This window comes from Salvia hispanica, chromosome 6, assembly GCF_023119035.1.
Source record: "Salvia hispanica cultivar TCC Black 2014 chromosome 6, UniMelb_Shisp_WGS_1.0, whole genome shotgun sequence".
In the NCBI taxonomy this organism is placed as follows: domain Eukaryota; kingdom Viridiplantae; phylum Streptophyta; class Magnoliopsida; order Lamiales; family Lamiaceae; genus Salvia; species Salvia hispanica.
In genome coordinates, this window is record NC_062970.1 from 36,297,517 (window position 1) to 36,425,067 (window position 127,551).

General features: G+C 36.2%; 22 protein-coding genes, 1 non-coding gene and 1 pseudogene across 35 annotated transcripts; 16 read left to right on the plus strand and 8 right to left on the minus strand.

Annotated features, from left to right (window-relative positions):
* Positions 1-1,456: 1,456 nt before the first annotated feature.
* On the plus strand, positions 1,457-3,164 carry LOC125196987 (probable aspartyl protease At4g16563). Its single transcript, XM_048095668.1, has one exon. It carries the CDS (start codon positions 1,491-1,493, stop codon positions 2,901-2,903), a length of 1,413 nt encoding a protein of 470 aa, XP_047951625.1. The 5' UTR covers positions 1,457-1,490; the 3' UTR covers positions 2,904-3,164.
* Positions 3,165-3,538: 374 nt separating this feature from the next.
* On the plus strand, positions 3,539-5,647 carry LOC125192830 (transcription termination factor MTEF18, mitochondrial-like). The gene has a single exon (XM_048090493.1). It carries the CDS (start codon positions 3,752-3,754, stop codon positions 5,531-5,533), a length of 1,782 nt encoding a protein of 593 aa, XP_047946450.1. The 5' UTR covers positions 3,539-3,751; the 3' UTR covers positions 5,534-5,647.
* Positions 5,648-10,723: 5,076 nt separating this feature from the next.
* Positions 10,724-13,085, plus strand: LOC125193088 (O-fucosyltransferase 23-like). Its single transcript, XM_048090817.1, has 2 exons — positions 10,724-10,888; positions 11,507-13,085. Exon 2 carries the CDS (start codon positions 11,597-11,599, stop codon positions 12,902-12,904), a length of 1,308 nt encoding a protein of 435 aa, XP_047946774.1. The 5' UTR covers positions 10,724-10,888; positions 11,507-11,596; the 3' UTR covers positions 12,905-13,085.
* A 23,947-nt stretch (positions 13,086-37,032) lies between these two features.
* Positions 37,033-39,196, minus strand: LOC125195763 (peptidyl-prolyl cis-trans isomerase FKBP17-1, chloroplastic). 3 transcript variants are annotated; one of them, XM_048093980.1, is made up of 6 exons: positions 38,898-39,196; positions 38,684-38,806; positions 38,282-38,398; positions 37,976-38,077; positions 37,559-37,628; positions 37,033-37,459 (listed from the first exon to the last, which is right to left on the minus strand). In XM_048093980.1, the coding sequence occupies exons 1-5, from the start codon at positions 39,180-39,182 to the stop codon at positions 37,590-37,592; spliced, it is 666 nt and encodes a 221-aa protein (XP_047949937.1). In that variant the 5' UTR covers positions 39,183-39,196; the 3' UTR covers positions 37,033-37,459; positions 37,559-37,589. The 3 variants fall into 3 exon arrangements, with proteins under 3 accessions (XP_047949937.1, XP_047949936.1, XP_047949938.1); XM_048093979.1 differs by having other exon boundaries at positions 37,033-37,468; XM_048093981.1 differs by lacking the exons at positions 37,033-37,459; positions 37,559-37,628 and adding an exon at positions 37,670-37,779.
* Positions 39,197-39,262: 66 nt separating this feature from the next.
* TRNAK-UUU lies at positions 39,263-39,335 on the minus strand. The gene has a single exon. It is a non-coding gene; the product is annotated as a tRNA-Lys (tRNA).
* A 341-nt stretch (positions 39,336-39,676) lies between these two features.
* Positions 39,677-40,633, plus strand: LOC125195765 (protein PHLOEM PROTEIN 2-LIKE A9-like). Its single transcript, XM_048093983.1, has 3 exons — positions 39,677-39,791; positions 39,873-39,964; positions 40,146-40,633. Exons 1-3 carry the CDS (start codon positions 39,741-39,743, stop codon positions 40,516-40,518), a joined length of 516 nt encoding a protein of 171 aa, XP_047949940.1. The 5' UTR covers positions 39,677-39,740; the 3' UTR covers positions 40,519-40,633.
* A 2,138-nt stretch (positions 40,634-42,771) lies between these two features.
* LOC125195761 (protein NARROW LEAF 1-like) lies at positions 42,772-45,893 on the minus strand. 2 transcript variants are annotated; one of them, XM_048093976.1, is made up of 6 exons: positions 45,430-45,893; positions 45,071-45,158; positions 44,361-44,836; positions 44,157-44,300; positions 43,839-44,079; positions 42,772-43,758 (listed from the first exon to the last, which is right to left on the minus strand). In XM_048093976.1, exons 3-6 carry the CDS (start codon positions 44,820-44,822, stop codon positions 42,896-42,898), a joined length of 1,710 nt encoding a protein of 569 aa, XP_047949933.1. In that variant the 5' UTR covers positions 44,823-44,836; positions 45,071-45,158; positions 45,430-45,893; the 3' UTR covers positions 42,772-42,895. The 2 variants fall into 2 exon arrangements, with proteins under 2 accessions (XP_047949933.1, XP_047949931.1); XM_048093974.1 differs by lacking the exon at positions 45,071-45,158 and having other exon boundaries at positions 45,430-45,890.
* A 652-nt stretch (positions 45,894-46,545) lies between these two features.
* Positions 46,546-48,207, plus strand: LOC125195764 (14 kDa zinc-binding protein-like). Its single transcript, XM_048093982.1, has 6 exons — positions 46,546-46,706; positions 46,810-46,893; positions 47,164-47,250; positions 47,545-47,692; positions 47,767-47,884; positions 47,967-48,207. Exons 1-6 carry the CDS (start codon positions 46,684-46,686, stop codon positions 48,032-48,034), a joined length of 528 nt encoding a protein of 175 aa, XP_047949939.1. The 5' UTR covers positions 46,546-46,683; the 3' UTR covers positions 48,035-48,207.
* On the minus strand, positions 48,160-51,074 carry LOC125195762 (probable arabinosyltransferase ARAD1). 2 transcript variants are annotated; one of them, XM_048093978.1, is made up of 4 exons: positions 50,318-51,074; positions 49,831-50,118; positions 49,384-49,563; positions 48,160-48,685 (listed from the first exon to the last, which is right to left on the minus strand). In XM_048093978.1, the coding sequence occupies exons 1-4, from the start codon at positions 50,891-50,893 to the stop codon at positions 48,497-48,499; spliced, it is 1,233 nt and encodes a 410-aa protein (XP_047949935.1). In that variant the 5' UTR covers positions 50,894-51,074; the 3' UTR covers positions 48,160-48,496. The 2 variants fall into 2 exon arrangements, with proteins under 2 accessions (XP_047949935.1, XP_047949934.1); XM_048093977.1 differs by having other exon boundaries at positions 49,198-49,563; positions 50,318-51,072.
* Positions 51,075-53,467: 2,393 nt separating this feature from the next.
* On the plus strand, positions 53,468-58,833 carry LOC125196991 (potassium transporter 11). Of its 3 annotated transcripts, XM_048095676.1 has the most exons (8): positions 53,468-53,972; positions 54,454-54,679; positions 54,928-55,173; positions 56,020-56,070; positions 56,486-56,746; positions 56,958-57,125; positions 57,416-57,670; positions 57,777-58,833. In XM_048095676.1, exons 1-8 carry the CDS (start codon positions 53,844-53,846, stop codon positions 58,772-58,774), a joined length of 2,334 nt encoding a protein of 777 aa, XP_047951633.1. In that variant the 5' UTR covers positions 53,468-53,843; the 3' UTR covers positions 58,775-58,833. The 3 variants fall into 3 exon arrangements, with proteins under 3 accessions (XP_047951633.1, XP_047951634.1, XP_047951635.1); XM_048095677.1 differs by lacking the exons at positions 53,468-53,972; positions 54,454-54,679 and adding an exon at positions 55,644-55,801 and having other exon boundaries at positions 55,038-55,173; XM_048095678.1 differs by lacking the exons at positions 53,468-53,972; positions 54,454-54,679 and adding an exon at positions 55,738-55,801 and having other exon boundaries at positions 55,053-55,173.
* Positions 58,834-59,420: 587 nt separating this feature from the next.
* On the plus strand, positions 59,421-70,858 carry LOC125194143 (protein CHROMATIN REMODELING 4-like). 3 transcript variants are annotated; one of them, XM_048092196.1, is made up of 11 exons: positions 59,421-59,893; positions 60,424-60,657; positions 61,323-61,424; positions 61,508-62,260; positions 63,085-63,177; positions 63,291-66,053; positions 66,170-66,327; positions 67,186-67,300; positions 67,483-67,565; positions 68,097-68,733; positions 68,819-70,858. In XM_048092196.1, the coding sequence occupies exons 2-11, from the start codon at positions 60,442-60,444 to the stop codon at positions 70,688-70,690; spliced, it is 6,792 nt and encodes a 2,263-aa protein (XP_047948153.1). In that variant the 5' UTR covers positions 59,421-59,893; positions 60,424-60,441; the 3' UTR covers positions 70,691-70,858. The 3 variants fall into 3 exon arrangements, with proteins under 3 accessions (XP_047948153.1, XP_047948155.1, XP_047948154.1); XM_048092197.1 differs by lacking the exon at positions 59,421-59,893 and adding an exon at positions 60,338-60,355; XM_048092198.1 differs by lacking the exon at positions 60,424-60,657 and having other exon boundaries at positions 59,422-59,893.
* Positions 70,692-72,633, plus strand: LOC125194146 (urease accessory protein D). Its single transcript, XM_048092200.1, has 8 exons — positions 70,692-71,083; positions 71,163-71,228; positions 71,306-71,380; positions 71,455-71,499; positions 71,605-71,838; positions 71,914-71,996; positions 72,073-72,217; positions 72,303-72,633. The coding sequence occupies exons 1-8, from the start codon at positions 70,985-70,987 to the stop codon at positions 72,414-72,416; spliced, it is 861 nt and encodes a 286-aa protein (XP_047948157.1). The 5' UTR covers positions 70,692-70,984; the 3' UTR covers positions 72,417-72,633.
* Positions 72,634-72,747: 114 nt separating this feature from the next.
* LOC125194145 (phenylalanine--tRNA ligase, chloroplastic/mitochondrial) lies at positions 72,748-76,934 on the minus strand. Its single transcript, XM_048092199.1, has 10 exons — positions 76,654-76,934; positions 76,280-76,470; positions 75,098-75,304; positions 74,904-75,021; positions 74,205-74,281; positions 73,759-73,938; positions 73,637-73,681; positions 73,429-73,533; positions 72,991-73,104; positions 72,748-72,900 (listed from the first exon to the last, which is right to left on the minus strand). Exons 1-10 carry the CDS (start codon positions 76,889-76,891, stop codon positions 72,850-72,852), a joined length of 1,326 nt encoding a protein of 441 aa, XP_047948156.1. The 5' UTR covers positions 76,892-76,934; the 3' UTR covers positions 72,748-72,849.
* A 668-nt stretch (positions 76,935-77,602) lies between these two features.
* On the minus strand, positions 77,603-78,865 carry LOC125196775 (peroxidase 7). The gene is made up of 2 exons (XM_048095394.1): positions 78,631-78,865; positions 77,603-78,471 (listed from the first exon to the last, which is right to left on the minus strand). The coding sequence occupies exons 1-2, from the start codon at positions 78,859-78,861 to the stop codon at positions 77,722-77,724; spliced, it is 981 nt and encodes a 326-aa protein (XP_047951351.1). The 5' UTR covers positions 78,862-78,865; the 3' UTR covers positions 77,603-77,721.
* A 1,760-nt stretch (positions 78,866-80,625) lies between these two features.
* Positions 80,626-81,899, plus strand: LOC125195232 (mitochondrial amidoxime-reducing component 1-like). Its single transcript, XM_048093413.1, is given in 6 exon segments — positions 80,626-80,755; positions 80,914-81,102; positions 81,175-81,263; positions 81,340-81,404; positions 81,474-81,640; positions 81,643-81,899. Coding segments are annotated over 6 exon segments (801 nt in total). The 3' UTR covers positions 81,804-81,899.
* Positions 81,900-81,979: 80 nt separating this feature from the next.
* LOC125195866 lies at positions 81,980-82,925 on the plus strand (annotated as a pseudogene).
* A 1,866-nt stretch (positions 82,926-84,791) lies between these two features.
* LOC125192018 (plasma membrane-associated cation-binding protein 1-like) lies at positions 84,792-86,086 on the minus strand. Of its 2 annotated transcripts, none has more exons than XM_048089470.1 (5): positions 85,927-86,086; positions 85,730-85,848; positions 85,553-85,642; positions 85,385-85,469; positions 84,792-85,279 (listed from the first exon to the last, which is right to left on the minus strand). In XM_048089470.1, the coding sequence occupies exons 2-5, from the start codon at positions 85,835-85,837 to the stop codon at positions 84,972-84,974; spliced, it is 591 nt and encodes a 196-aa protein (XP_047945427.1). In that variant the 5' UTR covers positions 85,838-85,848; positions 85,927-86,086; the 3' UTR covers positions 84,792-84,971. The 2 variants fall into 2 exon arrangements, with proteins under 2 accessions (XP_047945427.1, XP_047945425.1); XM_048089468.1 differs by having other exon boundaries at positions 85,730-85,862; positions 85,927-86,082.
* A 6,607-nt stretch (positions 86,087-92,693) lies between these two features.
* LOC125192445 (plasma membrane-associated cation-binding protein 1-like) lies at positions 92,694-93,996 on the plus strand. Of its 2 annotated transcripts, none has more exons than XM_048090014.1 (5): positions 92,694-92,854; positions 92,919-93,051; positions 93,139-93,228; positions 93,312-93,396; positions 93,502-93,996. In XM_048090014.1, the coding sequence occupies exons 2-5, from the start codon at positions 92,944-92,946 to the stop codon at positions 93,807-93,809; spliced, it is 591 nt and encodes a 196-aa protein (XP_047945971.1). In that variant the 5' UTR covers positions 92,694-92,854; positions 92,919-92,943; the 3' UTR covers positions 93,810-93,996. The 2 variants fall into 2 exon arrangements, with proteins under 2 accessions (XP_047945971.1, XP_047945972.1); XM_048090015.1 differs by having other exon boundaries at positions 92,933-93,051.
* A 5,780-nt stretch (positions 93,997-99,776) lies between these two features.
* LOC125196901 (calcium permeable stress-gated cation channel 1-like) lies at positions 99,777-106,276 on the plus strand. Of its 3 annotated transcripts, none has more exons than XM_048095564.1 (13): positions 99,777-99,922; positions 100,019-100,090; positions 100,461-100,807; positions 100,925-101,083; positions 101,351-101,486; positions 102,031-102,132; positions 102,818-102,934; positions 103,026-103,106; positions 103,699-104,039; positions 104,670-104,915; positions 105,202-105,526; positions 105,604-105,837; positions 105,921-106,276. In XM_048095564.1, the coding sequence occupies exons 3-13, from the start codon at positions 100,494-100,496 to the stop codon at positions 106,176-106,178; spliced, it is 2,313 nt and encodes a 770-aa protein (XP_047951521.1). In that variant the 5' UTR covers positions 99,777-99,922; positions 100,019-100,090; positions 100,461-100,493; the 3' UTR covers positions 106,179-106,276. The 3 variants fall into 3 exon arrangements, with proteins under 3 accessions (XP_047951521.1, XP_047951520.1, XP_047951522.1); XM_048095563.1 differs by having other exon boundaries at positions 100,464-100,807; XM_048095565.1 differs by having other exon boundaries at positions 100,464-100,807; positions 105,697-105,837.
* Positions 106,277-107,247: 971 nt separating this feature from the next.
* On the plus strand, positions 107,248-111,140 carry LOC125196342 (ATP-dependent Clp protease proteolytic subunit-related protein 4, chloroplastic-like). Its single transcript, XM_048094831.1, has 7 exons — positions 107,248-107,512; positions 109,242-109,445; positions 109,648-109,703; positions 110,027-110,153; positions 110,274-110,351; positions 110,609-110,722; positions 110,828-111,140. Exons 1-7 carry the CDS (start codon positions 107,288-107,290, stop codon positions 110,897-110,899), a joined length of 876 nt encoding a protein of 291 aa, XP_047950788.1. The 5' UTR covers positions 107,248-107,287; the 3' UTR covers positions 110,900-111,140.
* Positions 111,141-111,364: 224 nt separating this feature from the next.
* Positions 111,365-113,699, plus strand: LOC125196768 (serine/threonine/tyrosine-protein kinase HT1-like). Its single transcript, XM_048095386.1, has 3 exons — positions 111,365-112,192; positions 112,777-113,232; positions 113,331-113,699. The coding sequence occupies exons 1-3, from the start codon at positions 111,785-111,787 to the stop codon at positions 113,577-113,579; spliced, it is 1,113 nt and encodes a 370-aa protein (XP_047951343.1). The 5' UTR covers positions 111,365-111,784; the 3' UTR covers positions 113,580-113,699.
* Positions 113,700-113,967: 268 nt separating this feature from the next.
* Positions 113,968-116,958, plus strand: LOC125191825 (mitochondrial pyruvate carrier 4). The gene is made up of 5 exons (XM_048089245.1): positions 113,968-114,125; positions 115,240-115,338; positions 115,559-115,611; positions 116,450-116,523; positions 116,603-116,958. Exons 1-5 carry the CDS (start codon positions 114,071-114,073, stop codon positions 116,649-116,651), a joined length of 330 nt encoding a protein of 109 aa, XP_047945202.1. The 5' UTR covers positions 113,968-114,070; the 3' UTR covers positions 116,652-116,958.
* An 852-nt stretch (positions 116,959-117,810) lies between these two features.
* LOC125193086 lies at positions 117,811-120,167 on the minus strand. Its single transcript, XM_048090814.1, has 3 exons — positions 119,720-120,167; positions 118,482-118,631; positions 117,811-118,169 (listed from the first exon to the last, which is right to left on the minus strand). The coding sequence occupies exons 1-3, from the start codon at positions 120,041-120,043 to the stop codon at positions 118,041-118,043; spliced, it is 603 nt and encodes a 200-aa protein (XP_047946771.1). The 5' UTR covers positions 120,044-120,167; the 3' UTR covers positions 117,811-118,040.
* A 2,448-nt stretch (positions 120,168-122,615) lies between these two features.
* On the plus strand, positions 122,616-123,743 carry LOC125197079 (probable long-chain-alcohol O-fatty-acyltransferase 5). The gene is given in 2 exon segments (XM_048095779.1): positions 122,616-122,879; positions 122,882-123,743. Coding segments are annotated over 2 exon segments (1,032 nt in total). The 5' UTR covers positions 122,616-122,626; the 3' UTR covers positions 123,661-123,743.
* The last annotated feature ends 3,808 nt before the right edge of the window (positions 123,744-127,551 follow it).

The window sequence follows — 127,551 nt, forward strand, 5'->3', positions numbered from 1 at the left end:
CCCCATACAACATACATATATCATTAATGTAAATATACACGCATATATATGTTTTAGAGAAGGAAAAAAGTAAATGAACTTGACAAAGGCACATGCTTGCCAAGAAATCACACATCGGAATCCCTTTTAAAATTGGTTCAAATACATGTAAACTAGTTTTGGACCTAATTTCAATGATTAGTGGTAGTTGATCATTGAAAGTGGGGGAAATTGCAACATTATACCTACAAATTATAGGTTGGAAACCTTTGTCCAAAAAATAGGTTGAAAACCTAAAATTATAGGTTTGCTTGCAGTTTATTCATCTTAATTCAATTATCAAACATAACCTAATTTTGATTAATCTCATCTTCTAAGATTGGGTTACACTGCAAATCTTGATTTAAATAGGAGTAAAACTACAATCAGCCTAAGTTTGTGAGGTGTTATTACACATGCAATGCTCGTGGCGAGCACTTCCGCTTAACTGCAACGTTTGGTGCTTTTGTCTTTACAAATTCTCAAATTTTAATTAATGTTTAGTACTACTATATACTTATTTATACCATCTTATTACCTATATAAAATAACATGTTTATATTCATTAAGGCAACGCCGCTTGTGCTCCTTTCTATATTAAGCATAGTTATGCAGACAAACTCAGTTGGTTAAGACCAATCATTTTATTTTCCTTTTAGAAAAGTAAACATCCAAAATAAAAAAAATATTTCTCCTTTAATTTGAATTTATACAATCACATGCATACACGCATTCATCATCTTCGCCACGCAACATTTTTTACTTGTTAGATTGTAGATACACTTTAATTTTTAGCCAAACTTTAATTTGTGTCAAAGTACACCTTTGACTCGTACAGATATTAATTTTGACTATATGCCTATTTCGGGTTGCATTAATGTGCTAACTAATTTACAGTAATAACTAATAACTTTCAATTCTGTATATTAAAATTATCAACACAAAGACATAATTATATCAATACAACATGTAAATTTAAATATCAATACAAAGATATAATTTTATCAACAATTGAATTGATAAAATTATATCTTTGTATTGATATTTTTAACATACAAAATTGATATTAGTTATTAGTTATTGCTGTAACTTAGTTAGTATTTGATCACACACCTATTTCAATATGATAAACGTTAGCCATCGTAGTTTAATCATATTGAAGTTGCTACCGTGAAATTTTTTTGATAACATTACATTTTTTGCACTACAAGACAAGAAACGCTCCAATTAAATCCCAAAAGATATTTAATCAGTTGGAATCTTCGTGTTTTCTTGCGGCGTTACTTAGAAATGAATACCCTCCCAAAACAATTGTTGATAAATGCAATCTTGGTTAATAAAGCCTATCATGAGTTGTTTATTTCGACCACAATCATGTCTATATAAATAGAGGCACATGCTTGTTTAAAACAGTATCACCTTTCACAAATTCCAGAAGTCTAAGATAATTTTGAAGAAATACTTGTTCGATCATGTCGTTAGACATTTGCACAACCTTCAACTTCTTTCTCTTCCTCGTTGCAACCCTAACTTTTGCAAATTCCCGTGCAAGAGAAATGACGAACCCTAAATCTCTAGTTTTGGGGTTAACTTATTTTTCTCAATCAACAATTCCTACGCCAAAATCAGCCACAAGATTGCTTGATATGACGGAACCACTCAAAGAAGTTAGAGATGGATACGTCATATCCCTCAATTTAGGCACACCCCCTCAAATCATTCAAGTCTATCTAGACACGGGGAGCGACCTAACCTGGGTGCCATGTGGCAATCTTTCCTTCGATTGCCTAGATTGCAACGATTATAGAAATAACAAGTTCACCACGAGTTTCTCCCCTTCCCGCTCCTCCTCTTCCTCTCGAGATTCATGTTCTAGCTCCTTTTGTATGGATATCCATAGCTCTGACAACCCATTTGACCCTTGTACAATGTCGGGGTGCTCATTGACCACCCTAGTCCGGTCCACATGTAGCCGGCCTTGCCCTACATTTGCCTACACCTATGGTGATGGCATTGTCACCGGAACCCTCTCTAGGGACATTCTTAGAGTTCATGCAAGTAACCCTACTTTAACACAGGAAATTACAGGGTTTTGTTTTGGTTGCGTTGGCACAACATATAGAGAGCCTATAGGAATTGCAGGGTTTGGAAAAGGTCCACTCTCCCTCCCATCACAATTAGGGTTTCTCCAAAAGGGTTTCTCCCATTGCTTCTTGCCTTTCAAATATGCAAACAACCCTAATATTTCAAGCCCTTTGATTGTAGGAGACCTAGCCATAACCTCAAAAGACTACCTACAATTCACTCCAATGTTGAAAAGTCCAATATACCCCAACTTTTACTACATTGGACTAGAAGCCATAACTGTGGGAAACACCACTCCAACACAAGTACCCTTAAACCTAAGGGGGTTCGACTCTGATGGCAACGGGGGGATGATCATAGACTCAGGCACGACTTATACACACTTACCAGAGCCATTCTACTCACAACTTGTAGAAACCCTAGAGGCAGCCATAACCTACCCGCGAGCCACTCAGGTAGAGGAGAGATCGGGGTTTAGTCTCTGCTACCACGTCCCATGCCAGTTCAACAACATTCTTGGTGCTGATGATCTACCTCCCATAACCTTTCATTTCTTGAAAAATGCGAGCCTCACTCTCCCCCAAGGGAACTCGTTCTATGCGATGGACGCTCCAAGCAACTCGACCGTGGTCAAGTGCTTGCTCTTCCAAAGCATGGATGATGAGATTGACCACCAATATGGGCCAGCTGGGGTTTTTGGAAGCTTCCAGCAGCAGAATGTGGAAGTTGTTTATGATTTGGACAAGGAGAGAATTGGATTCCAAGTTTCTGACTGTGCAATGGCTGCAGTTTCTAGTTAATAATTAGCTGGCTTTTGTCAGTTGGGATTTTTACCTTTTCTTGTGTGTGCGTTTTATAATCCTTTTGCAATATTCTCTGTTGATGTGTTTCATGTAAGATTCTCTAATGCTACAACGGTTTGGATGATCTGATGCATTCAATCCTAGCTGGAATCGAAGAATCAAGAGATCTAGTTTACTGTTTACATGTTGTAATCGCTAATTCTCTGCTCAAAACAAATGAGTATGAGATTATCAATAATTCAAATTACTGTTGTTTAAGCAAGACTGCATTTTTCTCTTATTTTGTACTCCAAGTTCTTTTTTTTAAAAATAGTTTTAATATTTGAAAACATTAATTTTATTTATGATTAATCTAATTGTTGTTAAATTAAAGAAGGTTTTAGCCTTTTAGGGGTCATTTTAATCGGTTTAAGTAAACCATGATTTCACAAAGTTCAGTACTACTACTTTATTTAATATATTTTGGATACTTGAAAATGTAAAATTATTGGGCTGATCTTGTGCTATGAATGGGCCTTAATTTCAAAATAATCTACCATGTTGGGCCTACTAAAAAATCCTTAAAGCCTATGATTTTAACTTCTAATTTCTAACTACATAACCCTAAATAAAAAATCCAATCTTGATGAATCGATGTTACTATTTGTCAAATTTCGCCCAGAGTAGAAATGCAAATAACTTCGATTTCAGGAAACCGTTTGCCTGTAAGTAGCTGAAGTTTGTTTTTTACACCTACTAATTTAAGCAAAAGTTATGATTTCGCATGTTTCTTGTTCTAGATTCTTGCCTTAGAGAAGCGAATTTATCTCCCTAGGATTTGTTTCTGTTTGGTTACAAAATAACCCATGTTGCTTCGAAAAGTAAGAATATCTGCGAGCTTGAAAATGATTACTGGTCTCAACAATCTCGTATTGTCCCCTGTTAGTGATAAAAATCATATCTTTTTGCAAAGCCCTCAAGTTCAAACAGCTTCAAGAATTCAATTTTTGCACAGTTCAAAGCCAATTTCAAACAATTCGAATCAATTTGTGCCTAAATCCGTAGCTCAGTCATCTATTGCCCTATCCACAGATGGGATTCGGCGGCCTGTGAAAGCTGATGCACAGGCTGCATTGTTTGACTACCTGCATACCACTAGGGGATTGAGTTTTCTTGATTCTGAGCATATCAGCAAGAATTCGCCTCGATTTCTCGAGGGCCTCTTGGCCAAGGTTGATTCTGAGAAGGATGTTTTGAGGGCATTGACTAAGTTCTTTAGGTACCATCCCATTAATGAGTTTGAGCCCTTTTTCGAGAGTATGGGCCTGAGCGAGAGAGAGTATGCGCCTTTTCTTCCCCAAGAGTTGATATTTCTTAGTGATGATGAGCTCTTGCTTGATAACTACCACACCCTTAGTAGTTATGGTTTGCCTAGATGTGAGATAGGTAGGTTGTTTAAGGAAGTAAATGAGATATTTAGATACGAATATGGTGTGTTGAATATGAAATTAAGGGCTTACGAGCAGTTGGGATTGAGAAGGTCGAATGTGATAAAGCTTGTGAGTTGTAGTCCTCAGCTTTTGGCTGGTGAAGTTGATAATGCTTTTGTAAGAGTTCTTGGGAGAATGAAGGAATTGGGGTTCGATAGTAATTGGATTGTAGGGCATTTGTCTAGCAAAAACACATATAATTGGAATAGGATGCTAGAAACGCTGTGTTTCCTTCAAGAGCTAGGCTTTAGTGATGTGCAGATGGAGGCATTGTTTAGGGAAGATGCTGCATTATTGTTTGCGGGATGTGGGAAACAAGTCGATATAGTAGTTGCCTTGTTGGTCAAATTGGGCCTTAAGGTGGAGGAGGTTCTTGACTTAGTGGTAAAAAACCCGCAGATTCTTTCACCCAAGTGTGCCAAGAACTTCTCAAAAGCACTGGCTATTCTCTTGGAGATAGGAACGAAACCAGAAATCACCGTGCAGATTCTGTTGAGCCATATGGAGGTGTTGGCTTCACACTCTCTAAAAGGTCTAAAGACCGTGTTGAAGGATTTCAACAGTGATAAGCATAGCTTATGCGAGGCTCTAGAGAAGAATCCATCCACATTCTTCAACTTGGCTTTCAAAACAAAAAAAAGTGGTGCTGAGTTTGTAGCTGCAAGGAGTCCAAACAACATTGTGGAGAAAACGGATTTCTTGCTGAGACTCGGCTATGTTGAGAACTCAGAGGAGATGGTTAAAGCTCTGAAACAGTTCCGGGGCAGAGGGGATCAGCTGCAGGAGAGGTTCGACTGCCTTGTGGGGGCTGGTCTGGATTTCAACACGGTGTCAGGCATGGTGAAGCAGGCGCCAACGGTTCTGAATCAGACGAGGGACATTCTTGAGAAAAAGATGGATTGCTTGAAGAACTATTTGGGGTATCCAGTGGAATCAATTGCTGGCTTTCCATCATATTTGTGCTATGATATGAAGAGGATTAGTCTGAGATTTTCTATGTATGCTTGGCTTAGGGAGAAAGGCTATGTGAAGCCTATGTTGTCAGTGAGCACACTTCTTGCTTGCTCTGACGCCCGATTCATAAAATATTATGTGAATATACATCCTAATGGTCCAGAAATGTGGGAGAATTTGAAGAGATCATTGGCCTCTGATTGAGATCATTTTTGTTACCTAACCATTCTTGTTTGTTGTACTGCTCTAAACTTCCTTATTGTTTCTTGAGGAAAAATGGCCAATGAATAAATGGCGAATGTCAATTTATGTCGGAAATCTTGAGTGTTAATTGTGTGTTTTGGGGGTAAAATGTGGTTAAGATGATGAAAATATTTGAATGTTGATGAGGTCTGGACTCTGGAGCATCTGAGAATTGAATGGGCCCATGTTTTTTTTTCATATTTTTATGATGATTTACAGATTTAGGATGGAAAAACAAAATAAATATGATAATTAATCGGATTCATAATGGCATAACTCATAAGTGGGTACTAGTATTAGAGCTGTAAATCAATTATATACGTGATTTATGTATGACAAAATTTAATTGAACCCGAGCTTGATAATTTAAAGAAAATTCAACAAGCTTTGAATATGCAACTACTAGAATCGACCTTCATTTATTAAACAACGAATCGGTTAACCTAACGCCGCAGCCCAAAATAAAAGCTTGGGCCTCTACACCAAATAATTTAAGAGTTACATTATTTTGTATTTTCAGTTAAAATTAAAAGATATAATTGTATTTGCAATTGCAATCATCCAATTAAAATAAACACACAAAAGTAAAGCAAGAAGTCTGTGTAACATGAGGTTGCTAACCTTGTGTTGATGGTGTATGATTTTGTATACACAAATGAATTGACTCAAATAACTGGAGGGGGGAAAATGTTTACAAATGATAGATAGCTCTCAAGTCTCAATGAAAATTTCGATTTCAAAACCAAATTTGATCCCTCTTAAATTCAATTTTGCAGAATAATAAGGATAGACTAGATCAAATGTAACCCAAATTCGATACGAATATACGATACCCTCTCAAATTCAATTACAATTGGCAAAATCATTAGAGAAGCAATGGTGGTAGCATCATGCTCATCCAAGAGCAATCGCCTTATGCCTCAGTCGTATATTTGTATAGATAACATGATGATAATAATACTTCTTCCGTTTTTTGTTAATATAGGTAATTTTTTTAGCAATGAGATTAAAAATATAGATATTTATATGTATTCAAGAGAATAAAGTAAGAATAAAAAAAATATATTATTGCTAAAAATTGTGTTTGAACATCCCAAAAAGTATGACTATTAACACAGAAATGAGGAAATACTCACTCCGTCTCATTCAAGATGACCATATTTTTTAGTGGCGTAGGATTTTAGGTGAGTTGTTGTGTTGAGTAAAAAAGTTTAAGAAAAAAAGTACTTGAATATTTAATGAAGAAAATGTAGAGAAGAATTTATTCCAAAAGTTGTCATCTATGGAATACTACTACCTCGGTTTCATAGTAGTTGAGTCATTTTTTCATTTCATGGATTTCATCATAGTAGAGTTATTTACAACAAAAAGTAATACTTTTTCATCGTAGCAAAAGGTAACACTTTTTCCCTCACTTACTTTATTTCCTCTAATTTTCTCGATTTTCTATTTTATTATCTCTTTACTTAATATATTTAATTTCTTTTATAATCTTGGTGTCGAAGTGATTCTATTTTAACATGATTACTTGTGGACTGAGCTGTGAACCCATTAACTTGTGGCAGCGCGTGATAAAGAAATGGATGATAAACGCGTGGAATAAGGGAAGGCATGAAGTTGGTTAAGCAGTTTGAAGGACAAGCACTGGGATTTGTGTCAGTTGCCGTTTTAAGGATATGTCTCATTTCATCTGTCAATTGATATGAAACGATGTTTCTTGATTAATTTTAGTTTGGAATAAATTCAATTATAGTAAAAATAATGTCAAATTTTCTATTTTGCTCTGTTCTTCTTTTCTTAAGTTTTTTATGCTATAATTAGGTCATCTGCAACGCTGTCTTTTATCCGTCTTTTAACTGTCTCATCTCTTAACTATTCATGGACCCCACTATACTTTTCAGCTCATCTCTTAACTAATAGACAACACTTGCATCCCTTCATCTCTTAATTATCTCTTATCCATCTCTTAACTATTCATTCAATTTCATTTTTTATTTCCAACAAATTCAACTAATAAAAACATACTTCATTAAATAAAATAAAATCACAATTTAAAGGCCTAAAAAATTATAAAATACATAATTAAAAATATATAATTAAAAAATACATAATTAAAAAATAATATAATTAAATAAAATAAAAATTATAATTTAAAGGCCTAAAAAATTTAAAAATACATAATTAAAAATTAAAATTTACAATTTTTTAAAAAAAAAAATAAATTTATGACGTCATAATTTCGACGCCCACTCGTGGGCGTCACGCCATCGCTTAGCGCGCGCGTCGTCTCGCCAGCTCGAGGCCGGCCTCTTCCGGACGCGTCGCGCGATGAGATGTCTCGTCTCGTCGAGACGAGACGAGCGTCGCAACGCTGTCTCGATGCTGTCTCGTCTCGTCGAGACGAGACCGAGACCGAGACAACATCGAGCCGCGTTGCGGATGCCCTTACAAGTGAAAGAAAGTGTTTTTGCCTCAAATTATACAAGGTCAATGATAGAATATATTTCGATATTAATGGATTTATTATTTTTTATCTCAAATTTTATAATATGTTTACGGAAAATAGTCTCATTTATGAGCGACACAAGTTTTATTGAGAAATTGTTAAAATAAGAGAGGGGAAAAATATGATTTATTAGATTGATTCAAATTGAAAATATGATAGAACTAGTAACTTGAAAATCCCGTGATAAAATTGATATACTTATTAAAAGATTATGGATAAAATCAATAAATTTCAAAGTTTAAGATAAAATTGAGAAAGTAATTAAAGATCGAGATAGATTCGATCATTGATCCAATAAAATCAAATGTGATACAAAGTTTCGGCTTCGATTTTGTTGTCACTAAAATACAATTCTCATTGACCATGGCATCTAATATTAATGCTTTCTTAACTTTACTAACTTTGTAATGTTTTACATTTATTATTATTATTGTTGTTGATGTTATTTCTTTTAGTTTATTTATTTGGTCATCGAGAGTATACTATCTATGTTTATAATCAACGGTACTTTTTTTTATTTTTATGTAGGATTGTTTTCAGGCACCTGATTTTATGTAGGACTGTTTTGTCAGTTAATGAAGAAAAAGTAAAATAAGGAAAATAAAAAAATAGAGATATATTACTTCCATTTTAGAAATATTTCATTTTTAACGGAACAATCCAAAAAAATTACTTTCATATTTGTATACCAACTTCATCATCTTTAATGTCTTTTCTCTGTTCAAACTGCAACAAATTGGTACAATAATATGGATGTAATTTAAAAGATCTCAGCTTAGAGTGTGTGTGCACGCACTAACTAGAGAGAAAGAGTATTAAAATAACTGAAAGTGATATATTAAAATGTCTTGTAACTTCATTATATAGGAAAACTGACACCAATTAAATGGAGGGAAAGTATTTTTTTTTTTACCATTTCTATTTTCTATAGCTCAAAAGCAAAATAGGAAAATAAAGATACGTTTTGTTATTTTCCATTTCCTATATACTTATGATAATATTTTTTCTAATTCAAAAACATAACAGATGCAAAATGTATTTTACTGTTTTTCTTGGACTAATTTCGAATTTCACTTCTTTAAAGTATCTGAAGTCTGAACACACCACCTTAAATATAGTTAGTTTGCGCTATCCTTTTATCTTTTCCTATTTTTTATATTTGTTTCTTTACCCGTCATTGTGATTTTATTATATACTACATGCTCCACCTCGTTTACATTAATAAATTATCGAAACTGCATCTAAAAGCGGTCCCTTCCTACGCCTCCTACCTCGCTAAAATTTGACAATTTGATTTGAATGTGCGATTATTGGATAAATTCCAAACAAAAAAGAGTATAACTTTAATTATGCATATTTTATTTTAAAATGAAATAATGTTGTTATGTATAGTACTCCCTCCGTCCCATATAATTCGTTTCAGTTTTCCATTTCGGTCCGTCCCACATAATTTGTCTCACTTCACTTTTACCATTTTTGGTAGTGGACCTCATATTCCACTAACTCATTCCTACTCATATTTTATTATAAAACTAATATATAAAGGTAAGACCCACATTCCACTAACTTTTTCAACCCATTTTTCATTACAATTCTTAAAACCCATGCCGATCAAAGTGATCCGAATTATCCGGAACGGAGGGAGTGTTATTTAATTTGTACAGTAGATGATAATTACTACTACCTAATTACTCGGTCCATAATTAAATTTCTTATAGTTGACCGAATCAGATTTTGAGAAATTTAAACTGGATACTAAAAGTTAATGTACTGTGATTAACCTAAAAAAGGTAATGTATTGGATTTTACTTTCACATATTACTTCTAGTAATAAAATGTGAGTGAAATAAATTAATAGAATCTAAAGTTCATTTATAAAAAATACTCCATTCGTCCTGCTACAATTGAGACGTTCCAAATCGGATGTTATTTTGCAAAAATGATACTCCATCCGTTCCATAGTAATGAAGGCGTTTCTTTTCATCACGGAGATTAAGAAAAATTGTGTCATGTGAGTTAAGTAAATGGAGAGTAAAGTGAAAAATGAAAAAGGTAGAGAGATGAAGAGAGATGAAGATAAGAGAGAATAAAGTAGGCGTGGAAAAATGTGTTGACTTTTACTAAAAAATGAAATAATTCTATTACTATGAAACGAATCAAAATGACAAAATAACTCTATTACTATGGAAACGGAGGGAGTAATAAATAGTTAGAGTAATAAAGATAATAATGTATATACGACTCTCTTCTATATTATTGTCTCTACTTTACTATCTCTTCACTTTGACTATCTATTCTCATATTTGCAAAACAAGGTCATAAAGAAACGCCTCACTTGTAGTGGGACAGAGGAAGTAGTAAAAAGTGAAATGAGATATTTATTGCTAAATGATGAAAAATGAAAAATGAAATATTATTTGGGTGACGGCGAGAGTAAATTAAAAAAAAAGATTAGGAGAAAGAATGATACAGTATAGATTTGAAATTATGGATGATCTAGAAAACTTTGAAACACGGTTGTAGTATACGAAGCCATTCACACGTAAAATATGTATATTCAATTAGTGAGACAGCTGTATACCCCACTAGTTTTTCTGTTGAAATAGACTATAGGCAATATATATGCCCTCGTAAACTCCTTTACTCTGCAATCTACTCAGATCAGATCCATCTCTGACATTGTTTTTTTTCATTTCCTTTTTTGTCATTTTCTATGTACCTTCCTCCTCATCACACCATCTGGGGCGCACTGGGGTTTCATCACAATTTTAACAAGCAATGCAATTTTTCAGCTCTAAAAACAGAAAAAGGTCAGATTTTTTAAATCTCAATTCTCGGATTTTGCCGATCGCATCTACTCCCTCCGTCCCGGAGTATTAGACTCGCTTCTTTTGGGCACATGATTTAAGGAATTGATATTTAAATAGTTAAAGTGGAGAGAGTAAAGTATGAGAGGGGGAAAAAGTAGGGGAGAGAAGAGAGAAAAAAGTAGGTGGAGAATAAAATAAGATAGATGTTTTTTGCTAAAAAATGAAATGAGTCTAATATGTTGGGACATCCTAAAAGGGAAAGTTGGTCTAATATCTTGGGACGGAGGGAGTACTATTTTCATTTAATTTCCGTTTGCCTATTATGAGATCGAGGTTTGGGCTTTGTAGATTTCTGGGTTTGAGCTAGAAAAATAAAAAAACATTCTTTTAACGTTAATAAAAGCTCGAACTTTCTGGTAAATCTTTCTTTGGGTTTAAGCAACTTATGACCCAAACCGTGTTGAATCTCATAAATGGGTATCTACATTTTAATGAAGTCAACCTTTCCTTTTATTTTTACTTTTTCTTAAAATTTATTGAATTTTCCTTTCTTGAAATTATGGAAATTTTGAAATCAATCTGTAAATCTGTGTGTTTTCTTCTTCTGCCCTGTTTCAGGTATTCATTGATTGGAGTGAAGGAATTTGAATGAATGCGGATTGATAGATTCATTTTGATTACATAGTCATACAGATATATAGGATTAGAATGGAATTGCTCTGTTTGAAGCCTTTGAAATTCTTTGGATTGCATATGAATTCTCTAGCATACAAATGTGCTGCATTTCTTGTCATTGCTTTGATGATTAGAACACTTTGGCTTCCTAGATTCTCTAACTTTCGTGGAATTCCTAATAGTCGATTTAGTTTAGATCCGAATCTTGACAATGAGAAATCGAAGTTTTTGGAGGTTCCTCAGATTGTGTGGGGTTTAAACAATCAGAAAATTGCATTTGCAAGAGCATGTTTGACTGCAAGAATGCTGAATAGAACACTTCTTATGCCTAGTTTGAGTGCTTCCTTGTTCTACAAAGAGGTTGAGCAGCTGAGGTCTATTTCCTTCGATAAAGTCTTCCGATTCGATGAGTTCAATGCTCGTTGTGGAGGGTTTGTCAGGTTAGGCCGTTACTCAGAGGTTTCAAGCACGAGGGATGTGTTCGAGCTTCAAAAGGGGAGTGGGAGGAGATGGACGGTTGATAAGGATCTTCAGCAGTTGAGGGAGTTCGCTAAGGCTCCCTACGATGAGTATCAAATGATCCGAGTTGTTGGCAAGAATCCCTTCTTGTGGCACGATCATTGGCCTGCTAGAGACTACGCGAAGATTTTTGAATGCTTAGTGTTGGTGGAGGAGATATCTAGGGAGGCCGATAAGGTTGTGTCGAAGATTAGAGAAATTGGGGTGGAGGAACGGAGCAGAGTTGCTCCGTTGCAAAATAATGTCAATGCAGCGTTGCAGACGATGCCCTATGTAGCTGTGCACATGAGAATCGAGAAGGATTGGATGATACATTGCAAAAAGCTCGAGCGGAGATTGAACGTTACTGAAATTTGCAGCAGCAAGGAGCAAATCAAGCAAAGAGTAGCCAACATTGTTGGATTAGATACTCCTATTGTTATGTACCTTGCTGTTGCTGACGATCTTCTTGAAGATAACTCTATACTCGAGGGTTGGGGCGAGGGTTTGCTTCCTTACGAGAAGAAGAAGTTGGGCGTTCTTGACACGTACAAGAAGCACCCCTATCTGATTCAATCAGCTATAGACTATGAAGTTTGCTTGAGATCTAACGTGTTTGTTGGGAATACGTTCTCGACTTTCTCTAGCCTTATCGTTCTCGAGAGGACTCAGTTGATGATGAGTGAGGGTGCTGCAAAACGGTGTGGCTTAGACATTAGATGGCCTTCTTATGCATATAATTTAGAAGGTGAATCAAATGGTCCACGCGGGTGGGCAGCGAATATGTCGGATGTGAGCCTCCAAGCCATTAGTTATGGTTCAAACCATGTTTCTTGTCAATGATTTTAAGGTACATGATTTTGGCCTTGTATAGCTTTCTTATACTATCATATTCTTGATTCTTATACGCCTTTTGAAAAGTGTAAATGATACTCCATGAAATGCAGTGTTATTGATCTTGATCTCCCTTATTTGTCACTTGCATTTGAGATTACACATTAATGAAATCGCCTTGATCTTGATCTGCCTCATTTAGTCATTTGCATTTGAGATTGCACATTGATTGAATTAGTGTTTGTTTTTTAATGGGATCCTCTTTATGTGTTGAATTGGAATTGTAATTGAACTGAGTCGATAAGTTTTAAGTTTTAATATGTCGTATCAAGTTGCAAATATATATTACTAATTGATTAAATAATATAATCTTGACTTTTTGGGATGCTGAGGAAATTCCATAAAAGAAGGCGGTTTTTTGGGCCTTTTCCTTGATTATAGCTGCATGAAATGTGAAATGTGACTGAGAATTCAATAAAATGAAATGTGAAAATTGAATAATTTTTCTCAGCAAACTTTTTCTTGATTATAGCTGCATGACCCATTCACAAATTTTCCAACAAGCATCACAATCAAATTGATGTGGATTTTGATTACATACTATCCACTCAAATTGTTGCGCTTCTTCAAAATCTTTGCTTTTACCACCTTAATTTGTCAAAATATGATAATCCGTTGATCACATCTTTCTTCTTGAAGAAAACCTCAATAATAGAGACCGTTTTATTGCGATTATAATTTCACTAGTCACACTATAATTTATTGGACAGTCAAGGTTGATCTACTTAGAATACCTTTCATATAGTAATAATATTTATATCATGCTATAAAAGATAAAAGTAAATGCTATGAAAAGATGAAAATGATATTAGGTGAGAGTTGTCTACATAATGCAGGGATAAAATTTGCGATTTGAAGATATTTTTGAATCTCATCAACCTATTTTATATTGATTTTTGCATGAATTATGGAGTATTGTTTAAAGAGTGGGCTAAGTGTCCCGCTAAAGAGGGTGGAGGGCAGCAGACTATGTACTTGTAACATTCACATCGTCATAAATTGCCGGAAAAGTTTGAAAATATATATCCAAATAAAAATGCCAAATACTACATGTTAGGAAATATATTGAACCATCGCCGCCCAAATAAATTATACTCTTAATAATCTTAATAATTAGGGTGATGCTAAACAACCACATTATGAACAACCACGTAAGGTTATATTAGTAAATTATAGCAATAATTATATTATTATAATATTCATTATAGTTAGTAGACAAATTAAAATGACTCTATTAACCCTCAGCCTCAATTTTCATTTTTTAAATCAAAATTCCCTCTCCGCTTACTCTTTAAATTTAAATTAAAGTTGTTCATTGATTAGATGTTGTAGTTCCAATAAAAAAAAAATTAATACACAAATCTTTAATATAACCACAATATTTTGAGATAATAGTATTACTTTTACTCTATAATAGCATTATCACCGTATGAGAATTTGGAGAAAACTTTTATATACTAGTAGAAATTAAAAGATGAGAATTTCCATAACTTAATCTACCAACCAAAAAAAAATGTGAAAAAACAGTTTTCCCATTTTTTTGGATAAAGTATTTATATACTAGTAATAAGTAACAATGTCCATAACTTATTCCATAACATTCCTTCTACTAACCAATGGAGAATATATTCATACACTAATAAACAGCTGTCTATATTTTTATTTTTATTTTTTGCTTAATTGTGATAAATCTATCTATCCATATACAGATTGTTATATATTTGGATTAATTAAATAAGCCAGATGATAAAAGAAAATCTTTTAGTGATGAACTCATTGATTAAATGAGCAAGATGATAAAAAAATCTTTTCGTTAATAACCCATTGATTATATTTGCAAGATGATTCAAAATTATTAATTTATATATTGGATTTTATTGATAGCAAATATATGCAATTTGGGTGAGTGTTTTTATTTGGAATGCGTCGTATGAAAATAATTCACTAATTGATATATTGATTTTGTAATATTAAATCTCGAGCATGTTATAACGTCTTTAATCAAACACTAATATTATAGGATTTCTTTTACATACAAAATAATTGGTGATAATAATTTACTATTTAATCTATATTAATCAATTAAATTAAACAAATTATTTAATCAAATAACAACGATAGAAGGATTTTTCTTATAAATGAAAAAGTTAGTAGTCTCAAGTACATTAATACACCAAATCTTTTATATAGTCTAATCACAAATTGTTCTGTCTATTTTGCACCATTAGATATCAATCAAGACTACTTCATTAGTATTTCACTTATAAACCAAATAGTTGGATGAGAACAATTCACTAATTGATTGATTTACTTTGCAACATTAAATCTCAAGCACGTTTAGTCAAACACTAATGTCATATTTTGCACCATTAGGATTTCTTTTACTAAAAAAATTCGATGAAAATAATTCACTATTTGATCAATTTGTTTCTTGTGGTATTAGAACTCATGTAAATTAAAAAATATTTTATTAAATAATAATGTCATTAGGATTTATCGAATAAATCAAAACATTGGATGAAAATTAATCACTAATTAAATTTTGGGAAATTGGTCTCTAAAACCATGAACTTTGTCAAAAATTTGGTATTTCCCATAAACTTTGAAATTGATATATAATATCATGAACTTTACATTTTGTTTGGTATTTCCCAAACTCACCCAAATATGATATTTTAGTCAAAATCTTATTTAACGTAAGCAACCGTCGGCGATAATTCGGCGATAATGTTGCCGTTGCTTCGCCGAGTGGCGTTCTAACGCCGGATTATCGCCGAGCGATCGCCGGCCACTGTGGCGACGCTCGGCGATAATCGGCGATAATTAAAATTTTTTTTTTTTTTTTTTGAACCCAACGGCTATTTTACATTCCACCCCTATAAATATTTCCTCCACTTCCTCCATTCATCACCCACAATCTTCATTCTCTCCATTTTCAATCTCTTCTCCCAATCTTCAATTTTCATCAAAATTATGAGCTTTTGGAAGAAAAGTTCCCGATCGGGTAAGGATAAGGGTAAGGGGAAAGAGTCGAGTTCACAAATTCCCAACACGGATGAAGCAAACGAGCAGTGGATGCAGTCGTTGTTGGCGATGGGTTCTCCTCCCGGCCAACTTCCATACGGGGGTCCGTCTCCTTTGCAGACTCCTCCGGCGCGGAGACTTTCTCCGTACTTCAACTCTGCCGGCAGAATGCCCTTTCCAGCCGACGATGTGTATCGGCCCCAGTTCGACACCCCCGGATCAACCCCGGGCGACCAAGAATCTCAGGCCGCGACACGAGCGCGGAGGACTTCGAGGTGGAAGAAACGCCCACCGAGCCGCCTTCTAGGAGCGGGAGGGGGAAGGCGCCGGCGTCGTCGGCTGCGGACTGATACGGGTTCCGATGAGAGGCCGAAGCGGGTAAGGACTACTTACACTCTGCAAGAGTCCGAGCGATAGCCGGCTAGCTGGGCGGACACGTCACGGGACGCGGAGCGCAGCAACTACCGAGGCCCGAGATCATAATGCAGGAGCGGATTGCCGCGAAGTACGGGAGCCACAAGAGGCGCCTCAATGAAGGACCATGGCGGCGAGGCGATCCGTCGGCATTGGGAGCGCCTCATGAGGGACTGCGGGCACTTCAACGGTATTTATTCTAACTTGATGACTCACATGACGAGTGGCCAGAACGAGCACATGGTCCGAGATGAGGCCATCCGGATGTATAGTAGCCAGTACTTGTCGACGAAGGGCTTCAAGTATTGGAACATCTACGATAAGCTGAAGGATCTCCCCAAATTCCGGACGGGAATGCACGACGCGCTGCACGGGAAATCGGTGCGCTCGCGACTTAGCGTTTCGGAGAGCGAGGGGAGCGCGGCCCACATCGACTTGAGTGGGGATGGTCCGCACGAGCGCCCGGAGGGAGTGAAGAAGGCGAAGGGGAGGCGGAAGGGGAAGGGCGCAACGTCGGAAGTCGCGTCGGAATCCGTCATCGACTTAGAAAAAGCCACTTATTCGAGCAATGTCGCCAATCTGACCCAGATGTACACGCTGTACTTCACCGGCGGCGGGACCCCTGAAGAAAAGGCGGCCCTCTGGAAATGCATCCAACACCTGCAGAGTACGCTGGGGCTCGATCCCGACGCCCCTCCGGCCCCTCCGTCTTAGATTTTTTTTTTTTAAATCTTTGTTTATTTGCGTTTTTTATTTGTAGTTTTTTTTTTTCTCGTTGTATTATATTTTCCAATGATTAATACAACGATGAATTGTTCATTATTAGTCTATTTATTAAATACATTTGTAGGGAAAATTAAATAATATAAAAAATAATGATGTAAAAATGAAATGTTGAGTTAGGGAGAAATAAGGGAGAAATAAGGGAGAAACCAATGTAGCACTTGGCTAAAAACTGGGGATAAATTTTGGTGCTGATGTGGCGCTGATGTGGCAGGAGTTAGGGAGAAATAAGGGAGTTTTTATATAATATCATGAACTTTACATTTTGTTTGGTATTTCCCAAACTCACCCAAATATGATATTTTAGTCAAAATCTTATTTAACGTAAGCAACCGTGATATGTTTTATAATATTTTAAACCACTTTTTTAAGTTCATAACATATAGGATAAAAAGTCACGTTGAAAACCATGTAGATTTAATTGTGTCAAGTATGATTAAAAAGCCTCGTAAGTTAGTCAAATATAGTAATAAACATGCCGTGGGAAATACCAAACAAAATGTAAAGTTCATGATATTATATACCAATTTCAAAGTTCATGGGAAATACCAAATTTTTGGCAAAGTTCATGATTTTAGAGACCAATTTCCCTTAAATTTTACAATTTTAGATCTCTAGTATATTAAAAAATCATTTAATCAAGCACTAATTGATTAATCGATTTGGCAACATTAGATCTCAATCAAGACTAGTAATTAGTATCTCTCTTACAAACCAAATAGTAGAATGAGAACAATTCACTAATTGATCTATTTATCTTGCAATATTAAATCTCAAGCACATTAAAAATTATTTAATCAAACACTAATATCATATGATTTCTTTTACTGATAAAATTGTCCAATGAGAATAATTTACTATTTAATTAAGTAAATTAAAAAATATTTAATCAAATAATAATATCATTAGGATTTCTTTAATGTATTTTTAATATAAATTTACAATTTATCAATATAAGGAAATTAGATCTAAAAGTTACTGAGATAAAATTTAATTTTGTAATCAATATCGATAATAAAATTTGATTAAAAATATATTTAATCAAATCATTACTTGATTCATCTATTTTACAACATTACATCTCCGTCAATATTGGATGAGAATAATTCAATCTATTTGCTTTGCAGTATTATTAAACACTAATGTCATAGGATTTCTTTCACTGTCAAAATAGCTCAACGAGAGAAATTATGTTTGATCTATTTATTTATTGTGATATTTATTTATTTATTTATTGTGATATTAGAATTTGCTTTGCAGTATTATTAAACATTAATGTCATAGGATTTCTTTCACTGTCAAAATAGCTCAACGAGAGAAATTATGTTTGATCTATTTATTTATTGTGATATTTATTTATTTATTTATTGTGATATTAGAATTTGCTTTGCAGTATTATTAAACACTAATGTCATAGGATTTCTTTCACTGCCAAAATAGCTCAACGAGAGAAATTATGTTTGATCTATTTATTTATTGTGATATTAGAATTTAAGTACATTAGAAAATTAAGTTTTGTTTTTAAGTGTGGGTGGGGGTTAAATTGAAAAATTAGGTTATTCCAATAATAAACTAATTCGAGTTTCTAAAATAAGGATGAATGAAATTAAATTACTGATTGACATTTGCAATGTTAGATCTCAAAGTGCATTAAAAAAAATTCAATCAAAATACACTTATAAGAAGAGGAATTATAATCTAAACTAATTTACTTGTTGTAATTTTGTTATTTATCTTTTAATTTGGTTTCTTGTATTTCAAATATGTTATTCCAATATATAATTGTTTTGTTAAGTTTTATTGCGTGTGTTATATAATTTAGCTAAATCCAACTAAATCTAATACAGAATTAATTAAATTGAGTCATTTAATTAAGTGATACTATTGTTTAAATTAAATATTTGAATTTTCATCTATTATTCAACAATAATAATAGAATGCTTTTTACAAACTAAATGGATAGTTGCCAGTGTCATTACTAACCTATTAATTACCTCTATATCGTAAATCTTAGGGAAAAAAATGAAAAAAGAAATGGAAGAGAGGGAGAAGCTGAAAAAATGGGCGCCATTTGTGTTGGAATAGTTAAGAGGCGGTAATCCAACTAAAGGACATTAAAGTAAATTTGATTATAATTGAACCGGATATTATAAGTACACCGGTTTTTTTCCATACTAAACCAGTTTATGGTTGTATATAATTTGGCTTATCCCTAATAAATACTCCATGTATATTATATATATACAGCAAGTCAATACCGTTGCAGAATTTTAGCATCATTAATGAGCATAGACATACACTGAGGTGCTACCAACGGCCAGAATTCATGCCCAAATTAATACTACCACTTAATAATTCAATATTGGACCACCCTTACAAAAGTTGACCAGCTTCCTATTTTTTTTACTGGGACCAAACACACATGTGTTCCCTGAGCTTCACATTTAATAAAAAAGCTCAAAACAAACGATACAAAGAGGAAGGAAAATAGAAAATCTTGTGTATTAACAATTAAATGGATGTCAACATCCGAGTTTGAAAAAACAAATTCTAACAAAAAAAAAAAAGAGTCAAGACATGTTTACATGCAACGTGGCAGTGATGGTAGCGTTACAAACGGGGCAGTCCCGCTGCCACATCTGAGGTGGCGGCACCACGGAACACTGCCGCTCCCCGCCCATCATAAATATAATCGCATCCGCCACACCTGCTTCTCAGCGTACAGCCCTTTCGCCTTTTCCATCTCTCCATTTTCTCTTTCTCTCTCAACGATTCACCCATCCTCGCAACCACCACCTTAGCCTCTTGCTTCTGCCGCTCCTGGAATTCCAATCGGATTTTCTTTGTCTGCAAATAGCCAAATATTAATTACTCTAACATTTTCCATCACAAAATTCAACACCATTAATTATCCAGAATTAAGCCGGAATGTTGCAACTCTCGCTGTTGGTCCTAGTTTTAGGCTGATAAAACGATTGATTTATTGGAAAATTAATTGATTCATGAAAACGATTCATAGAAAAAAAACACACCAGCCACTAATTTACAAAACAAGATGACTATCTTGTAGCCTACAATGTTTTCAGAAGAGAGGAGAAGAGAGAAATAGTACTCCCAATGCCCAATGGAGACAAAATGAGTAAGTACAAATACTACTACTAATTTATTCAATGTAGAGAGCGACAGAGTCTAGATTCTAGAGCGAGAAGATTCACAGTAGCTGCATTGAATTTAGTAGAGATTTTGAAGTAAATACCGGAGATACAACAAAACACAAAATAGCTAATGTTAACATACGAATGAATTGTTATTTGAGCAGTGATTTAGAGACATCTAAGCCATAATACCCCTATGTCACTTTTTCCATAATCTTATTTAAATATCTACTAATATACCCTTATTTTAGATAAAAGGAAAATAACTATTTATTAAGGAACGAAAGCTAATCAAATTAACTATCTATAATTAATTAATTAATACATGGTAAGTATTATCAATTAAGATTCACATTTTTTTAGTCAAAATTTTAACCAATTCTCAACTATTTTCGCTACTTGATGAGTATTTATATATAATTATTTTATTATTAAATAATTCTTAAAATTCTAAACAACTAAATTTAATTTATAAAAATAAAAAGTAAGTATATTATAATTATAATAGTCATTGTCATCTAATTACTTTATTATCAAATAGTTATAAAATTTGTAAGTTATAAAAAATACTTGATGTCTAATATTAAATAAATTAAAATGATATTAAATAGTAATATTTAAATTTTAAGTTATATAAATGATTATATATATTTAGTGTTATCATTCAAAAAAATAGTCATTCAAATCAAATTATTTTATTAATCATAAATAATCATTTAAATTATAAGTTATGGAATTAACTACATGTATTTATACTCAATTTCTTAGTGTTATCATTCAACGAAATAATAAATTTGCATTCAAATTTCTTAGTATTATCATTTAAAAGCTATTAAATTTTTAAGTTGTATAAATAGCCACATGTATATATCAAGATATATGTTACTATTGTTTCCAAAATAAAGAAGAAGATTAGATTCCATAATTATGAAATTATTTAAAATAAAAATAATTGATGAGACTTCTATTCACATTTTAATTTATTTTAGTGTACTACTATTATATATCAACTACTAATTGATGTTAAAATTTAAGGATACAAACAATCACATGTTTTAAAAAATTTAAAAATAAGTGATTGATTGATTTAGTTGTGGCATTTAAAAAATTAAGAATTTAAAGTAATTAAAGTTTTGGAATGCAAAAGAATTAAAATTAAAATTATGAAAATTTTTAAATCAAAACTGCGAACTCAACTAATATTAGTACTATCATATATATCAAAATTTAGTTGTTTGCATGATATAGTGAACCGAGCGAAGAATTATAATATTTTATACTAGCAAAAAGAGAATATAACTCAAATAGTAATTATATGAGTTAAGAATATGTGATTATTTTCTTATAGATGTTCGATTATAGCATTCTAAATAAGAATTAAATAAATTAAATTTTGAATGTAAAGAATTAAAATTATATCCAGAAACTCAATCAGTATGATTATTATATATTATGTATCAAATTTTAATTTATTGCATAATATAGTAAATGATCTTATAACTCTAATAATTTATAAAGAAAAAGAGAAAACATTAACTCTATATTTTTAGAATATTAAATAGATGAATTAAGAATATGTGATTTTTTTTATTAAGTATATGATTATTTTTATTGAAACGGTACAATTCAAAACAGTATACCCAATTAGTATTAACACATATAGTAGTGAATTGATTTAAGAACTCTAATGTTTTATTAAGAAAAACAGAAAATATAATTCACATGTCTTTAACATATTAAAGAGATGAGTTCAGAACATGTAAATATTTTTTTGATTAAGACTCGAATTTAATGTTCCAAATTTTAAGAATATAAAGAAAAATATTAAAATTATTAAATTTTTTAAAATCAAAATATTAAACTGAATTAGTATTAATACATTATATATCAAATTTTAATGCATACCATGTTATCGTGAATTGAGCTAAAAGCTTTAATACTCCTTATAAAGAATCTTCTAAATAAAAAGGTGATAAAATCAAATTTATCAATATTAAAAATTACAGTTTAATTATAAAATAATTATTTTTGGCCATAGTAAATCTAATTCTTTACTATTTATAAAATAAGATAACAAATTTTAATACTTTGTAGAGCTAATTATTTTATTAAATTATTTAAATTAAAACTTGTAAAAATTAATTTGATAAGAAATCTGTTATATGGTTCATTTTCTAATAAAAAATATTATTATTTCATTAGGTAAATAAATGTACACTAAATATATAGATTCAATGAAATACAATATTTTATTATTTTAAATATGTGTCCTTATATAAATGCAATAAGATATAAAAAAACTGTCAACACAAATATTAGGATTGCATCTAATAAAATTGTATTCGTTTAATTAGTGTGCAATGTCCTTAAATAAGTATATTTAATGAATACTTTAATATAAAGGGTAAAAAAGTAAATAATTATAACATGAATTTAAATAAAAATCTAAAACAATCTAAAAGGACTATTTTAACCTCATTATGTTATTGTGGCTTAGAGACATTATGTCTCTAAAACATTTTCCTTGTTATTTATACAATGTTTTACTAAAATTCATATAGATAAGCCACGAAATGACGAAACTATCGCCATCCATATATTAAAATACAATGTTTTAAAATTCATATAGATAAGCCGCGAAATTACTACGAAATTATCAATATATTGTTCAATCATTCGTATCCGTTTCATCATTACACATACATACACTATAATTAATTAATGTATTTCATTAAAAAAATATTAAAATGAGTGAGCTTAATAATTGGCACTATTTGAACGATTTTTCTTCTCTAAAGTGTTATTGACATGTGGCGCTGTACGAAAAATTTATTAAAATAAAAAATGTACTCCCACCGTCCCAGATAATTCGTCCTAGTTTTTCATTTCGGTCCTATCCATTTCACATTTACTATTTTTGGTAGTGTACCTCATATTCCATTAACTCAATCATACTAACATTTTATTATAAAACTAATGTATAAAGGTAGGATATACATTCCACTAACTTTTTCAACCCACTTTTCATTACAATTCTTAAAATCTATGCCCGATCAAAATAAGCTGAATTATCCGGGAAGGAGGGAGTAATTAATACTCTAATGCATAATAAATACACTATACATATAAGTCCATCATTTCACATGTATTTAAAATTATTAAATCAATTTTTCACTAAGTCATTTTACACGTAAATTAATTATACTAAGTCATTTTACACTAAGATTTTTAGGAGATTACTTTTTCTTTATAAATACAGCAAATGTAGATAAATAAAAAGTGTAATTTACTTCAAATTTGTTGGCATTAAATACTGCTCCATATAAATTAAATTAATAGTAATACAAATGATTATGTAGTGTCTAATTAAATAAAATATATGGATAATTATTTAGAGTTGATATTAACTGTATGGATATTATATATTTTGTTAAATTTATAAAAATATTTAATAAAATAAAATAATTGAAAAAACTAATTTAAATAATAATAATAATAATAATAATAATGATAAGATTAAAAAACTAATTTTATTACATTAATCATTTTTAATATAGCATGAAAAAACTTCATAAACAAAATAGACAAAGGATTGTTGCATGATAAAGCAATTAAATTTAAAATTTTATAAACTAGAACTACTATTAAAAAATTGATCGTCATTTCCGATTACTATATATTACTATGTGGTATATATATATTATTTAGTGTTTATATATAGTGTGTCTATTATAGAATATGCATAAACTTTCCATATAATAAAATGGTGTACATTTATTATAGAGTGTTTCCATATTTTATATATCTAGTTGGAATATATATTTTTATTTGTCAAAAATTTTATGTGAGTCTGTGACATACCAAATAGGATTGTCACCTTGATAATCCTTGACTAGGAAATTTTTTCTCCATCGAATGCCGACTCTTTAATTAGTCTTCGGGTGCCGGCGATGATGGATAAAATGAATGCCAAATTGCTCTCATTTTTTTATTTAGAGATTATTACACCATTCGTCCCGAAGGAGTATAAATATTTAGTTCAGCACGAGTTTTAATAATAATTGGAAAAATAAAGGGATAGAAAGAAAAAGTTTTCAAGTATTTTTAGTAGAGAATGAGTCTCACCTTATTAGAAAAAAAGGAATTTTTAAAATTAAAAAAATTATACTTTTTTTAGGATGAACTAAAAATGAAATATAGTTCATACTCTTCGGTGGCGTTCGGTTGTCATGACTAATTATCATGAGACTATCCATCTAGGATTAAGTTATAAGATTATTTTAGTTGGAAAGGGGAGGCTATGACTAATTATCATGAGACTATCTATCTAGGATTAAATTGAGGGGGTCAATCTTATGAACCAAATATGATACATATTTAATCATGAGACCTAGTCTTATCAATCGAACATCCCCGATTTAAGAAACGAGGGGAATAGTATAATAATTGTTCTACCAAACATCAGCTCATAATAAATGTAGCAAGTGGCAGTCATAAGGCTGATCGAAATCCTAATCAATCTTCTAACAATATGAACAAGATCCAAATTTATAGTAGTTTGTTCTGAACTTCTTCTGATCTAATGAAATTCAATAAAGGTTCGACTTGAGGGGTAATTATTGAAGCTTTATTAGCTTTTCGTTTATTTATATATAAATAGAAATATAGTTATGAACTCGAACCATCTGCAAGATATTATTTTATTAGTTTGCCATCGCCATCTTCATGCTTCAGCAATTATAATCATTAAGTTCGCACCTATTATAAATCATTAAAATACATTATTAATTATTAATGCCAACGGCTGCAGTTTTATGCTAAACATTAGAGCATCCGCAGCGGTTGAAATGCCGCCGTCCGTCCGTCCGTGCCGCTGAGCAGCCCTACGTGGCACTTCCTGATTCGCCAACGGCTTAGCCGTTGGCAAATTCAATTTTTCTTTTTTTAAAAAAAAAAATTCATAAATAATTCTGTTGTGAATTGCAACCAAAGAAAGCGATGAACGTAAAGCACACCAAGGAATTACGTGGTTCGATCTTTCGATCTACGTCCACGGACAACAAAACGAAACTTTATTCACCTCACTATCAAGAATTACACACCCTCAAACGATCTCTGATCTCACTATGTGAAGAAAGCTACAACCACAAGAAGCTATCTACCAAAATCTAAAGAGAGACTAAAACGATTGAGTTACCATGTGTGTGTGTGGATCTTCTTTTATGTGAATGCTACGCTATGGAAACAAAGAAAAAGAGAGCGTCTCAGATCGTAACAAACTTCCAACTGTTACAACTTGCTCACCAACCTCCAACGGCTACTTTGAGTTGACGTGGATAACCGAAATCCAACGGCCCTTCCCTTCTTGAAGTCGATCATGTCTCGCATGGACTCACAACTCCACCTTCTCTCTTATACACCAAACTCATCACATTCACATATCATAAATCTCCACCTTGAATGTGAAGTATAGAAACACCTTGCTGCCAACCATCCCTTCTACTTATTTCTCCACCATCTTCACCAACTCCAAGCAGTACTTAAACTTGGTAGCTGGTAGAGGCTTTGTCAACATGTCAGCTGGGTTATGCTCTGTGCTAATCTTTGCTACTCTGATCTCTCCCTTCTCCACCTCATCTCTGATGAAGTGCATTCGCACATCTATGTGCTTACTTCTTTCATAAAAAATCTGATGCTTTGCAAGACACAAAGCACCACTACTATCACAGTTGATCTCAACACTCTTTTGCACTATCCCAAAGTCCTTCATTATCCCCTTAAGCCACTTGCTCTCCTTTACTGCTTCAGTCAATGAAATATATTCAGCTTCAGTAGCGGATAAGGCCACCACTGGCTGCATGCTTGACTTCCAAGAGATGGCAGACCCAAAAAGTGTGAAGATGTATCCGGATTGAGACTTCCTACTATCCAGATTAGCTGCATAATCCGAATCACAAAATCCCACCAAGGGATCAGAAGCTTCTTCACATACTCCTCCATACATGATTCCAACACCCTGAGACCCTTTAGTATACCTCATCAGCCACTTCACGGCTTGCCAGTGGCTTCTGCCTGGGTTACTCATGTATCTGCTCACAACACTCATTGCTTGGGCCATATCTGGTCTTGTGCAAACCATGGTGTACATCAGGCTGCCCACAATGTTTGAGTATGGGATCATTTCCATTTCCTTCTTCTCCTGTTCTGTTTTTGGACCTTGATCTGCTGAAAGCTTAAACTGCTGACTGAGAGGTGTTGACACACCTTTTGAATTATTCATCTGGTATTTCTTCAACATCCTTGCAAGATAATCACTTTGCAGCAGCCACAACCTCTTAAAGGCTCTGTCTCTAACAATATCAATCCCAAGAATCCTTTTAGCACAGCCCAAATCTTTCATCTCAAAAACTGAGTTCAACTGCCTCTTTATTTTCTCAATTTCTCTGATGTCTGGACCAGCTATCAGCATGTCATCGACATACAACAACAACCATGCCACAACCACTTCATTCCTGTACTTGATGTAGACACAACCATCAAACTTGGATTTTACAAAACCCAACCTGTGCATCTCTTCATCAAATTTTATATACCATTGCCTGCTTGCCTGCTTGAGTCCATACAAGCTTCTCTTGAGGAGACACCTTATCTTCATCACCAGGTGCTATGAACCCTTCTGGTTGGAGCATATAAATTTTCTCCTCAAGCCCTCCATGCAAAAAGGCTGTCTTCACGTCCATTTGATGTAACTCCCAATTAAATTTTGCTGTGAGAGCCATAAGAATTCTGATAGAAGAGTGTTTTACCACCGGGGAGAAAACTTCATTAAAATCTATGCCTTCCTTTTGTGAATATCCCTTAGCAACAAGCCTTGCCTTGTATCTTAGCTTTTCTTCTCCAGTAACCTCAACCTTTCTCTTGAATATCCATTTGCATCCAATAGGTTTCTGTATATAAGACCTCTTAACTAGAATCCAAGTCCCATTTTTCATCAAGGACTTTATCTCATCAATCATGGCCTTCTTCCATTTTTCCCTTTCCTTGCTTTTGATGGCCTCTTCATAGGTTGATGGCTCTTAATACTCAATCTCCTCAGCCACACACAATGCATAATAAATGATGTCAGCTTGGCTATATCTAGCAGGCATTCTGATATTCTGTCTTCTAGTTCTATCTCTGGCAAGCAAGTAATTATCAAGATTTTGATGTTGTGTGGTTGACTCATCAGGGCTCTCAGTGTTCTGACTTTGATCCAGTGGAGCTGGCTCTTCTATTATATCCTCAATCTCTTCATCAGGTTGACTTTGCTGGCCAACTAGCTCCACCTCAGTTGAAATATCATGACTATCAGGAACCTTCTCTGCAGTCTGCTTCATCTCAGAGAATGGCATCTTCCCTTCATCAAACCTCACATCTCTACTGATTATCAGCTTATGATTTCCAGGCTCTATGCTCCATAACCTATACCCTTTAACACCAGGTTGGTAACCCATCATTACACACCTTAAGGCCCTGGCCTCAAGCTTGCTTTGCCTTATGTGAGCATAGGCTGCACATCCAAAACTTCTAAGGTGATCATAGCTGCTATCCCTGCCATGCCATCTAAAATCTGGAGTGTCAAAATTAATGGCAGAACTGGGGCACTTATTTATCAACACTGCTGCAGTAGTCACTGCCTCACCCCAGAACCTTTTAGGAACACCTGAGCCCAGCAATATACACCTCACCCTCTCCAACAATGTTCTATTCATCCTCTCTGCTGTGCCATTTTGTTGTGGATTATTGGGCACAGTCCTGTGCCTTTTAATCCCTTTCTCAGCACAATAATTCTGGAACTCCATAGAGAGGAATTCCAAACCATTGTCAGTCCTTAAGCACTTGAGAGATCTCCCTTTCTCAAGCTCTATCTCAGTGCACCAGACCTTAAACTTCATAAATGCTTGAGATTTGATGAAGAGATGCACAGGTTGGGTTTTGTAAAATCCAAGTTTGATGGTTGTGTCTACATCAAGTATATTCATTATCTGTGGCATCTCCAGATCCTGAGCTATATCAGCTTCATTTGCCCCATTCAGCTCCTCTGCAACTTTCTTCTTCCAGGAGTAACAATTTTTCTTCAAGTGGTCTGGTTTCTTGCAGTAGAAACACTCCCTAGTCTCCTTCTTCTGAGGCTCCTTTTCCTTTTGAGCCTTGCCCTTTTGATTCTTGCCTTTCTGCAGAGGTTTCTTGCCTTTGAATTTCACATTCAATGCTTCCCCAGAACTATCAGCGGTCTTGGCAGTAGATTTTTGCAATTGCTTGGCTCTCAAAACAGATTGAACTTCTTCCAGATTAATAGTTTTCTCTCGGCCATAGAGCATCGCATCCCTTAGATGATCAAAAGATTTAGGCAGGGCATTCAAGAGCAGGATAGCCTTATCCTCATCACCGAGGCTCACATCTATATCTTCGAGGTCATCAACAGCTTTGTTGAATTCCTCTAGCTGCTCCTCTATCCCCTTTTCTTCAAGAAAACGATAGGAATACAATCTCTGCTTCATGAAGAGCCTATTGGCCAAGGATTTTGCCATATAGAGCTTTTCCAATTTAGACCTCACATCTGCAGCGGTCTTCTCCTTGGCTACCTCACGCAGTACTTTGTCTCCCAAACAGAGGATAATCGCGCTATGAGCACCCTCAAGCATCTCCTCCTTCTTGACCGCAGATTTGTCATCTTCCTCTGCCGCCGCATCGTCCTTCGCGGTAGGCTTCAATGCCTCCGCCAAACCTTGCTGGACAAGAATTGCCCTCATCTTGATGCGCCATAATCCAAAATCGTTGCGCCCGGTGAATTTCTCCGTTTCCAATTTCGTCGTCGCCATCGCTCCGATTCCCACAGACGGCGCCAGTTGTTGTGAATTGCAACCAAAGAAAGCGATGAACGTAAAGCACACCAAGGAATTACGTGGTTCGATCTTTCGATCTACGTCCACGGACAACAAAACGAAAATTTATTCACCTCACTATCAAGAATTACACACCCTCAAACGATCTCTGATCTCACTATGTGAAGAAAGCTACAACCACAAGAAGCTATCTACCAAAATCCAAAGAGAGACTAAAACGATTGAGTTACCATGTGTGTGTGTGTGGATCTTCTTTTATGTGAATGCTACGTTATGGAAACAAAGAAAAAGAGAGCGTCTCAGATCGTAACAAACTTCCAACTGTTACAACTTGCTCACCAACCTCCAACGGCTACTTTGAGCTGACGTGGATAACCGAAATCCAACGGCCCTTCCCTTCTTGAAGTCGATCATGTCTCGCATGGACTCACAACTCCACCTTCTCTCTTATACACCAAACTCATCACATTCACATATCACAAATTCGAAATAATACCAAAAATTAAAAAAACATATTTTTGGATTCCCAAAAAATAGGGCCATTTATGGACATTTTTTTGGGATTTTTGTGATTTTTTTTAATTTTTTTTATCCCAAAATCATCTATAAATATACACATTCATCATCCACTTTTTACATCAAATTATCTCTCATTCATACTTTTTCAAACTAAATCATCTGCATCTTCCTCTCTCACCCAAACCCTCTCTAAAAAATTCAAATATGGATTTCACCAATCTCATTGCGGAAGCAGAGCGCGAAGAACAAGAATATTATGAACAATATTGTGCCGCCTATGAAGCCTCTGTCGCTGCCAATATCCCGTCCCTCCTCCTCAACCAACTAGAGCAAAACGTCACTACATCCCTCGTGATCGAGAGGGAGCCCACGAAAGGCTCGTTGCCGACTATTTTTCCGACCAGCCGCGGTATCCAGAAGATTACTTTCGGTGCCGTTTTCGCATGTCAAAACGGTTGTTTATGCATATTGTCAACACATTGTCCACCCACGTTGAATACTTTCAAGAAGGTGCAGACGCAACCGGTCAGCAAAGTCTCTCGGCGTTGCAAAAGTACTTGTGCCATCCGACAACTTGCTACTGGGCAAACGGCTGACCTCTTCGACGAGTATTTGCATGTCGGTGAGTCAACTGGAATCCTATGCCTTAAGAATATTTGCGACAACGTTCGTTTTGCTTTCGGCGACGAATTCATTTGGACCCACCACCGATGATTGTCAACGGTTGCTTCGTCTTTAAGAAACAGTCCACGGTTTTCCCGGTATGCTAGGCAACATTGATTGCATGCATTGGAAGTGGAAGAATTGTCCGACTACTTGGAGGCCACAAAGGCGGCGACCCAACGCTTATCCTTGAAGCGGTCGCCGACTACCGCCTATGGATTTGGCATGCATATTTCGGTGTTGCCGGATCCAACAATGACTTGAACGTGCTATATTTTTCACTACTCTTCGATGATGTTTTGAATGGTGTAGCACCGATTATCGACTTCACCGTCAACGGAAATTCATACCACATGGGTTACTATCTCGCCGATGGTATCTACCCAAGGTGGTCGACTTTCGTGAAGTCGTTCAGCAATCCACAAGAGCAAAGACGGATTCTTTTTGCGCAGCGTCAAGAGTCTGCTCGGAAAGACGTCGAAAGAGCTTTTGGTGTCCTTCAAGGCCGATTCAACATTGTGAAGTCCCCTTCTCGGCTTTGGTACGTTAAGAATATCGCCGACATCATGTACACGTGTATTATCTTGCACAACATGATTATAGCCGACGAAGGACCGAGCAGTGGCGGATCTAGGGGCAGGAGGGGGCGGTCGCCCCCTCCATGCGACTAATTTCCTCTTATTTGGACGTAAATTTACCATGTCCGCCTCCTCCGTTTGCCCCGACGTCGCCCCGAAAATCGAAAAAAATTATTGTTTTCGCCCTAAACCAACCTACTAATATACATTTCACCCCCTCCGTTTATGAGTCCTGGATCCGCCACTGGGACCGAGGGCGGCTAACTTTTACGATGAGGATGAAGCCGGAAGCTCAACCGCGAGGTCTCCCCCAAGCCAAGGTGTTCATACGACGGTGAACGAGAGGATCGAAAGAAGACACACAATGCGCGAAACAAGAGCCCACACTTAGCTATAAAAAGATCTAATCAATCACATTTGGGCGAAATTCGGCAACGAGTAGTGAGTCTTTTTAATTTTATGGATTTTAATTGTGTAATTTTTAATTTTTAGGATTTGAATTATGAAATTTTTAATTATTTTGTAATTTGTAATCGTATTTCGGGTATTTTTAATGCATTTTAATATTATGGAAATGTTTTTATTTAAATTGAATAATAGAATGGTGGGACCCTTGAGCTTGTCCTTAGCTAAGAGCACGGATGTGAGTGTTGTGCTCTTAGCTAAGAACAAGGAGTAAAAGTGGATCCGGGCCCACTTGAGCACGAATGGGGATGTTCTTTGTTACAATTTGTTGTGTAATCAAGAATGAAATCTGCAGATTAACTGCAAGAATGTAAAACGCAGGTATTGGAGAAATTTTATTGATCTTGAGAGAAGTAAATTGGGGGAAATACGAGCTGAAGTAATACAGACTATTCAGCTTTCACAAACTATTTAAACTCTAAAAGAATTCAACGTTGACTCAATCTAACGGTTGAGATTATAAGATCTCAACTTGTACATATCCTACGGCTACTGAGACTCAAGATCAAATTGGCTTTGATCTAAGCTTCTCCATCCTTCTGTTAGCTATCATGCAGCTGATTCATCAAAACATTACAAATCTCCACCTTGATGTTTCAGCTGCTAAGATGGTTACCCTTCCAGATCTTCACTAAACTCATGCACAACTCGAGCTTAGCCTTAGGCAGGGGCTTAGTCAACATATCAGCTGGGTTCTCAGTTGTGTCCACTTTAAACACCCTGATCTTTCCTTTCTCTACCTCTTCCCGAATGAAATGTAACCGCACATCAATGTGCTTGCTCCTCTCGTGATACACTTGATGTTTTGCTAAGCATAAGGCACTGTTGTTATCACAATCAATGCTAATAGACTCCTGAAACACACCAAAATCCTGCAACAATCCTCTGATCCAAACACTTTCCTTGACAGCAGATGTTAATGCCATAAATTCTGCTTCAGTTGTTGACAAAGCAACCACACCTTGAAGACTGCTTTTCCAGCTGATAACAGTCCCATATAAGGTGAATAAGTACCCTGATTGAGATCTTCGTGTGTCCAGATTTCCAGCAAAATCTGAATCACTCCAACCCATCAGTGGATCCCCTTCAAACTCATGGCCTCCTTCGAACAAGATCCCAACAGATGTAGTTCCCTTTAGGTATCTCATCAGCCATTTCAATGCTGACCAATGTTCCTTTCCGTGATTGGACATATATCTGCTTGTCACTGACACAGCTTGTGCTATGTCCGGCCGAGTAATAATCATGGCATACATTACGCTCCCAATGATGTTTGCATAAGGAATCTGCCTCATCTCTTTCTCCTCAGCTTCATTCTTAGGCTTTTGATCCTCACTCAGCTTGTAGTGTTGCCCCAAAGGTACAGAAACCTCTTTCACATTTTCCATTTGAAATTTCTTGATCAATATGGAAATGTAGTTAGCTTGGCTCAACCAAATTTCCTTCTTCTCTCTATTTCTGACTATAGTCATCCCCAAGATCCTCTTTGCAGGTCCTAGATCCTTCATCTCAAAAGCAGTTGCTAGATCTTCCTTAACTTTCTGGATTTCCTTTACACTTGCTCCAGCCAACAGCATATCATCAACGTACAAGAGTAGATAGGCTATTGCAGCTCCACCTACACTCTTGATATAAACACATTCATCATATGAAGATCTTAGAAAACCACTCTTGATCATGTGACTGTTGAACTTCATGTGCCACTGTCTACTTGCTTGCTTGAGTCCATATATGCTCTTTTTCAACAAGCACACTTTATTTTCATCCCCTAACTTCACAAAACCCTTAGGTTGTGTCATGTATATGGTCTCTTTCAAATCGCCATGCAAGAAGGCTGTCTTGACATCTAGTTGATCAAGTTCCCAATCATTCCTCGCAACTATTGCCAAGAGTATCCTGATGGATGTATGCTTCACCACAGGAGAGAACACCTCATCATAATCAATACCATGCTCCTGTGTGAAACCTCTAGCCACTAGCCTGGCCTTAAACCTGAATTTCTCTGTACCAGCAGCTTCCAATTTTCTCTTGAAAATCCACTTACAGCTGACCACTCTTCTACCATCTGGTCTCTGCACCAAGACCCAAGTACCATTTTTCAGCAATGAATCAATCTCCTCAATCATGGCTTGCATCCATTTCTGATGGTCCTTGCTTTCAACTGCTTCCTCATAAGAGCATGGTTCTGAGTATTCAACCTCTTCTGCCACCAATAAGCAAAAAAACAAGAATTCAGCATCAGAATATTTTGTTGAAGGCTTTACTGCTCTTCTAGCTCTGTCTCTGGCTAGCTTCCAGCTTTGAGGGGTGGGAGGCTGAGGTTCCTGACTTGACTCAGATGCACTTATCTCTTCTTTCTGTTGCTGCTAATTTTCTTCTGCCTCCACCTCAAATTCAGATGTCTCCACCTTTTCTTTCTCAGCATCTGATGTTGATCTAAAAGGCATTTCAGTTTCCCAGAAAATAACATCTCTACTAACTATTACCTTTCCCCTCCCAGGCTCAATGCACCACAACCTATATCCCTTCACACCTTGTTGATAACCAATCATGACACATTTTAATGCCCGAGCTTCCAGTTTTCCCTGTTTCACATGCGCAAAAGCTTTACAACCAAAAGTTCTTAGATCATCATAAGTGCCATGCCTGCCAAACCATCTACTGTCTGGTGTATCACCATTTATACTAGAAGAGGGACATTTATTTATTAATTTCACAGCAGTGGTGGCTGCCTCAGCCCAAAATCTCTTCCCCATTCCAGCTCCAAGCAGCATACATCTGACTCTTTCAAGTATGGTGCGGTTTGCCCTCTCTGCAACCCCATTTTGCTGTGGGTTCAGAGGGACGGTTCTGTGCCTTTTTATTCCCTTAGATTTACAAAACTCATCAAACTCTCTTGACAGGTATTCCAACCCATTGTCTGTTCTAAAACATTTCAGATTAGTGCCCTTTTCTGCCTCAACTTCACAGCACCATTCTTTGAATCTCTTTAATGCCTCTGATTTCTCTTTAAGGATGTATATCCATAATTTCCTCGAGTAATCATCAATGATACTCATGTAGTATCTTCCACCCTCAATGGATTTTTCTTGAGCTGGCCCCCACAAGTCACTGAGGGCATAATCTAGAGGCTTCGTGGATGTGTGAACACCCTTAGGATAAGACAACTTCTTTGCTTTTCCAAGCACACATTCCTCACATTTTAATGCACTGGTTTCATCATCACTATATTGAACCAAACCCTTCTTTACCAGCTCCTTCATTGTTCCAATGGCCGGATGTCCTAGCCTAGCATGCCAGAGATTCACATTATCTGTCACAAGAACTTGGCCAACTCCCTGATCTCCTCTCTGAATAGTTGCTGTCATATAGTATAGACTTCCTTTCCTTTCAGCTCTCATCAGAATTCTTCCTGCCTTGCTGACAAACATCTGTCCAGCCTCAAAAACAAACTTGCATCCTTTTTTCTCAAGTGAGCCCAATGATATCAGATTTCTCTTCACTTCAGGAATGTATCTGACATCATTCAAGATAACAACGCATCCATTATCTACTTTCAGCCTTACAGTACCTATGCCTTTAATTGAGCAGACTTGATTATTGCCAAGAACAACTGATCCAGTTGTCCCTTTTATATTTTCAAACCAGTCAAGATTTGGACTCATATGGAAGCTACACCCTGAGTCCATTATCCATGAGCTCCCTTCTTTACTATCCATGATATTCAGAGCAACAGATACTATATTCAGAGCAACAGATACTTTACCATCCTCTGCTTCTTCAGCTGAATTCACTGCCTTTGCACCCAGACTTTCTTGCTTTCTCTTCCAAGCAAAACAGTCCTTCTTGAGATGGCCGGGCTTCTTGCACCAGTGGCAAGAACGGGTCTCCTTTTGATCACTTGGCACATTCTTGGAGACTTCATTCACCTTCTTGTATGGCTTCTTTCCCTTGAATTTCTTCACATTCAAGCTTTCAGATACAGAATCCTCGATCCTCATCTCCCCCTTTTGCAATTCCTTCGACCTTAAAGCCGACTGCACTTCTAGGAGTGTCACGGTTTTCTCACGCCCATACAAGATAGCATCGCGCAGCTGATCATAGCTGGAGGGAAGCGCATTCAATAACAGAATTGCTTTATCCTCTTCCCCTATCGACACATCGATGTTTTCAAGATCATCGATGGTCTTGTTGAAATCCTCCAATTGTTCCAAAACCCCTTTTCCCTCCAAGAATTTGTAAGAATACAACCGCTGCTTCATAAGCAGCCTATTCGCAAGCGATTTCGCAAGATATAAATCTTCCAGTTTAGACATAATACCTGCAGCCGTTGTTTCCCTCGCGATCTCCCGCAACACTTTATCGCCAAGGCACAAGACTATTGTGCTGTGAGCTTTCGCCTCTATATCTGCACGCTTCTTGACATTCTTCTCATCGGTGCCCTCAGCCTCCTTGGTTTCCTTCTCCTCTTTCTCCAAGGCGGAAGCCAAGCCCTGCTGAGTGAGCATAGCACGAATCTTCATCCTCCATAACGCGAAGTCGTTCTTGCCGGTGAATTTTTCAGCTTCGAAACGAGATGCCATCTTGGTCGCAGATCCAATTCCAGCCAAAATTAATCGGAAAAAAACTTTCAAAATCGATTCCGGCAGACGGCGCCAATTATTACAATTTGTTGTGTAATCAAGAATGAAATCTGCAGATTAACTGCAAGAATGTAAAACGCAGGCATTGGAGAAATTTTATTGATCTTGAGAGAAGTAAATTGGGGGAAATACGAGCTGAAGCAATACAGACTATTCAGTTTTCACAAACTATTTAAACTCTAAAAGAATTCAACGTTGACTCAATCTAACAGTTGAGATTATAAGATCTCAACTTGTACATATCCTACGGCTACTGAGACTCAAGATCAAATTGGCTTTGATCTAAGCTTCTCCATCCTTCTGTTAGCTATCATGCAGCTGATTCATCAAAACATTACACTCTTAGTACCTCATGTCAAGAATAGTTGGCCCACTTTTTTCTTAATTAATCAATTGTAATGGAATCATATCAATAACTTCTCGTAAAAGCCCGAAAGGAAACTTCTGATCATCCACCAATACCAAAGAAACTAGATCCAGGTTGGGATAACATTCATTTTCTATATATTTTTTATTATTTTGCTAATGGCGAGAGCATATTATAAATGATAACAATGCTCAAATAACTACTCAAATAGTCTAGTGTTTAATGCTAGTAATAATCACGTCAAAAAATTACTTGGAATCAAGACCAACTCTTCTTTTGCCAATCTTTAGTTTCCTGTTTTACTTTTATCCATGTATAGAATTAATTATATATACACGCGTGTATTCATATAAAACATCTCTTTTATTTCAATAAGGGGTAGCAACCATATGTTGGTCATCATACTTCCTAGGAGGTTTTGAAATAACTTGTTGCAAATATGAAAACCTTTGTCACTAATATTAGCTCTCGGATTTCCAAAACGGTTGAAAATGTAGATAAATCAGTGACTCCAAATAATGCACTTGGATAGATGGAGCGAGGGGCTGAGTATTCTGTTACTCTAGTTGGATTTTTCCAAAAAAAAAACAACCGAACCATTTTAATCCAAATATGTTCTGTTTCCAGTACTTTCCAAGTTCTGCTGATCAAGCCAAAAACATTTAAGTAAAAGTCACAAGCATTTCATGTGGTACAAAGAGGATCTTACTAAATCCATTGTGAATGAGGTAGTTGAAGGTGTGATCATCATAGTTGTAGGTTAACTTGTTGTTGGATGAAGAAAGCTTTTGGAGCCACTGATATGCAATGGAGTTGAAGTTCCCACTAAGTGTACTTAGCCACTACTCCGGGCGGTGTTCCATGAGCCACTATCGCGTGGATCAGAATTGCACGGTTGCATCTGCCACTCCCCCATTCTGAACACAATCAGCGGATGATCTTCGTTGCAGGGTTGTTTTCTGGTTTTTCTCTTAGGGAGAGAGTAATAAAGAAATGCTGGTTCTTCTCCTGCCAATGCTTCAAAAATAGAGAACATTTCTTGATATCAAAATTGTAGAAATCATTTAAATCTATATGAGGTAATAAAGGAGTGTTAGCTACACTCACTCTGCACTGATGGTAAGTGTTTGTTCAACAATCATTTCCGACGTCCAAAGCTAAACACCTTAGTAGTTACCTGGTCAATTATCAGGTACACAGCACAAAGAGGAGCTCTCATGCAAATTCAACTTAGATTTGTAGTATTTCAGTAGATTCCATATCCAGTACATTTTATGTATTGTAGCATCAGACAATTCAAATCACAGAAAATCAGTAGCAGACTGCTCCTGAAAAACAAGTATAATCAAGAGAAGCTGTCTGAGAATCCACTGCAAAAAAACTACACAATTTTCGCATCTCTTGTTGATAGTGTGAATTCAGAAAGTCGTCAAGTAGACAAAACCACATCCACAATTCCATGTGTATGCTATGGAGTTGCGGAAGGTTGGGGGATAGGAGAATTCATTGATGCCTCACACTGACCAGCTCGATATCAAATATGAGTGTCCCCAAGGTCGAGCCTTCACCATTGGCTAGACGAGTTGGATTGAATATAGTAGTGAATAATCTCTGTCTATCGAAAAACTGCAAATCAGGACTCAACTAAGTATTCATACGAAAAATACAGCAATTTCAAAACTTTTTCAATGAAGTACAGTATGTTTTTCTCGTCCCTCTTTTCTAATTAAACCTCACTTGCGGAAAATTGTTTGTCGTTCCACTAGAAACGATGAGCATCAGATACTACAACAAAAACTTGAACACAGACTGATCAAAGAGAGTACTCACATTAGGTGGGATGGGTTCTTGAGATGTATTCTGATATCCTTGTGATGGAGGGATAACGACGCGGCGAATGCCACCTACTTTCATTGATCTCACAGCTGATTCAATACCAGATATGACCTACATTAGTTCAGATGGTTCGAAGTGAAAGATCTGTGATTACTTCACATTCAAGTTGATGCAAAGATAGAACAGAACAATTACTACAAAAGCCGAGAGGAGGCAAGTCATTACTGTATCTATCTTCAACATACTAAATTTCCCCCCTTTTTGCCTATTAATTTCGCAAAAATTCTCAGTTCTTTCACTATGATTGTTGATTCTTAAGTATCTTTTATTTCGACATGTATGAAAATTACCCCCAAATAAAATAGGAGATGGAAGACTATTTGTAGTAAATCAAACCTTTCCAGAAGCAAGAACAAATTGAAAAGGAAGGGGATCTCCATTCTCATCTTTATGATCGTAAGTGGAATCGAATCGCCATCCCTGCTTCGCCGCCAGTCTTCCATAGTAATGAATCACGACCTTTTTCCCCAAATCACAACCAACACCAATTCAACCCTTCCAATTCCAAACGAAATTGCGGAGAATTGTTATTTAAATAAGAGTAGGATACCGTATCGCCGGAGGATGGAGTTTCGCCGGCGTCGTCACCCATCCGGAGGTCTAGGGCCTTGACGCCGCCGGAGTTTGGAAGCTCAAAGAAGTCCGAAATCTCGGGTTTGGACCAACTAGCCATATTTGAAGTGGAGAAGGACAAAAACGTGGTAATTGTAAAGAGTGAGAAAGCCCTTCTTCTTGCTGCAGGTGGCGATTGGGTGGCGTATAATTTGTTTGGCGGAACGTTAGGCGGAGAAAAGCGGATGGCGGCAAAATGGAAACGATAGGATTGAAGCGCCATTGAAATTGATAGTGTGAAGCTCAACCACTGAGAATGGATATACATATAATAAGAATAACGGAAAAATCAAAAACAAACGACGCCGTCTGTGGGAATCGAACCCACGACCACGTGGTTAAAAGCCACGCGCTCTACCAGCTGAGCTAAGACGGCTTTGCGTAATTATTTATCAAATATTTAAACATATCAATTCATACTATATGTTTCAATTTCACCGTCTGAATTTTAAGGTCAAGTAAGGGGTTTTTTTTTTGTGGTTAGTATTTAAATATGTTATTAATATAGTCTCCATAATTATAATTTAACTATATTATCAATGAACTACGTATATCAATTAATGAAATTCAAACAATATACTATAACTGAATAACTTGATGTGTGTGAACGATTGACATTTGTAGTACACAAAAAATGTTAGGATAAAGCATCCAACATTTGCAAAATCAAGATTCACACGCCATTACAATTCTTTTTTTTTTTCCTATATATATTCCCAAACACTTTGTTCGTTTTTGGCCTTGAGCTATATTCTTACGCGAACATCTACACATTCTCAATATGTCTACCCCTACTCCTCACCATGTTGGAGCACCATCACTAGAATTGAAGGTTTGTTACAACACATATTCATCTTCTTCTTTCTACTTTTAAACTACAATTAACATCTCTCTCTCTCTCCCTCTTTTTCAGCTTGATGATAAAAAAAAGATGGAAATCAAACCCAAAGACCTCAGCATCGTCTGGGGCAAAGACAATCGATACTGGAGCGTCCCGGATGATGGGTCAGTATAAACACAACATGATAACAACACATTTTATTGTCATATCGATTGTCATATATTTGATAGATGGATGAGTTATCTATCATACCAAACTGCCGTCGTATATGCATATATTAGTGTTGATGAAATTTAAAGAAACTCTTTGATGAAATTTAACATCTTTTGTTATCATCCCTTCTAGGACCGCGGCAGAGCTGTACCAGGTGTCGTGGCTGGAGGTGACGGGTTGCGTGAGCAAAACCGAACCGGGTAAGGAGTACGAAGTCGGGTTTAAACTATCGTTCACGGCGGATGCATTCGGGTGGAGCGGCTCTCCGGTTTACATTTTGGTGAAGAGAGGGAAAACCGCCAAATTCAAAGGGCATAAGTTCTCCCTCGACACCTCAAAAGAGAGCGAGGAAATCAAGGCCAAGATTGATCCAATCGATAATATAACCACAGATGAAGCTGAAGACGAAAATTCAAAGGTTTATTTTGGTTTGTATGAAGTTTGGCGTGGCAAGTGGAAAGGAGGCCTCAGGATTCATCATGCTTTTATACAAGAACTCAATTGATTATTTTATCATCATATGTTAATAATACATTAATAAAGGACCATCAAATGATTTATGTATACTTGGAAACTACTTGCTAATTTAATAAAATCTTAGTACAATTTCAAATGTTAAATATGTTAAGAGTTTAATTTTGAATTTCATAATTGGGATTTGTTGCATCAAGTTATGGTATATGGTTAATTACTTGTAATACCAAATTTTTTAGTTAATAAATTATTGGTAGGACAAAATTATTCCATGATCAGATTATTTTTACATGATATATAATATTGAATTAATAATTATTTCATCATTAAAACTCTGTTTTTGTAGAACAGTGGAGAGATATGGTTTGATCATTACCTCGTGACATAATTGAAAGAGTATATAAAAAGAAAAGCCTAAATGGAATAGATTCAAGAAACCGGAAAATGAAAGAAGAATATATTCAGTGAAAGGGTAGGAATTCTATAAAATGGAATCCCACTTTATTCTAGAAGTGAACAAATTATATAGAAGGAGAAATAGAAAAAGATAAGCACCTCTTTATAATTATTTGTCCAAAATAAATGGAATAAAATTTTGGATGCAAAATAGGAAGGCGTCCAAAATTTTGGACGCAAAATAAGATCATCTATTACAAATTCATATCCAAATCGTGCTCAATTTTAGCCACAAAATGACATTGCTTGATAAAAAGTAGGTATGCCCGTATATATACCATTATTGAACATACATTCATGAAATTTTAAATTTGATTTTCAATCTTTCCGTTTTCCGAACATTATAATTTAATTATTACGTATATTGTGTTAGAATAGAAATAAATGTAGATCCTGAATATTGAATCGAATAAGCCTATATTTTTTAAAATCAATTCTTATGTCATGTCTAATTTAGTAACTTAATAATTTTAGAATTATTAGAAATTTATATCATGAATTTTAGAATTTATATGTAGTCATTTTTATAATTTATAAATTTTAGAATTATTTGGTAATAAAATTGTTAGAATTATTTACTAGTAATAAAATTAAGTAATTCAAATTCATCATTTTAGATGAATGAATTCAAAAATCTAGTATTTTGTCAATTTTTAAGCAAACTCAAACAAAAATAATCTTTTATGTTATTAGTGTTTGAATATTAAATAAAATTCTTCATTCTTAAAAGGAAAGTCAATTCAAATCCTTTTAGTTTATGCGATTTTTTCAAAAGTAGATAGCATTATCTTATTACTAAAATATTGTAACTTGATTATAAAATTTATTTCGGTTTATTTCTGTTCATGAAATTTATCCGTAAATTATTAAATCATGAATCATGTGAGTCTAAATTAGGACTTAATTACTATCCCCATAAATCAGTACATCTTTATAATAATACTATAAATAATTGACACGAATAAAATATTTGTTTATATGAAAAGTGAAAACCTTAATTCGTTGTTCAATTTATTCATATATAAGATTTTCATCCGAAAATTACGAAATCATAAATCATGGACTTAATTAATTTTCCCAAAAATTAGTTCGTTTCTTTACAATAGTAGTGATTTGACAGGTACTATAAATCTTTGTATACAAGGTCTTTAATTCATCTTCCTTATTTTAAAATTTTTAACTGCTATATAAACGAAACTTTTACATTTACTTTTTCACGTACATTTATCCATGTCTCCTAAAATCACCTATGCCTAGCACAATTACTATCATACATTCCTAAATACTCAATGAGACGAAGCTCTCATCAGAGTCGTTGTCCCAATCAAAATGTAGTTTAGAGACTCTGTATTTGAGTGAAATAGAAGAACCAACAAATTGAGAAAAAGAGGTCCATAATCTATTAATTTCTTCATGAACCTCTTTTCTCAAGTGTCAGTCTCTTCTCTTTCGCTAACATACGGTGTCTCTAAGTTATCTTTCGATGGGGACAACCATTCTAACGAAAGTCTTCGTCTCATTGAGTGTTTTTGGGACAGTGGGTAGTAGTCGTGCTAGATATAGATGATTTAGAAAACATGAAAGCGTAGATGTATACATCACTTTTTATAAACAAAAGCTTGTGTATATTATGTACTACTCATTGTATGTTAATGATACAAGATTAGGCTATCTTATTAAGTTCATATCTGTATTCAATTTACTGTATTGTATGTAAATGCTTCAAGATTTGGCATTTGTATCTTATTGAGTTCATATCTATACTCAATATATTCGGAGCCACTTTATTTGAGATGTATTAACAAGAACATGATTGTACACAATTACATAAAGAAAGCAGTAAACAATGAGGAGGTTATGTTTTTTTCTCACAAAAAAAGGCCTATAATTACAACATTCACGATTGCTATATGGCTGACAAAATAGGGAAGTGCTAATGAGAAAACACGCTTCTAGTTTGATTTAGGCGAATCAGACAACTTTCTTTTCTTACATTCTGCTTCACCTAACTGCAAACAAACAGAAATTTCCTGTGCACTCTCACTATCCCTCTCCCCTTGGTTTGCTGGAGATTCGCCCAAAAACCTCGCGATGAACTGATGCTCCACCACCGGAGCTGCCTCAAGACGGCTTTCAATGTGAAACTCATCGTTCCTAAACAAGGGCGGTGAATCATCATCGCTAGAAGCCTGAGGAATGCTTAGCGCATGAATGTCGTAGTTGTCCTCCGACTTATTCTTAGCCGCGGCCCACTCTATCGGCCAAGAAGTCGAGTCTCGTGCACCCGATGCACTCCTCTGCTCTTGCAGAGCATCTTGAAGGCCTTGTGCACAAGTGATGAGATCAAGTTCAAGGAGATCAAGGAGACGCCCTAAATCAACTCCGCTGGTCCAATTCTCCGGAGGCTGGCCTACTTTCAACTTCAAACGGCCCCGGTTAGATGTCCCACCCCAAATGATTCCAACGGGGCAGGGCTTTTCGCCATTTGTGCCGGTTAATAGTATGAGGCTGCCACTGTCACCTTCAAGATCAAAGGTGTGCTGATTTTCTCCAACAACAAGAATATCAGTGAAGAAACACATCCCTTTTTCATCATTGTATTCTAGAGAATAGGCCATTATAGTACCACTTGTCAGACCAGAACTCCTCCCAACTTTCACAACTTGCCTCCCAACGAGGCTCTCCACGCGACACTGCAGGTCGATTTTGTTCACTTTGCCTATCTCACCTATGCCTTTCACGAGAGTGGTGGCGTTTCTCATATTGAAGTCTTCTGCGAATGGGATGAAGGCGCCATCAGCATGTACAAATGTCTCTACATGATGCCATACGTTACAGTTTATATCAGAAACTACAAATGGAGGGAAACCAAAGGAGTGGTTTTGCTTATATAACCTGGATTTGTTCCTGCAAAAGTGCCATACCAACGATCATCACTGATGAAGGAAGTAGCTCTCTCGACTGCACCTAGATAGACACCCGGTCCGAGGCTTGGTGGCAACGGATGGAACATTTTTTGACTCGGGAAATCAAGATCTACAGCTACATGCCTATTTGTGAGGAAACCAACCTGCCTATTTCCTGTTCTGCTTCTAACAATTGCACCTAATGTTCCAAAGGTTTCTTGGCTAGCAACCTACAAACGCAACGGGGATTGAACCATACGACACAAGAACATAGACGCGATTTGTTTGAAATGTGTTGTAGGAATACCTGAGAACCAGATCCAATGCATGGATCACTCCCACCAAATCCATCCACTAGCTCAGTGTAGAACTGCTCTTTCAGGGTAGCTGCAGGAGCTCCGTAGTAGGAGAATTCGACCACATCAACTTCACACCAAACACCTCCAGGTCCCTACAAAATCAACAATGAAGAAGCTATCCAAGAAAGTTGAGATTTTGACTAGCAAAATACCTCAAGAGCTGTAGGTAGGCATTCAGCAGGGTTGAGCCATTGCCTGTGAACTTTTCTACCAACAAAGATAAGTATAGCTGGTATATTAGTTAAAGAGCCCCTCCGGATACGAAGCCCAATGGCTGTACCGAGAGTAAACCGCCTCAGAAGCTTGCTGTGAAACGCCCTAATAGTCATCAGCTCGAGCAAGGTAGTGGCCTGCAAACCCGTTGGGCGCCCCCCATGAATCTCGGGTAAAACCCCCTTTTGAAGATTTCCAAAGTAATGTGCTCTATCCTCTGCTGCATCACCTATCCTACAAGCTGGCCATGAGAAGTAAGCAGCATTGCTCTCGGAGCCTCCTGCAGCAAAGCTCTGCAATGGCGGTGGACTTGAACCGGGGAGATTGAGATTGATGTCATACTCCCTCTCCAAATCCAAACCCAGTTCTGAGGAACCAGAGTTATGTGCACTTGAATCCATTCTATCACTATAAACTGAAACAAGATCATCAATAATCCATCAAACAGAATGCTGATGATAGGAATATGTATCCAGATTTTGGCAATATGGTGTGAGCAAGCAATATGTATCCAAATTTTGGCAACATAAGTAATTCAGAGGAAACAGTCATGACAACTTTGATAGGAATTTGAAGAGTAATATCACAAACAGCAGCTACTGAATAAAGCCCGTTAAGCTAATCTAGTTTGTGAGAGAAGATCAATCACCATTTCATTTAGAGGAAAGCAAACCAACGGCCAAGATTGAGTTTTTATGAGAGAACTCAAACTCTTGCTGCAATGAAACTATGAATATCTGTTTGTAGAGTAGACCAATCATCATTTCATTAGAGGGAAGCAAACCAACGGCCAAGATTGAATTTTTATGAGAGAAACAATGAATTGAGAAACTCAAATTCTTTCATAGATTACTAAGTCATGCTGCAATGAAACTAATAATAACAGACTAAGAATATCTGTTCTTTCAGTTGAATTATCTAAAGAGTACCTCATGAACTGAGCAATAATCAATCCAAAATACAGAAGAAAAAAAAGAAGAAGAGAGAATTGAAAACTGCAAAACTCACTCAATGAAGAGCTGTATACGACAAGAAATTTGCCCTAACATAGGCCTGTTCTTCTACCACAACCATATTCTTGAAAATTGAGAATGAAACTGAATCACAACTCTGAGTTCTTGAAGGGAAGCTTTGTGCATCTAGGACTACCGACTGCAATTTTCTAGGTGCCAGAGAGAGAGAGGGGGGGAGGGGGGAAGAGGGTAAATGGGAAAACTTTATTTGGGAAAATGGTGCACATAAAGCTGTACGAACACATAGTACTAAATCTTGCAGTAGTATTTTAGCATTATTGTTTTTATTGAAGAAAAATGAGGATCTTGGCCGCCGGTTGCTGGTGTCACAGTCAATCTTGTACAGTCTTGCTTTTATGGCCACTCATGATATGAGTGATCAAATGATGCCACACGTTGGTCAAGTACTATTGATGAACAATGGTGGCAGAGATACAGAGAGACGACCCTATCTAAATTAAAGATTTCATTTTTATACACATTTTCTCCCTTAAAGCTGCGCATTTTTTTCTTCACAAATTAAATTCATTTTCCCTTTTCATGGGCTATTGGAGAAGAAGGTGAGCATGCACTATCCTTGCAGGAAATCTTGGTGCCAATCTTTTTTGTTTTTTCTGCTTGTAGCAATTTTTGATTCCTAAATCTAGAAGAAAAGATAAGGAGATAGTGCTGCACCAAGCTCAAGTGCCAATATTTGTTCAAGTTTAAAACTATGTAGAAAGAGAAAGAGAGGGAGGGAGACAGAGAAGGGTGCAACCATTATATGTTGTCAGTTGGATCATCTTCACTCATTTTGTCAATTATAAAATGATTATTTATGACTGTGGGACTCATCCTCCAATTTCAAGAATCCTATTGATTAGGGCATTAATTGTTGGAGATTAGGAAGGTGGGGTCGCCACCACCATGTCTGTTTCTTTCATTCAATGCCTTAAATCCAATTTATTGACGAATAATTGGAGATATTTTCGATTACTATGATCAATAATAGTAATTGGATAGAGAGAACAACGAAAAAATTAATTAAATATTTCTTTTTTACTGTAAAAGAAAATGACTTATATAATTTGAAATAACTCGAAATGAGATAGTGAAGTTATATGGAGCATTTCCGAAAAAATAAAGTTCAGCAATTAGGAAAAATAAACAAAATTAGAGAATTTAAGGCATGAGTTAAATTTCTAGTTAGAGTGGATTCAGCTACAGCGTGAGAGCCCTGAACCGGCGGTGGCGGGAGACAGCGACAGTCATGAATTCCCTCTGCTTGTTGCGGTGAGCTCTCTATCTTTCTTTCTTCTTTCCTCCATTACTTCTCAGTGCGTTTTCTGGTATTGGTATTGAATTTGATTGGTAGCGACGTTGTTGTTGAAAACAGCGGCGCCATTTCTCTTCGAGCATTCAACTTTATCAAAACAGCTAATCAAACTGCCCAGATTCGTCGCCCTCTACAGTTCCGCAGGTATTTGATTGTACATCCAGCTCTTCTAGATGTTGTACCTTTGATTTGATTATCTTCCGTCAATTTCAAAATTTCCCCTTTCTACTCAATTTTTAACTAAATTGTTGATTAGTGTTCAATTCTTCCTTCATTTTTAGCAACTGAAAGATTGAAACCTAGCATAATTCTGAATTTTGAACTCTAGTGAGGAGTTAGGGTTTGTTTGTTATATGGCTGATTTGAATTGTGACATTTTTGTATTAGCTTTCTTAGGCATTGTGTTCCTTTCAGGGTTTTGTCATCTGTAAGAGCTACAAGCGATGAAGAGTTGGCTGCTGCTGCTGCTGCCGCCAATGCTGATAGCGGCGCCCCAACAATGTTCGTATCTTTGCTCATCTCGTCTTCTTTACCTGGATAAGTTTCATATTTTATATTGAGATTGATCAGTTGCCTGCATCTGCATCATCTTTTTCCTTTAACAAGTGTTAAGGCCACAATTCAGATTGTGAATGATGAATACAGTCCACACTCTTATCATTTTTCTAGTATGCTGCTTCATCAATTTCAATGTAAATGGTGGAGAATAGGAGAAGGTCTTGCTATTTTATCATTGAATTGCTTTGGTGCCTAGAGAAAACTTTGATGCTTGCTCTCTGATTTGTGTTTCTCTAGATTTGACAAGATTATTTCTAAGGAGATCCCATCTTCAATTGTGTACGAGGATGAATCGGTTCTTGCCTTTCGAGACATTAGCCCACAGGCCCCGGTTCATGTTCTAGTTATTCCAAAGCTACGCGATGGTTTAACCCAGCTCGGGAAGGTACTGTTGTGTGTTTTTGCAATGGTTGGTTATACATGTCATGAAACTTAAATTGCATTTTGTGTGTTTGGTAGGCTGAAAAAAGGCATGAAGAGATATTGGGGAAGCTTCTTCATGCTGCTAAGATAGTGGCGGAGAAAGAAGGGATCAGTGATGGTTTTCGTGTCGTCATTAACAGTGGCGCATCTGCCTGTGAGTCTCTCTCTTTCCCTCTCTGCTGCTCAAATGGTTGATTGATGTTTGCAACTCTATTAATGCATCTCTCTCTCTCTAGGTCAATCTGTTTACCATCTTCACCTACATGTTCTTGGAGGGAGACAGATGAAATGGCCACCTGGTTAAGTAGAAGACTTGGATAAATAAAGCAAAGAGAATGGAGCTTCACTAGAGCATCCTCTCCTTTTCTCTCTTTTCTTTTTTAGAGTCTTGTTGCATCAACATTTTAGGTCGGATATCAGCACCACAAATAACAGCTGCTGATAAAATTCATTAAATCGAAAGAGGCTTTTGGTACATGGGTAGCTATGGTTTTCTGTGTTGTAATTTACAAACTTATCAATTCCTCAATTCTAGCTATATCACAATATCAAGGACAACAACCTCTTCCTTATTAAAATACTCGAATCTAGGTTGCTCACCAAGAATAAATGAATGCCGAATGACTACAGACCTAACTGAACCCGTAGCATTAGCAACTCCTTTCCTCCCTGCTCCACCCCACGTAACATGGCATTTGTATCAAAATGTTGCACATCATTTGACACCAAGTTCGATTTCTAGACTGCAAATGAACTCCATGGTGTATCACAGCGTTGCGCTTACGCCTGTTTGGTTTGAGCAGATACACGAACAGTCTGGCTCTGCCAGGTCATGCAGCACAATCCGTTGGTCGCGGTTACTCATAAGTTTTATGAGAGGCAGCTTTTGAGAGACCTGCCGCCAGATCTCTTTGACTGTCCCATTTGGATCTTCATACTCGAAGTACCTCTTCACCTGAATATGATGAAAAAGCTTAGTGAGATTCCCTGACTGAGCAGACTCAGCTCTATACTGGAAGCACTACTAGGATAAGGAAGAAAACAGACTGCAAAAGGTTGCTTATGAGAATAACAATCCAACAACCACTACCATGACAAATTTCCTAACTGTGAAAAATAATAGCTTCACCTAATAGCAAACTTGGAACCATATGCAAAGCTCTTGTTTAGAAAGAAATGACATCAAGCCGAAAATCCAGCTCAGAAAATAATCACAATGGATGAACTATTCCAACAGAAGGCAATTTACTGAACTTACTATGTACTCGCTCACGGCTACAGCTACAAAATTAATTGTTTTAAGCACCAATCTTATAATATTCCAACGGGTGCTTTGTGACTCTAGTTATATCCCTGCGAATGATCTTACTTACTTCTCTACTCATATCAATCACTTCTATGGTGAGAATTCACAATGGAATAGGACTTATTCAGCAAGCAAGGTAGGGCTAATCTATTGAAATATACCTTTAGCAATTCCTTTTGGAACTTCAGAATCTTTTCCGGGCTGAGTTTTCTCAGCAACTTCACTAAGTGTCCAGGTTTAGTCGCGGAGGTGGAATCAACGAAAATGGCGATCTTTCTATAGTCTATGATATCTTCAAAAGGCAGCTCAATGTAATCACTGACAATGACAGGAACACATAAACTCACAATGGCATCAAATAGTCGGCAAGCTGATGGAGTATCACCAGCTGGATGCAAACAAAACTTTGATGTATGCATTCCTTGTGTTGCTGCACGGCGACTCTCCCTAGACTGTGCTCCATGTTTGATTATAACTCCCTCTTCATTCTCAAGCAGTTGGAAAAGCAAATCTCGAATCTTACCACCCTATAACCAACAATAAAAACCAACATTAGGGTAAATGCACCCAAAAGTTACCACATGAGTTAATTAACAAATAGGCATCATAAACAGTTATACGAGAAGCATGTGTCGTAATAGAAACATGTTGATAGTTATACCGAAAAGGAGTAAATTTGGAGAACAAGTGCATAACATCATCCTAATTGTAAATTTACAATACATTGAACATCATAGACAGAACATAAAATTTGGAGAACAAGTGCCATAACACTAAAGAAGGCGTCTTATTACCTCTTTTCGGTATCGATTCCCCATAAAGAATAATAGAGACTTGCGGTTGTCCAGTCCAACATCCCCTTTAAATGTATTAATCCTATGTGAATATGGCAGAATCACGTCCTTAACCAGAGATGCTTGATTGCGAGCCAACCTCCCAAAATCTGAAACTAATAGCACCCCATTTTTCACTCTATCAATGACCTTATACAGAGCATTGGGATCCTGACATATGAATACATGATCCCACCCATTATTTCTTTTCCAGTAGTTTTGTTCCTCCAACCAATCCATCAAAGACTCCTGCATCAGTCAAGTATATCATCACTCTACCACCTAACTAGCTGCTTAAACATGTACTACTCCTATCAAATGCTTCAACATTTTTCTCTTTCTTCAATACATCATTTAATGGAAATCAAAACAATTTGTAGAGTTGAAGCGCGAATTAAGTTGGTGCCAATTAATCCAAAAATAAGACAAATTCGACATGAAACCGCACCTGAGTTTGCTCGTCACTATAGGCAGTCTTATCAGAAGTGGCGTTCGCAGCGGCGGATCGGACTGGATTGGCGACGAGACTCAATGAAGAGAAGAAGGGGACGTAGAAGAGGTCAGCTTCCTCGGGGTCCATCACGCGAGTCACAGCCGAGTCAATCCGCTCCTCACTCGGACGATTCATGTCGGAAAACAGGTACCACTCGGCGGAGTGCTGATTCCCAGGGTACTTGAGCAGCGCATCGTCGGCGACAGGCTCCCCGCCGCGCGCCGCTGCGTAGCTCTCGATCACTCCGTACGTGAACCTCCTCGGCAAATCGTACATATATATCTTCACTTGGTCAGCGCGATGGAGAGAAAGAGCGTTGCGATTGCCGAGGGCTGCATCGATTGAGGTAGCGGATCTGTTGTTGGGGGGAGTGTGGAGGACGAAGGAGTAGAAGGCGAGAAGGGATAGGAAAGAGGCGAGGACGAGCGTCGGGCGTAGGAGAGATTTGCGGGGCATTTTCATCGGAGTCGGTTTAGTGCTGCTCGGCGGAGAGACGGCGGGAGGCGATCGGAGTTTGGGGCGGAGATTCATTTGCGAGGTAGGGCGCAACCATCACTGTTGCATTGCGATCGGAATCGAAGGGGTGGAGGAATCGCCGATCTGGATGATTGAATTTCCAGATGACCGGAGGTCTCGTATTCGGTCCGTTGAAGAGGAGTGGCGCTAGGAATATGGGTGTGGAAATATGAGAATTTTGATTTTACTTTTAGAGTGAATATTTGAGCTTTGCGAAGGTATTAGTTTTAGTCCATAATATTTAAAAATATTCTTTAAAATCTATTAACTTCGACGTAACATTATCTGAGTTACTTTTTCATTGTTCCAAAAGATTTTAGATGAAAATACTCTAAAGTCGAAGGGCATTTCCGGTATCATAGAGACCTTTTTAAATTAGTGTAAATAAATTAAAATGCCTTCCATGAGCTTGATGATATTTTCTTCTAGAAAAAGTTTTAAATAGTAAAAAAATACTAATGTTTTCAAGGTATTTTACTATAAAACTAAAACTCCATATAAAAGTAGTGCTCATTTTTTCCAGTAACATTTTTCATCCATTTTCTACAATACTAGAGTATTTCTTAAAATATGTACTCGGTCAAAACTTGGTCTTATAATTGTGGATGGAGGGAGTAATTGTTAGGCAAGGATCCCGTGTTGTGCTCATAAGGCGTTGTGCTAAATTAACACACAATTAATTTTAAAGAAAAGGAAAAAGAGAAAAAATGACAGGAAAAATATGCGTTTTGTGCGTATCAATACACAACACTTGCTGTGCACAACAGGTGATCCCTGCCGATAATTGTTTATCTTTAATTCCAACTATTTTCTTGTTTTACTTTGCATATTAACATATCATCAATGTCCGCTGCTATGTCTAACGTGCATCCAGAGACGGACCTAGCAAGGGCCAAGCCACCGCTCCAGCGGGGGCTTGGTCGGTGCTGATCCCTGTACTTCAACCATGGCAGTATATTTTTTGCGTTTTCTTCTACAGAAAGAAGGATATGAATGAGGAAAGGAAAAGGGAAAAGAATTAATTATGATAGTTTAATTTACAGTTGTGTGGGGTTCACTATTAATTTATGTTTTATTTTTCTGCATCTAAGTTGTATTGGGAATGCATAATTATAGGAGTAATTCTTATGGAGAGAATTGGAAACATTATTACTATTATAAAGATAATACTAAAATTTACATTCTTTTTATTTGAGAAATAATAATGTAGGCTTATTTTCTTGCATTTATAGTCTGTTACTGATTTAGTTTGAAAAGATTATTTTGCATATCGTCATAATATCATAATTTATGTAATCCATATTAAAATTTAGTTAAAATCCAGTAGTAATTAATTTATTTGAAAGTAATATATAAAACATGAATTTTAATTTTTTATTAGAATACATATTTATTTATTTTAATATATAAAAATAATTGAAATTTGTTATTTAATATTTTGATTTTAAACACTATAAAACTGGCCAAAAGTTACTAAATTTATAATCTGAGCGAATATATTTTGCATTTGAATTGATTATGTATTTGTGTTTTCATCAATATGTAAATTAAATAAAGAAGTTGGATAATAAAATGCTCCATAATTTCAGATATTACTATATATAGTATTTTTTTTTATAATTTTAGCACCGGCTTATTCAAGTTTCTGGTTCTGTCCCTGCGTGATCTAAGTGAATGCTAAGACAGATAACACTTTTTCTTTTGCTATTTTTGATAAGTTTTTGGATGAGCAGGCGAGTACTCAAATGAGTACTGTATCTACTTTCTTGTGTATATGCAAGGAGTATATTGGAAATGAATATATTGCTACTACAAAAAAGAATGGTCCAGGAATCTTTTTCTTTTTCTGAAAATGACGAACTAAATTTATATGATGTGCATGTCCCAGAATCACAGATGATTTAGGCTCTTTTCAGTTATATACCGATGTTTCATGTGATTTTAGAATCGTCTAATATTTTATATGTATTTATTTGGTACACACACGCACATTTGTGATGGTGCGTGTGTAGGGATTTGTATAATTGAAACTGTATATCATGCCTAGTATTTTAATCAAACCACTTTAATGCTCGACTTAATTTTGTTCAGAAATGTAACTCCAGGAGAAACAAAAATAGCGACAAGTGATGGCATATCACCACACCAATTTAAGGGGCCCAGTTGTCCAGAGATAACTCAGAAATGAAATTTAGAGGTAAAATAATAATAATAGCAATAAAAAAATTTCAGATTTTATATAGTAATCGAATTATTATTTCAATAATTAAGGCTGGGTCCTATTAGACTCAATTCAATCATATTAATTGTGAAAAGGGATATTACTGTAATAAATACTATGTGTGTGTGTGTTTATTGTGTCACTTTTAAGATGAATAAAAGATTAAGCACGAGATTTTTGCCACAGACTTTCTGAGATTTGTCATTACATGTTAATAAAGTCACTAACTTAACTACTCAATATAATATTATATCATTAAATATTACACTTAATTCAACGCGACTATTGACTGATTTAACTGAAAACTGTGATGAATACATAAGTCATTCGGTAAATAAATCAGCCATTAACCGAACGCATACCAACCACTGTGAAATCTGTGGACTCTCTTCTCTCTCTCTCTCTCGTGATAGAGGAAGAAGGCGACAGAGTATTAGAGAGAGAAGGCTCTGACTCATTTTAGCATGCGGTCCCCATGAAACTGTTCACTTCTTTTCAGAAGAGCTAAATTACTCACTACTTCCTTCTCTCTTCCTGCATACCTTAATTCCGACTCAGGATTTTGAATTTTGGTCGCTCAATTCTCAGCTTATGGAGGGCTGAAATGCTCGTTTTCTCGATTTTATTGTGGGTTGTGGAATTCAATTTTCCAGCTGGTTATCTAACCACTTATTTGCTAACGACCTTTGGGGGGGTTTCAAAACTGCATAGCGAAGTTGGAATTGTTTAATAAGAGTGAAGGCGATGGAATGTGGAGATGAATTTGATGCAGAAAATGAAACTACTAGGGGAAGTATGTGGGTTTTGGACCAGAAGCTTGATCAGCCTATGGATGAGGAGGCTGGAAGGATTAAAAATATGTATAGAGAGAAGGTAAAATGCCACATTTGTTATTTGCTCATAGCTTGAACTAAAATTGAAATTCTTCAAAACTATAAATATCCATTTTATTTAAATTTTTAGGGATCTTGCATTAATGCCATTGTTTTGTTGCTTCTTTCTTGTTGTTTATACTGTCTGAAGCCCCACATGTTTGTTCTGCTTACTTCCTGGCATAACAAATTGTTGATTTTTTATGGCTCGGTAACGATTGTTATGTTGTTTTACTTCTAGGCTTAGCTTATGCTTAACATGATGACTGGCTGTTAAGTGCATTGCTTGAACTCAATTGAATTTGTTAAGTATCAAGAGGGTAGAGTTCTGCTTGCATCAAGTGCAACTGTTTTAAATGCCTTTGTTAGAATTTTATTGTACGATATGTGATCTTAGGCAGTAGCTTATTAACACTTAGCGTGTTGTATTGTTGTTGAGGATAGTTTGTTTGCTGTTTATTGATCAACTTTTGCTTATACAGAAATTCTCGGCACTTTTGCTGTTAAGGCTTGCATTCCAGAGCCTCGGAGTGGTTTATGGAGACTTGGGAACATCGCCCTTATATGTGTTCTATAACACTTTTCCTCATGGAATTGAAGATCCGGAGGATATTGTTGGTGCACTTTCATTGATTATTTACTCCCTTACGCTGATACCTCTGCTTAAATATGTGTTCATTGTGTGTAAAGCAAATGACAATGGTCAAGGTAAGCTTCGTGTTTGCTTACTAATTTTCTAATGTCTTATTAGATACATTACACAAATGATCTTGTTTCTAGTTAGTAGTTCCTGGGATTGAACAATGGCTGGGATTGAACAATGGCTGGGATTGAACAATGCTAGAGCAAATGTGTGGAACTCTGTGTTTAATGCTTCACAAATATCTCAAGAAATTACTTGGGGGAAGCGGGAATACATATTCTAAGCATATAATCTGTGTTTTATCCTTTGCTAGGAGGAACGCTTGCTCTTTATTCTTTACTCTGTCGACATGCTAAAGTCAAAACAATTCCCAACCAACATCGGACTGATGAGGACCTTACAACATACAGTCGAAGCACATTCCATGAACATTCACTTGCCGCAAAAACCAAGAGATGGCTGGAAGCCCATGCATTTAGAAGGAAAGCCCTTCTTATTTTAGTACTTGTTGGGAACTGCATGGTGATTGGAGATGGGATTCTCACCCCTGCAATTTCTGGTAAGCAAGCAACTTTCCATTGGAACTTCTAATTCTTATTTCCAATTTATTCTCAAGGCTGTGTTTTTCAACCATGGTTGATCTGTATGCTTTCATGCAAGTTAACAAACTGACGATGCTTTTGAGCTTGCACTTCACTGTTTTGTCGCTGTTACATTTTCAAGTAGACATACTGTTGTATCAAACAAATTAATTGCTTATTAGTAAACCTGAAGCTATGTTATTGACTCAATTCTTTATTAGAATGGCAGTATCATGCACAGATTGGATCTTATATGCACTGAAATGAAATATGGAGACTGAATTCTTTACTCAAAGGAGGAGGAATGAAGCGTTGTCATATAGTATTTAGTTTAACTCATATTTTAGGATGTTTAGCATCTAGGCATTTAATCCGGCAAGTTCATTCCTAGCTCATTTTTATTCAATTTCAATCTGCCAAGAGACTGAGAATAATTTGGAAACATCAGGCATTGGATTAACTCTCAAAGTCTCAAGAGAATGGTGAAAATTTAAACTGGACATTCTTGATTCTCACCTGTCTGTGAGCATCTCTTTTTACAGTGATTGGCTTCAAAGATGCTAATATTCTATTTCACTGATGCACCAGAACATGGTCCTATACAAGGTATTGTAAGAGCTATTGGTGCCCATTTTTTTCCAGGATACTACATAATGACACTTCTACTTGCTTATCAAGGCATTTTGAATAAAAGATACTGAATGAATGCTAGCAATCAATTCTTATACGAATATTTGCATCTTTATTGGCTCAGAATAGTTAATTTTATCCCCACATTTTTAAGTAATCGTTGAGTTACTCATTGAGGAAGTTTAATGTTGCAGTTCTCTCAGCTTCTGGTGGGATCAAGGTGAATCATCCGAAGATGAGCAGTGGTATTAACTCTATAAGTATAAGTATTCTCTATCTTAATTATCTGGTACAGTAAGTTTTGCAGAAAGATTAAGAACAACTTCAGAAAAGCACAAAAAAAGTGCTACTAAACCCTTATTAATATGATTAGGTATAGCCTAATGACCAAGTAAATGTTTGCCATATTCTAATAAAATAATGGTGTACTAGCAGACTATATAATTTGAATTGATGGAGTATATTATTTTCAAATAGTACATGTTTTTAAAATATTACTCGTGTTTATGTTACACCCTTATCTTCTCTTTTATTTATTTTTATTTTTATTTTTAAGAATTAATTTTACTTTCCATGCTTACTTTCCTGCTTGCATAGTCATCGACAGAAGTTGGGTTTATGGCCTTTGGTAGAAAATTAAGCTGATGTTTATTGGTGCAGATGTGGTTGTGCTTGTTTCGGTTGTCATATTGGTTTGCTTGTTCAGCGTGCAACACTATGGCACAGATAAAGTTGGCTGGCTTTTTGCTCCAATTGTGCTGCTGTGGTTTGTCATGATTGGAGGCATTGGCATCTTCAATATATATAAGTATGACAGCTCAGTTTTGAGAGCCTTTTCTCCTGTGTACATATATCGCTACTTAAGAAGTGGAAGAGGGGAAGGTTGGACATCCCTTGGGGGGATTATGCTAAGTATCACAGGTTTTCATCTCGTCTCTCTCTCTTTTTCGTCACTGTATCTCCCTCCCTCTTTGTCTCATGCATGCACACAGACACAGGCACACATGCAGATACATACACATCCATTTAGTCCTTCCATCTTATGTTTTCATGCATCCAGTCTTTATGTACTGTGTATTATATCTGAGTGTCAGATGTTGAGATTAACTTCTAAAACTACTAATTGTTGCAGGGACAGAAGCACTTTTTGCTGATCTTGCCCATTTTCCACTTTCTGCTATACAGATTGCTTTTACGACAGTTGTGTTTCCTTGCCTTCTACTTGCTTATTCTGGGCAAGCAGCATACCTAATGGAAAACAAAGACCATGTGATAGATGCCTTTTACCGGTCAATTCCAGGTAAGTTGACTCTATTTCTGTTTCAGATGAAATTCATAGATAGGAGCTGCTTTCCTTTGGTTTTTTATAGTCTTCATATTTGGATATGTGACAAAACCACCTGGTGCTAAATTGGAGCAATCTGAGAATACAACAGCATAGGTTTTGTTGACTTGAGAGTTGAAAGCACTACTCAATTTATCAAAATACTTGGCATGATTGTGTTTACTTTCAACTTTGATAGTAGTATAAAATTTGTAATCAGACATTGTTTTGATTCTTAACTCACCTGTTTAAAATTCTCGGTGCAGAAAGAGTGTACTGGCCAATGTTTATTATTGCAACTTTAGCTGCTATTGTTGCTAGTCAAGCTTCCATATCGGCTACTTTTTCAATAATAAAACAGGCCCTTGCATTAGGATGTTTCCCAAGGGTCAATGTTGTACATACATCAAAAAAGTTCCTCGGGCAGATTTATGTTCCTGACATGAATTGGATCCTAATGCTTCTGTGTATTGCTGTTACTGCCGGATTCAGAAATCAAAGTCAAATTGGCAATGCTTACGGTGAGTTTTCCAAAACGCTCATACTTATTAATTCTAGTCCAACTCTCAACATGCACCCATTTGATGTTATGTATATTATTCACATTTACACATAATGTTGCAACAGGTACAGCAGTTGTGATTGTTATGCTCGTGACGACTCTCCTGATGATCCTTATAATGTTACTAGTTTGGCACTGCCACTGGATGCTGGTTCTACTGTTTGCGTTCCTTTCTCTAGTCGTGGAGTGTACATATTTCTCAGCTGTGCTTCTCAAGGTCAATCAAGGTGGTTGGGTGCCACTTGTGATAGCTTCTGCCTTTCTAGTTATCATGTGTGTCTGGCACTATGGTACTGTTAAAAGATATGAGTTTGAGATGCATAGTAAGGTATCTATGGCTTGGATTTTGGGGCTCGGTCCTAGCTTAGGATTGGTCCGTGTGCCTGGAATTGGACTTGTGTACACCGAACTAGCCAGTGGCGTGCCTCATATCTTCTCACACTTCATCACGAACCTCCCAGCTATACACTCAGTGGTAGTATTTGTGTGTGTGAAGTACCTTCCAGTGTACACAGTCCCAGAAGAAGAAAGGTTTCTCGTGAAACGCATCGGCCCCAAAAACTTCCACATATTCCGTTGTGTGGCAAGATATGGCTACAAGGACCTTCACAAGAAAGATGAAGATTTCGAGAAGAAGCTATTCGACAGTCTGTTCATGTTTGTTCGGCTCGAGTCCATGATGGAAGGCTGCTCCGGTTCTGATGACTACAGCTTGTATGGACAGCAGATGGGTGCATCCACATCAGACTGTGACCTTACATTCTCATCAGTCGAGTCCATTGTCCCTGCTAGGTCCCAAACACAGATAAGCAACACGATCAGTTCAACAATTGCAGATATAGAAGAGGATGAACTGGAGTTCCTGAGTAAATGTAGGGATGCAGGGGTGGTTCATATCATGGGAAACACTGTTATTAGAGCAAGAAGGGAGTCTAGGATATACAAGAAAATTGCTATTGATTATATATATGCTTTCCTTCGAAAGATTTGCAGGGGAAATAGTGTAATTTTCAATGTACCTCATGAAAGTCTGTTGAGTGTTGGGCAGATTTTCTTTGTATAGATACACAAAATGACTTCATAGTTCAAGCTTTGCTGATATGGCTACTCTATTTCATTTCATCGGTGCATGTTAACGGGTACGACAAATGTATTTCATCATTAGTGCTTATAATTCTAATGTTTGTGTGAGATGTAATTTTTTTTCTTTTTAAAGAAGATCAATAATGTTTCCTTACTTGAACCGACCAATTACATCATAAAAACAGTTGCTTTTGTCAAACCAAATAACCTTGAACAACATTTTTACTAAATACTTATATCAAATTATGAATATCACAATCTTTTTGCTTGCTTGCCTCGTATATGGAGTAGTAAAATATGCCCGGGAAAATTTTATTAAAAAATGATAGAGTAGTGAATTTCCAATCTCACAAACTTGATTAATAAAAGTACTATAGTACTACTTACTTATTCTAATTTGAGTCTTGACATTCTCTATTAATTTTACTAATTCGAATTGGCAAGTAGCAAGTGAGGATTCTTCCAAAAATGGAAGCAAGATTCCATTTTTGGGCAATTAAATCTATGCAAAATTCGAATCAGCAAGTAGCAAGTGAGGATTCTTCCATAAAATGCAAACAAGATTTCTTTTTTGGGCAATTAAATCTAAGCAAAGTTGGAGCCGTTAAATCCAGAAGCATGTATATTCTGGAGCAGTAATTATGATCAAGGACTGCACTTGATGGTGGCTATAATTGCAACGACACATTGTCGTTGCTTTGATTCGAGAGAGAGAGAGAGAGAGAAGGCGCGCTAGAAGATTGAAGAATTGTAGTGAGGAGAAAAATGAGGAAGTGCGAGAGTGAGAGGAGAGAATTGGGAAGAGGAGAGAGCTACGTGTCGAGGCGCGAGTGGAGGAGGGGAAGGGGGCTCGGTTCCCACAGGTGCCAGTTTGTGTGTAACCCCCAAAGTCCTATTACCCCGGCGATTCCGTATTTGTTTTCTAGTCCTTCTCTCTCTACATTTCCCTTTCTCTCTCTCTCTATTTTTATTTCCAATTGTCTGCCCCTCTTTCTCTCTCCCCCTTATTCTCGTTCTCTCCTAGTCATATACCCTAACCCCCTTTTTGTGCTCCACTCCACCGTTCCCGCAATTCCCATCACTTCCTATTCCTCAAGAGGTAGGAAAGATTTGGTTTTCGTTAGTTTTTGGGAGTTTTTGATCCACGCCTGAGGTTTGGTGAATGCTTATTTCTTTCTTTCTTGGTACTGTTTTTTCGAGTCGAGTCTTTGCAATACCAGCTCAATATTGATTCTTTTACACTGTTGTATAATTTCCTGCAATATTAGCTGTTGCATGTAAGGCTTTACGCTTTGATTGATTTCTAGTTAAGATCAATTTTAGTTATAGGTGATTCCTATTAGGTAATGGGGGATTTGGTTTCTGCATTTAGGTTAGTTTTCATTAGTGTGGGATGATAAGGCTGTTTTAATCTCCCATAAATCAAATGCATTATTGAATATATGCAGATTTCGGTCATAGATTACCTCATATATTGTTTATTTTCTTCAAGATTGAACCATTTAAAGTCTTTTTGTAGGATTTTTTTGGAAATGATGTTGATAAGTTTCGATTGTTGCGTGTAAGTTTCATGCTTTTTAGTTCCATGTATAGTGTATACTCTCCAATAATTATGTTATTCCGCTGCAGAGTATAAATGTACTGGCAATGAAAGAAAATGGTTCAGAGAATAGTACCTTGCTTAATAGAGACTGGGTGTTGAAGCGCAAACGTAGGAAGCTACCATCCGGTACAGATAAGTCTTGTGACAGAGGGAAAATCTTCAGACCTGTAAAATTTTCATCCACTACTAGATTAAATAATGACCAGGAAGAGGACGATAATCTAGAGCAAAATTCAGGGAAGAGAAAAGGCAACGACGGGGTTAGTTGAATTTTCATTTCCTTCTTATTCTGTTTATACGTATTGTTTCCATAAGCAAACCCGTGAACCTGATTTGAAGTTAAGGAACTGAGAAAGTACTCTAATAGATGCACAAATCTTTTCTTGGCACAACTGTGCTTGCAAGATATTTTACTCCATGTGGTTTATTATTGCCTTTGGATATTTTTTCTACTAAATTTATCTGTTAGTTAGATGGATAGGAATTTTATTTATATTTATTAAAAATGGTTAAATGTAGGAGCAGAAGGCGCTAGAGGTTCATATTTCAAATAGAACTTGCCTAGTAATTGGTATGGCAATTAAAAAAATAAAGGGTAAGAGGCCAACATTAAACTCAACCCATTTCAATATTATACTTTATCAAATAACTTACTGAGCAATCTAGGACATAGTGTATGCCATTTAGACGAAGTTACATCATATTATTATTAAATATAAATGGGATGGTGCGGAGCATAAATACGTATCTTAAGCTCAGAAATTCAATCCATGAAACTTGTACTCTTCCCTTTTTTGCATTAGGGTTTCCGAGATTTATTGCCAATTGCGTGCAAATCATTAAGATATTACCACAATTTGGATAGTACAGTTGTGTAAAGACTTTTGAGCTAGATGTCAGATGCATCTTTGTTTTTATTGTACAGTATTATTACGAGTGTGTGGTCTGTGAGCTTGGTGGAAAGTTGCTATGTTGTGATAGCTGTCCCCGTACATATCATCTTGAATGTTTGGATCCCGCTTTGAAGGTATGTTATTGAATGACTCATTTCCAAAGATTTTTAATCCTTTACTTCTTTATTTGCTTCATTTATTACTTTGAATTCTGTAGCGCATTCCAACTGGTAGATGGGAATGTCCAACCTGCCTTCAGCAACATTCTTGTGCAGAGAGCATGAATAATATGGATCCTGTTTCGAAACGCGCACGGACAAAATTAATTATTCGTAGATCAAAGACTGAGGCTGAATCATCTTCAACTGACAAGGTAGCCAAGACATTTGATGCTCCCATTCTTCGGAAGAAAAGGAATTCAGATAAAGGAAAATCTCCTGCATCTCGCCAGAGCCGAACAACTAAGAAGTTGGATGCTTCCTCCAATCATTTAGTTCAGTTAAATCCAGTTCAAGATGTCTCTGTGGATGCTAGTTTATCTCATGATGTTAATGAAAAAGAGCAAGATTCTCATGCACTTGTACAAGCACAGAACAGGAAGGCTCCCATTACAGGATCATTGTCAAGGAAAAAGAAATCAAAAGCTAATGCAGATTTTACTGACGTAAATCCCAAGGCATCTCCTGAAAAGTTTTCACCCGGAAGGGAACCTGTTCTTTCACTGGAAGCTTCTAGCCCAGCAGCAAGAAAAAGAAAACAAAAATCGTGTTCCAACAATAATGAAAAGAGGCTTAAGATGATTAAGGGCAAATCTGGTTCTGAACCTTCTAAAAAAGGACTAATCAAAGTCAGTGTTCGACGTTCAGGCACTTCAAAATCAAAGGGAAAATTTAAGATAGCTGGTGAAGATACTTCCGCAACTAAGAAGAATATTAAAGCATCTACGGCTGGTGTTCTTCCAAAGGATGAGGTCTTTTTCTTTCTTTAATCATGATTTCCTCTCACTAAAAATCTAGATATGACATCCTTTATTCTTCATCATATTTCATGCTGAAACTTGTACATTTAGAATGAGTATAAAACCATATGAATGTTACTTGAAAGCCTTGTTGTCGAACAGGGCGTGAAGAATAAATGAACAACACGAAACATTGAGTTCTCTGTTCAATACTCTAATCACGAGTGTATATATTCAAACTAGAAAACCACCTTTTAAATGCAGGGATAGTAGTGTATATTTACAATTTTTTTTCTCATTATTTTAACTCCTCAAAATAATGCCAGATGCTTGAAAATATACTATAATGAAGATACATGAACCAGTTGTTAAAAAGGAAAAAAATCTGATTTGAGAAAACTGAGGTTATACCTAACGTGATTGTTTTTGTTTACCTTTAAGAGCTTGGTAAAACAATGACAGTTCAATGTGGCGTGGGAGTCCGATGATTAGCAGTAAGCAAACTCAGGTGGCAGACTTGCACTTTGAGCTGATTCTTTCCACAAAAAATGTATTATATCAAGCATTTTACAGCGGAGATATGATGTGCACTTTATTACATATGTTCATTGCATATTAGGGCTTGTTCACAAAATCCCTTTCTCCTCTGCATTTTACCTTGCCTGTCAGCTTGGTGTTGTTGCTACACTCAATGTGTCTCTAAATATTATGATGCATCTTGTTGTCCTGGATGTAAATGGTTTCTTTTGATTTACCCACAAGTGTTATATATGCTGCATGCAGTTAGGGTGTTTCATCACTAATGATTAATATATTATATGATTCTTTTGATGCAGGACGTTACTGAAGATGCAGCACATAATTCACTCGAAGCACAAGTTGCTGTAAAAGTGAATGTTGAACAAGAGATTGGTACTGCACTACATCAGGTTCGAATGTCCTGTACATCATTCAATTAGTCTTGTAGCAAACGAATTTGATATTTCATAGATGCCTGACTGCCATTTTATCTCCAAGTTTTCTTATTATTTTATGATACCAGGTTGATCGTGTAATTGGTTGTCGAGTTCGTGGTGATAACATTGATCCCGGTTGTAATGTGGTGGTCAATGCTGGTGAATCTCCTTCAACAGATTCTTTGGTTGCAGAAGATGTGAATAAATCGGAAGAAAATTTTAGCTTCCAAAGGCCTTTGGAGGGAGGAGACTTAGCCGAGGATCTTCAGGATGCTGCAAATTGTTCTGATGAAGGGAGGAAGACAGAAAATAGTATGAATAAAGATAAGCTACAAGTATACAAAAGGTCAGCAACCAAAGAATATAAAGAAAAAAGTGTCATGGATTCCATAAGTGGAGAAATTGAAGGTTCTGATTCCTTGGTACCAGAAAACAAATGTCAAGATGGCAATATCTCATGCACCGATACAGCAGAAACTTCCAAGAAGGTCCTAGAAGATGAGAAGACTGATATGGTGTTAGACACTTGTCCAAGTAATGATGAAGATAGTGACAGTCAAAATCCTAGGATTTTAAAGGATTGTCAGACTGATGATGCCTCTGATGATAATGGTGGCAAAAAAGAGGTTGAAAAGAGCATGAGGAAGAACTGTGTTCAGAAAAGGAAACTTGTAGAGTCTTGTTTAACCGTCTCGTATGAGTTTCTGGTCAAGTGGGTTGGCAAATCTCATGTCCACGACACTTGGATTCCTGAATCTGAACTGAAAGTTCTAGCTAAGCGGAAACTGGAGAATTACAAGGCAAAGTATGGAACAGCCACAATGAACTTATGCAAGGAACAATGGAAGAAACCCCAAAGACTAATTGCTACAAGGTCCTCGGCAGATGGTGCAACTGAAGCATATGTAAAGTGGACATGTCTTCCTTATGATGAATGCACTTGGGAAAGACTGGATGACCCCATCATTGCAAAGTCAAGTCACTTGATTGATTTGTTCTTCAGGTTTGAAAGAAAAACGTTGGAGAATGATGCTACAAAGCTTGACTCTAAGCAAAGGAGGGGTGATCTACAAATAAATGAGGTCATTAATCTCACAGAACAGCCTAAAGAGTTGGTTGGAGGTTCTTTATTCCCACATCAGTTGGAAGCATTGAATTGGCTGCGCAAAAGTTGGCATAAATCAAGAAATGTGATACTTGCTGATGAAATGGGGCTTGGGAAGACCGTGTCGGCCTGTGCCTTCTTATCATCGCTGTATTTTGAGTTTAACGCTACACTTCCTTGTCTGGTCTTGGTACCTCTGTCTACAATGCCCAACTGGATGTCAGAATTTGCTCTCTGGGCGCCTGAGCTCAATGTTGTGGAATATCATGGTAACACAAAGGCAAGAGCCATTATACGTCAATATGAATGGCATGCTTGCAATCCTGCTGGATCAAATGAGAAGTCTTCTTCGTTCAAATTCAATGTTCTTTTGACTACTTATGAAATGGTTCTATGTGATTCCTCGTACCTACGTGGAGTTCCTTGGGAAGTTCTTGTGGTTGATGAGGGTCACCGACTAAAAAATTCTAGCAGTAAGCTGTTTGGTTTGTTGAATACGTTTTCCTTCCAGCATCGAGTACTGTTGACTGGTACTCCGCTTCAGAACAACATTGGGGAGATGTACAATCTGTTGAACTTTTTGCAGCAGGATGCATTTCCTTCACTTGCTTTATTTGAGGAGAAATTCAATGATCTAACAACTGCAGAGAAGGTGGAGGAATTGAAGAAACTCGTAGCTCCACATATGCTTCGGAGACTGAAAAAGGATGCTATGCAGAATATTCCCCCCAAGATAGAACGAGTGGTCCCTGTTGAGTTGTCATCTATTCAGGCAGAATATTATCGTGCTATGCTTACTAAGAATTACCAGATATTACGTAACATAGGGAAAGGCGCTCCTCAGCAATCAATGCTGAATATCGTTATGCAGTTAAGGAAGGTGTGCAATCATCCTTATCTCATGCCAGGCACTGAACCTGAATCCGGATCAGTGGAATTTCTTCATGAAATGAGAATAAAAGCATCTGCTAAGCTGACTCTGCTGCATTCTATGCTTAAACTATTACACAAAGAAGGCCACAGAGTTCTTATCTTTTCACAGATGACGAAATTGCTTGATATCCTTGAGGACTATTTGACTATAGAATTTGGACCTAGGACATATGAGAGGGTTGATGGCTCTGTTTCTGTGACTGAACGACAAGCTGCAATTGCACGTTTTAACCAAGACAGAACTCGATTTGTGTTCCTGTTATCAACACGGTCTTGTGGCCTTGGCATCAACTTGGCAACTGCTGATACTGTAGTTATATATGATTCGGACTTCAATCCACATGCAGATATCCAGGCTATGAATCGAGCACATAGAATAGGACAGTCCAAAAGACTTCTTGTTTACAGGCTTGTTGTGCGTGCAAGTGTTGAAGAGCGTATCTTGCAGCTTGCAAAGAAAAAGCTGATGCTTGACCAACTCTTCGTCAACAAATCTGGATCTCAGAAGGAGGTGGAAGACATCCTAAAGTGGGGCACAGAAGAACTTTTTGGTGATTCACCTTCCATGGCTGGAAAAGATGGTGAAACGAACAACAATAAAGATGAAGCACCTGCAGAGGTAGAACCAAGTAGTAGGAGGAGAACTGGTGGCCTTGGGGATGTATACAAAGACAAATGTGCTGATGGCAGTAGTAAGGTTGTATGGGATGAAAATGCCATTCTGAAACTGCTGGACCGTTCAAACCTTCAGTCTGGTTCACCAGAAAATGCCGAATCCGGATTAGAGAATGACATGCTTGGTTCAGTGAAGGTGTAAACCAGCTCCCTGTTTCATAAACCCTTTTACAGAGTTCCTTCCTTTGTCACTTCTATCTGCATTCTGCACTAGCTGTCTTTTTCCTCACACTTTCTATTTCTTTTATTCAGTCAATAGAATGGAATGATGAGCCTGTAGAAGAACAAGCTGGAACAGTAGCAGACCCTTCGGCAATCAATGATGCAAGTGAACATAGGTTTGAAAAGAAAGTTGACAATTTGGTCATCATTAATGAGGAAAATGAATGGGACAAGCTTCTGCGAGTTAGGTAAGGAATTCAATCTTATAGTATGTTTCATTAGTCATTATGTAGCCATATGGTATCCACCATCTGCTACTTCTCTTTGCCCAGGGACGGATCCAGCATGTATCAAGAAGGGGCAAATGCCCCTCCTCCATTTTCCTCACATATATATAATTTATATAATATAAAATTTATATAGTTTAATTTCACTAATTGCCCCATCTAAAATACTTGAATTTTGCCTATGTATATTTTTGCCCCTCCCAGTATAAATTCCTGGCTCCGTCCCTGTCTGTGCCACATCTAATACTTTGTCAATCAGTTTATTAATGAGAAAGATTTATGTGGGAAGGACCTTAAAGTTAAGTTAGTGGAACCTTATTTATGAAAATCTTCATGATATAAAATACTCCCTCCGTCCCACAATAGGAGTCACATTTGGTGTGGGCATGGGTTTTAAGAAATGTAAAGAATAGTGGGTTGGAATAGTTAGTGGAATATAAGGTCCACTTTTTTATATTGGTTTTATAATAGAATCTGAGTGGAGTGAGCTAGTGGAATGTGGACCTACTTACCATTTATGGTAAAAGTGAAATGTGACTCTTATTGTGGGATGCACCGAATGGCATAATGTGACTCTTATTGTGGGACGGAGGGAGTAATAAATTGGACTTGAATTCTTGAAATCATTTCAGAATTAACCTGAAGAAGGTATGCAGCCATGACAAATAACAAAAGAAAAATGCTTACCTCAAAATGTTTAAGCATTCGCCCATCCTGCAAATTAACCTCCCACTTATTAATCTTTCACAACTTAAGCACTGCAGATACCTCTTAGCCCCCTGCAGATAATTGCTAGATAATTGCTTTCTGTTTTTTTAGATGGGAGAAATATCAGAATGAGGAGGAAGCAGCTCTTGGTCGTGGGAAACGCCTAAGAAAAGCTGTTTCTTACAGGGAGGCATACGTAGCTCATACTACTGAAGCACCGCATGAAGTATTACTATTACCTCTCTCACTCTCTCTGCTAGTTGAACTTAGCTTTATGTTCAGTGAATGGGCATGCATACTATAATATACTACAGCTTGGTAGCTTGAAATATATTTGGTAGTTTTTAGTGAGTGTTAAATTTGTTACATTTGGAATAGTCTAGTAAATGTCATTCTATGGCATGATAGAGTGGAGCTGAAGAGGAACCAGAGCGTGAACCAGAGCCTGAACGTGAGTACACTCCAGCAGGACGGGCTCTAAAAGAAAAATTGTAAGTTTCATTTTAAGAAGTCAATCTTTGTTTCTTATCACTGTTTATCCTAGCGCTCGTGTTTAATTCTTTCATCACATGTAATTCTAGGGCTTCTTAGTTTATGCAAATAAGTTGTCTTTGTTTCCTACTGTGTTTCTTCAAGGAATGATATAAAAAAGTATATATTTGACCACTGAATTATTGGTGTGTCACAGTAAAAATTTATCCTCAGGAGTCAAACTGCTGGCATTTTATTGCAGGACTATTATGCACAGTAAGAAAGCATCATAAATAGATCTAAACATCTAATGATTTTGATCATTCAATTGAAACCTCTCATGACAACATAACAGATGTCGTGCTTGTTTGTCTACACATGCAATGCACAGGAATTGCACAAGCTCCAATTGCTATTTGTAGGACTAAATGGCCGTTGTGAAGTCAAATACAAAATTCTTTTCTGAATTATCCTGATTAAAAACAGAGTCCTTATTTTGCTCAAGGTCAGTGGAGAATTGTATAAATCTGATACATTCATTGTTTCACCAGTGCCAAACTTCGTGCGAGACAAAAGGAAAGATTAGCCAGAAGGGATGATGTGACTGAATCTTTAACTCCAGTTCAGAGACCCGACGGTCTAGTCTTAATTCCTAATGTTCATGAAGACAATCAAACGGCTGTTGAATCTCGAAGTGCTGAAGAAAAACCTACAGTTAATGTGGAAGACAATAATCACGATCAACCGGTAGGACGCAACAGCATGACCGACTCAGCCTTAAGATTGGGAAGGATGCCAAAGCCAAACTTTAATTTCCCTATGGATCTTCCTGCAATGTCTACCGGACGGCGTCTTCCAGAACTGCCCTGGAATTATGATCAGTGGCAGGGCACTAGCTCTATAGAGGCTATGCGCAACAATTTGCTGCCAGTGGTAGGACTATGTGCGCCTAATGCTCCAAAAAATATGGAGATGCTGCACAGGAAAGTCCCAAGACCTTACCGACAAGCCAAGCAAGGGGTTGGACTAGATTTTCCCTTACCTGCTTCCTGTTCTGCCTCTGGCCCGTCAAATGAAATCAGTGGCAAAAGTAATGAGGTAGCTCAGTATATGTTGCCTGATCTTTTACCTGGAACTTCTCAAGCCCCAAGCAAGAGTGATGTCCCAAAATATCCATCATTTACTCCAGTAAGTAACTATCTATACGTCTGCCTTGTGACTCATGTTTAGACTTATATATTGAAATTTCATCCGAGTTTTGTCTTTTCTGCAGCATTCTCTGAATATCCGTAAAGGTAAGGGAACTATGGAGAACTCAGGGACTGCTGGTGGTACATTCTCTGAATTTCAAGAAAAGATGCTACTGCCCAAACTGCCTTTTGATGAGAAGTTGCTGCCTAGATATTCAATTCCGGGTGCAAACTTGCTGAGTGCAGCTCCTGATATGTTTCCAAGCTTATCATTGGGATCAAGAGTTGCTGAATCATCTGAAGCTGCCCATAATAATCTTCCAATGCTGCCCTTTTTGCCCAATCTCAAATTCCCACCAGATCCATCGAAGTATAACCAACAAGAACAGGACATGCCTCCAGCATTAGGCCCAAGCCAGATGAAACCTCCATTCCCGTCTTTTCCTGAAACCCATAGGAAGGTTCTAGAAAACCTTATTCTGAGAACTGGAGCTGGATCAAACAGCCTGCTTAAAAAGAAATCGAAGTCAGATATCTGGTCCGAGGATGAGCTTGATTATCTTTGGATAGGCGTTCGTAGGCATGGAAGGGGCAATTGGGAATCTATGATACAGGATCCAAGGTTGAGGTTTTCAAAGTATAAAACCGCTGAGGATTTGGCAGCAAGGTGGGAAGAAGAGCAACTGAAGATCCTGGATGGGCCAGGACTTCCTGCACCGAAACTGCCTGTACCTTCTAGGTCTTCCAATCCTCCTCTTTCTGGGATTTCTGATGCGATGATGGCACGGGCAATGCACGGAGCTTGCTCAGATGGAATGGTAGCACGAACATTGCACGGTACAAAATTCAATGGGCCAATGAAGTTTCATTCACACTTAACGGACATGAGATTGGGCCTTACTGGTCCACCATCCGCTGCACCACATGTAGAACCATCGGATGGACCGCGTGTGAATTGGCTGTTGCCCTATGAATTTTTCGCAGGAAACATTGAAAGACCGTTTGGGTCCACTGGTGCTCCTATGGAGTCGCCGTTTCTTCTAAACTCACTAGGCACTAATTGCTTGGATTCTATTGCAATGCAGCAAAGGCTGAAGCAAAGGGATGCAGCTGGTTTGGGCATAGTGCCTGGCCTTAATAACGCAGGAAGCACTGACCCGGCGTGTTCTAATCCAGTTCTTGATCATAACAACATTCAAAACCTTTCCAAGTCTAAAGGAAAGGAAGAGGCTGCTGGATTTGCATCTCTGAAAAGAAAACTGCCTCATTGGCTTCAAGAAGCAGTGAATGCTCCCGCTAAATCACCAGAGCCTGAGTTGCCTCCTACTTTATCCGCTATAGCACAATCAGTTCGCGTTTTATATGGTGAAGGCTCATCCCAGATTCCTCCGTTTCTTGTTCCTGGACCTCCCCCACCTAAGCCTAAGGATCCTTTGCTCAGATTAAAGAAGAAGAAAAAGAAGAAGTCACATGGACCTAGAGAAGATGTTGCCTCGACCTCCACAGCTCAAGGGACTTCAGGTTCTGGTTTCCCCATGATTGAGGTCGATGCGTGCATGCCTGGGCTCAGTATAGAAACAAGTCAGCCATCTTCATCTGCACCAGTTTCTCCTAAGACTTGCATTGCAGGACTGTCACCTTCTCCTGAAGCTCTTGAATTGGTTGCTACCTGTGAGCCTCAGAAAAAACAAACCGAACGCATGGAACCCGAGGTAGATACTGTTGCTAGGGAAGAAGAATCAGATCATCCAGTTGAAAATGTGGAAGAGAAAGCAAAAGAGGGTTCGCCTGGTTTGGAAGAGCCTGCAGGAAGTGGAGATTCAAGCAAAGCCCGTTCGCAATTGCAGTTGCTAGCGGACGATGGGAAGGAGTACGTATCTTCAGAAGAGACATTATCAGATCATCCTGATGGCTGCGATGAAGCGAAGATTATGGGTCCCTTGTCTAGATACTGATCATTTTTGCAGTGCAGATTCTGATTCTAGTGTAATTTAGAGAATATTGGTGGTATTTAATGTAGAGTTTTCTTGTAAGATAGAAAAGAAAGGTAGTGTAGTGGCGTTATAGTGTTATATTCCAATATTCATCATTAATCTAGCTCTAGCAGACTTCACTATTTGTTCGATACGATTGCAGATTACAAAAAAAAATATGTTCTCTTCTCATTTCATCTGAATAGGAGTACTAATAAAATATTGTTTCCTGTATAAAACCCTCACACAAGGGTATGTGCTGAGGAGAGAGAGAGGATGGAGAGAGGAAAGTTGATTGTGGAGAAGGTACAAGGGAAGTCCACTCTAACTCGCTGCTTCTCCAAGTACCCCATGAAATTCATCGTCCCCAATAAGGTCGCTTTTTTTTTTTTTTCAATTTCGTTTCAATCAAAAATCACATCTCCATTTTAAAAAATCGTTATCTTGTCAACAGGTGGGCTCCTCCCAAACCGATGTAGTCTGGATTTACACCATCACCTACGGCGGCGGCATCGTTTCTGTACACACACTCTCTCTCTCTCTGAATTGAATTGAATTGAATTGAATCCAAATCCAGTTAATACGATTTGAATGTAGGGCGATTCGATTGCTTTTGATTTTACGGTGGCGGATTCCTGTATTGCAGTTTTGACAACTCAATCTTCTACAAAGGTGCGATCTTCTCACTCAATTCCTCGTCTCTGATTTCTCAGATCACATTCAAAAGTAGAAATTATGTTATGCAGGTTTACAAGTCTATTGCCTCCAAATGTTCTCAACAGCTGCTGGAGGTAATAAGATTACTCAAATTCACACTCACTTGCTTCTTCATGTCAAATTCATAATTGCTCTTGTTATTATTATTGTTTTTTTTTTTTTTTTTTTTTTTGCAGTAGGCGAGCATTGGGCGAGATGCTCTGTTGGTGGTGATACCCGATCCAGTAACTTGCTTCTCCACTGCAAGATATTCTCAGACACAGAACTTCACACTTGCGACTGATTCGAGCTTGCTCTTGGTAGACTGGATAACTAGTGGCCGCCATGAAAGAGGCGAAAAATGGGCATTTTCTTACTACAAAAGCACTAATCGCATTCTTCTACAAGACGGTGAACCTGTATTTCTTGACACGGTATCTCTTCATACTCTTTCCTTTGATGGAAATTGAATAGGGAGTATTGTTTATTGATCGGGATTCTGATGCCAGACATTGTTAGAGCAACCAACTCATGGAGCTATTAGTGATCGCATGAAAGATTACCAAGCAATAGCCATGATTGTGCTTTTGGGGTAAAGGAGAAATCACCATCATCTATTATTTGTCTCTCACAAGTTATAGTATACTTACTAATGTACATTTTATTAGGCCTAAGTTGCAGCAAATTCAGAAGCAAACTGAGGAAGATGTCAAGAAGATAATGTCTCAGCAGTTCCACTTTCCTTCGAGTAGTTCCTCTAAACCAGACATGAAGCCAACTTTTGTTGCCTCTTGCAGTAGGTTTGGTCCTAAGGTGCATCTTCGCTCTAGCTTTTGTATATGACATATAAAGCGACTATGTGATAAAAATGAGTTTCTGTTTGGTGATGGCGTGACAGGGGATGGGAGTCGTGGTTCGTGTTGCATCCATGACGACTGAAGCCATTTACAGCTTCCTGCAACATCAGTTGGCATCTATGGAAGAGCTGCTCGGAGCTCCCCCATACCGCTAGCCAAATTACCTACTTTTCTGTCGTTTTTTTGTCCAACAAGGGTGTAACAAGCAAGCTTGTTCGGTGTTTGAGATGAGTTCGGTTTTGTTGTATTTAGTCGAGTTGGTAGACATGCTGACACGAGAATAAAATTTGTAACCATGACTCGCATCTTACCAAAATTGTGTTGAACATGTTTAATTTTGTGTTTCTGAAATGCACGAAAATCATTCTTGTACATCATATGCAAGATGGTTATGCTGTTGAGGGAGAGGCTAAATTGCTAAAACCCCAAAACAACAAACTTCAATCACCAAAGTCATAACAAAAATGTGTGTAGCAAAAATGCTGGTCAACAGAAAAGTTGCATGAAATTTATTACCTTGTATAGCTGGTTCTGTCAGCCCAAGCTATAAAAGATGCATATACAAGTATCTTAAACAAAACAAAATGCTCATCTAAGAACAACTTTCAACTTGGTCTCCACTTGCTCCCGCACTTTCCACTGCATCACAATTTTCACACAATTTACAATTTTCAGTAGCTGATGATATGGTAGTATAAGATTTTGAACGATTGTATTACAAAATGTTACCTGTAAATCGTTGATCTCCTCATCAGTAAGTGACCGTTCCATTGACCTATAAGCAATCCTGTAGCAATGGCTCGTCATTCCTTTCTTGTTGGTGAAGTTGTCGATCAATTTCACCTGCCAAAAACTACACACTCAGTATCGCCTCACTAATATTGGTAGGCTTGTCAAAGGAAACATGGAGTTCAAACAGCATTTCCCCTTAGTGCCTTCATGTGTAGGATTGTTTGATTAGAATGCATGCTTAGGAAGAAGCTTTATAAATATAATTCTCCCCAAGCGTCATATTTTCTAAAAAAGGTAAGAGCATTTGCGGAAACGGGTTGAAAGTGCATTAGGAATCATGATTACAACAAGTTGAACCCCGAAGTGTTGACAACCTCAAACATGAGCAGTCATTATTACAGTTAAGTGGTCTTTTCAAAATAAAACTGAACATACCTCCTCAACAAGATCTCCAGCAATACCTCTAACAACTTCACACAGGTTGTTTTCAGTAAATGAATCACTGATCCAGAAACTCATATCCTTATAACATGGAGGAAACTGCAAAATTGGTTTAAAAGAGTTGTCTATAACCTTTTTAATCAATGTAATAAGCTAAGTGAATGTAAATTGATGATAATTCTCAGTAATGACAAAGGCATACCTTTGAAAATGGCTTAAACTTAACACCAAGTTGGCCCTTGGAGAACTACAAAATAAGAAACTGATTTTAAATATTGAAGAATTGATGAAAACTAAGCGAAAAGTATTCAAAAGATTATATACTTGTGAAGTAAATCGCTCATCAGTAGTCCAGAAAAGACGGATATCTGGAATGTCAAATAAAACCATAGCTAAGCGCTCCAGTCCAAGCCCAAAAGCCCAAGCAACATTGTCAGTCCTTCCGTTTCTTCGCAGTATGTCTTGCTCCATCACTCCACAACCCAACACTTCCAGCCATTGTTCCTGAACACTTAAAACAAAATCAGTAGAAATTCATTATAAAGAAAACAAATGAAGAACTGGTTCATTGCTATAACTACCTAAAAGCAAACAAGGCAGTACATAGGTCAAAGCTTCTATTTTATATTTTATGGACAAGTAGAAATTATGTGTCTTATCAGTAACAACCTGCAAAAGACTTTAAAACTCTACTAAACAGATGAAGAAAAACAAGATGTATCCAGGGTTATATTGTTTTTATAATATTTATAATACAGATAAAAGAATACCTGAAAGTATATTTCCAGTTCAAATGAGGGATTGGTGAAGGGAAAATATGTGTCAATCCAACGCATTTCCACACCGCCTGAAAAGATCTTCAAAATCAATGGCTGGGATATTGACTCAGCAAGCCATCATCGCTTTTAAATAAGTTTCAACTTTGAGGAAATTAAGTTAGCTGGTGCACCAAAAATTTATTAATCAGTTAAGAACTGTGATATGATTATACGAAACATAATTTTCTAAGATATGAAGGAGTATCACCAACAACACTTTGCATGTAACTCTGCATCTCTCGCAGCAAAAGGCAGTTAATGCATCTGTCCATTCAGTTCAATGTTGTCACACATGCACCTGACAACAAGATCCTTCACATACATTTCCTTTTCTATGCGTGCAAGAATCACGCAGTGGATGCATTTGATTTTAAACACTAAAACTTGTGTGAGACCGTCATGCCAGCCTAATGATTCACAATATGGTATTACTATCCAGATCAAACACAGTATTTAGTGCCATATTTTCCATTTTATTGGTGTTTGGTTGTGTTAGGATCCGAGTACGGGTAGGTCGTGCGAAATCTTGACCCAAACAGTCTTACACAAGACTCCCCCAATTCCAGATATTGTGAATGAACAGACTAATAAGGCTCATGATATCTTTTGTTGAGAAATAAAGATGGGGGACTTATTTCAGTCCAACCGTACCAAATAAATGTTGTGCCAAACCCTCAAGACATTTCTTAAGATCCTCAGCTGCAAATTGTGTGCCATCTTTCCCAGATCCCTCCCAGTCAGCTGGATTGAATACCCGTACACCTTCCATCTGAATGTTAAGCATAAAAAGTGCCTTCACTACTATACCAGATTTCCAGAGTCACAAATTATCCACAATTGCAAACCTGATGGAATACAGGGTAGTGGGTAGCGTCTATTGAATCTCTGCGGTAAACATCTCCCATGACAAGGAAATGAGTGTGTCCTTCCCTCAGTAACTCAGCTTGATGTGCACTTGTATGGCACCTCAAGACAGTTTGAGAGTCTATATAATATGTGTCATTGTAACTCCTGCTTACATGATCAGCAGGCACCAACACATCATCAAAGTTCTGCAAGCACACAAATACATCTTTTAAATGCATCAACCAGGATTGGTGCAGGCAAAAGTCTAATTGCATCACACGACTTTTTTGAGAAAGGCTGAAGACAAGAATGCAATAATCTTTTGGATTCAAGATGGTGAATTATCTGCCAATATCTAAGAGAAACCCAAGCTATTGTCTTGATGTAGGAAAAATTTAACGTCTTCTCACTAGGTTGTAGATTAAGCCCTGTAGGTAAGATAAGAATACGATAATCTGCAGGATTCAAGATGGTGAATTACTGCCAATATCTAAGAGACCCCCCAAGCTATTGTCTTGATGTAGGAAATTAATTTAACATCTTCTCATTAGGTCGCAAGAATAAGCCCTGGAGGTAAGACCAGCTAGCAAACGGAAAGATTAGGATCTTGTGTCTAAATACCAATTAGGTGAATCGTTCAGTATTTAAAGGAACATGTTAATTGTCCAATCTGGCAACTTTGATCCAGCTTCCCATCAAATCAGTTTCCAAAGTTTGACTACGGATATGCTGATCATTTTGATGCTGTATGTGACTACTCATCATATTATTCTAACAATTACAAGTTGCATGAAGATTTAGGTCCCTAATTTGTAATCCACTCGTGAAACATTAATATTTTGTAGGCTAACTTTTTTGCATAACTGAGCATCAACATTTAGGCTTAGTTGATCTTGTGGGCAAGCACATGGAACTATATTATAGAAAGCACCTCAAAACAAATTCCTTGCCAGCCAAAGGCAACTTGCTAAGAGCATCATGCTCGACCTTTCTTATAGTGGTTCATATGTAAAGTACGGGATTAGCATCAATTGTCATCCAACATTGAAAGCAAGAAGAGAGTATACATGCTCCAAACGACATGATGAAATTCAACAGAAGAATTAGACTGGATGTGTAAAGACACGGTAGTCAAAACTCAGATATAAACTAGCAATCAGTCAATCAAGAAAAAACCCTACCGCTTTCACAGAGACTATTGGACATAAATCGTCGAACTTGGTAAATTTGTTGGGGTAGGTGGTGTCAAAATAATCGAAAATTGCATTCTTGAGTATGCCGAGTGGATGATTATTCCTCCTATGCAGCTGCAATCCAAGCTTTGAGAAAATGGAATCAGGAACATTGTTCGTCGGATCATCCTTCACAATTTCTGCACATTTATAAGTTTAATTATCAAAATTAAAATAATAACATAAGGGAATCGCTTGTTTGCATTAGGATTCCTTAGAACAATCTGAATACACAGCTAGAAATAATAAATATCATCCTCACTATTTCAAAAATTGAAGCTGAGATTGCGTGTGAAAAGTAAAATGTAAGGTGTGAAGTTTACCATCCCTGGCAACTTTGACCCCGCCGAGTTCGAGAAGCGTGGCGGCAACGGGTTGTCTGGACTTCTTATGCGCGTGAAGTACATCCGAAGAAAGAGTGGCGGAGGAGGTGGAGAAAGGCGATAGGTGGAGAGAAAAGGCTAGGACTCTGCTGCGGCGGAGGAAAATAGAGTTCTTCAATAAGGTAGCGGAGTGGACCAATGAAAATGAAGACGCCATGGAAGCTCTGTAAGCTCCCATCCAAGCTTTCTCGGCTGTGGACTGTGGTGAACGACTCGATTTGTTTGGATAAGCAATTCATTAGTGGGCCGTTTACTTGAAATATTGGGCCGTCACAGTCGGATGTGATTAATTATTCATAAATCTTGAGAGGATAATAATGCAAATTTTATTAAATTTATAAATTTTACATGAATTCTAAAATGAAACCATTAAAAAGTTACTCCCTCCGTCCGCCATTAAATATCTCGTTTTTTGTTTTTTTGTCCGTCCTCTAATAAATATCTCATTTCACTTAAACTATATTGGTAAATGGACCCTACATTCCACTAACTCATTCTACTCACATTTTAATATAAAATTAATATATAAAAATAGATCACACGTTGCACTAACTTTTCTACTCACTTTTCTATATACAGTCAAACAATTTCTTAAGACCCGTGTCGATCAAATATGGAATATATAATCATGGATTAGGGAGAAGTATTTTGTTTTTTTTGCAATTATAACATCGACAAGTTTTCATTCATTGAAGTAGATCGTTTCATCGGTAAAACAATGGTATGTGGGGTTGCAATTTGATATTGAAATACCGTGTGTGGCACGTTGTGTGCACAACTTGTCTCATCTCTCTCACACCCATCATATAAAATAATAGTACTACTATTAATCAATTCAATCTACCATATTCATCCATCCGTGCTTATAGTGAAATTAAAAGTGAAGGAGGAAGTAAAAAATAGGTATATATATTAAATTGAAAGGTTATAATGTTGAAAGGATTCGAATGAGATAACATGCAATTGAATGCAGTGAAACGCAAAACATACAAAAATGAATTTCATAATCTAGGCATTGACGCGGCTGCATTTGAGGCGAATCTCGGTATCATCTTCGTCGGCAGAGTAATCGACGATCTTCCCAAGCTTAAGCATCGATGCCGCGAACTGTTGCTGGAAAACCTCCGGCTGCGAAGCCAAGGCAGAGACGATCGAAGCCGTTCGTGAATCGGAGTACAACATTTGGTCGGTAGATAGCAACCCCATCTTCTTCTGCAAATTCTTGTAGTACTGCACGTCAAACTTCTTAGGCGTCACGCCGTCCATCTCCACGGTCTCCGACGCCCACCGGCACTTCCGCCGCAAGAAATTCAGGTACCTCGGGTCGATGGTGGGGTCGGGTTTGCGGGTGCCCTTGTAGTTGAAGAGCCTGTGCTGGAGGCTGCCGCAGCTGCTTCTCCCGATGGTGTGGGCCCCCGAGAGGACCACCAGGTCGAGCACGTTCAGCCCCTTTGACTGGAAGAGCTCGATCAGGTCGGTTATCCTCTCGCGGCCACTGGGGAGGGACTGGGCTTCCTTCGCCACAGAGATGCGCCCGTCCTTACGGCCGTAGGGGACCGACCAGAAGGGGCCGCCTACGGCCCCTGTGGCGTCCCTGGCTGCGGATGCCAGAATGTCGGCGCAGGAGACTGTTTTAGGGCATTTTTTCTCGACTTCGGATTTGATGTCGTCGATGACTTGGAAGCCCCGTAGGGAAGCGCTGGCCTTGGCTCTTCTTTCGCTTCCCTTGTGGTCTAGGAGAATCGAAGCATCGCATCCCTTCAATGTTACAAGAATACAACGTAATTAGTAAAGCATGAGAGATAATATAGACAAAAATAACAAAAGTATGTTAGCTAGTAGTGGGACCCATGATATTAGTAGGATAATGTAATGTTTGGTGAAATAGAAAGTGGACTAATTTTATGAAATACGTACTCTGACAGCGCAATCCCGGTAGTGGAGGTTGATGAGAGCAGGGGCGAGAGTGGAGTCGTTTTTGAACCAGATTTTGAGCTTGTGGTGGACTATCTTTTCGAGGTCGGGGCAGCTCTTACGGTAGAACGATAAACTTAGATCCTCGTCGTACTCGTACCCGCTGCCGTCGACCGCCACTGCTGTTGCCACCACCAACAGTAGCATCAATGCGTAGAAGCTGATGGACTCCATTAGTTGTTTGTATGAATAATAACTTGAGTTTCATTTTGGTGTTGCTCATATTTATATACAATTATTATATGAACGTGAGAAGCATAAACCCGGTATTGGTATTGAATAATTGAGTAGGTGACATCAAACTTTGGCTTGATACATTTTGGTTTTGCTAAACACGGACGTGCATACCAACACTACTACTTTGGCAACGGATTTTAATATCAATTTATTTTGACTATTATTTACCTTTTGAGAATGGCGAAAGAAAACTGGGCTGGAGCAGTAGGATTTACTTGGGCCGATAGCATTGAGGGCTTAAGATATTAATTGGGCTAATTATAGAATTGCATCAGAGAACATCAGAGATTGGGTGAAGAAAAATGGCGGTGAAAGATGGGTAAAAGTTGTTAAAATAAATATTAAAAGAAAGAGGGAACATCATTTTTGGTCCACGAACTTTGCCAAAGTATCATTTTAGATCCGTGAATTTTGAAAATATTATTTGAGGTCCATCAACTATGGAGTAATATCATTTGAAGTACTTTTTTACTATTTTCAAGTTTTTTTGGACGAAAATACCCTCAATAAATTTAAGGGTATATATTTTTAATAAACTTTTGATATACTCATATTTTTTATAAATATCTTTACTATATATTTTTGATGAATTTTTTAAATATAATTTGACCTTCAATATTATCACTTAATTTTATGACATGCAAGAAATAATCCTTATTCAATTTTTTTATTATTAAAGAAGTTCTATATTCAATTTTAAAATTCTTTAATATAAATAATTGAAGAAGCAATTTAACTTGCATGTCACAATATGATAAAATTATATTTAGAAAAATCGTCAAAAATATATTGTAAAGATATTTATAAAAAATATGAGTATATGATAAGTTTATTAAAAATATATACCCTTTAAGGTATTGAGGGTATTTTCGTCCAGAAAAACTTGGAAATAGTAAAAGAGTACTTCAAATGATATTATCTCATAGTTGATGGACCTCAAATGATATTTTCAAAGTTCACGGACCTAAAATGATACTTTGGCAAAGTTCGTGGACCAAAAAAGAAGTTCCCTCTAAAAGAAAATATCACAAGTTTCTTACATGAACACAGTTCTTAGATTAACCTTAATTTTATAATGTATTGTTACGATTTTTTGTGTGACACGCATTTTGTAATACTATATACTAGTATTTTTATTACTTTGACTACAAAAGCATATGGAAATAGTGTTTTTTATGCGTCGATCCATATGGTCATGCGTATACGTAGTACTTCGACAAGGATAGATATTTTCCAAAGAGATAAGATAGGAATGTATTAGAAAATAAAATGAAGAATATGAAAAGAGGTGCATGATGATAAGGAATTGAAATATGAAAAAAGTTGAAAGGAATCAATATGAATATCTGTAGACTGAATAGTGTTACGTGTCTCCCTTATCTCAATAATTAAAGAATTCATACCCAAATTCGTGGATGCATAATGTGGATCGGAGATATAGATAGAGGAGAAAGTAGAGATAGGGAAGAATAAAATGAAGAATATTTCGATGTAATGAGATATATATCCAACCCATTTGTATATACTATATCACAATTTCTCATGCGGCATGTCGCAACAAAACAATAATACTAATTTGATGTTTATGTTAATTAGAGTGTACTAATGAATAGTATATTCCATAAATACTATATGATGAATATGTGAGTGTATAAATATGGGGAGGGTAAGAGTTGGCCATTAGGGAGGTAGAGTTGAGAGATGGGAGTTGAAGTGAAGTCAATATATGTGTACCCAATAAAATCATGCGGTGGAATATCCGTTGCGGAGGCTCCGATCTGCTCCACCGGATTCCGGTGGGATCGGCAATGGGTGGTGGTGAACTCCAAAGGCAGGGCTTATACGCAAAGAGTGGAACCAAACCCAAGTCCCACACGAAGCATTCTCTCTCAATTACCAACCAAATAGCCACTCTTTTTTAGGTACTATTTTTCCTCAATTATTTAACCAATGAGTGGACACTGATTCATATGATGCATATATATGTAGAGATAAAGGCCTCTGGCACGCAAGTCTTGAAAGTTCCATTGGTGAAATCAAACAGCAGTGGTGAAAATGTGGTGGGTGGAATCTCAGTGTGGGAATGGAATGGGTCTGCTTTTGATGAAGGAGCTGCTGCTGCACAATGGTTCTCTAATTATCTAGGCAGCCCCGCCCGCCTAGTTCGTTTTAACCATGGTTAATACCTTCAATTATAGGAGTATCTATTAACTAATAGTAGTATTAACTTTGAATTGATTGCTTGATTAGTATCAGGAGTGAGGAAGGTGGAGGCCGATTACGCCCCTGGATACAGTGTTATGTTTGCTGATATGTATCCTTTCCTCTTGCTGTCTCAGGTAACTCTTTAATATATATAGTCAAATTAAGTCTATAAATACACACCAATCATCATACAACAAATATGAAAATTAGGGATCAATGGATGCATTGAACGCTCGTCTCAAGGAATCTGTAGCTGTGAACCGCTTCAGACCCAAGTATGTATGAGATAAGATATGAAAATTGTGGAGTAGAAAAAGAAAATAATAGTAAATGAAATGATGCAGTATCGTAGTGGATGGGTGCGAGGCCTTTAGTGAAGATGGATGGAGGGAGATGAAGATTAAGAATGCAACATTTAAGGGTGTGAAGCTATGCTCCCGCTGCAAGATACCTACTATCAATCAGGAAACTGGGAAGGCCGCCTCCTCCGAGCCCACCGACACTCTCCGAGCCACAAAGCCCTCCGACCAAACAACAAGGACAAAGGCAACGTCTATTTCGGACAGAATATGGTGTGCACTGACTCCCTTGCTACCAAGCCAGGAAATGGGAAGACTGTCAAAGTCGGAGACATCCTTACCGTCCTTGAGATCACGGCATCCCCCGCTGCCTAATCTACTCTCCACATGCTCTACTCAATTGTACTTAAACATATAATAATATGTACTCGTATCTTATAAATAAAACAGTCTCAAAAGTCCTTATTTAAATTGAATCTCTTATAAGGCTTTTTCAGCCATTTTTAAAATCGTCGTTCCCAATCTCTATACTCTGTTCCAGGTATGTGATGAATCAAGCGTTTTTCCCTTTTTGACTGTATACATGATTCATTCGTTGCACTAGTTTGAGTTTTATTTTGTTTCAATTTGCAGTGGATTTGCTTTTAGCTGGAATTTACCATTTTGATTATATCTGTTTGATGATGGATTGGTTGCACTAGTTTGAGTTTGGTTTTAATTATAATTTGGCAGGTTTAGGGATTTTTTTAATTTGATTATTCATGTTGATTCGTTACTGCTTGCTTTCTATAATTGTAAGAGTTGCTTCTTGGGAAAGTATCGTTCTCTTTGTGGTTGTAATGACAGGCACAGCTCAATTCACAGTTATTGGAAGATTGGATGAAATTATCATTAATTAGACTTTGGTTATATGATGATTATGAGAATTCCTTTTTGTCTATTTAGCTTAGTAATCCAAGCTTCATGTAGAGTATTAGTGTGGGATGGTGCATTGGGGAAGGATGGATTATTTTTCCAGAAGATGAATTATGTGCAAGCATTGTGGTAGATGCTTGATTGCTAGAATTTATTCAGAGTCCCGCTTGGTGGAAGAACAATTAGTTGATGTGTGGGGTTTGTTGTTTTCTTGGCAGGAGACAGGTGAAACAAATCAAGCACGCAATTGCAATTGTGGTGGAAGTAATTGATCGGACAGGGTCTCGGGGGCAGGTGACTCAGGTGAGAGTTAAATTTATCGATGATCAGAAGACCTGTTAGGGAGGGAGATGTTCTTACCCTCCTCGAGTCTCAGAGAGAGGCCAGAAGGTTGCGCTGATCTCCATCTCCCTCCCACTCTTTCATCACTTGGCATTCCCAATATACGTACAACTAGAAATGCTTCTTTAAACTGACCTTTGATATCTTGCTGTATATGGCTATTCTTCCAAATCATCTCTACTCTGACACTCCCATTCATTTTATTTCCATTTGAGTAATGGTCCTTTTTGGTCCTTAACATATGACGATTTTTTGATTTTGGTCCGTAACATTATCTTTTGAATTTTTTGGTCCTTAACAAATAAAAATCGATCACATTTAGTCCGAAATAGACGGAGCCGTTAAAACATAACGGTCAACGAAACTTAAGTTTATTTTGACCCGATTAAGACTTTTAAAATTAGATTTCTTTTTCTTTTTCAAATAAATTATTTTTAAAAAATTAATTTTATTAAATTATTTGCTTCTATCATTTAATGCTATCATTTAAAAACCCTAGAATTCCCTTTTCATCTCCCACCTTCTTCATCGTTTCATTTCATCCTCCTTCTTCATCTTCCATTTTCTTCATCTTCCATCAAGTAAGCTCAACTCACCAACCATGGACCGTTCGAACTACAGCAGAGAGACCGGTGGGAGTGGCGGTGGACGTGACCTCCGATTCCGGTACGAATTTTGTCATTGCAAGAATCGGGCTTCACTCCGAATCGTCACCACCTATGAAAAACCAACAAGGGGGAAGCTATACTTTGTTTGTGAGAGAAATGATTGCCAATTTTTCAAGTGGTGTGAGCCAATCGACGAAGACGACGCCGTGACTTCTTCAATGCCGCTGCCGGAGACCGAATGTGAGAGTTTTAGTTTGATTTTGTCATCAATCGAGGATCTCACTCCGATTTCGCGAGAGCTAGGGTTTAATCGAGGGTTGATTTGTATGTAAATCGCCACCGCGAATCACTCCGATTCGCCGGCGAAACTAGGCTTATTTCGCTGGTTTGCAAAGTGAGATAGATTGTGAGCTGGAGCGAAGTCGCGATTCAGAGAGAAGGGGGAGATTTCGATTTCGCGATTCCTCTTTCTTTTCTTATATCAATTTATGTTTAATTTTATATTGTAATAGTTATTATTATTATTTACTTAAAATTGTGTTATTTTTCTAGATATTATACATTAATTAAATATAATCAAAAGTCTTAATCCGGTCAAAATTGATTTAAACTTAGTTGACTGTTAATTTTTAACAGCTCCATCCATTTCGGACCAAATGGATCGATTTTTATTTGTTAAGGACCGAAAAATTCAAAAGATAATGTTACGGACTAAAATCAAAAAATCGTCATATGTTAAGGACCAAAAGGGACTTTAATCTTTCCCTTTTCCTAATGAAACCTTGTATTAGTTGATGTTGGATGCAATCGTTGCATTGGTTATCAAGTACTCCTATATGGGCTAGGCCCAACAAACTGTAGAGAGGGCCAGCCTCTAATATGGGTCAAAATTTCCTTGATACTAAATTTAAAACAATCCTTTATTTAGGCCTAACTGATCAGCTATTGATAACTGATTTTATCCCAGTCTAATAACAGGCACTGTAACATTTTTGGTTATACTTAGTTTGTAACTAAACTATACGTATATTCATTGGCTGAAAATCAAAGCTAACGTATGATTCCCAGAAAGCCCATTGCTTCATTATGCTTTGTAAAGGCCTGACATGGAATTCTTGAAAGGCTTGGCAGAGAAACCTTTATGGTTCAGATGCCTCGTCAAGAATGAATTTTTGTAGGACATTTAATTTCTGAAAATGATACGTTTGATACCCTAGTGATAATTATTTTAAATGGTAAGACATTTTTAAGTAAACACTCTACACGATAAGATAAAGTTGAGCATTCACCCATTTACAACTCGTAAAGGAAGGGAAATATTTGTGTTTTATTTTTGTAAAAAAAATGATGAGTTATGGCTAAATAAAGTTAGCTGTTTAGAGGTGTGTTTGACTTGTCGTGTATGTAGTTAATTTATGGAATCATGAAAAATAGCAGAAGCATGTATTTTCCAATAGACTATAATACAAAAATCAATGGTGTCCAAAACAGTAAAAAATTCAACAAAGTTTCCATGTAAATCCCAAACTGTAGCCACGAACAATAAAAAGGGGATATGAACTATGAAGAGTATAGCTAGTTTAACACATAAAGAATAAGAAATCAATCACAGTATACAATTACAAACATATTGGTAGCAAATATGTATAAGACATAGAGGGAGGATGAGGAGAGGGCTTCAAGGCTTAGGAGGTTCTGCTGCTGCTGCTGCTGCTGGCACGTCCTCGACTTTCTCCTCAACAGCCGCCTCCACAGCGATCTCCTTCTCTTTAACCTCCTCTGTGGAACTCTCAGCCTCAGCCGGTGGCGGGACAGCCTCCTCTTTTTTCTCCTCCTCTTTCTTCTCCTCCTCTTTCTTTTCCTCCTCCTCAACAGGGGCAGGTATGAAAGTGGAGACCTTCTCGAACACAAACAGAACCGGACCAGACACGTATGCTGGTCCAACTTTAGTAGCTGCTTCGCTTACTGATTTTGAACCGGGAAAATCTGGCCCAACCATAGCAAATACAGACAAGCATCAACTATACGAATATGAATATGATCATGATCATGATATTATGGGAATAGCAAGTATATTATATATACACGTACCGATCTTAGCAAGCTCGTCGAGGAATTTCTGGACTGCTGCTGAGTGCTTTTTCACAGCTGCAGCCGTTGGTTCCTTGATCAAAGCCTGTATATATATTGGAGTAAACAATTAAGAATTAGTACTAATATTTAGATTTGAAGAATAATAGGAGTAATTTGGATGAAGACCTTAATCTCAGTAGATGAAGCTTGATAGATTTCAGTAACTTTGGGCTCAAGGTCTGTCTTTTTGTCTTCACACTCTTTCGAATATTGCTCCTGCTCAGTTAAACAAGCATATATATATATATATGTGTGTGATATCAAAGGATAGATCATATCTAGATATGTGATGATGAAGTGTACCTTAGATTCATCGAAGGCCTTGCTAGCTTCAAGAGCAGCTGCCTTTTTTGGGTTCTCAAAGACTTTCTTGATCTTGGGCAGAACCTTGGATTTCCAGTAGTTTACCATCTTAACTACGACTACAAATCAAATACTATCACAAATATAAGTACGTACTGTAATATTTATATTAAGAGAAATGATTTCAAGAGAAAAACCTGTTAACTAATAAGCTGCAGGTAAGGCGTTGGGATGAGAATGAAAGGTGCAAAGAAATACTACTGTATTAGAGAGCAATGCGTGTCAGCAAGAGCAACATATATTTAAAACCAAAACTAAGGAGGCCGCTTGCTTAATTAATGGAGCTAGGGTCAAAATTGTCATGTTAATCATTACTTATATGATATTCAAATTGATAGAGAGTAGAATTGATCAATATATATATATGTATTTAAAAAAGGGAAAAAAATCAATCACAGATGATAGGAAGAAACAGCAACAGCAACATCTGCAAGCTGGCAATCAAGCTCATCCATAGGTGCCAAAATGACACACCGGTCCCACTCCTATTGATATGCTCATCACATTTATATAAGTATCTACCAATAACATAGAGAGAAAGATGAGAGAGAGAGAGAGAGAGGTCCTACATATACTAGCATAAGTTCCATAACATACTTCTCTCTCTTTCAATTAATTTGTCTAAATCCAACCCCAAACCAACAACATGCATGCATCATTATCTTCAATTAATTGTTCATCAACTATTCGTGTTCAAACGTGGCCTCGCTGGTATTTACTTGTCCACAACACACCAATCACTTTCACTATATATTAACTGCAACTGCAACATTATAACTAACACATCTGTAGCCATTACCCAAATCCCCTAAACAAACTCAATCCACACCCTCTCTTGTCTTTTATTCACAATTAATTGGCGTATAACAATATTAAGGATTCCAAATCAAGTAGGAGTATATAACTTTTGGGAATCTTGAACCCCGTTGATTTTCACCTCAGACTCACATGTCTTTCATCTATATTCATTTACAATTAATGTGGACTATAATTTTAACTAGCCCAACAATCTAGCTGGACCGAAACACACACACACACACACAAAAAGAAAAAAAAAAAAAAAACTAACCCGACAGTATATCGAGTTTCAATTTGGGCAATTCAATGGAGAGCCGATCCAATCCCTCCAATTCTCTCCACTTAATACCGATTGGAATTGCGTTGGAACTTTGATCGGATATATGCCATATATAATGCCACAAAATGTGGCAATATATGATAAGTAAACTAACTATATATGCTGCACTATGCCTATATCCAATTAATGACTCTATATCAGGTCTTATCCATAGTATTATATTACCTATCAAATTTTGAGACTATGTATCGTATTCCCTTCCAATTTACCAGTATCTTATATATTTCAGATATATCCTTGAATGAAATGAGCATCACAAACACGTTCATATATATGTACAAACACGTTCATATATATGTCGCCACTCACAAGTGGGGTATTAGAACAACAGAGCAGCCAACACATTTTCACCTACTTTATCAACACACATCATTTTCTCTTTATTCCAATTTCCAGTTATCCAACTTCAACACCCACACAAGAGAGAGAATGAATAGTACTTTTATGAATGTATTTATTTTCCCGGAATGTTCAATTACTCTGTTTGAAACATATTGGCTATATTAATTATCTACTACACTATACGTGTAATTAATTAATAATACGTGCGTTTTTTTTATAATTTATTTACTTTTTCTAAGTTGGAATTGGATTATTAAGATGGGACAGTGACCATGGAGCACTATCGAGGATCCATTTGACGTTCTATAAGATCCATGCATGCCATGGTGTCATCCAACTTGACACCATTACAAATAACGGGACCTAATAGTATCATTTTATATTTTAATAAATATATTTAAATTAACACATGATACTGTTAGAGACCGTTAGATTTTTGTGTCCAACAGCCTATAATTGATGATAGTTATCAAATAAGGTATAGTTATCATTTGATTACATCTATGTGTATATATTGTTGAGTGTGGTTAAGTAATTAGTCACAATCAATGGCTGATAAATTGATAATGTCCAAGCATAGAATTCTTTCTTGATTTTGACCGCGAATTTAATACTCATAATTGCGCCCTATGAAGTCACTCAACTTTTTTACTCATAGTCCTAGTCTATTCCTAATCCTAATTATAATCTCTCCTCTATATTCTATAATACTCCTAAGAAATTTTACTTTGCTAAAGAAACCCGCTCCAATCATTCATTCATTATCATAATTAATATGGAAAATACGTTTAGTTGGGCCCACCTGCAATCCACGAATAATAATTTTGATAAATATGACTAAAATTATAAATTTAATCAGATTGAAAAAAAATTTAATGTACATTTACATATTTTTAATAAATACTACCACCATTCAAACTAAATCATTTATATTTTTAACAAAAATATTTGACAATTTTCAATTACAATTAACTAATAAGACCCATGATTTAGGGACAGAGATAGAGGAAGAGAGTTTACCAGCATGTAGCTAGGTTACACTCATTGATTTTTTTATTTTATTTTATTTTTGTAATGAACCCTTTATCATCTTATACTCCATATTAGGGGTGGGTAAACGGTTTTCGGTTAATCGGTTAACCGAGAACAGAACCGAAACCGGTCGGTTATCGGTTAACCGATAACCGACATTTACGGTTATCGGTTCGGTTCCGGTTTTAAGTTTTGCCAAAAGTCGGTTATCGGTTATAACCAAACTGAAATTAAAATTGAATTTAATTCGGTTATCGGTTATAACCGAACGGTTATCGGTTATAACCGATAACCGTCGGTTATAACCGATAACCGAATTAAATTCAATTTTAATTTCAATTATATGTTTATTTAATACTAGAATAAATTATAATTTACTTCAAACTTTGTCACAATGGAAGAAATTGTAATTTATATCTAAATTTTGTCTAAATCAATGTCAAAAAAAGTCCATTTTAATTTGTGTGACTATCAATTAGAGTATTATACTTATAAATTTATATCTCAAAGCCAATAAAGTTCTTAAGAATTACTATTTTAATTTTAAATATAGAATAACCCTCCACTTATTATTGGAGACAAGTTTTTAAAGTATAGAATATAGATCATGTAAAGTTCAAGTCTTTTAAAGTGCCTAAACAATTTATATATTACTTTTAAATAGGAGTATAATAATAATAATAACAACAATAACAATAATAATAATAATAATAATAATAAAAGTAGATGAAAAGTTAAAAGTTAAAACTATAAATAATTTTAAATTCAATTATATTTTTAATTAATAATAACAGAAATTGTAATTTACTTTTAAACTTTGTCACAATAGAAGAATCTGTAATTTACTTCCAAATTTTGTCAAAGTCTCATATTGCATATTTGCAATGTCAAAAAAATCTATTTTAATTTGTTACCTATTAGTTATTTATACTTATAAAGTTATAATATATCAAATTCAATAAAATTTCTAAATATATTTTTAAAAACAAGATCTCTCAAAGTTAACAAGTGCTTAAGCAATACTACTATTTTAAAAATAAGATAACCTTTCACTTATTATTAGAGAAAAGTTTTCAAATTTTAGATCATTTAAAGTTTAAGTCTATTAAAGAGCCTAAAAAATATATCATATATGTATTCCTTGTAAGTAGGAGTATAATAATAATGATAATAATAATAATAGTAATAGTAGTAGTAGTAGTAATAATAATAATAATAATAATAATAATAATAATAATAATAATAATAATAATAATAATCATCATCATCATCATCATCTGTAATTTACTTCTAAATTTTGTCAAAGTCTCATATTGCAAATTTGCAATGTCAAAAAAGTCTATTTTAATTTGAATTAATTTATCATGGTGTAGGATAAAATTGAATGATTATGACTAAAATGCAAAAAAATATGATAAAAAATTTGACGTTTTCGGTTTTACAATCATGCAGAAATGCGAAGAATTGAGAATACACAAAATCAATTAACAATCTTTGTGAGAAAATTTCAGAATTTTATATATTATAGATTGAATCATTGAATTGAATGATTGATCATTGAAGGAGGGCCGTGAAATAGTTAATTCAACTTTCGGTGATAAACTAATAGTGTGATTAGGTGTAGGTTGAGTTATCTGTCACAACCTTAATCATGCAAAATAAACATTTGAATAAGTTAAATCAATTCGGTTAGTTCGGTTATAACCGAGAACCGACCGGTTCTAACCGAGTCGGTTAATTAAGTAACCGAACCGAAGATCGGATCGGTTCCGGTTAGTTTTTTGAAGGCATTTTGGAGTCGGTTAACCGACAAGTCGGTTCGGTTATTAACCGAACCGACCGAATAACCAGCCCTACTCCATATACACCAACAATTACGTACAAAATAATTTTTTTTAAAAATTAGTAAATTTGATCATAATAATATACTACTACTACTATATTATAAAACTTGAAAACCATTCTGTTGACAAAGTTAACGGTATAATTACAAGTAAATAGATTATATATATTTCATTTATTATACTATTATTTTAAGTAATTAACAATTAAAGTTTCAAAATCTTAACATATTTCCAAATACAGAAACTATTTTTCAAGAATCAAATTCTCACTAAGCATAAATTCCAAAAACCAAAATTCCAAGAATCATGATCCTAAAAAAAATCAATCTTAGCTTAGGAACTATTTTTTCCGTTGACCTTATTTTTCTACCAAACAAACATGTTATTAGATATGGTATTAAACCTTATCAAATCAAATATCATCTCTATGGCTTATATCTAGAGTAAGTACATGGATCTTGTATTCTTGTTAGTTGGGCAACTCAACTTATTCCATATTAATTATGATGATGAATGAATGGTTGGAGTTTCTTTAGCAAAAAATTTCTTAGGAGTATAGGAGATTATGATTAGGATTAGAATTAGGATTAGGATTAGGATTAGAAAGTTGAATGACTACATATGCAATAATTATGTACTTATTCTACTCGGGGTCAAAATCAAGAACGAATTCTATGTTTAGACGCCAAAAAGCACTATCACCCACATATTGAATGCGACTAATTGCGTAAGCACGCTTAACTATATATTTCCCTTTTATTACTTCATTGGTCCGCCAAAAATAGTCTAGTTTTATAATTTTGATCAATCCACCAAAATTAAACTTATAATTTTATAATTAATTGTGAATTAAAATATATGTGTCATATATAAATAAAATTATTTTTCATGAACGAAGGAAGTATTATTTTCCCTTCTCGTTGTATCGTCATATATTGTTGTCTGACTCACGAATTAATGGATCGTCCCTTTTATTATAGACGTGTTAATACTCGAGATAGTTCAAAGATGAGTACTATTCATTCTCTCTCTTGTGTGGGTGTGGGTGTGGGTGTGTGTTGAAGTTGGATAATGGGAATAAAGAGAAAATGATGTGTGTTGATAATGTAGGTGAAAATGTGTTGGCTGCTCTGTTGCTCCAATACCCCACTTGTGAGTCGCGACACATATATAAATGATGCTCATTTCAATGATCAAACTATATATTTATATATGTATTTGAAATATGGAGTATAAGATATTGGATAGTCTCAAAATTGGAGACGTAATGTAATATAGAATCATTAATTGGATATAGGAATAGTGTAGCATAGCTAGTTCACTTAAGATCATCTATTATCATGTTTTGTAACATTTTCTATTGCAACGTTGGTATTAAGTGGAGTTATTTGAAGGAGTCAGACTTTTTTTGTTATGATTATTGGATTGGACCGGCTCTTCATCAAATTGTCTAAAATTTAAGCTCAGATATATTGGCGAATTATTTTTTTTGGACCATCTAGAAATTGTTGGGGTAGTTAAAATTTTAGTCCATATTGGGCGACTCGCTTTGATAGACCATGATAGAAGCTCATAACTCATAAGGATGAATTAGTAGATATTTATTAAGTGGTGTGAGTCATGAGAATTATATACATTGCTACCAATTCTCTCATTATATCTTTATAAATGAAGGACAGGTGACAATCAATAGAGTTCAAGATTCCCACAAGTTGTAGTACTTATATAGAACTCCTATGTTGGAATCCTTAATATTGTTACGTCAATTGATTGTGAATGCATTACATAAAAGACAAGAGAGGATGTGTGATTGAGTTTGTTTAGGGGATTTGGGTAAAGTGTAAGAGGGGAATGGATACGTATTTATTAGTTATAATGTACCAGTTAATATAGTATATATACACATAGTGAAAGTGATTGGTGTGTTGTGGACAAGTAAATACCAGCGAGGCCACGTTTGATCAAGAATAGTTGATGAGCAAATAATTGAAGATGATGATTCATGCATGTTGTTGGTTTGGGGTTGGCGAATTGGATGAGAAAATATGAATTAATTCAAAGAGAGAGAAGTATGTTATGCTACTACATGTGTAGGACCCCTCTCTATCTTAGATATACCCCTTTTGACCATTAAAAATAGTTTTATGGGTCGATGATATAAGTTTTAATCCAAAATTGGAGAGTAAAAGAGATAAGTAAAATAAGAGATAACAAAAATATATATATGAATAAGTACGAAAACAATATGAAAAAATGGGTGATAGTAACTTTGTGTTTATAATAAACGAGATTATTTTTTATGGAGTGTGATTACGTGGGATGAGCATATGAATGGGAGTGGGACCGGTGCGTAATTGGCAACTCTGGATGATCTTGATTGCCAGCTAGCAGCCGTTGCTGTTGCTGTTTCTTCTATTCATATCTGTGATTGATTTTTTCCCTTTTTTTAATAGATATATATCCATCAATTCCACTCTCTATCAATTTGAATAAATAAAAATGATCGATCATATAATGGAGTAATTAACATGACATTTTTGGCCCTAGCTCCATTGCCCCTCCCGTAATTATGCAAGTTTTGGTTTTAAATATGTGTTTGTGTTGCTGACACGCATTGCTTCTATATTTCTTTGCACCTTTCATTCTCATCATTACTACTAGTACGAGTATTTCTCAACGCCTCATTCCTGCAGCTTATTAGTTAACAAGGTTTTTCTCTTGAAATCATTTCTCTTAATATAAATATTACAGTACGTACTTATATTTGTGATAGTATTTGATTTGTAGTCGTAGTTAAGATGGTAAACTACTGGAAATCCAAGGTTCTGCCCAAGATCAAGAAAGTCTTTGAGAACCCAAAAAAGGCAGCTGCTCTTGAAGCTAGCAAGGCCTTCGATGAATCTAAGGTACACTTCATCATCACATATCTAGATATGATCTATCCTTTGATATCACACACATATATATATATATATGCTTGTTTAACTGAGCAGGAGCAATATTCGAAAGAGTGTGAAGACAAAAAGACAGACCTTGAGCCCAAAGTTACTGAAATCTATCAAGCTTCATCTACTGAGATTAAGGTCTTCATCCAAATTACTCCTATTATTCTTCAAATCTAAATATTAGTACTAATTCTTAATTGTTTACTCCAATATATATACAGGCTTTGATCAAGGAACCAACGGCTGCAGCTGTGAAAAAGCACTCAGCAGCAGTCCAGAAATTCCTCGACGAGCTTGCTAAGATCGGTACGTGTATATATAATATACTTGCTATTCCCATAATATCATGATCATGATCATATTCATATTCGTATAGTTGATGCTTGTCTGTATTTGCTATGGTTGGGCCAGATTTTCCCGGTTCAAAATCAGTAAGCGAAGCAGCTACTAAAGTTGGACCAGCATACGTGTCTGGTCCGGTTCTGTTTGTGTTCGAGAAGGTCTCCACTTTCATACCTGCCCCTGTTGAGGAGGAGGAAAAGAAAGAGGAGGAGAAGAAAGAGGAGGAGAAAAAAGAGGAGGCTGTCCCGCCACCGGCTGAGGCTGAGAGTTCCACAGAGGAGGTTAAAGAGAAGGAGATCGCTGTGGAGGCGGCTGTTGAGGAGAAAGTCGAGGACGTGCCAGCAGCAGCAGCAGCAGCAGAACCTCCTAAGCCTTGAAGCCCTCTCCTCATCCTCCCTCTATGTCTTATACATATTTGCTACCAATATGTTTGTAATTGTATACTGTGATTGATTTCTTATTCTTTATGTGTTAAACTAGCTATACTCTTCACACCCCCTTTTTTTTTTGTTTGCCACAACAGTTTGGATAACTTTGTTGAATGAATTTTTTACTGTTTCGATACCTTGATTTTTGTATTATGCTTACTAGACTGTTGGATATATAAGTACTACATGTTTCTATTATTTTTCATGATTCCATAAATTAACTATATATAATTAACGTACACCTCAAAACAGCTAACTTCGGCCCAAACTCATAATTTGTTTCGAGAAAAATAAAACACAAATATTTCCCTCTCACGAGTTGAAAATGGGTAAATGCTCAATTATATGGATCGTTTACTCAAACATCTTACCATTCACACGGGTATCCGATGTGGTATCATTTTCCCGAATTAAATGTCCCACAAAATACAAAATTCATTCTTGATGTGCCACCTAAAATTTTCAAAGCAAAATGAAGAAATGGGCTTTCAAGGAGTCATACGTTACAAAGGGAGTATGAGTTGAAAAAATTAATGGAATGCGAATCATACTTTTATATATTAATTTTATAATAAAGTGTGAGTAGGAATGAGTTAGTGGAATATGAGGTCCACTACCAAAAATAGTAAAAAGTGAAATTTGTAAGACAGACGAAAATGGAAAACTGGGGACAATCTTTATGGAACGGAGGGAGTGACTTTTAATCTTTTCATTAAGTAATTATTGAACAACATCAACTATTGCAAGGTTTCCTATCCAAGTAACGAAAAGGGAAATGAAATTAAAAGAATGGGATTACCAAATCATATTCATGTTCAACCACGTGCTTAACCGACCTTTGAGTATTTCTTAATTATGTCTCGCATTTCTTTTTATTTACGTAGTGTAAGAAAGAAGCGCAACGCTTTCAAGGTGAGCTCCACTCCACCTCTGCTTTTCTCTCTCTTGATTTTTTGAATCTATTTTAAATTTTTAATTAGTAGTAATAAGTTCTTCAAGGTTTAGGCATGAGCTAAACAGCTATAAAACTTCAAATGCCCATACCATAAATTATTCCTAGTTAATTAGTAAAGGGAGACTTGCAAGTGAAATTCACTACTTACACTCTGAATCCAAATAAGCTAGTTTATTCCTCTTAATTTTGTTCTTGAATGATTTTTCTAAAAGCATAGGTTAAGTGAAATTGAACTTAAAAATATGTATTATATCCAACCGAAGGCTAGTGAGCTCATCTTGATGTGTTGTATCTATAATAATTTGTCAAATTACACAAGGAATGAAATCATATCAAGATACACAAGGAACGAAATCAGAAGATATTACCTAATTGATATGTATTGGAGGAGAAGATATGAAATTGATATGTAATTAAAAATAGATTGATTCATTCCTTAGATAGAGATATTCTTCTTCTATAAGAGAAGAACGATTGTACACTTTTCTATATACCGAAATAAGAGAGTTCAATACAATCTCTGCATATCTATCCTGCCCTACCTCTCTCGATTACCATTGTTAAGATGGTATCAGAGCAAGTTTGGGACTCAGAAAAAACTCATCACTGTCCACGAGCATACCTTACACGACCTTTTATAAATCCCTGAAAAAAACACCAACCATGTCAGGTTAAGAAAAAAAAATTATTATTTTGATTATTTTTACTAATTAAAATAATATATTAAACTTTAATTTTAATTGTTTTTATTAATTAAAAAATATTATACTTTAATTTTATTAGTAAAAATATGATTAATACTATTGCTCCCCCCGTTTTTTAAAAATAACAACTATTTCCATTTTGGGTCGTTCCTTAAAAATAAAAACTTAAGAAACTTTCTATATTAGGACATTGACCCCACAATAGACTAACACTACTTCACTATTTTTTCTCTTCCTCTCTCTTACTCTACTCATTTTTCTTTTCCTCTATCTTATTTTACCATTTTTTCTCACTTACTTTACAAATTGTGCATTAAAACCCGTGTCATTTCAAATATTTCTATTTTTTGAATACAGGGGGAGTATTATTTATTTTTCATAATAAAAAAATATTATTGCATACTTAAATTTTATTAAAAATAATTATTTTAACTTTATTATTTTAATTTTGTAATATCTTATTTTACCGTATCATATCAAATTTTAATTATATAATATCATGTTTCGGTCGTTATCGTGTAGCGTCAAGCTATATTGTATAGTATTTGTTCCGTCTTAATAGAGACGAAACTTTTAGGCACAAAGTCTATGAAATGAATGTTTAAATGAGTTAAGTGGGTGTGTAATAAAGTAGATAAAGTGATGTAATTGGTGACTTTTACTTTTTCAATTATTAATAATAAAGTAGCTATATATACCAAATGCGCATGTCATGCATATTTGTAATGCAGCATGTAATGAATGATATCAATCCAATTCACTGACAAGAGGCACATCCCTTCAATATAGAACAATCAATTCATGAAATAGGTCTTCTAATTTCAAATTGACAACACCAATCTGCTCCACTAAACCAAATCTGGATCACAAACAACCACAAAATTCACATACAATGCAATAATAAGAGATAAATTACTCCAAGAATGCAACAATCAGAGATAAAATTACTCCAACAAAGAAACAATCAGAGGTTTTATTACCCCTACAATAATAGTACAAGCACTTACAAGTTCATAACATATCCAACAACCACAAAAAAGCACTACACAGCTTACACCATGTCCAACAACTGAACATAAGACAAAATAGAAAGATTTCACCCATAGAACGAGTAGATCTCATCTGACTACGGATCCAAGCAATTCTTCCCGAAGAGTTCGTTCACCTCTCGGTCTGCCTCAGCAACACTTCTCTCCCAAAGGGATTTGTTAGCATCAGAGACAAAAAAATCGTCGCCTCCAATCTCTACCTCCAGCCTCGGTTGTTTCGCCGCCTCCATCTCCATCGTTGGTTGTTTCGCCGCCTCCGCCTCCAGCCTCAGTGGAATCTCCTTCACCGACAGCTACTTCTTCAGTGTCAAGAGCACCGCCTTCGCCGCCGGATTACTCACCTACGGTTTTGAGTGGCGAAATGAGAGGAGAAGCAGCACCGGATTACTCACCTATGGTTAGGAGATGTATAGAGAGAGGGAGGGGAGGCGACGGGTTTCACATCTAGGGTTAGGAGATGAAGAGATGGATAGTGAGAGAAAGGGGAGACGGCGAAAATGAGATGAAAATTAGGGTTGAGGGGATTTTCATTTTTTAATTGTATAATTACGATAGTTAATTGTAATAAGGGGTGTTAATTAATTTTGGCTAAAACTTTATTAAAATTCCAAATTCTTACCTTATATGGAAACGACTCTATTACCTTGGAACTTCCTGAAATAGAAAAATGACTCTATTAACGCGGAATGGAGGGAGTAACTTACTATCATTAAAAAATGATCGATATTTTTTTTGGATGACATGAAATCCGCACGAATCCCACACGAATCTGTTGGGTTGGGGCCCGATAAGAACGCAATGATTTTGGGTTGGGTTGGGTCAATATTGGGTTGACCCGATAGCGACCTAATCTGCACGATTTTCCAGCCCTAGTCTCATACGTCACTCAAGAAAAGTGGGAGAAAAGAAAATAGAAGTGGAAAATGCAAAATCTTTTGTATAAATAAAGCTACAGTCTTCTTCCCTATTGGAAGGACACAAGCTCGCCCTTGTATCTCGTTCACCCATCCACCTAAGGTCGATTGTCCATTACACAAGATTTCATAGAATTATCAAAGATGATTTTTTTTTATCAAGTTCTCCGTGCAGGAAAGCATTTGTAACATCCAACTGATGTAGTGGTCAATCTCTACTCGCGGCTACAAACAATAGAGTTCGGACTGTGTTTAGTTTTGCTACTGGAGAGAATGTCTCTGCATAGTCAACTCCATACACTTGAGTGTATCCTTTAGCTACCAATCTTGCCTTTTATCTCTCGATTGAACCATCCGCTCGCCTCTTGATAGTAAATATCCAACGACATCCCACTGGTTTCTTCCCTTCAGGCAAAATACATTTTTCCCAGGTTTGATTGTGGATCAGCGCATCCATCTCCTTCTTCATGGCTGCTCTCCGATGTTTATGTCTCTTTGCTTCCTAGACTGACTGGGGTATTTCTTCTTACTCATAAAGTGCCGTCTCGAATGCCCGAGCCATCTCTGTGAGTTGTTCTAGGGCGATGTTGGCAATCGAGTATCTGGTTTTCTTCCCTTTCCAGTCCGGGGAGTATCTTCTTGGTGGTTTTTGGTTGGTGATAAAAATGATTGTAGTGGAGCTTGATCAACCTTGCTATATTTAATTCTTCGTTACTTAGTCTATAATTAACTTAGAAAATGCTCATTAAAAATAAATTACTAGAGATTCTTGGACAAAAACATAATCATGCTTGAGATATTCCTTCACTATTTCCATACTTTTTTCCCTTATTATGTGTTCTGACGAGACTATTTTAGTGCATAGATATTCTATTTGTCCCATAAAAATATATCACACTTGAAATAACATGAATTTTAATATGCAATAAGTAAGAGAGAATAAAAAAAAAGTAATTGAAATATTGCCAATGGAGAATAATATACTACATCCCATTAGAGAGCATTTTTTTTAAAAATAGAAATTGTCATTTGTGAGATATACCAAAATAACAAAAGTAAGGCAGAGTTTATGTTATTCATTTTTCTATCCACTCACTTTTTCTATGATTCACCTCTCCTCTTTTTATTTCTAAATCTCATTTCTCTTTCATTTTTATTTAGAGCATTCACAATAGAAGAGTCCTCCTAGAGGACCTTTCCATTCCACGTTAGCATTTTATCCAAGGGTCTATCTTCCTGCAATGGAAGGGCCCTTTTAAAGGGCCTATCCGACTTTCATTTCATTTTCTCATCATCACTATTTTATTTAAATTTTTTGCATTTCTATATTTAATATGTTATCAAATTAAATAAATTTAAATGCAAAAATATTACACCACGTAAATCTTCGTTGTATTACAATATTAAAAAAAAAATACAACAAGGTGCAAATTTAAATGACTAGAGAGCGAAAAATTATTTGAAAAAATGAGAGAAGAAAAAGATGATTGTGTGGGAAATGGAATGAATAGAATGTGATATTTATATTAGAAAATATGGAATTAAAAAAAAAATTAATTGGAATCGGCCTTGGCCGTTCCAACTGCCATATGGAAGGAGCCTTTGATAGACCCTTTTCTCACAATGGAGGGCCGATGACTGCCGATCATTAGCCTCTCGATCGGTTCTTCCATAGTGAATGCTATTAATGAATTCATATTTTCCATTGGTTTTCCAATGCCTTTATTTCAAAATTTTATATACCTGGAGTATTATTAATATAGATAATAATCATGAATGTATTTTTGTCGTTGTCCAAAGAAATCACTAGCATATTTTGCACGCACCAAAAAAGAGCGTGAGCCTTGTATTAGAAATTTAAAAAAAGGAGCCGTTAGAGTATCTAAGCATTCACGTGGGTCCTACCGGTACCGACATTTCATGTACAGATCACTTTGCTTTTTGCAATGTAAATATAGAATAATTGTGAAATTATTGGTCTCATCTATAGTTTATGTAAAGTTTTAATTGTGAATACGTCACTATAAAATAAAATGATTTTAAATCCTCAAACAAGCAATTAAACAATAGTTTATTTTTTAGATCATCTCTTATGTTCTTTTCACAATTGAAAATGATGAAATACTAGATGACTAAACATTTGTTTCGCTATTAGCAAAACGAAATGAGTGGACCAGTTGTGGACTATATAATAAACTGTAATTAAACTGATGCCACGTATAAACATAATTTTATTTGTACGTTAGAAAATGCTCTTCGCTTTCCTCAAGTCTACAAAAGTGCCTACGAAGCAAATCGCTGACATTAACGAGTTCATTATTATTCTGAGGAAAAAGAAGTTGCCGAAATTTTGTTTCTTCTATTGAGGGAATCTTCGAGAAAATCTCAGTTTTGCTGGTCTCCATCTCTCTCCCTCTCTACCACTCTCTTCATGTGTATGGTATGATCTATGTGACAGAGAGTTGCTTCAATTTTGAATTAATTTTGCAACGTATATATCTTCATTGACTCTTTATATATTCTGTATTTGTTACAGATTGAAGTGATTATTATGCTTTAAATTTTGGATTTGCAAGTTGATTGGAGCGAAGCATCACTTTTCCCATTGGTATGTGTTTATTGCGGATTTTTCTGCAGTCATGCGGAGTAGTTATTATTGGGGATTTGGTTGGGTAGTATTTGTAGTGATCGGTCGAAACTGTTTATTAGTAGACGCAATGGCAAAAAGGATTGATAAAATCTTAGAAAAGAATTACTCTCTTTCAATTCTCTTTTTGGTCGTTTCTGAAGGCTTGTTGAGTTGATTATGTAAAAGGTTTGTTTAACGTTACCGGTTTAAGAAAAATAGCTTCTGATAGTGACAGGAAATGCTTGAAATGTACCAAATGCTACAGATCTGTGTGTTTCTCTGCTTTTCATGAAGTACATGATTTGGATCGTAATGTGTAAATTGTGATTTCCCAACTTCTTGGTTCTAGCAGGAGGTTGAATAGTGGTGTAGAGGTTAAAAGATGGCTACGTTTGCGGATATAGGAGTTGCAGCTGGATTGAACATTCTCTTTGCTGTGGCTTTCCTAGTTGCGTTTGCTATCCTACGCCTTCAGCCAATTAATGACAGGGTATATTTCCCAAAATGGTATCTCTTGGGTTTGAGAAGCTGTCCTATGGAGCAAGGCTCCTTTGTGACCAAATTTGTAAATTTGGACTGGAGATCATACATTAGGTTTCTGAATTGGGTGCCAGATGCACTAAGAATGCCAGAACCGGAGCTTATTGATCATGCAGGGCTGGACTCAGCCGTCTATTTGCGGATATACTTGCTGGGGTATTTCTTCAACTTGATACACTGCACTTAGCTAAGTCAAAAGTTCAATCAATTTCTTGATGAATATATGGGGTTCATCTCTGTGCTGCTTGCTAATCTTCTGCATTGGTTGTGCAGACTTAAGATTTTTGTACCTGTTGCTTTACTTTCATGGACCATCCTTGTGCCAGTTAACTGGACAAACAACACTCTGGCAAATGCTGGAGCAAGTGAGAAGCTACAGTACAGTAACATTGACAAACTTTCTATTTCTAATGTTCCATATGGATCACCAAGGTTAGTTGGCTGTCGATTTCTAGTCGTATAATTCTGCCTTTTCTGCAATTTCAATTAGGATTTGAGGTGTTCCACCATGACCCTCTATTATAAGTTTGGGCTATTTGCGTATGCATATTATTCCTTGAATCATTAGTCATTTTGGACCAAAGTAAGGAATTGTGTTCTTAGTTTTTAATACTTTTGTTTAGTTCTCTCTATTTGCAATTAGGCATTTCTGAGTTTCTTAAAGTTGTTTGGCATTTGACTGATGTCTGTAATTTACAGGTTTTGGACTCATATAGTGATGGCCTATGCATTCACTTTCTGGACTTGCTTTAGTTTACGGAATGAATATGCAAAAGTTGCGGAAATGCGTTTACACTTTCTTGCTTCTCAAAGGCGCCGTCCTGATCAGTTCACTGTAAGATGCAACTTTAGATATTTATATATTCTGAAACTAGGTTGGAATTAGAGTGTTTTTAGGAACAGGGGAATGCATAATTATCATCAGGAAAGTTTGGCTTGTATTTTCTGAGATTTTGTTGTGTCTAATTTAAAGATATACTCTCATGGAACTGCATGATACTATAAACTATATAAGGCTGAAGGCATAAGCCTGCAAACAATGAGTGAATGACAAATAAAAATGTATCTGACTTTTGGTAGCTTCAATCCTTATCCTCTCTGAATGCATACTCTAGTTATACAATATACGAGTAGTAACTTATTAGAAATATGTGCAGAATTGGAAATGCTATTTTCCAGTAATTTTCTCTCCAACACAGATAGTCCTATTTCACAGTAATCCTTGCTGGTATCACATGCCCCCATTCTCAGCTTTATGTAGTTATTTAGTTGACTCTTTCAGATTCATGTGTAAGGATATCTTCAAATTAAAGCCACTGAAAACTCTCCTTTTCACCTTTTTTTAATAAACTGAATGATGTTATGTTAAATCTTCTCAGGTTCTTGTCAGAAATGTGCCCCCAGATCAAGATGAATCAGTGAGTGAAGCAGTGGAGCATTTTTTCTTGGTCAACCAACCAGATCATTATCAAACTCATCAGGTTTCTTCATCCTACTCTTTGCATCTTTGTCGATGTAAATAAATTTACTCAACCACCAGATTTTCTTTCATGACTCATGCAGTTCATATTGCTCTTAAAAGCATATAGCCCAGGCTTTTGAAGAGGGTTGTTCAGCTAGGTCTATTTTAAGAGCTTGTAAGGTGCTAGATAGGTCTGTTTAAAAATTAGGTTTTTGAAGTGCTCGACTAATTTGGCTTATTGGTTGATGGTAATTGCTAAATGTAACAAATAATGACTAAAACCCAGGATAAGGTTCTAACCTGAAAAAAAAAGGTTGGGCTCTTAGTAAAAGAAATTTTTTTTAAGCTCCTATCTTATTTTGGGATAGTGTAACTTTTCTTTCTAAATTGTTGTTGAAAACTTTAAACTTCTTATATATGGTCAATTACTTTACTGGTTGCTTTGAATATCTCAAAATCATGTAGAAATTTACTGACAAGTATCTATATAATACTCTTCAAATCTAACACATTACTAAATAATGCATCAACTGTATGAAAATATGTTTATTGCACAAATTGACTCCATAATATTGTTTCCTTAAGTCTGCATACCTATTTTCATGCTGTGTCTTGCACCCATATGTTGCTTCTAGTATTTCCACTGGGAGTTAGTATTTGCAAAATTGTATGCATTTTCCCCTAATATCAGGATATTTTTGCAGGTTGTAATCAATGCCAATAAACTTGCAAAACTGGTAAAGGAGAAAAAAAGTAAGAAAAATTGGCTCGACTATTACCAGTTAAAATTCGCAAGAAAGCAAACAAGGCCAATGACAAAGGTACTTTATCTGTACAGTAAGTGTTCTATTTCCTTAGCTTCTTTCTAAACTTTGCAGAGTGTTACTTTTAACTTCCTTATTAACTTCGCAGACTGGCTTTCTTGGTCTATGGGGAGAAAAAGTTGATGCCATTGATCATCAGATAGCTGAAATTGACAGGCTATCGACTGAAGTAAGGAGACATCCACATATTTATGTTTGTGTAATGTGTTGAACTTTTTTTTAAAATTTTGAAATGGTCACCTCATTCAAACTTGCAAAAAAACTTGTGACCGCATGAAATGTAACTGCTTTTAGATCATATATACACATGAAATTACCTTCTAGTAAAAAATGTACTCCTGTTTTTAGGTCATACTATAAAATAATGTAGTGTAATGAAATTTTCAAAAAAATGCCTCCTGATTTTGTAACTAAGATATTTAGAAGCCCCAACTTATATAAAGTGACTTTTGATAAGTAAATCATATTTAGTGAATGATTTCATCTGATTTCAATTAAGTATTAATGCAATTGTTGCTCTTGCAATTGTAACTATTTCGAGGAAAAAATGTTTCTGGGGGAAATATAATGTTTGATTTTTTATTGGGAGAACAAAAATGTGAAAAATGAAAACTAAACCATAAAGTACCTTGCATGTTCATTGCAAATTTGCAATTTGTTTAATTTTTTCCTTGCATGTTCCATTATCTTCCTTGAGCAATATTTATGGATTAATAATCTATGTATCACCAAAGGATTGAAACCATGGCACGCAAATGCAGATAGCGGCAGAGCGGAAGAGGGTAAAAACTGATCCTAAGAGCATCATGCCAGCGGCCTTTGTTTCCTTTAAAACTAGGTGGGGTGCCGCTGTTTGTGCTCAAACACAACAATCCAGAAATCCAACTCTGTGGTTAACGGATTGGGCTTCGGAACCACGTGATGTCTACTGGGATAATCTTGCTATCCCCTATGTTTCACTGACTATTAGGAAGCTTATCGTCAATGTTGCTTTCTTCTTCCTTACATTCTTCTTCGTGATCCCCGTGACTTTTGTTCAATCTCTTGCAAATATAGAGGGTATCGAAAGAAGAGCACCATTTCTCAAGCCGATAATTGAAACGTGAGTATGACTTCATGAACTATACATGCCATTATCTGAATTTGATATTGAAGTCTTACAATATCCAATTATCATGTGACTTTGATAAACTTTATTTATCATGTCAAATGTTACTTCCCTATAACTAATTTCCCCTGATTATTGGTTTTTTGTTTTCTAATTTTTATATTGGTGGTCACATGTTGTAATTTATCAACTGGGAGTTGTTGTCGTGCCCAATAGTTGGTTTAGAAGTGAGTTGCTCTGCATTTAAATATAGACTCAAGGAAAAACCACTTTGATTTTGGTCAGTTTTTATGGAAATGGTATTCTATGGGTGAAAAATGATAGAAAAAGCTGCCATCTCTCTGTCTCGTGAAATTTCCACGTCAAGGGGTGTGCCCTTTGTCGTCTCTGAGCTTTACAGATGACTTGGCTTTATGAGTACAAAATGGCCATGCATTCAGTGTAAATCAGATTGTTCTTTGGTCATAATTTCTTACCGTCAAAGTCAAAGATGACTTGGCTTTGCCAACATGAGTGTCACCTTCTCCTATAATTTGTCCACAACTATCAATTTGAGCCACAGTTTGTAGTTTCACTGATTTTTTAACCATCTTACACTCATAATGAATTTTCTTGATCTTGCAGACACTTTATCAAGTCTGTAATACAAGGAGTTTTACCTGGTATTGCTTTAAAGATTTTCCTCCTAGTTCTACCAACAATACTGATTATGATTGCAAAATTGGAGGGTTTGCTGTCAATATCAGCTCTGGAGAGGAGCTCTGCCTTCCGATATTATATCTTCAACTTCATCAACGTCTTCCTTGTGAGTGTAATAGCTGGAACTGCATTTGAGCAACTTGATACTTTTATTCACGAGTCGGCAAATGAGTAAGTTACTCTACTAGTATACACAGTTATTCCTTACTGCGACAATGTAATATCGTGCCACGACTGTTAATTATGAGATCATTCTCCATATATATAAGGGGTCTGTCTTATCAAACATTTAATGGTGAGTTTGGTGTCTCTAACTTCCAACATTAAATTTATAATGTTGGATTGATATTGATAACTATCTGGAAACAGTCAAATAACTTTCTGATAATTAGTGAATATTTTTTTTGTTCTATGAATGTGCTCCATTCCTCTACTAATTTTTGGTTACTTATTGCAGCATAACTAGAATAATTGGTGTGGCAATCCCTATGAAAGCAACATTTTTCATTACTTACGTAATGGTGGATGGATGGGCCGGTGTTGCCGGAGAAATCCTCAGACTGACACCCCTGATAATGTTCCACCTCAAAAATTTCCTCCTGGTGAAGACTGAAAAGGATAGAGAAGAGGCAATGGATCCGGGAAGCATCGCATTTCATATGTCTGAACCTCGGTTACAGTTATATTTTCTTTTGGGTCTTGTCTATGCCGTGGTCACCCCAATTTTCCTTCCTTTCATATTGGTTTTCTTTGTCTTCGCTTATCTCATATTTCGACATCAGGTATGCTTATATACTTTACTTGTAATTCTTTCATTTTCTTTTGTAGAACTGGTGATGTATGTATCTTTTTCTCACAGATCATAAACGTTTACAACCAAAAATACGAAAGTGCTGCGTCGTTTTGGCCGGATGTCCACGCCCGTATAATCTATTCATTGGTGTTATCTCAGATTATGCTTATAGGATTAATGAGCACCAAAGGGAATCCCCAGTTTGCTCCAATCCTCATCGCTCTCGTAGTGATGACCATTTGGTTCCATTTGTTCTGCAAAGGCCGTTATGAACCTGCTTTTGTTAGATATCCTTTGCAGGTTGCTACTAATTCTCATTTTATCCATTAAAATCTTTACTAACACAGTAGTTGGCAATTTACATATTTTGTTCTGGTTTCCAGGAAGCGATGATGAAAGACACGCTGGAACGTGCAAGAGAGCCGAACCTGGATCTGAAGAGCTACCTCCAGAGCGCCTATATCCATCCGGTGTTTAAAAATGAAGATGAGGAAGAAGATGGAGTAGAAGATATTGATGAGAAAATACACGAGAGTTTACTTGTAGCGACAACGCGATCACGGAGAAATACACCTGCTCCGAGTAAATATAGCGGTGGATCCTCACCCTCACTTCCAGAGTCTGTTGGCTCTCAACGATGAGACTGGCCCCCCTCCTCTGTGTTAATATTGTGATTACGTGAAGTTGTAAATTGAATGAGATAAATTTTGGTGTTGTATACAAATCAATATTCAAACCATGCGTTAGACTTGTCTTATTTTAGATGCCTACTATATTTATGGAACGAATCAAAATTTTTTTTTAAAAAAAATCTATTTTTATGGGATGGGAAAGTATGAAGTATTATCTACATTTTATGGCTATATCCACAAAAAATCCCAAACAAATGAATTGATTAACACAGCAACTACCAATTTATAATTCATGACGAAGGTGTAAGTTTTGTGTCTCACATATGTGACATGTGATAGAATCCTAAATAGAATTGGAATTTAGTATAATACATACATTTGGTATAAGACACATTTTCCCTAATTAAGTAGCTATCAATTAATTATTGTATTAATTGGAATGGAAATAGAAGGGACTAGCAATAATATATATGAATACATATTCCCTAAATTAACGTCATAATTAGTCATTAAGTATTGACTATTATTATTAAGGAAATAGGAATATTTATACATATATATAATGCATATTTACCAATTAATTAGCGATTCAAGTACAGAATCATATGGTTGGGATTTCAAAGAATTAATTCCATTAGATGTGATTCAATTAGTCGGCTATATTGGTAAAAAGATATTGCTCCCATTAATCATTTTAAAATAGCCACTTTGATGGAAAGGGCTTTTAGGGTTTTATAATTAGGGTTTGTCCTCTCTCTGCCTATATATACAAGTGTGGTGATCCCATCAAATTACACACATTAGGAGAACACATAAACGAGGGAAAGAGAGAAACAAATCCTTGGAGTTAGAGCTGCGCTACTACGCCAATGAAAGTCCGAGGAAGTTCTCTCCGTCTTCCCCAATCGCTTCCGCAATGGATCATAAAGGTAAGTTTTCGATCCATTATGTTTATGGTTAATACGTGAAATACATGTTGTTCGAAGATCTTGCTTTATTTATATTCAATTATGTAATCTTGAATATATGATGATAAATAATGTCTAACATAAGGCAGTAATAAACTGTTCATTTTAAGTCAATCAAATTACAGTCTCACCTGACTATCCACTGCTGCTATGGCTTCCATTCTGTTTCCGCCTACCCGGATGAGACTAAACACCACCCTAACTTTACCCGCTTCACCATCTTGCCGGAGGCTATCTCCGCCCACCACTTTTCTTTCTCCATTCGTTGGAGGCAGCGTCTCCGGCGACTTTGCCGGTCTCAGGATCCGACCCGCTTCCCTTATTGATAACTCCTCTAATTCCACCTCCAGAGGGAAACGTGGCGTTGTTACTATGGTAACTTGACATAACTCAGTTTGCATTCTGCATCTTATTTTTTTGGGTGAGATGCTTTAATTGGAATTCATTTATGTTCCTCGTCACTAACTCATTCTATTTAAAAATAATTCGTGGAGTTAGCTATTGCTTGTCTCTTATCCACTTGCTCAACCTTATTTGGCTTATTCATGATCTTCATATTCTTATAAAACGGAGTATATCTAGTTCTTCCAGCATCTTTTTGTTAAATTGTATCAACTGCCAATGCCTTATAGGTATCACTGTAACCTCTGTTTGCTTTTTTACTTCATAATGTGTTTAAATATCTGATGATCATCACTATTTTAAAGGCTCATCTTCCGTGGATTGTTAAAAAAAATACCCTTTTCTGGTGACTACAAGTCTAGAACAGAAAATACGTTCGAGTTCCCATTCTATAATATCGGCTAAACTTATATGCAATACTGCAAATGAGAAATGTGAAGGATTTTGTCTGAGGGAAAGGGGAACTGAAGTAACTGAAGGACTAAACTTTACAACTCTTTAACCATCATCATTAAAATGTAATCATGGCATGGATATTGAATCTCTTTTTTTGGAAGTGTCTGCTATTTTTTTCTGGTCTGCAATAAGGTAATTATTAAATGTAAACATGTAGTAGGCATCAACGTATACTTTGTATTCCTTTACCTTTGAAATGGACTCTATTGTATTTCATGGTTCACAGCACTTTTTTTTCTGGCACGATTTGATAGCCCAATTGTTTGACTATGCTCCCTGCCACAGATCGTTAGGTAACTTGTTTGGCCTATCTCTCATGCATATGCTGAGTTAGATCTAGGAGCACTAGGCACAACAAAAGACAAGTTCACATTTTAATTATACTGTGTGGATTATGAAGGTTATATGAGGTTTAATTGACAGTTAATATACTCTAGATATACATTTGACTGATTAGATTTAGATTACTTTCGTTGCTTGCAATATACGTCAAATTTACTTAATATAAATTTCTTTATCATAGTAGACTGCCTCAAGGGGTATGATACTTGGCATAGTAGAACTTTAGTCTTCAAGTCTAAATTTGTTCGTAGTAGAACCAGGCAAAATCCAGAAAAACATACTTTTTGAAACTAAGATCATGGTCAAAACTAAGAATAGATATTAATAGTTCACTCTGATACACATGCTTTTCCTGTTGAGGTTTCTTAGACCATGTGTTAGGCTTCTACTTTATGGCTTGGGAATTTGTATCATCCAAAATTGCATTCTTTGCCTTAGTTTTGAGATGTTCCAGGGAATTTGTCACATTTATTTTCATTCATACCCTCCCTTGGCTGTAGAATTAGTCTAGGACCACTATCTATATTAAATCTCAGACATGTAAGTTGAAGATTTTGCCTGATTACGGATGTTAGATAAATTATATATGAAGTTTATAAGTTCCATTAACAGATTGGTTGTAGCACACAATTCTGGCAAACGTGTGCCTTTTTATTAGTGAAGGAAGTACTTCTGTCGTAACTCTTAATGTTACTATTTCCTAACATTTTTAGTGAGAGGACAACTAAACATCGACCTCTTTCTAGAAATCTTATATGTGCATCACTTTTTTCAATCCTTTGCGGATAACAAGTTATGGTAGGGTTCGATTGAACCTAACTTGAAGTCGGCACACTCTAGTTTCGTGAGCTATCTACTGCCCTAATGGCTGACTCAGTGTTGATCTTTCGTGTTTTGGTTACAGGTAATCCCTTTCTCCAGAGGAAGTGCTTGGGAGCAACCTCCACCAGATTTAGCGTCATACTTGTACAAGAACCGCATTGTGTATTTGGGGATGTCTCTAGTTCCTTCTGTCACTGAACTGATACTTGCTGAATTCCTTTACCTACAATATGAAGATGAGGAAAAACCAATATATCTTTACGTAAATTCCACTGGGACGACCAAGGTTATCTTCACTCTTATCACCTTTAGACATTGACTCTTTCCTCCCCTCCCCTGCAAGTTAGATCTCATCTTTTGAACTGAGATGCCATAAATGTATGGTTTTACCAGAAGGCGATAAATTGTAGTAGTTCCTACATTTGCTAATCACTGGAACATTTCAAGTCCATTGATTTCTGTTTACATTGTTATTTTACTTTCTGCAGGGTGGTGAGAAGTTGGGCTATGAGACAGAAGCATTCGCAATATATGATGTTATGAGGTTATAACTTATAAGTCTGTAACTGTGCTACAGAATCCTAGTTATCTGTATGGAAAGTTAGTATGGACATCCACTTAAACCTAGCTCAACTCAAAATGAAACTATAGTTGCTCCATCATGCAACAGGAATAAGATAAAAATATCAGTAGTTGAGGCAAGATTAGCAAATGCTTTTTTGTGAATCTTTATGTTTATTTACCAGTCCAAACTTGGAGTCAAACCTCCTTTTTTTTATCCTTCAACTAGCTTTAATAAATTGTAGAGGCTCTGAGCAATGAAGAAACAAATATCTTTATAATTCTATAACCTCTTATTCCTTACAGATATGTGAAACCACCAATTTTTACGCTATGTGTCGGCAATGCATGGGGAGAAGCTGCACTTCTACTGGCTGCTGGTGCAAAGGGGAATCGATCTGCCTTACCCTCATCAACAATAATGATCAAGCAGGTTTACTTTAAGCTATACATGGCTTTGCATTTCACTTTGATCGTCTCACACGAATAGATTGTTTCCCTTTAGTTTATTTGTACTTTGTGTTCGTATATTGATTACAAATTTACTTTTCAGCCAATTGCCAGGTTTCAGGGTCAAGCAACAGATGTAGAGCTTATGAGGAAAGAAGTTAGAAATGTGAAGGCTGAGTTGGTAAATTTAACAGAGAGCTTCCCTCATTTATACCCCAGAAATATCATTGAAAAAATTCAAAGAGAATTCTGCAATGCTGCTTGTTTTAATCCCCATCTCTTATCTGTGTCAAGTTTTGTGTGTCCATCAACATGACTCGATACACTGCTTCAACAACACATTCTGGGGATTAAGAATTGCATATTTTATGTGTCAAGTTTACACTCCTCATCGTTAAATGAATGTACATATTAAGAAGTGCATTTTTTATTTGAAAGGTCAAACTCTACGCGAAACACGTTGGAAAATCACCTGAGGAGATTGAAGAAGACATAAGGCGTCCAAAATATTTTAGTCCTAGTGAGGCTGTTGAATATGGAATCATCGATAAGGTACACATATTCCATTCACTCTGCCCTAAATGAGTTATGCAGTAGCATTATTATTTTAAACTTTCATAGTTATGCGGTAACAACACTATTGCTTGCAATTTGAAGGTTCTGTACAATGAGAGGAGTAATGAAGACAGAGGAGTTCTGTCAGATCTTAAGAAAGCTCAACTTATTTGAAGTGTTTTTGGTCGGGCCAGAGTAGCAGGATACCGATTTCAGGGATGCCACACCATTCGGATTTTAGGGCAAGCAAAACAGGGGTGGCTGGGGTGGATGCCAGACCGTTCGGATTCGTGAGACAATCAAAGCCACGTACTTCTTGCCGGATTCTAAATTTAAATTGTCTACTTTTAAAAAAAAATTAGTGTAATACGGATAACCTTTTTATTAATAAAATTTCGATCGATCAATTTTTATATTTTCTTGTGTTCACTTTGATCATGATAATGTTATTATGATACTATCAACGTGATATTTTTATATAATTATTACTCTGGACACTATAGAAATGAAAATGATGGGAGAACTAAAATGTGATAACATAATTTCATTTTCTTTTATTATTATTATTTTTTTGATATGATATATTTTTGACTCTGGACACCATATGATTTTCTTTAAAAACAATTATTCACGGGACATCCCTGAAATCTTCACTCCACTTGGAATTCATCTTCTTCTGCCAAACAACCTGCTTTTTATCTTTACACCAGAGCCAACTCACTTCCTCCCTTTCTGCATTTTTCATCTGATTCTCTCTGATCCCTTCAACCCTCAATTTCCCCTTATCATCACACCATAAATCTCAACCCTTTTCTCATCTTCTTGTGTTGATAATCTTTTTTCAAGAACAATCTTGTTGATAAATGAAACACCACAAAACCTTCCCTGCATCATCATCACCCTCTCGACCTCATGTTTCTGAACCAGTTCATGCACTTCTTGAAATCAATGCACACACTCAGAAGGAAAGCTACATCCTGTGATCATAGCCATTGAAAAAAGAGAAGATTTAAGCAATCCTCCAAAAAGTAACAGTACCAATACTATTAAGAAGAAGAAATGGCTGTGTCGTGTTTCAATCCGTTTCGGCTGCGAAAAACCAAGAGCAATAGGTCTCTATCATTTCCTTCAACCTCGAGGATCGAATCAGACAACATGGAGCGGAAGAGATTCGACAGCTTGGAATCGTGGTCGATGATTCTGGACTCGGAGAATGTGGAGACGTGGGAGGTTCCCAACGAGGATCGGGAGGAGTGGACAGCGGATCTCTCCCAGTTGTTCATAGGCAATAAGTTTGCTTCTGGGGCCCACAGCAGAATCTACAGAGGAATCTACAAGCAGAGAGCTGTGGCAGTTAAAATGGTGAGGATTCCCACTCACAAGGAGGAGACTCGAGCTCTGCTCGAGCACCAGTTCAAGAGTGAGGTTGCTCTTCTTTCCCGTCTGTACCATCCTAACATCGTCCAGGTTCGTCTCCTCTCCTGCACTGCACATATTTTATTTTTCTAATTTGGAGCATGCTTGATTACATTTTAAATGTGAAGCATTTTTATTGCTTGTAATATCTCACATAATTATGATCTAAGCTTGGCCTGTAATGTTTATGGAATACACAATTTGTGTAGTGAAAAGTGAAGATCGCTTAATAATTTTAAACATTTGTGTTGCTAGCACCAAATATATTTCATAACTATGATCTATAAGCTTGGCCTTAAATCTCGAGAGTAAACTCAATTGTGCGGTAATTGTATTTTTTTTTATAGAAAAAAGTGAAGCATGCTTAACACTGTTTAACATTATATTTCAGTGACCTATGAATCTTGATAGTTAACCCATTGTGACATAGTACTTATGTTGTAGTATGCAATCTTGCATACATTTTATGTTTTCTATGCATAATGTAGCTTTGGCAGCTATTAACTACATGAAGCCCGTGTACATGTAATTTAATTTATTAAATTTAAAGAAAAGCTACATATTCAATGGAGCAACTTTTACTTTATAAGTACATAACTTTTTCTTCATCTTCATCCCTTTCTTCGTCTGTGCAGTTCATTGCTGCGTGCAAAAAGCCGCCGGTATACTGCATCATCACAGAGTACATGTCACAGGGGACTCTGAGGATGTATCTGAACAAGAAAGAGCCCTACTCCCTCTCAGTCGAGACGATTCTGAGACTAGCCCTCGACATATCAAGAGGGATGGAGTATCTCCACTCACAGGGCGTGATACATAGAGATCTCAAGTCGAACAACTTGCTTCTGAATGATGAGATGCGCGTGAAGGTTGCAGATTTTGGGACGTCGTGTTTGGAGACACAGTGCATGGAGGCCAAGGGAAATATGGGGACTTACCGCTGGATGGCGCCTGAGATGATCAAGGAGAAGCCTTACACGCGCAAGGTTGATGTATATAGCTTCGGGATTGTGCTGTGGGAACTCACAACCGCTCTGCTCCCGTTCCAGGGGATGACACCCGTGCAGGCTGCCTTTGCTGTGGCTGAGAAGGTGGGATACTTAGATTTTTGATCAAATTAGTAGAAGCATGAAGCCTGGCATAGTTTTAGTTTATGTTGATGAAACTAATGTATTCTGAGCTGTTGCAGAACGAGAGGCCGCCGTTGGCAGCAAGTTGCCAGGCAGCAATCGGGCACCTAATAAAGAGATGCTGGGCAGCCAACCCGTCGAAGAGACCGGATTTTAGTGAGATAGTGTCGGCATTGGAAAAGTACGATGAATGTGCGAAAGAGGGGCTTCCTCTGACGCTGCACTCGGGCTTAGTTAGCAAAAACGCCATCATCCAACGCTTGAAAGGATGCGTATCGATGAACTCATCCGTACCTGTACATGCCTGACATCTACACATGCCATTATTTTGCTATTCTAAGTCGCATACATTTCTTGTTGCCCATATGTATATTTAACTCTTGTGGCATGAATAATTTCATGTTACATTACTAATAACTACTAGTATTACTAATGAACTAATGATGTAGTGTTTTAGTTACTTTACTTGTGAATTGTGATGGAGGAGAAACATATGAATCATTTTTTTAATGATGCTTTGCGTGATCGCACGGAAAAGCAGAAAAATAAAATACAAAAATAAGGAAAGTGTGAAATTAGTTTTGGTAGACTATACAAAATAAAAATGAGACTATTTTAGAAAGTCACTAAAAAGTGTACTAAATACTCCTAAATTGACTTTATTTGTTGTAGCAAATTGATCGAAATAAAAAATTCTTTTACTTCCGATTAAAACATCTCTAACAGAAGAAGAATATTACGCTTAATATAATTATTTGAGGTAACAATCTCCCGATTCCAATTCAGACACAGATTTTCAATGGCGACTTCAAAATTTCAAGCTTTATGGAATCACCCAGCTGGACCTAAAACCAGTCGGTTATATAACCCTATTCCTTCTTTGCAGCATTATAATTTCGTATCCCTTTTTAAATGTTTAATGTTATCCCATCATGAGATTGAATTTTTTAGCATCTTAATTGTTTATTTATGGTGTTAGAATGTGCATTTTTGTTGCTTTAATTGTGAATTTTTTTGTCTTGTAGAATGTGGAAATGATATTCTGCTTGTTTATGTTGTTATTGAATTTGATTTTGCGAAGGTATTAAGATTGGAATTGAGAAGGAATGATTGAGGTTGGGCGGGGTGGGTAATTCTAATTTCTAGGGTTATGGATGACTCAAGTTAATTTCAAAATGGGATGCACGATCCACGAATGAGTAAAGTTTCTGTGTATCATAGTCAAGTTCCCTCTGATTCAATGTGGTTTTGATTATTCTCAAGTGCTTGATGCATGTTGATATACCTGATTAACATTACAACAGTACCAAATTTGCTTATCCTTTACTTTCGAGGATTAGCCTAGATAGGTAAAATAGTATAGGATATTTTTACTAAGATGGAATGATACTTTGCGATATCCAATGCCCTTTATAATTTCTATCATTCGAGTTTTTGCTTGATTCAATCCCACTGAAAAACACTCGAATTTTATCTGTCATGAAAAGATGCTAGTATAACTTTTACATTTACACATTTTAAATCAATGTTGCAGAAGTTTTATAGTATTAAATTTGATCTTAACTAAGGATTATATCAGTTATGGTCCTACCTTGCTCCTTGTTGACTTGTGTTAGATTTTTCCGATGTGGATATGCCTAATGAAATGAAAAAATGATGCAATTAGGACATGGCGTATCTTCTTGCTCGAGGGTGAAGAATTAACTAATAGGTTCAAGGCATACTACATAGTTTCCAAAATATTAACAGACATGATACTACTATATAGCAAGGACAAGTTTACTTTGAGATTTGTAAGCTATTGGATTTGATTTTGCATAAAAAATTAGTTAATACCTTCCTATTAGGTTCATATAACCATATATGTGAAATGATCACAACTTTTTGTACGAATTATCATTTATGCTTGAATTATAATCATAAAAGTTATACTTATCTAGAATGAAATATTTTGCTTCTTATGTATAGTTCATTTCTGGGCACCAACCTTCAAATGGGGAATTAGCATTGCTAATCTAGCTGATTCAACAAAACCTCCTGAGAAAGTTTCATATCCCCAACAGATAGGTGAGTTTTATTAATGAACATTGTGCTCTCAAAATTTTCAGCTCACTTCATCCTATCTGGCTCACAGAAACTTGAAATAGAAATAGCATCTATGTTAATTTGGTCTTCTTTCCTGATTACTTAAGTTTTTCATTTTCCATTTTATTTTCAGCAGTGTGATGGAGGATCTCTTGTAGGCATTCATGGTACTGATTTGTTTTACTCTCTTTGCCATTTTCAGCTGTTACAGCAACTGGAGTTATTTGGTCACGCTATAGCACTGTTATTACTCCTGTGAGTTCAATTGTTTATGATACATAGCTGCTTATGCCTTATTAGATGCTTACAAATATCTTTTGATTTGCCAGAGTGAATGTTGTTGATGAGTTACCATGTGTTTTATTGTCCGTTTATCCTTGAATGATTTATTAGGACTGCAGTTATTATATTTCAAAGTTCATATCTGATCCTCGTTTAATATTTCTAATCCTAGTTTTGAATTAGCTAAGCAGTTTGGGCACATGCCGCACATCTCTAGTGAAGAAAAGCCATGAGATTTGTCCTTCTGTTCACTTTTTCTTTCCAAATCTTCTTGCTTGTATTATGCACACAAAACTCACATGTTTTAAGTGCTTTTTACGTTGATTTCTATGTAGAGGGTGTATGGCTTGGCTTATAAGCTCCTTAAAATATTTTATGAGTTGTTTAATAGCTTAATATTATTAAGAAATGTTTGGCTATATAATCTCTTAAAATAGCTTATACGATGGGAAAATAAGCTCCAACAGTTTCTAAGGTATCCCAAAAGTAAGTTCCTCAATCTCAGCTTATTTTTCATAATCATATGAGCAATAATCAGTTTACAAAATTAACTCTACTATGGTTCATTATTTCCAACACATATCCTGATACCTTTTTAATTTCATTTATATTCAGGTTTCTCTCTAATTAGGATTTTCTGTCACTAACTCACAATTTCCTCCTTAACTTATAAGCTTTCAATAATAAACCTGAGCTGAACACCCTCTTAATTCCCTGCATTAGGTTATTTGAATTTTGATTTCATGTAAACCAAACCATGTAACAACTTTCTGTGCTGTATTTTATATATGTGATGATGGTGGGGCTGCAGAAGAACTGGAATCTCTTCAGCGTAAATATTGTAATGGCTGGCACAGGCATTTACCAGCTTAGCCGAAAAATTCAGTAAGTCAATTATGTGTTTGTTTGCTAATGTCATTTTTGGTAGATCCACATTATTCATTACCCTCTCCATGCTTCACAGGCACGATTATTTTAACAAGGAGGAAGCTGCTGTTGTGACGAAGGAATGATGATGAAAACTGTTTTTGTAAGTTAATAGATTCGAGCTGTGAACGTGTACTGTACCAACGGCTGGGTCTATCAGTTTGCTATCTGCTTGTGCTGTTCATATTTGTCGGTCCATCGCCTTTTATCTTGAATCCCTATATACTTTTGGATGATCGAGGGAAAATAAACGAATAATTAGTTTCTTGATTTTGATCAGGAGTGCTTTGCAAGCTGAATATTGTCGTGGTCTAGCTTGATTTGTTTGTTATCAAGCTGGCACAAACAAACACGTTCTTAGATTTATGTTTAAAACATTGATTATTTTCTTTTCGGGTGATTGTGCCTAAATGCATTAAATTTCATCCAATTCTAATATTGCGCATAAACTATAAATTCTACTTCTAAATACACTAAACTTTTGTTTTGATTTGGCACAGTTCCATCTAAAATAAGTCCGTTACTATAGCAATTGAAAATTCAAGTATTTGGACGCATAAATTTTAAAATTCATATGCAAAATCGTGTAACTATGACATTTATTTAACAAATTGTATTCACAATAGTATGGCAATAATTTCATTATTTTATCGTAATATGTAAAGTTCAACTACGACTAATAATTAATTATTTGAAGTAAAATCACTTAAATGAGTAAATTGCTTGCAAAGCTAACGAGCTCAAAATAGTTTTAATCAAATTGAGAGCCGAATAATTTGTTTCTTTTTTTAGTACAGTGGAGTATTAATTTTGATAAGAAATGCAATTCCCACCCAGTCTTTGCGAGAGCAGATAAGATTTCTTGATTATGAAACATTACTACTCCCTCCGTGCCACTTAATATGTCACGTTTTCCTTTTTAGTTTGTCCCAACTAAGATGACACATTTCCTTTTTTGATAATTTTCTCTCTCCGATTAATACATTCAACCATTTTTTCTCACTCCTATTAAAATATCCATCTTTTTTTATCTCTCTACTTTAATACTTACATCTACCTTCTCTCTCTCCAATTAAAGAATTTAACCAATAACTCCTAAAATCCCGTGCCGGCTAAGCAACTGTCATCTTAGCCGGGACGGAGGGAGTACAAAATCTTTGTGCAGCAAATAGTTCAAATCATTTGTAAATCCGAGCCGTGGTAAGTGGTTACATAATCACAAGAAGTGCGTCCTGAAAATTCGAATTCAGAGTGAAAAATTTGATTTCCTCAGCAAGTGGAGATGAAATCATACAAATGCAATCACTTCAACAAAGTAAACTAAACCTAAAATTACAATCTTAAGTGACCTCAAATCTACTTTCTCAAGTATAAGCAACGTAGCAAACACTGTATTCAACAGGCTTAGATTGCTCATCTGCTTCTAAACCTTAGGCTTTGCATAAATCAAGCGACGTCTCAATAGCTGATTCGCTCTACTCATCTTTGTTTTGATCTCCTCTCGACTCGGAATCATTTTCACCATCATGAGCCTTCAAACCCAGACTCAAATCCAAGGTACTTATGTTCAGATCTTGCCGTTCTTCACGATTGGTCTCTGAAGCCTGATACAGTGCATATTCGATGTTTAGATGCAAAGCATAGACAGACTCTTTGAGCTACTTATGCTGAAAATGGTCATCTAGAAGGGGCCGGGGAAAGGGTATATTTCTCCACCCTTTTTCATCAAAAGGGACACTCAGAAGGTAGGAAAAACTGCTCTATAGTTTAAGAAAGCATATCCCCATTTATAAAAACCAGGCACTCGTGGACTTGTCTATAAAGAGTGTAATTTTTTATACTAAGAACCACAAAGAGCAGAAGAGACCTAATGAGCAACAAGAGGAAAAGACAGGAGAAAAAATATGCAATGTCACCTGATTTTCATCCATTGGTACATCATTCATGTCAGGTTTTTCGTCACCTCTGGACGTTGCCTCTACTGCATCCGAGTTATCTTCACTGGACTTATTTTCATCCTCCATCTGCTCAGAGGATTCTACTTTTTGTTCTTCAAGCACAACAATCTGTCCAATCATTCAGAAACAAAATCAGAAACGTAATTTACTGGATATTGAAATAACCATGTAGAAGGTCAGTCGGCGGTAGAAGTGGGACACTTTTGGACAATCCATTAACAACCCTGGTGAACCAAATAACTGAGATCATGAATGATGGATAGATATTTACTTTTTACGACACATAATATATTTCACAAACGAGCAATGGAGCATGTGTTTATCCAGAAAAACATGCAGCTCATTCATATTGTTTAGAACAGAGAGTATATAGGCACTATGAAATTCATATTCTAACTTCAAAACCATAAACAACTTCATGTACAGGGCTGTAGACTAGCAACGAAGAATTGGTCAAAAACAAGTTTCTCATCGCCAAGATTTTCGACTAAGACACATTTGCCTCAATGGACCATAGCAAGAATTTTACACAAACAAGTTTTTTCTAAAACAAATCATCCTAAATCTCTCATGGGTAGGAAGGGTGCTCTTTACCTTCCACTACTTACAAATAAAATCAAGCAAGAAAAACTCCTGATTCCCGCCCACGGCCCACCATACACGCCCATAAATAAAAGAACACACAGACAAAGCTAAATAAGAATCCAAAAGGCTGTCTCTGGATAAAGAATTTGATATGTAGTGAATATTTTAAGGAAGGATTTGATTGGAGTCACTCCAATTAAGCGCTGTTTCACTCCAAAAATAGTTTGGAACAAATGTTATAGCATACAGATCCACTATATATAAGTGAAACAGCCAAACAACCTCATGGATTTGTTGTTATGAATTTCAAATTCATCTTCCAATTCGTAAATGTGCATACAACAAACATACAATCTTCCTATGAATAAAGTCAAAACTTCCAAAAATTCAGTCAAAATTTTTCATTGCTCCCCGATTCACGGCATTTAATTAACAAAAAAAGATAAAAATAAATAAACCCTAGACCGCCAAGACACTCACAAAAGCACAATGATCAGATCGAATCAGATAATCCTTAATTCAGCTCATGCCCAAGCCAAATCGAAAAACACGAGCAATTGCAATTACAAGAACGATTTAAATAGGAATCAAATCAAATAAGGCAGAATTACCGGAATATACTTGAATCGTCTCTTCGGAGGCTTCTCGGCCGCAACGTCCTCGTCTTTAGTCGAATCAGCATTGCCATTATCGCTGCCGTTGCTGTCTTTGGATTGGGTGGGAGCGATGGGCGTCCACTTGTAAAACTGGAGGTGGGAGGAGGCGTTGCTTCCATTAGCGTTTCCGTTGGACGCCGCGTGATGGTGGTTGTTGGAATTGGGCGGCGGGACGTGAACCCACTTCTTCTTCCACTTGCGAACGGGGCCGGTGAAGACGGTGGCGGGGCCGCTGAAACGGGTGGAAGATCGGCCGAACCTGGCCCCTACCCCCTCCATTATTCAAACGAACAAGTACCGGCGCCGGCGGCGAGGGTGAGTATGTAACCGTAAAACGTCCTTGCTCAACAATCCGTTTTCCGAAGCCTTCAAATTTTAAATTTTACTTTGTTTTCTTGTCACTTAATACTGATAGGTATAACAGTAATTTTACTCGCCGTTTTATTTAAATTTGGTAAATTTCTATTAATAGATGTTCACATAATTAGAGAAGATGAAATCGTTGTTATGTTCTGATTTGTCTAGGGTTTTAGATTGAGGATCGTGATACTCAAAATTCGCCGATCGTAATCATTTGATCCTCACACCTTCCAAAATTTTAATGAGTATATATTGTACTATTAACATATGAACTTTCAATTAGTGGAGTAGGAGTACTTTTTAATTTTTACAAATGATTTGAGTATCACAAAATCATGTTTTTTCATGTAAATACATGATTTTTTTTCTTTCTAATTTTTATATAAAATCTTTTTTTTATGAAAAAAAAACACACACTTCGACATTTTCTAATTTTTCCCTTATAAACAGTTTGATTAAATTAAAATTATTTTGTGAATTGCCCAAGCTTTAAAAACGACGTGTTGGACGTCGAATTATTCAAAGAAAAATATCCATTGAGTGAGATAAGCATAAATATATATATGAGTATATCATTTGATCCACACACCTTTCAAAAATTTATAGTATATTGTGTTAACATACTAATATACAATGAACTTTCAATTTGTTCTGATTTTGTCATATTTAAAAAAAAAATCGTACTAGTAATTATTTTTATTTTCTTTCACATTATTAGTTTTATACTACTATAACTATAATTTTTGTTATTTTTCCATTTATGTATTCTTTATAATCTAAAGGGCATGTTTGATAAGTTCGTAATACCAAAATAGAAAATTATATATGGACATTTCTAATTGTTTGATATCATAGTTAAGATTAACTCAAAGCCCAGTATAAGACCAGGGCCTATCAAATCTTACCAAAATTATAACATTAACCTTGTTTATGTATCTCACCAATTTGTCAAGTTAAGCCATGTTATTTAATATACAATACAAATTTAGATAATTCCTTTTCTATCAAACAATAACGGAAAAAAATCATATCTTTGCATATCTTGATATGAAGCTCGTATTTCTTATCTTGTTTTACATATCTTTTCATATCCCATCTTTTTTATCAAACGAGTCCTAAGAATTTAGCTTCATAAAAATTATAGTCTTCGTCCCATAAAAATAAGTGACATTTTATTTTCGTTCATCCCATAAAAATATGAACATTTCTATTTATGTAAAGTTGTTTTCGATTCATTACTCATATACATTATTTTATTCACAACTTATAACACTATAAACCTACCATTACAATTCATTAAACACTAACAAAAATATGAGTCTACCATTCCACTAACTTTTCAAAAAAGAGTACTCCCTCTGTCCATTATTAATAGTCCCAATTTATCACTTTATTTTGTCCGCCATTAGGAGTCCCGATTCCACTTTTACTAAATAATAGGTAGACCATACTTTCCATTAATTCATCTACTTACATTCTACAAAATTAATATGGAGTATATAAAAATGGATCTCATATTTATTGTCTTTTTCCACTTACTTCCCTTTGTATTCTTAAAATCTACGTCGAACTCAAATGCGACTCTTATCATATTCTTTATATTTCTTAAAATTCATATTGAACTCAAATGTGACTTGTAACGATAGACGGAGCAAATTTGAGTACATGAAAAAAAGAGAAAAAAAGAGCGAATAAACAGTATCCTTTGCAAGACTGGAATACTGGAATATAGAACTCCTCTGCAAAGATTGGAATATATTAACTCGCCGGCAGCGACGCTGTTGATCAGCAATTGACGCTAGTAAGGCGGTGGCCGCTATTCTAGAGTTTGACCAGTCTGTTTTCTTATTTTCTTCACTTTTTTTCCCTCTTTATAATTTCATAAATTCGTTCTGCATTTTTATTTATTTTTCACTATTATTTTCCTTTTCTTTATTTCATATAAATTCTTCTCGTATCTTCGCTATTCTACTAATTTCATCATATAAATTGTTTCTTAATTTTTGTTTATCGTTCACTTTATGTATTTTTTTTAATTATAACATGTGACTCATTATAATATCATTATGTCTACTACAATAATAAATTTATGCTATATTCAAGTCAATAAATAATCAATGTTAAATAATAAATATACTACTACTCCTGCCAAGAATGGGAGTTGATAGCTGAACTTATTAAGCTACGTTTGAAATTTGAAAATGTATTGCTAGGAAAGAAGTTTAGAGTTCGTCTGCATTGATTACATGTATATCTCCACAGCGAGAAGTCACCATTCCTATCCCGTTTAAAATGAAACAAACTAAAAGTTAGATAGTCACACGTATCAATCGTAGTTATTAGCAAAAAGATTGAAAAATTTAATTGTGCAATAAAGTATCCCACAGAAATAGGGAGAAGGTAAAAACTCTAATATCTAGTGATGCACAAAAATCGCTGTAACAACACATCATAACTCATATAAATAACTTAATAAGTGGATATAGAGAAAGAGGGAGAGTAATGGAAGGCGAAATCAACAACTTGATTCTAGTTTGGAGCATCATAGTTGCCTCCCTATGCTACACCCACAAAGTAGCCCAAATCTTCCCCACCGGAACTCCAAGAATCATCTCAATCTCCCCAATCATAATCCTCTTTCTCCTCCTCCCTCTCAACTTCACCTCCATACACTTCTCCGGCATCACCTCCTTCTTCATCTCATGGCTCTCAACCTTCAAACTCCTCCTCTTCACCTTCAACCAAGGCCCCCTCTCCCCCTCTCCCTCTTCATCCCCTTAGCCTGCTTTCCCATCAAACTCCAACAACCATCCCATACCAATAAACCTCACAATCACAAATCACCCCTCAACCACATCATCAGAATAACAATACTAGCCCTTCTCATACGCGTCTACGCCTACAAAGCACACATCCATCCCCACCTCATCTTGCTATGCTATTCCCTCCACATATATCTCATGCTAGAGATCATCCTCTCCCTCTCCTCCACCGTTGTAAAGGCCTTGCTTCGAGTGGACCTCGAGCCTCAGTTCAACGAGCCTTACCTTGCTTCCTCGCTTCAAGACTTCTGGGGGAGGAGATGGAATCTGATGGTGCCTAACATTTTACACCCCACGGTTTACCTCCCCGTGAGGTCCGTCTCGGCCCGGCTTGGGCCCGGGAAATGGGCCGCAGTCCCTGCAGTTTTGGCTACTTTTATTGTGTCGGGGATCATGCATGAGCTCATCGTCTACAGCATTGGGAGATTGAGGCCTAGTGGAGAGATGATTGGCTTCTTTGTGGTGCATGGGGCATCTTTGTCTCTGGAGATAGTCGTTAAGAAAGTGTGTGAGGGGAGATTCAGGCTACCAAGGATGGTTACGGGGGTGTTGACGTTGGGATATGTGATTTACACCAGTTTTTGGCTGTTTTTTCCGCCGTTTTTGAGGGCGAAATCGGATCTTAAGAGCTGCAGGGAGTCTCTAGCGTTCGTAGAGTCTGTTAAAAATCTTCGGCTAGTTGGGCCCAGTGAGGTTTCTTGTCCGTTTCTGTGAACTTTTGTAGGGACAAATAATGTAAATTTGTTTATAAGGATATGTTTGCTGTCGCATTTAAACATCATTTTATCTCTTGTTTAGCTTTACACGTGATATGCAGGCTTGTTTATACATAATTTATGTATCTTTGTTTTAAACAGCATGTGATTGTGAATCTATAATGGAGTACTATACGCAAATCTGATATTGAAATTTTAATTGCTCCTTACTGCTAGTATTTTTAAGTTTGCAATCTCAGTCTGACTTTGTGGATAGCTATTATAAGTACAAAAAATTTCATTCATGTTCGATTTTAATACTACATTGTAACAGCCCGCCCTTCTATGGTATAATAAATACGACGATCGTTACCTAGGCGGATTTAAATGCAACAAAGATCATAGGCTAGGGTATCATTTAAAGAGATTTTACCAAAGTATTTAATGAACAACTAAAACGATAAGAGTAATGGCTTAGCAATAAAGTTCAATGAAAAAGGGCTATCACAATTAATATTCAAAACGACAAGCTTTTAAGATAATCCAAACTGTATCATGTCTCAACAATCCAACAAAATAAAATAGTTCAAACTCAACCAAACAATAATAGTTTCATGTTTCAGCGGAAGCATCCAAGAGAAGGGTGCAGCCATGTATGAAGACACAACTACACTCGGAGTTTCAAAATGACCATATTATTCAATTATTTTGCTCAACACCGCCAACCGCTCGTCGCCGCTCAACCTGCACATAGGGAAAACACATGCAGGGCTGAGTACTATAAACATACTCAGTGGACCATAGCCGAAAACAGTTTTATCAAAAATATTAGTTATCATGCCCCTTTCAAGTGTCCATCGGGGTTTTATCTTTAGAAATGTCCGAGGCACCAAAATATGTTCTTTATCAAAATCACGGTCGCGCAACCATTTTTCACATCGACGTTTACCATATCCTCATTCTACATGACAAGGAATGCGGCCGCAATCCAGGTCACTAGACCGGCCAACCCGTACGCTGGCACACGGTCTAACATTGGTGTACACTAACCCAAGTAGAGTTTGCGGCTCTACAAGGATCCGAATTCGATTAAATTAATAGTGGCATAGCCACAAGGGATAGGCACGACAAAATAAATCACAGCATGATAACACAGATCTCATTCTCATCAATACAGATTTAGGACGATGTCCTTATTTTAAAAGAAAAGCCCACCTCGACGGCTTAGATCGCAAGTATTCTCTTCCCCTTGGTATCACGCTGAGAGCGCGAGTTATCACCTTTAAATTATGTGTATCACAAATCAGTCTCAATCATTGATTCAAAAATCATGCATGTTCCCAACGTTTCCCTTTTCCCATTAATTCGTTTTAATATCACCATTCAAAAATCAAGACATGATTATCATATCACTCTTTATTCGCACTACAACTCCAGATCTATCACCAAAACATGTCACGCATGAGTGTTTTACCACACATCGCACGCACACACACAAACACACACGCACACACACCGAGGCACGCACACACACACGCATGATTCTCACACACATACACATGCATCTCATTCATCAATTGGTTTCCCCTTTTCACTCGATCTATGTGCATAAGGGTTCAAGATTAATCGGTTAGATGAGAAAAGATAAATCAAAATACCTCTTCTTGATAAAAAAAAACGATCGGTAAAAACAAAGTAGAATCTTGATTCTTCAATGATTCTTGAGGTTTCAACTTGAATTTTTCTCAAAAGATGAAGAACTCTTGGAGAAAAATAGAAGAAAAATTGAGAGAGAGTGGGAGAGAAAGTGGCGTGAATTTTGAGAGTGAGGGAGGCGTGATTTTGATTTAGGTTTAATTTTTCTCCCATGTATTTATAGAGTGAAATAATTAAATCCCAAAATAAATAAATAAAAGATTTGGGAAGATTTGATGGGGAGGAAAGTGGCGTGAATTATGGGGAGAAATAGAGGGAATTCTAAATCTAGGCTATTTAATTAGCCTATGATTTAATTTGGTATTTCACGGAGTAGAATAAAATATTACGGAGCAGAATAAAAATAATAAATTTTCCCAATAAATAGGGAGTAGGCGATTTTCATATATTCTCCCACAAGGAATTAAATTCAAATCCTAAATTAAATAGGATATGGTAAGATTTGCTAGGATATTTATTTTTAATCATGGAATGAAATAAATAAGGGATCAAATAATATAATAAACAATTTCTTCTTCCCTTAAATCAAATAATATAATAAACAATTTCTTCTTCCCTTAAATAAGGGGATTTTCGAAATCTCCCTAGGAATAAGGCATGGGTCGAATTTCTCAAGAAGAAATAAAGAATAATTGGACTTTAGATTTAATTTGGATAATTATCCCAAGCAAATAATTAAATCCAAGAAAAATAGGATTTCTTCTCCAATAATAATAGGAGTCGAAATTTCCAATAATATGTGTAGGATATTTATGAAAATCCTATTTAGTCGAGTGATTGAATACTGTAAAACTCTTATTCTATTTTCCAATGAATAAAACAAATTATTTTTGTCATAATGTTGTTATGTTTTACATTTAATGGATGTTAATGCATGTTTAAATGTATAAGTTAACTTAACAAAGTCTAAGTCTTTGTTTTAGTAGACCGGTTGTGGGCGTCGTCCACTTTAAGGTAACACGGTCAGTTCTAAACAAAGAAAAAGATGAATTTCACAACCTAGATGGAATTTGACTATCCATCGAGAAAGGTTGCAATGTCAATCCGCATATTTCTAATCCTTACTGGAATTTGACATTGGTGTGGTATAGCACTGAACGGATCTAACAGCAAGACTTGTCCTTGGGCTATCTACTGAAAGGCGAGGTCTTGATAATATTTGTTTCTTAACCAATGTAGGTTAACATTGAGCATACGGTATTGATTATGCATTACTTTGACTTATCAAATGGTGCGGGTTTTTCGTAACCCAATTATCCTGATATATTGGGTAGTGGTGATCAATATCTAGTGGTGCTAGGATTGCTATCATATTGAATCGTGCGCGAGGTGAGTCTCGTTTGATAATGTCCTCAAGAGGAGCGCGAAACAAGGTTTTATTATTCGGAACCTAGCTAGTTGGAGTTTGATTACTCTATGAATAATAAATAAGCGTTTCATGCTAAGTCCACTCTTGGAATTAATAAGAAGTTAATTAATTAAGTCAATAGCAGACATTAATTAATTAATGGACATTTTAATCTTAAGCGCGGGAAATGAAAGTTAAACGGAAACCCGGATTGCTTGTAATTTCGGATTTGGATGGAGAGAGTTCAATATTACTTCGTAGTGGCTGCTCGTAATATTCCAATTATACTTATATTAAATTATGGGTTCAATTTAATTAGTAAAAAGTAAATTGGATAAGCCCATAGCCAAAACCCTCCATAGATCCCTGTCTGGGCCCAAAAGGAACTTAATATAAATAGGAGAATAAAGGAGACATAAATAACACAATTTCATACCTTGAAATTTTCGAAAATTACCTCTCCAGCTGAGGAGATTTTCGAATTCCACTCCTATTCCCAAAAGGATTTCTTCTGTCTTCTTTATTTAAGTCCTAGTATTCTAGTAAGATCAGCCCACAGCGATATTGGAATACGGTTCGAGAACCGAGAGAGAAGATTTGTGGTCTAGTATTCAAAGCATCACGTGGAGAAGGAGCTAGCCATCTTCAATTCTTTGGAGAATTAATTAGGTATTTTTCTGCTCCGTAGAAAAGCATGTTTTAGGTTTCAATATTCTTAAAGCATGATTAATTCAAGTTATGAGCATGATACATGTGATAATTACGCGAATAGATTTTGTCTAAATAATCTGCTAAATAGATCTGATTATTATGTGATTTATTGATGTGATTAATAATTGTAACATT

What these genes read in the sequence shown, in the direction of transcription:
- LOC125196987 (XM_048095668.1), top strand. Translation starts at nt 1,491, where the DNA reads ATGTCGTTAGACATTTGCACAACCTTCAACTTCTTTCTCTTCCTCGTT.
- LOC125192830 (XM_048090493.1), top strand. Translation starts at nt 3,752, where the DNA reads ATGTTGCTTCGAAAAGTAAGAATATCTGCGAGCTTGAAAATGATTACT.
- LOC125193088 (XM_048090817.1), top strand. Translation starts at nt 11,597, where the DNA reads ATGGAATTGCTCTGTTTGAAGCCTTTGAAATTCTTTGGATTGCATATG.
- LOC125195763 (XM_048093980.1), bottom strand. Translation starts at nt 39,182, where the DNA reads ATGGCGCTTCAATCCTATCGTTTCCATTTTGCCGCCATCCGCTTTTCT. An exon ending in CTCCATCCTCCGGCGATACG is followed by an intron (nt 38,807 to 38,897) that starts GTATCCTACTCT and finishes TTGGGGAAAAAG; the next exon opens with GTCGTGATTCATTACTATGG. An exon ending in TTGTTCTTGCTTCTGGAAAG is followed by an intron (nt 38,399 to 38,683) that starts GTTTGATTTACT and finishes GAACTAATGTAG; the next exon opens with GTCATATCTGGTATTGAATC.
- LOC125195765 (XM_048093983.1), top strand. Translation starts at nt 39,741, where the DNA reads ATGTCTACCCCTACTCCTCACCATGTTGGAGCACCATCACTAGAATTG. An exon ending in CACCATCACTAGAATTGAAG is followed by an intron (nt 39,792 to 39,872) that starts GTTTGTTACAAC and finishes CCTCTTTTTCAG; the next exon opens with CTTGATGATAAAAAAAAGAT. An exon ending in TGGAGCGTCCCGGATGATGG is followed by an intron (nt 39,965 to 40,145) that starts GTCAGTATAAAC and finishes CATCCCTTCTAG; the next exon opens with GACCGCGGCAGAGCTGTACC.
- LOC125195761 (XM_048093976.1), bottom strand. Translation starts at nt 44,822, where the DNA reads ATGGATTCAAGTGCACATAACTCTGGTTCCTCAGAACTGGGTTTGGAT. An exon ending in GCATTGGATCTGGTTCTCAG is followed by an intron (nt 44,080 to 44,156) that starts GTATTCCTACAA and finishes TTGCGTTTGTAG; the next exon opens with GTTGCTAGCCAAGAAACCTT. An exon ending in TTTTGCAGGAACAAATCCAG is followed by an intron (nt 43,759 to 43,838) that starts GTTATATAAGCA and finishes GGCATCATGTAG; the next exon opens with AGACATTTGTACATGCTGAT.
- LOC125195764 (XM_048093982.1), top strand. Translation starts at nt 46,684, where the DNA reads ATGAATTCCCTCTGCTTGTTGCG. An exon ending in CGCCCTCTACAGTTCCGCAG is followed by an intron (nt 46,894 to 47,163) that starts GTATTTGATTGT and finishes TGTTCCTTTCAG; the next exon opens with GGTTTTGTCATCTGTAAGAG. An exon ending in TAACAGTGGCGCATCTGCCT is followed by an intron (nt 47,885 to 47,966) that starts GTGAGTCTCTCT and finishes CTCTCTCTCTAG; the next exon opens with GTCAATCTGTTTACCATCTT.
- LOC125195762 (XM_048093977.1), bottom strand. Translation starts at nt 50,893, where the DNA reads ATGAATCTCCGCCCCAAACTCCGATCGCCTCCCGCCGTCTCTCCGCCG. An exon ending in GGAATCGATACCGAAAAGAG is followed by an intron (nt 49,564 to 49,830) that starts GTAATAAGACGC and finishes TGTTGGTTATAG; the next exon opens with GGTGGTAAGATTCGAGATTT. An exon ending in TCCAAAAGGAATTGCTAAAG is followed by an intron (nt 48,686 to 49,197) that starts GTATATTTCAAT and finishes CATCATATTCAG; the next exon opens with GTGAAGAGGTACTTCGAGTA.
- LOC125196991 (XM_048095676.1), top strand. Translation starts at nt 53,844, where the DNA reads ATGGAATGTGGAGATGAATTTGATGCAGAAAATGAAACTACTAGGGGA. An exon ending in TCTCACCCCTGCAATTTCTG is followed by an intron (nt 55,174 to 56,019) that starts GTAAGCAAGCAA and finishes TTAATGTTGCAG; the next exon opens with TTCTCTCAGCTTCTGGTGGG. An exon ending in TCATCCGAAGATGAGCAGTG is followed by an intron (nt 56,071 to 56,485) that starts GTATTAACTCTA and finishes TTATTGGTGCAG; the next exon opens with ATGTGGTTGTGCTTGTTTCG.
- LOC125194143 (XM_048092196.1), top strand. Translation starts at nt 60,442, where the DNA reads ATGAAAGAAAATGGTTCAGAGAATAGTACCTTGCTTAATAGAGACTGG. An exon ending in GTTTGGATCCCGCTTTGAAG is followed by an intron (nt 61,425 to 61,507) that starts GTATGTTATTGA and finishes TGAATTCTGTAG; the next exon opens with CGCATTCCAACTGGTAGATG. An exon ending in AATATCCATCATTTACTCCA is followed by an intron (nt 68,734 to 68,818) that starts GTAAGTAACTAT and finishes TCTTTTCTGCAG; the next exon opens with CATTCTCTGAATATCCGTAA.
- LOC125194146 (XM_048092200.1), top strand. Translation starts at nt 70,985, where the DNA reads ATGGAGAGAGGAAAGTTGATTGTGGAGAAGGTACAAGGGAAGTCCACT. An exon ending in AACCTGTATTTCTTGACACG is followed by an intron (nt 71,839 to 71,913) that starts GTATCTCTTCAT and finishes TTCTGATGCCAG; the next exon opens with ACATTGTTAGAGCAACCAAC. An exon ending in GCAGTAGGTTTGGTCCTAAG is followed by an intron (nt 72,218 to 72,302) that starts GTGCATCTTCGC and finishes ATGGCGTGACAG; the next exon opens with GGGATGGGAGTCGTGGTTCG.
- LOC125194145 (XM_048092199.1), bottom strand. Translation starts at nt 76,891, where the DNA reads ATGGGAGCTTACAGAGCTTCCATGGCGTCTTCATTTTCATTGGTCCAC. An exon ending in ACTACCCTGTATTCCATCAG is followed by an intron (nt 75,022 to 75,097) that starts GTTTGCAATTGT and finishes CTTAACATTCAG; the next exon opens with ATGGAAGGTGTACGGGTATT. An exon ending in AGGAGATCAACGATTTACAG is followed by an intron (nt 72,901 to 72,990) that starts GTAACATTTTGT and finishes ATTGTGATGCAG; the next exon opens with TGGAAAGTGCGGGAGCAAGT.
- LOC125196775 (XM_048095394.1), bottom strand. Translation starts at nt 78,861, where the DNA reads ATGGAGTCCATCAGCTTCTACGCATTGATGCTACTGTTGGTGGTGGCA. An exon ending in ACCGGGATTGCGCTGTCAGA is followed by an intron (nt 78,472 to 78,630) that starts GTACGTATTTCA and finishes GTAACATTGAAG; the next exon opens with GGATGCGATGCTTCGATTCT.
- LOC125192018 (XM_048089470.1), bottom strand. Translation starts at nt 85,837, where the DNA reads ATGGTAAACTACTGGAAATCCAAGGTTCTGCCCAAGATCAAGAAAGTC. An exon ending in AGGCCTTCGATGAATCTAAG is followed by an intron (nt 85,643 to 85,729) that starts GTACACTTCATC and finishes TTAACTGAGCAG; the next exon opens with GAGCAATATTCGAAAGAGTG. An exon ending in CGACGAGCTTGCTAAGATCG is followed by an intron (nt 85,280 to 85,384) that starts GTACGTGTATAT and finishes TGGTTGGGCCAG; the next exon opens with ATTTTCCCGGTTCAAAATCA.
- LOC125192445 (XM_048090014.1), top strand. Translation starts at nt 92,944, where the DNA reads ATGGTAAACTACTGGAAATCCAAGGTTCTGCCCAAGATCAAGAAAGTC. An exon ending in AGGCCTTCGATGAATCTAAG is followed by an intron (nt 93,052 to 93,138) that starts GTACACTTCATC and finishes TTAACTGAGCAG; the next exon opens with GAGCAATATTCGAAAGAGTG. An exon ending in CTTCATCTACTGAGATTAAG is followed by an intron (nt 93,229 to 93,311) that starts GTCTTCATCCAA and finishes ATATATATACAG; the next exon opens with GCTTTGATCAAGGAACCAAC.
- LOC125196901 (XM_048095564.1), top strand. Translation starts at nt 100,494, where the DNA reads ATGGCTACGTTTGCGGATATAGGAGTTGCAGCTGGATTGAACATTCTC. An exon ending in GTTCCATATGGATCACCAAG is followed by an intron (nt 101,084 to 101,350) that starts GTTAGTTGGCTG and finishes TGTAATTTACAG; the next exon opens with GTTTTGGACTCATATAGTGA. An exon ending in ATCTCATATTTCGACATCAG is followed by an intron (nt 105,527 to 105,603) that starts GTATGCTTATAT and finishes TTTTTCTCACAG; the next exon opens with ATCATAAACGTTTACAACCA.
- LOC125196342 (XM_048094831.1), top strand. Translation starts at nt 107,288, where the DNA reads ATGGCTTCCATTCTGTTTCCGCCTACCCGGATGAGACTAAACACCACC. An exon ending in AACGTGGCGTTGTTACTATG is followed by an intron (nt 107,513 to 109,241) that starts GTAACTTGACAT and finishes TTTTGGTTACAG; the next exon opens with GTAATCCCTTTCTCCAGAGG. An exon ending in CAACAATAATGATCAAGCAG is followed by an intron (nt 110,154 to 110,273) that starts GTTTACTTTAAG and finishes TTTACTTTTCAG; the next exon opens with CCAATTGCCAGGTTTCAGGG.
- LOC125196768 (XM_048095386.1), top strand. Translation starts at nt 111,785, where the DNA reads ATGGCTGTGTCGTGTTTCAATCCGTTTCGGCTGCGAAAAACCAAGAGC. An exon ending in ACCATCCTAACATCGTCCAG is followed by an intron (nt 112,193 to 112,776) that starts GTTCGTCTCCTC and finishes TCGTCTGTGCAG; the next exon opens with TTCATTGCTGCGTGCAAAAA. An exon ending in CCTTTGCTGTGGCTGAGAAG is followed by an intron (nt 113,233 to 113,330) that starts GTGGGATACTTA and finishes GAGCTGTTGCAG; the next exon opens with AACGAGAGGCCGCCGTTGGC.
- LOC125191825 (XM_048089245.1), top strand. Translation starts at nt 114,071, where the DNA reads ATGGCGACTTCAAAATTTCAAGCTTTATGGAATCACCCAGCTGGACCT. An exon ending in ATAGCACTGTTATTACTCCT is followed by an intron (nt 115,612 to 116,449) that starts GTGAGTTCAATT and finishes GTGGGGCTGCAG; the next exon opens with AAGAACTGGAATCTCTTCAG. An exon ending in CAGCTTAGCCGAAAAATTCA is followed by an intron (nt 116,524 to 116,602) that starts GTAAGTCAATTA and finishes CATGCTTCACAG; the next exon opens with GCACGATTATTTTAACAAGG.
- LOC125193086 (XM_048090814.1), bottom strand. Translation starts at nt 120,043, where the DNA reads ATGGAGGGGGTAGGGGCCAGGTTCGGCCGATCTTCCACCCGTTTCAGC. An exon ending in GACGATTCAAGTATATTCCG is followed by an intron (nt 118,632 to 119,719) that starts GTAATTCTGCCT and finishes ATGATTGGACAG; the next exon opens with ATTGTTGTGCTTGAAGAACA. An exon ending in TACCAATGGATGAAAATCAG is followed by an intron (nt 118,170 to 118,481) that starts GTGACATTGCAT and finishes GCACTGTATCAG; the next exon opens with GCTTCAGAGACCAATCGTGA.